This window comes from Saccostrea echinata, unplaced genomic scaffold, assembly GCF_033153115.1.
Source record: "Saccostrea echinata isolate AGI-Se365-2 ecotype Australia unplaced genomic scaffold, CSIRO_AGI_Sech_v1 ptg000040l, whole genome shotgun sequence".
Lineage (NCBI taxonomy): Eukaryota > Metazoa > Mollusca > Bivalvia > Ostreida > Ostreidae > Saccostrea > Saccostrea echinata.
This window is the reverse complement of record NW_026889789.1, coordinates 4,452,501-4,555,000: the sequence shown is the minus strand read 5'-3', so window position 1 is coordinate 4,555,000 and position 102,500 is coordinate 4,452,501. Positions and strand designations below refer to the sequence as shown.

General features: G+C 33.5%; 2 protein-coding genes and 1 long non-coding RNA gene across 3 annotated transcripts; 2 read left to right on the top strand and 1 right to left on the bottom strand.

Annotated features, from left to right (window-relative positions):
- Positions 1-25,017: 25,017 nt before the first annotated feature.
- On the bottom strand, positions 25,018-83,013 carry LOC133200528 (uncharacterized). Its single transcript, XM_061336315.1, has 13 exons — positions 83,010-83,013; positions 82,612-82,665; positions 81,351-81,821; positions 80,789-81,019; positions 49,366-49,851; positions 46,116-46,370; positions 45,514-45,753; positions 37,773-37,894; positions 35,528-36,296; positions 35,255-35,344; positions 25,972-26,220; positions 25,264-25,419; positions 25,018-25,079 (listed from the first exon to the last, which is right to left on the bottom strand). The coding sequence occupies exons 1-13, from the start codon at positions 83,011-83,013 to the stop codon at positions 25,018-25,020; spliced, it is 3,189 nt and encodes a 1,062-aa protein (XP_061192299.1).
- Positions 68,721-70,259, top strand: LOC133200575 (uncharacterized). The gene is made up of 3 exons (XR_009722961.1): positions 68,721-68,791; positions 69,288-69,439; positions 70,132-70,259. It is a non-coding gene; the product is annotated as an uncharacterized LOC133200575 (long non-coding RNA).
- Positions 83,014-93,860: 10,847 nt separating the features above from the next.
- On the top strand, positions 93,861-94,535 carry LOC133200527 (uncharacterized). Its single transcript, XM_061336313.1, has one exon. The coding sequence runs from the start codon at positions 93,861-93,863 to the stop codon at positions 94,533-94,535; it is 675 nt and encodes a 224-aa protein (XP_061192297.1).
- The last annotated feature ends 7,965 nt before the right edge of the window (positions 94,536-102,500 follow it).

The following is a 102,500-nucleotide window of genomic DNA, read 5'->3' as shown; positions in this document are numbered from 1 at the left end:
TTGTTATAAGTAAAAAATTTCTCACAAATCCAAATACGTAAATGAAGGTGATTAAAACCGTATGGACCATCTACAGTACTATGCGGGAGCAATCCCTTGTAAAAGAAAAGGTGTTAGGCTTACTACTCTGCATTTTCATGTTTTTCACTTTTTTACATTAGGTTTTTTGGTCCAACAAAAATTGATTCGGTCCTGTGTGTTCGTTGATTACACAGGACCCAATGTCCTGTGTGGTCCAAAAAACTTTCGCGTAGACTGGACATCAGTGTTACTTGGTTGTTTTATTTAAAAAAGTCCACGCAAAAAAAAAAAGAATTAAAAATATGCCTACCAGTACCTACCGGAACTCTAAATTTTTCAAGCATGAACATGATAAAAGTGGAAACAAAGCAGGTTTAACCAATCATTTTCCTTGGCTTTACTTACTAGATTATTTTTTTTGATAATTGGCTAGATTTCACAATTAGTAAGCAAGTAAATTGTATTTTATACATGTAGTGATATATTACAGTATGAAGAAAAACATAAAAATACATGTAATCAGTCAATCAGACCTATGTGTCACTTTTAGACAAATACATGTATATCATAGTTGATACCCATGACAAGTTTTAGATAAAGTTGAAAGTACCATATGTAGTGATGTAAAGATTAATCGATTAAATCAATTATCTAATCGAAATGGTCCCCGATTATAGATAATCGATTACTCAAAATATTAGTTAAATGCAAATTATTCCTTTAATTTTTGATTCATTCTTCTTTGAATTTAACTAAATCCTAAATAATAATCTAATAAATGAATCCAATGATACAAACTATTTCAAAAATGTATTTTGGAAATCACTCCAGAATTTCTAAACAATTTATTCTACATTTGAAATTGAAGAAATATAATATTTGAAATTAATCAATTTTTTTTTTCGATTATAGTGCATCCCATTATTCCAATAATCAATTATGAAAAAAATCCCAATTTCCCATCACTAACCATATGCAAGAATTGTAACTGTTTGATGAATACTAACTGGTATATTAGGTTTGACATTAAATATTATGAATTATACATAAATACAAACATACTTAATTATTGTTTATTTATAGTATCATAGGGACATACAACTTGTATGTTTCATAGTTATTAACTTATTAAACATTTCATGTTTGAAATAAAGCCAACAGGTTTAGGTATGTGAAATCACTAACTGCCCATATACATGTAACAAGTTTATTGATGCAGACCTCTAGTAAAAAAAAAAAGGGGGGGGGGGTGCAACTGACATCTTAATGAAAATTTACTCTATAGCCAAATACTATTCTCAGAAAAAAGTTAGGAGGACAGACCCCCACCCCCCCAACACACACAACCATTCTGTAGGCCTGTATTGACTAGATCAGGTGGACAAGATCATTTGATTGTTATTAAAATGAAAATTATTTTATCACCTGCACTAATAACTAAAACAAGATTATTGTTTCTTACAGAGAGCGGGAACATCATGATCATATAAGCAATGAGACGAGAAAAGTTTTCAACTTTTTCCACAAAGAACAATCAATAAACAGGCAGACAAAATTCCAGGTCTAAAAATAAATGGAATGAAGGTGTACAATAACAAGTGAACATAGAAGTTTCTCTTGTAACAATCAGAATTAGACTAAAGTTTTGAGTAACGACAAGAAAAGTGTAGTCACTGGATACACTATCATTTCCTATGATGTCCCAGTATTAATCGAATGCAGTTTAAAACTGGCATTGCCAACAAATTCGATATGGAGTTATTGATGGAAGATGTGAATTGAAAACTGTGTGTGACTCGTTATAAAAAGTTAAGTGGATTCTATCTCAGAATGCAGACTTTTTCAGTTGAAAGACCCCAGAGTTTTATATGAAAAGAGTCATATATCTTCAGTCTGTTTGAAATGTCCATGACATCAGTTGTGGATACATTATTGGTGTTATCAGAATTTGCCATGTCTGTAGCATCATTTTTAGATACAATGTCAGTGTTTGGTACTAAATGTAATAAGTTTTCATTAATTCAAATTTGGTCAAATTACAAATTATTTTTCTTTTTTTTTTTTAATTGTAGATAGAGCAAATAAGTTTTCAATATGTTAATGTATTTTGATTCTCATGAATTTTGCAATATTAAATATATTTCATTATAAAAATTATTTTATTACCTTATCATTGTATGAACAGATGCTAAATACACTGCATGTTAAAAAAAAGAGTAGAACCTGGGAAATTCATGTTCCTTATTTTTAACAAGGTTTTCCATTGGAAAAATGATGAAAATGGCACACAAGGACTGCTAATGACCCAAATGCGTGCCATGACCTTGACTCAAGATCCTTTGATCAAGTTAAATGTCATTTTAAGAAAAACATTGAATTCCTGTATTTTGTATGGAGAACATGAGATGCTCATACTGATCGTAAATATTGCATATAACCTAAGGTTACATGTATGTATTGAGTAACTGACCTTGACTCAAGGTCATTCCAGCAAGTTCAAGGCTTCTGGCAGAAAAGGTGTGTTATTTGTACCTGGTCTATTACTCTCAAATGGAGGCTAATTGGTAGTTGATACTTGACACAAAAATTGCTTATGACTCAAATCTGTGTCATAATCTGACCCAATGTCATGAATGTATAATCTCCTACAACTTTCTTGTATTAATAATCTCCCGTCCCTCATGCATATGGTTACATTGAGGAGGTAATAAGCTGCCTCACGTCATGTACTGTAAGTTTTTATCTTCATTTATAAGCTCCTGTCAGTGTGTGAGAGTTATGTCAGGTGCAGTATTACAAAGCTGCTCAAGCCCGTAGAATGCTGGGGGGACCTACTTTTTCCGAGTATAGTAGTTTGCTATAGTGATTGCCCCCCCCCCCCCCCCCCCCCCCCCCCGTTGCTACAAGGTCAAGCACTGTCAATTTCCAAAAAATGGACATTTAATAAGTTTGGTTTCTTTTTTTTTTTTTTTGCCCATCAGATTATTTTGGGAAGTTGCCCCTCCCCTATTTTTGGTGAGTTTAGTTTTTTTTTTTTTTTTGCTTGACAGATTTTTTTGGGGGAAGGTGCCCCCCCCCCCCCCCCCACTTTTGAAACCGTTGCTACAAGCCTACTGCTTGACTTGTAAACTTATGATACTTATTATTAGAGAAACAAAGGTTATTTTAACCATAAAAAGAAAACTAGACAAAGATATTTAAGATAAATAGTTTAAAACCCTTCAAATTATAAAACATAAGTTCATCTATTTTAGTGAAGGACTATTTTTGTACTTTGTGGTTTTAGTCCAGTCAATTTAGTCCTAAAACATCCTAACCTTAAACAAATTGCAACAGAAATTATTCCAGTAGAATTTTGTTATTTATCATGTGCCTTTTGATATATCAAAACTCTAGAAAAATATATTTGTCCAAACATCACTTTTTTCAGTTTTCAAAAAACCCGATTTTTGTTCAAAAATGCCGATAAATCACTGTTTAAAAAGACACTCTATATATGCATAAAAATAGTTTTGCCATCTATATGATCTTAAATTTTCTTGATAGGTCATGCAGAAATGAATCCTGCACACTGAAACTGGTAATTATTTCATTAATTGTTATGAATTCCTGTTTCCATGGCAACGGACATAATTGAAAAATAAAACTATTCCAATTCCTCAGTATGGCTTTGTGTAGGGATAAAGAATATGTAGCCATAGTAGGAATGACAAGTTTTATTAGTTAAAATATTTTTTTTTAAATTATATATAGGGGACAATTAAGCACTCATCCCAGGAATTTTTGTCAGGGGTGGGGGGTGGAGGGGGAGGGTTCATATTAAATATCACAGATGTCAAGTCTCGGAAGTTTTCTGACAAGCAAATATAAATAAATAAATAAACAAATAAGTAAAAGGAAATGAAAATGAATAAAATTAATTGCCTCAAACTTAAAAACCTTTTCAGAGGAGAAGGGAGGGAGGGGGGTCTCTTTTCATAATTCACACGACTTCTTGCCTTTTAAATAAGTGTCCCGGGGAATGGGTTCATAATGCACATGACTTGTTGCCATTTTAATAAGTGTCCTGGGGAAATGGGTTCATAGACATGTTTTTGTTACTTTTACATATAACCTTTTAACTCTTGAAAATCTCAGGGGGAGGGGGTCAGTCCCCCCCTTCCCGACAAATCTCCCTTTAAAGCAATGCATGCTTAGGACATTCATCTGAAATACGTCATATCTATGGATACGTATCACTTGAACGAAATCTTAAAAGTCAGTTTTCCCCATTGCTTTTATCTGAAAGGTTAATTAAAAGATATAATAAAAAGTAATATCGTAAAAATCCATTGAAGGTGCCACAGAATACCTAAAAAATAAATGAATGATAATCTTGAAACTGGAACTGGTTCTTCACCTAAATGTCAACCTCAATAGTATATATTCAAATTGCTTCTTTTTGTATTCAATATAATGTTCATTGATAGTTTTTATATCTCCTTTGGATTTATTTTGTAATTTGTGTGTGTGTTTCGGGGGGGGGGGGGAGGGGGGGTATCACATCATTTAAGCTCTCGGCACTTTGAAGTAAACGTTGCAGGTCTTTAGGATGAGACTTTAAAAACCCCATTAAAGGCCCCATATCACGGTACATGTAGGCGTTGGCATGATAAAGAACCCTCACTGCTCAATAGCCCTAAGCGCCGTGTAAAGGTCTAAATTTCAAGCATTTTGCCGATATAATTATGGTGACGTTTCTATATAAGTGAAAAGTTCTTGAACCGGGCGTAAAACAACATACAATCAACCAATCTTCACAAGCGCTGCTTATAGAGGCTTAGATCTAGAGTCATTTTTATGACAATTAAATTACCTATCTGATCATTTTCTACGCTCTTTTAAGTGATAAATTTCATTTTTCGTGATAGGAAAATAGTATTTTTACAAAACTTTTCTTATATATGCAGGTGTATTTGGGATGCTACTTGGAAAATAAGTCGATAATGTTGTGTAGTTTTTAAAAAGCTGAAATGCACAAATCTATTACATAATAGGATGTGTTTAAAAAATACAAATATTCCACAACGCCGCTTATTTCAAAGACTTCCTGTAAATTTAGATCCCGGCCCTCGTGTGACCCTACTTGGCTCCGGGGTTATGTTAAATAGAAACTAGAAGCGAAATCTGAATCAAAGTGACACAAATATAATGTTTAAGAAATATGTTTACAAATTACAATAAAATATACTATACATAATAAGCATAATTATAGTGATTATGCACCCCCCCCCCCCCCCCAAAAAAAATATGAATAAGGCCATCATTAAAGTATTGTTTGTTTGCCCTCTCCTGATTCAGGGTAAAATTATTAAATCGGCAGGTAGGTAAGAAAATCTTTTTTTTTTCTAGACAATTTCAACATATTTGTTGACAGGATAAGAGGAATAAAAAGAAAAAAAATATGATGTCCTCGAATGTAAAAACAAAAAAGTTTTGAGTCGGGCCATTTTTAGTCAGTCAGTCGGAAGAGGGCAACCAAAAAATTTTTCCAAGATGGCCTAATCTATTTTTTTTTTTTTTTTGGAAATAGCAAAGTAGATCTCACTAATATAATCAACATTCTAAAGAAAAAAAAATCTTTAAACAAGGTCATACACCAAAATATAACTTTTACAACTGTAGGTAATAAAATATTTTTATGTTGCAAAAATACCACTAACAACTTTCCATAGAATATTTCCCCTAACGTTTCCAATATCTAATAAAAGAGAAGTAAACACTAATTTATATATGTGCACGAGTTATTATTAATTGGAAGATTGAATTTTTACAGAAATGCATGATTAATATATAATTTCTTGTGATTCATAGACCTAATATTTGAAAGAAAGGTTCCTACATGCTTAAAAATTGTGATGCAGATAATGTAGTATATACTAAGGTTTCAACAATATATCGTTAGGTTTAGACATATATAAGATTCTCAGATCTTATATCTCCAGTGCATTGGTGAAATTTAAACCAGAGCATGTATACAAAATGAATTATAAATTTTATTATGCTTCTTTAAGAAGAAAAGTGGTTTGTTTACAGTGGTTAAAATTGTCTCCCTTGGTGCATATGGTAGCACATTTCTGCAATACATATTTTATCAGACCAGTAAATATTTATTTCTGAAAAACACATCTTTCGCCTTTATATATTTTTCTAGAGTTTTTATATGTTGATTATAATACTATTTACTAATTATAAATAAAGAAAAAAATTCTGTTGCAATTTGTTTAAGGTTTATGACAATTTGACTGGACTATTTTAGCTCTTAAAATTTTATCTGATTTTGTTAAATATTGCTGTTACTCTACACCATATTGTACACATGCATAGCAAAGTACAGTGTAGTATATTGTGGTGGTGTCACTATTTTACCTAGCTTCAACAGCATGTATGATGGTTTAGTCAGACTTGTAGCAACAATTTCAAAAAAGGGGGGGGGGGACAACTTCACAAAAAAATCTGATAAAGGAAAAAAAGACCAAAAAAGGGGGCAATATTTCTCAAAAATCTGACAAGCAAATATAAAAAAACACTTAATTTCACTATCCAAATCCTGGAATTTGCTAGTGCTCGACATTGGAGACTAGCATCTAAGGAAAAATTTACAACAATATACTTTACTCAGACCCCCCCCCCCCCCCCCCCCCGCATTCTACGGACCTCGGTTTAATAGCTGGTTAGTTAATAGTTACTGAATCATATCTAATATTTCAATATTGCTCAAGATGGAAAATATTCATTCAAGACAAAGATTTATTATTAATTAAAATTAAACATGGAGACATAGAACGAATGTACAATAAGCCTCGAGCATTCTGTCTTCGTCAATTCACTTTATTTCATCCGTTCCACTAAAACGTTAGAAATTATAAGCCGGAGTTTCAAATTCTATTTTTGTTTTTGTTCAAAACAATTCATAGATAATTGTAAACACCTCCTCCAAGTCTACTTTCAACTTTGATTCCGATTCGGCATTTTGTATACGAGTTGCAAACTGGAAGTGACATGTACACGATAATGTACAAAACCTAACCGGGAAATCGGAAGATTTTCGGATTGTTCGGCAAAAATCTGGTGAAAAGCATTGCCCGCCGTGTCACAAGAGAAAAATAATAACTATAATAAAAATTTGAGTTTAAAACGACAAAATCAGGAGAGTTAGAAACTATAAGCAAGTAAATAAATTGCAATCTCATTATTTTAACATTTTATAACAGCTTTTTGAGCAGAGGAAATTCGGGTCAGGAAATTCGGGAGCACATTACTCCAAAACTACACACTAACATTATAATTTTTTATTAGCAATTTGTAAAGCAAGCAAATCACTATAAATATAGCATAAGATATCAAACTTTTAATTATTCTTTCATTATTAAAAAATACGTTGTACATATACATGAACCCATTTTCCCAATAAATTGTCATGATATAAATGAATCAAAATTGATTTGTCTTTTTGGCTTTTTTCTTGCACTATTTTGTTTTGAAATTAAAATTTCAATATTGTGGATGACATCGTTTTCAAAAAAATATTTTTATGTTGTTTTTATTGTTGTTCTCAATTTTTTAAAAATTGGTTATAAAAATATCACTTTATCATACAGAGTTACCCCCCTTATTTTAGTGCGTCATAATTTTTGATTTACTCACTAGAACCTTTTCTTATAATATTTTATGAAATATATAAAGGTACTTCTTTCATTTTATGTGGATGTTTTAGAGTTTTAATTACTCTGAAATTAGGACTTGTCAGTACCATACTCCCTTAAATACCAAAATTTTGTATAGATTGTTTTTATCCACACTGATTTAATTTCTCATTGACTCTTTATGGTAATAATATTACATCTATCCACAAATGGGTTATTAGAGAAAAAAAGGAAAAAATGTATCACAATTTTACGTATATAATGCTATCCCTTTGTAGGATAATTTTTTTTTTTTTTTTTACATATTTATGTTTTAAATACATCAGGGTTTCACAGTTACATGCATAAATTCTTTGATACATCCTTATTCTTACCCCCCTCCCCCCTCTCTCTCTACAACTCCCATTCCACAATTCTGTCATTACAATCCATGATCCCGAGAAAAGGACAACTTTTAATGTATGGAATTAAGTGCAGCATAAAAATTAATATTGGAACACTTTACCACCCCCCCCCCCTTTTTCAATTGTTTCAGGTCCATTTTAATCGGAAGAATTACTTCAAGTGTTTAATGTGAACGTTCTGTCTTCATAAATTGATAAAAAGAGATTGCAGGCATATTGTGTTTTAGCAATCTTTAAAATAGATTGTTTGAAGTTAATATTTCTAGTAAATAAATAGCGAATAATACATACCCTTTTCAATATTAAATTTGGTTTCCATTGATCTTTATTTTGTTTTAATAAGAAAGAAGGTGTCTTTTTGAACATGTTTTCCTTCGTTGGATTTATATTTTTGTAATGACCTTTCTGTCGTCATTATAGCACCATGACGTACCAAGATATGTCCCTGCTACCTGTCCTGGTATGCTTTCACAGGTACCACTTATCCTATTCAGCGCCATTCCACTTCCACAGTTATTATCCTACAGGGTAAATTGAATGAATGCACATTTCAATAAGTGTACAGAAAAACTTATTGAAATTTCGGCTGCAGAACTGACTTTGGATAAAGTTATTCAGACATGCAAACAAGTGGAATTCACGAAAGCTCATCTTGATACACTCACAGAAAATCCAACAGTCAAGTTTGCTAGCACCTCCAAGCCAAAGCAAAAATCTGTAGCCCTTTTCACAAAAAAATCTTAAGTTTTTGCGTAAGATTTTATTTTAAGAATCTTTTACGACAAATCTTAAGTGCTTTTCACGAACGCATTCGTAGCAGATTGAACTTAAGATTTTACTTACGACAGACTTCATCCCTAGCAACGACTTCAATATGCTTTATAATCCTTAAATAAGTGGGTGAAAATAAAAAAAAAACAACTTGATTTTCAACATTTGTCAGCATAACAAACATTATTGGCTACAAATGTCGAATGCAATCGTTTGTGAAGCAAGGAAGATTAAAATCTGACGTCACAATCACAAGTCAGACGTAAAAGTAGGTCATACGAAAATCTTAAGTGAAACTTACATCATAAATATTTTGTAGTGTATTTCATTTAATTTTTCGACAATAATTGTGAAAAAAATATAAGATATTATTGGAAGTTGCTTTACAATCTTCAATGTAACGCTTATTTTGGTTTTTGTGGTTATATTTTTACAATTAAATCGGTTTTAAAATACTTAAGAGAGGGTTGGGGCTCTCGTAAAGTTACGACAGATTTTGCACTTACGACTTTCTTAAGAATTTTTTGTAAAAACGATTCTTATCATAAGTTTTCACTTAAGATAAAAATATGTCGTAAGATTTTTTGTGAAACGGTCCACTGGATATCAACGGAATTACCCCTATTGTGACAAGTGCACGAAGCATAATGCTTTTCAACAGTTCCCAGCATTCAACAAACATTGCAATGCGTGTGGCTTGAAAGGACACTTGAAAGCATCACCACTGTGTAAAGGACCTTCTCGACAATATCAACACCATCGAGGAAATTCACGCCGTGGACGTGGTTGGAGATTTTGACGTGGTCGTGAAACTAGAAGACCCCCACAACGTCATAGTGTGCACTATTCTGCCTGTCAGGAACCAGATCCGGATGTCTGTGACATTTTTGATCAGAGCATGGTACAGCAGTTCTACACAGCATTTATGGAGGAATCATTTGAAAATGTTCATGTGGTGTCTAGTGCTGATGGTGATTGAACTATTACCTTTGAGATACAAGGATCACTGTTTCCATTGGAATTGGAAATTGACAGTGGAGCGAGATGTAGCATAATTTCAAAGGCAATGGCTAAACAAATTACCTCGATTGCTTCAGTTTGTGAAAGTGGCACAGTTTTCAATGGTGTGTGTGGCAACCCGACGAAAGTGTATGGTGAAATAACGTTACCTTGTAAATATGGAACAATGTTGCGAAATGTAACCTTCAAGATAATAGACTCACCGAAACACATCAGCCTCTTAGGGAGACCTGACTGTTTACACTTTGGTCTCATTATGCGAGTGTACACAGTGGTCGGAGACAGTATTGGCTGCTTACCAGGGGAATATGAAATTTAAGTGGATGATTCAGTGGAACCTGTTATTCATGCTCCAAGACCATTACCAGTGGCAATGCGTGATGACGTGAAAAAAGAACTTGACCATCATTGCACATGTAACAGAGCCAACCAGTTGGGTGAGCAGCATGGTGTGTGTCCGCAAGAAGAATGGACAAGTTAGGATATGCTTAGATCCTACAGATCTGAACAAAACAGTGCTACGCGAACATTTCTCGATGAACACTATAGAAGATATAGTCACCAGAGTGCATGGAAGCCAGAAATTTTCTACATTGAATGCAAACATGGCATACTTCCAGATTAATCTCTCCAAGAATAGTTCACTTCTTACAACGTTTAACACCCCCTTTGGCCGATATCGTTACTTACGCATAGCGATGGGCCTCAAGTGTGCAGCAGAAGTATTTCAACGAGAAATGATCAACCATTTTGGAAGTATAGGTGGAGCTGAAGTGGTTATGGACGACATCTTGATACATGGCCGTGATGAACATGCACATGAACACAACAGCCGATTGCGAAGTGTACTTCAACGGGCCAAGTCCATCAACTTAAAATTGGAAAGAGTCAAATGTATTCTAGCTAATAGTGAAGTCAACTATGTTGGTCATTTATTGACTGGTGAAGGACTGAATCCTACCCCTGAACGAGTTAGAGTAATAACAGAGATGAGGGACCCAGTAAACCATGCAGAGTTGGAAACGATTCTTGAGATGCTTGCGTATGTTAAATGTTCATTCCAAATATCAGTGACTTGAATGGACCTCTCAGAGCTCTTAAGACTAGTGATGACTGGAACTGGACTTCCGAAGCAAAGCAGTCATTTGAGAATGTGAAAAAAGTACTCTCCTCAACTAAAGTTCTCAGATATTTTGATACCAATCAACCGGTAACTCTAAGCGTGGATGCGTCTATGAAGGGACTAGGAGCAGCAGCTATTCACAGAATGGATTTGTTGCGTACGCCTCAAGAGCCCTTACCCCTGCAGAACAGTGAACATTATATGCACAAATAGAAAAAGAAATGCTTGCGGTGGTGTTTGGCTGCGAGAAATTCCACAAGCTTCTGTACTGCAAAAGTCATATGACAATTGAATCTGATCACAAACCTCTAGAGACTATTATATGCAATCCGATACCTTGTGCATCGATGCGTATTCAGAAGATGATGCTGAAACTCAAACAATATTAGTTTCGTCTTAGCTATCATCCCAAGAGCGTGACATACCTCCAATGAATATTCCATTGTGTGCGCGACCGAAAACTGAAATGACTAATACGTGTGTCGTACCGAAGCAATCTGCTTCCCCTCCTAAACCGACCGTTGACAATAAACTGATCCAGAGAACAAGATCGGGACGAGAGATAAAGATACCAAAGTATCGGGAAAATTATTTGACTACCTAAATTGTGTTTAGCGATGCTGTACTTGGTTCTGTGACTTTCTGATATGTTTCATCAACATATGTGAAATTTTAATAGGCACATGTATTATTGATTTCATTAAGCATTCTTTAATTTAATATTTTATCTGTTTAATAAGCATAATTACTAAAAATGTTTCAGGTCAAGCAATTTAAAAAATCCAGGCGGTTATCATATATAGTTGCACTAATGCATGTTCTGTGAAATTCAATTCTAATTGATACGATGGTGTGTTTGATTTTTTTTTTAAACAAAAGAGGATGTAAAATAATTGTCTTTTGTACAAATTATCTAATTTTTTTATGTTGTGGAACTCTCCAGGAGGTGGAGATAATAAATTGGTAATCAGCGTGGCTGCTTAGTTGTTACATCTATTACAACTCATATGTGCGTTACTTTAAATAAGAATAGTAAACTGAATTTTGAAATCTAATAGGGACTATATTTTGACAGAACGACGGCGAATGGAAATATCTCCTTTTCTTTTTCTCAAAATTACTAGTTTCTACAGAATAATGAATTTAGTTGATATTTTTAAACAATAAAAGGGTTATCCTTTTAAGTAACTGAAATTAGTAAATACTTACTAAAGATTTTAAAATAGAAAATAAATATCTTTAAAGGATGTTAATCTAAAACAGATTTGAGCTAATGAGTTAAATTATTTATCTGTTTGGTAATATCATCAGATTAGACCCCTTATTTTATCATCTTTTTTTAAGAGAAATATCTTTTCTTTAAATGGTAGGCATAATATGATTGGCAGCGGTAATTTTTTATTCTTAATGCCAATAAGAAATGTTAATGAACTCGACCTGATCTTGCTGCTAAAATAAAACGGTCAAATTTAATGTAATTGATATCATTACTTACCTGATATTGTCTCAAATTCTTGAGTCTGTGAAAATTTTACTGTTTTAATACAATTAATGTGAGAAGAATCCCTCCTTAGGAGGAGTGTGGTTGATGTTTTATATTTTCTTATCTAATGTCGGGCCTAATTATTGTTAATTACAATGTCAGTATGTCTCAGCGTAAAATTCAACTTAACAAAAAATTTAGATTTGGTCGAAATTAAAAATAGAAAATGAACGAACTACAAATCCCTTTATACAGACTACATGAATACTAGTAGCTCTCTATATCTCACTACACTGTACGTGTCCTTTGAAATGCGCTGATTGTCTGCCAAATACCTAAAACGTAATATCCGATTACCTCTATGATATCTAACTTACTGACCGTTCACTGTAGCTCAGTCAGTAGAGCGCTCGCTCCGTGATCGGGAGGTCGTGAGTTCGAATCTCGGCCGCGACTGACCTAAGTCGATAAAAAATGGGTGGCAACTGTTCCTTCGCCATGCGCTCGGCACTTTGAAGTGAAAGTTGCGGGTCCTTCGGATGAGACCTTAAAAACCGAGGCCCCGTGTCACGGCAGGCGTTGGCACGATAAAGATCCCTCACTGCTCAATGGCCCTGAGTGCCGAGTAAAGGTCAAGGTTTGAGGCCCTTCACCGGTATATGGGACGTCTCTATATGAGTGAAAAATTCTCGAATGGGACGTAAAACAACTTACAATCAATCAATCTAACTTACTGCCGCTCTTTTGCAATAAAGTCGAGAAACCTCCAAATCTCACGTTATAGTCGGAACATAAGGCACTCAGAGCACCTCGGGTGGCTCGTGCCTCATTACTATGGAGCGTAGCGGAGTCAGTCGAGGATTTCCGATTGGGCATAAAGTTTTTTTTTTTACGCTAGTAACAATCGCATGTTATTTTGAGTGGCAAAGAGTAATGCACAAATATGATGCTATACCACAGAATTTATCAGTACCTTCTTAGGGGGCGAAATTCGGCCCCATTCCCAATTGAAAATGACTTCAATTTTTCCCAATTTGGCAGCATTTTATTCCAAATTGGAGAACAATACTTTTATATGTAATTTTCTTGGAAAACACAGAGTTAAATAGTCAGAATGTCTGTAATTTTCGTCTGTTTAAAACATTAAGCAAAGCTACAGTCATAACACATGTTCAATAACTCTGTGAAAACATCGCCAACTTTTAATCCGAACTCCTCCATTTTTCTGAAAATGGTGATATTGTGCATTTGTATAGATTTCTTAAGTTATTTCCACCTACTCAATAGATCTACGAGTGAATGGTAAGGACTGTAGACATTATTTTAGATAGAAAAAATATTTTTTTCCAATGTTTTCATACATATTAAAAGTAGACTTTGAGAAAATGTGTACTTTAGCATAATTTTTGCAGGAGTTTTATAATCTCCAGAAACAGATTTTATAATGACCTAAATTGAAATCTTATACACACATGTACTACCCTAAGTTTTATAAAAACTTCATACTCATTGAAGTCAATTTTACTTTTATTAGTGTATTATTCTTAATTGATTATGTATGATGAATTGGATCATATTTAATTCTCTGTTTGGTTGCCCAAATTAGAGTTCATGCTGAAATATTAAATGAATAACACTTGAATACATGATTTAAGCAATTAACATTTTAAAATTTTCCCAATTTCATCAAATAGCGATAATTTTTTTCCCAATACCCCAAACATGGCCTTTCCCAAAATAGACTGATAAATCCCTGTACCAGGAGTGCAACACTTTGTGACTTTTTAAATTTTCATATGATTCGGTGATCTATTTAAATAAATATAAATGAAAATGGTTTGTGTTTGAAAATTCTTGATAAAATTACATATATTGAGGAAAAATGTTGCACAGTGTCAGGAGGTCAACCAAAAAATACAATGTTGTAAAAGAACTAGCACTGAATTTAAAGAAATACATGGCAATTCAATCGAAAAAAAAATAATATACAATTACCAATAACGGATATGCAACTTAAACTTTAAATTATTAATACGTATGTATTACAAGCAGAATTTATAAGCGTCAATTATTTGTGCATGATCATTTTAATGTCAGAATTGCACAGTTGATGTTTATCTGCCCGATTTGTAAAAAAAAAGTTCATTAATAATTAATTTCTGTTTTCTTTTTTGGCAAACGTGGACCTAAAGGATATTTTATTCCATAAAAAAACCCAGAGGATTTATCTTTGTTACTTACATTTATCTATATGTTCACCGTCAGTCCAAGGATGCAACACTTTGTTTTAAAGATCCAAGTTCATCTATTCATACATAATTAAACATATGTATCATAATTTAATTAATTAGGATCTATTTGTTTAAGTTAAAAACAAAAAAAATGTTAGTGTTACAATTAAAAACTATTGAAACTTTTACCAATCAAGATTTGTTATATTTTTAGGTCACCTGACTCACTCATGTGACCTATTGCTATCCGTTTTTGTCTGTCGTCGTGCGTCGTCCGAGGTGCTTTGTGCATCGTGCGTTAACATGTGAACATTTTCAACTTCTTCTCTTTAACCGCTGAACCAATTTTAGCAAGTTTTGGCATATAGCATTTATGGGTGAAGGGAAACAAAAAAGGAGAGCATTAATTCTTTGAAAATCTTCTCTTCTCCTGGGTATAAAAAAAACTTCATAAAAGTTATAATGAGGAAAGGTGCCTCTTCCTCAGCTGTGAATTTCATGGCCCTTGGGTGAGGGGTTCTGGTGTAAGGACAGGGTTCTAATGATTATATAGTGAAAATGCATCAATTCTTTAAAAATCTTCTCCACTGCACCTCGGTATTACACCGATGAATTAAGTACAAAGTTATGATGAGGAAGTGTGCCTCTTCCAAAATTGTGAATTTCATTGCCCCTGGATCGGGGGTTCTGGTGTTAGGGTGGGACTTTATTGATTATATAGTAAAAATGCATTAATTCTATGAAAACTCTCTCCTCTGCTCCTGGGTATTCTTGAAACAAACTAAGTGCATGGTTATGATTAGCAAGTATGCCTCTTCCAAAATTGTGAAATTCATGGACCCAGGATTGGGGGTTCTGGTGAAAGGAGGGGGTCCCTGTTGATTATATAGTGGAAAAGAATTTTTTTTACAAATATGCTTTTCTTCTCCTGGTTACAAAGCAAAGAAACAGTAAGTGAATAGTTATGATGAGCAAGAGAGATTTTTCCAGAATTGTGAGTTTTATGGCCCCTGGATCAGATGTTCTGATGTAAGCGTGGGGCTCTATTCATAATATATGAAAATGCACTAAGTCTGTTACATAATCCGGTCTGTTCCAAGTATTGAGCAGATAAATAAACTCATAGTTATGATGAACAAGGGTGCTTCATACATAATTTTAAAAACTTGCTGTCCCAGGTTCAGGGGTTTTGTTGGTGGGGGGTGGGGGTGAGGTGTTAATTCTTTGAAAATCTTCAACTAAGTGTATAATTACGATGATTAGGGTAGCTCTTCCAAATTAGTGAAATTCATGACCCTTGGTCATAGGTTTTGGTGTTAGTGTAGGGCTGTGTTGAATCGGTAGTGAAAATGCATTATATCAAGACCCGTAGGAAGCAATTTTAGTCGGGGGGGGGGGGCACAACCATACATTTTTAGTTGGGGGGGGGGCACTATCTACTACCACACATTCGAAAATTCCTTGACAAGGACGAAAAGGTCATCGGACGTTATTATTGAGGGGCACAAGCAAATATTAGCTATGTTTACTATAGTATTCTAGGCCCCCATGCCCCCCCCCCCTTGCTTCATAATCACATTTGCTCCTTGACATATCAAAGGCAAAAAGAGTAAAGGTTTTCATATGCTAGGATATTTTTACCATTTTTTTTTTTACATCTGTACTATTTGGTGAAGTGTTGTGGTCCTTACCAGGGCTCTATTAATTTTTATTCCACTGAAAAAAGTTATCCTCCTTTGCCATTCACTTTTGATAATTAATCACTGTAAATAATGTATTTAAAAAGGTAATAGAATAATAGAATTATGCAAGGCATTTTATTGTATAATACAAAAAGTACTTTCATAGTTTTAATGATCAGATAGACTTGTAAATAATAGATTAATAAAAGTGAGACAAATAACTTTAGTTATTTAATGTTCTCCGAAGACCATTAAAAGCCAACGTGAGAGGTTACAATATGGGGTAAAAAAAATAATACAAAAACACTAAAAGTTTGTTAGTTTTTAATATATTTATTCATTACAAATGGATTGAACAGCAGGCATAATGCCTATAATCGTTCTCTCCATAGGTCAAGGTACATATAACAATTATTGGTACATTTAACATTGAAATTAATTGAACATTTAAGCATCCTACAAAAGATGCATATATTACTTACGAAAAATTCAATGAAATATCTGCAAAACATAATTCTTCGAAAGTTGTCGTTTGACCTTTTTTTCCTGTCAATTCTTACCGCAATAAAATAAGGTACAATAAAAAAAAAAACTTCAAAATCTGTTATATTATGTTTAAAAGACATCCCTTCGTAATTTTTTCCTTTACATTTTCAGAATTGGTTGAATTGACAGAAAAGTTTTGGAAATACATTGTACAACTATTTTTCTAAATTGAACCTTGGAGTGGCACAGTGGTAAGAGCGTTTACTCTAGAGTCGCGTGGTAAGTCGAGGAGTTGATCCTAACGTCGCGGGTTCGAATCCCACAGTGGGACAAAGTTGTCATGTTGTAAATTTTGTATAAACTGCCACCTGGTAAATTCAAAATTTATAACATGAGAAAACCAAAAAATCTTGGAAAACGTAGAAACAAACATTTACGAATTATAAGTTCAGGTCAGTTCACACAAATATGTCCTAGTATGTCAACTCTTTACATAAGTTTTCCAGTAATAATCTTTTTCACAAAAACTGCTGCAAAATATTCTTGTGTTTATTACGGTCCATGGAATTTTTCTTCAAAACGTCATCATTTTAAAATATCTGAATTGAATAACCCGTTCTTTGCAGTAAATGACAAATGTTTACAACATCGGAAATTTTATACTTTATTTGCACAGCGGGTTCCTGTATATATCATAGTGACTCTTAGTTTGGTATTTTCAAAAAAGTAGAATTATCATATAAACATGTACAATTACATAGATGAGGTTTATTTTAAGATAAGTCTTGCAAAAATGAAAAAAAAATGGAATATAAAGAAATTCCACTCTACTTATTTGTATGTATATACATGTACAATTAGCATGATCGATCTGATTACAAGATTGACTATACAAATTAAATAATCTATATAGTCAATGCTTATATTTCAATTTTAGTGACAAACATGATTCTTTTCTTCTTTTCTTGTACATACTCGTTATTTGCAGATGCATATTTCTCGGAAGATTATGCATGAACTTTAAATGCCGACGACTGCGTAGAAATTTATCAAATGGAAAATGACACGATTCTCGGGAACGGATCCAGAAGACTGTAATACACAAGGCGGTTATATTTTTCTTAAAAAATAAAAATAAAGAATTTTTTCCGTTGTAATATCTGTCTATAAAATAATATACTAAGTTTATCAATTACATCAGTTATGAAAATCTGCAAGTGCAATTTTTAAAGCGGTTGCAACAAGAAAGAGGCAAAATTCGCTTTGTTGTCAGTTAACAATCGGTCAGCGGTCACCTCGATTGGAGTTCCACAAAAAATAAATAAAAAAAATAAATAAAAAAAAATTAAGGAAAAAAAAAAAAAAAACAACGGCATCACCAGGTTTAATAAATTTCTGGAAAATAACTTGCTTATTGACACATTAATACATGTACAACTTTATTGTCAGTTAACACCCCGCTATAATTCAATTTTCATTTCATTCATCACTGTGATCGAATAGACTTTTACGGAGAGATTATTTTGTCATTTACCAATGAATTTAATTTCAACTAAATTGGTACATCACCTTTATAGTAGTCATCAGTATAATCTTCGTCAATGTTACAACATGATGGTAACAGTAGAATATCATTATAAGAAACTAGCAGAATGATTGTCTTCTTTTGATGATTTAAATTCAGCTTCTATAAGTCTTTGTCTTCTCCCTCTATGGTTTAAAATATTTTTTTTTCATCATGTGATCTTTTCAGAAAAATATGCAATAAAAGAACTGGTTGGGAAGAAAAAAAGAAGAAAAAAAACATTCATGTAAATTATTTTGTGATATAATTGCTGTCCTTGCTTAATGTCCGTAACAACAAAGTGTATAACTCTGTAGAGAAGCACGTGTTTTGCGTATTGTAATGACATGTAATTAAAATTCATTGGAAATGAACAAACAATCTCTCCTTAAAAAAATCAATTAGATCAATGTGATGAAAGTAAGGAATACTGAATTAAAAATTAATACAAAACCCTCTATTTTGATCACTGTTTAAAGAATACAGTCGTACATGTATTTGTGCAAAAAGGCCATATATATATATATATATATATATATACAGTGGCGCCGCGTTTATCCGGACGCTTCACCTTTCGGACGATATATATATATATATATATATATATATATATATATATATATATATATATATATATATATATATATATATATATATATATATATATATATATATATATATATAGGATGACTGCACTTAAGGACATGCAAAATTAGCGACAAAATAAACTTACAATTCAAGAAGTTTTCTTTTAATTGCATTCGATTTGCAAGTTTTCATAATTACATTGAATAAAAGTATGCATTTACGAAGTTCGAATCTGTTTTCATAGGAAGGAGGGGGGGGGGGGGTTCACGATTTCTTGAATCTCTATACGATAATGAGGATGCCCACTTTTTTTTACTGACTTTATACAAAGTAATCGCATGTTTGTCCATTGTTTTCATTTTAACAATAGTTGTATATTTGCATTATCTAAGCTGTGTCATAAGGAGTTAATAGACAAAGATGCGCTCTTGGTTTAAAAGGAAAAAAAACTTTTTTCTTACATTTGCTTTCTCTACTCTTATCAAGGGTTGTTAAATGTTGAATATTATAAATCACCACGTGATTAATCATCTCAGGTAACTTTGTGAATACTAAATTCTATCACGTGACGTGTTCAGTAGCATGGTATGTGCTAAGACAATGTGTTCGAACACGTTAAGTTGTCAGGCATTGATTTCAAATCTTCTGTACCTACATGGACGTTGCCATATTGATGAAACCTTAAGTTTGGCGTAATTAGTGTACTAGTGCTATACAGAATAGAAAGAGAGATGGTGAACCAGTGATCACGTATTTTTTAATACATGGCATTGCTATTCATGCAAGTCTAATAGTACGTATACACGTCATTACTCGCTAGGTGGCGCGAACGTACCAGAGGTGGTTAGAAGAGCGCTTAAATTCAAGCGTCTGTAAGTAAACGTAGCGAGCAGAAGTCATGGATCGCGTTATTCCTGTTGGAAAGTCCCTCAGATAAAAGAAGAATTGATAAAAAGAGGCGCAGTAACAACTGATCGAAAGCAGGAACTTACAGACAGGTGAATATTTCCTCTTGTAAACATTGGAAGTTGAACGACGTTAGCATGGTTAGGCTACCAAGATGTCTCCTGTAATGACAAAGTTTGCGTCGAATATTCATGTCTCTTATTTTTTATTTATGTTTGATATGGTTTAACATAATTGCCTTTCAATAACATTACGTATTTAATTATACCAGAAATGAAAATTGCGGGTATGAATTTCACCTCAGGAGTCAGCAGTTTTGAGTTTGTCTCGTTCAGGTGTTCAATGAAATCTCAAGCGTTTGTTGTTGTTTTCATTAGTAATTATTAGTGTCTATTTCTGTGATTCAGCTTAGGCACAGATGTATGTACACAATGGTCAACCATAATTATATTAATGAATATAAAGCAACACAATTCTAATTTATATATCCATTTATTGCTTATCTGTTTTTGCAATATTATGTAATGTGTAATTCCTACAGGATTTATGACATTGATGATTGTTTGTTATATTAGCCATTTCATACTAATTAGGCCTAATTTATTGGTAGATTAGAGGCCTATGATCGCAATCAAAATTTCAAGAATGATCCAGTTTTTCTACCAGAGCCCCTTGATATTGGATGGCCAGTTGTTGGCTTTAAACAGATTCTTCCAGAACACCAGCACATTCTTCCCAAAATTACACGGGAACAGATAGAAGCATATTTTCTATATCGAATAACAGGTATACATTAAGATCAAATTACAACTCAGAGAATTGAAGGAATCTTCTATCCAGTATATAAAGAATGACAGTCAGGGTAAATCACCTTGATCAATACTTCCTAAAAGGTCAATATCATATTAATTAGATATTATTTTTAATTAGTTGACAGACAATGTACTGGAGATTTGAAAACATTGGTAAAGGGCCAAGACATGTTTGACTTCAACAAAGTTTTGGTTGCTCTATTTACATCCAGAATGATATTTACCTAACAGGAATTGTGGGTGCAGCAATGAAACAAAAAGTAAGTCAGTACTGAGTAGCATTCATCTATGCAAATTTTCTTAGCCTAATGCTTGTAGAGAGAAATAAATATTGATGAAAAGGGAGTCAAATATTATATTTATATAAGACTAGCACTATTCTACATATCATATACTTACTTCATCTGACATCATATTTATTTCTATGGGTTTATACATATTTAAATTTGCAAAATCTTCTTGATAGGTAACCTACAATTATAAAGTCAGGGTCTCAAGAGAAAGTGATGCCCTTTGAACACTCACTGTGAATCCCAAGCAGGGAGAGGGCCCCATGGCACCTGTAAACATCTAGCAGCTGTTTGCAGCATGCTTGAGAGATTTGCTGAAAATGGGACATTAAGAATTGCAAAATCCTGCACTGAGAATCTAATGTCTTTCCATAGACCAAAGAGTACATACAGCGGTATGTGTTTTGTTTTAAACAGGAAAAAGATTCTTCTTTAATTAACTTATTCTAACAATATTACATATTAATTACATATTATCATTTCTGTCATTGAAATTTATGTAAATCTGCTCATATTTATGTTCTAAAATAGGTTTATCCTACTGGCCATTTCCATAAATATTGAATATTTTTTTATTAAAACACAACAGGTTCTCCAGTAAAAGCAGAGGATCTCCCATCTAAAAAGAGGCCGTATGAAGATTTTTTTGAAGATCCGAGGGCACTCAAACACAGAAACAATCCGTCTTACAACTCTATGGTGCAAAATATCATCACCAACTACTGCAGCATGACATCTAAAGATATCTCTACGAGGTATCTGTATCCAAGAGCAAATCTTCAGGTATATTTCAGGTATATGTGCATGTAAAACAGGAAATATTAAGTTAATGTAAGGTTCATCATAGCTGTTTATAATTTACTGAATTATTATGTACTACATCTTGTACATACATTGAACATTCATGCAAATAAAAAAATCTTTTAAGTAAATATAACCATTAAACGGTTAACCACACATCTTTTTCATTTATCACCTATACATGTGCATGTATGTACATTTGAAAATATGAATTGTGCTGTCAAATTTAAGGACACAATTTTGAAAATACAGCTGACAGATCTATGTTGTTATTATTTGTTTATTTTGATAATACAGGTTGTGTCCATGATGCATGGACTATGGTCATTTGCCACTTACAGAACAAATGGTTGATAATGCTTTGATGGTAGGTAATTAAGCCATGAAAAATATTAAAAATCTAATTGTCCTAAAAAATTTTATGAAGTCATCTAAAATGGTTGCAATTTTTTTCTCTCCTTTTTCCTATGAAATATTTGATCATAAATAATAATGATAATTAAAAAAAAAAGAAAAGAAAACAAAATAATATTTAATGTATTTAGTATATGTAAGTTATTATTAAAGACAATTGTTATTTAGACATAACATTTCAATGAAACCTACTAAAATATATGTAGGTCGATGAACGAAAAATTCTCCAGATAGAAGCATCAACAAGAGGACAGACTAAAAACACCAAATGGTTTGAGGCGAGGGAGTGGAGACTGACTGCATCGCGATTTGGTGAAGTTTGCAGAGCTACTTGTTGACGCAATACCAGTAAATTATGTAGTTCAATTTTGTGTTCAAATATCAAAATCAAAGCCATTTTACATGGGGAAAACCATGAAAAAAAGCTTTGAAATTGTTTGAAAACATGTTTGGCATAAAAACTACAGAATGTGGACATTTTATCTGTTTAGACTACCCATATCTGGGAGCTTCCCCAGATGTAGTTGTAGATGATTCTGCAATTGTTGAGGTCAAATGCTCCTACAGTGGTAAAAATGAAATTGTCAAACCAGGAGGTCACTTCAAGTATCTTACGATGTTAATGGAAATTTTGCATTGAAAAAGTCACATAATTATTATGATCAAATACAGGGTCAGCTGTACATAAGCAAAAAAAAAGTTTCTTATTTTGTTGTTTTTACTCTGAATGATCTTTTTGTTCAGAGATGTTTCTTGACAAACATTATTGCGAAAATTCTTTGTTGCCAAAGTTGAAAGTATTTTTTGAGAAATATTACAGGCCATTCATAGCATCAAAATTATGAGCATATACCTGAGACTTGTTCAGTTTTACATGGCCATCAAAGATGGAATGTTTTACATGTATAATATGATATGATGTTGTCCATCTGTCTGTGTCTTAATGGCATGATACAAACTGAATCCAAGCTCCAAGATCTTGAAATTTGGTAGATTTGATCATTTATTACAACCCTGCTGTTATTTTGTTCTCTATGCCATGCAGAACATTAAGGGGGATGGATGTGTTTTTGTTTGTTTAACAAACACAAATTAAATTGTTTATATATTTTTTTGCTTGTGGAAATCTTTGTTCAGAAAAATGTAGACACACATCGTTGTAGGCAAAAATTGTTGTTAAAGATGAAAGATTTTTTTTGTTTTGTTTTTGAGGAATATAAAGGACATTAAATTTTTTTTGATGTGAAACATATTTTCTTTAAGATATTGTATGTGCCAAATGTGTTATTATTTAAAGGAATTTTTTTCTCATAATTTCAATACAACTGATGTGTACAATTTTTTTTAATTTTCAACTTGAACCATATTGAAACTAGCTTTGCGCATTCTTTAATTCCTAATTGTAATCAAAATGACATTTGCATTCAGTCAAATATATATATACATGTTAAACATGACTGAAATTTATGAATAATATACAATTAATAACCCCTTATAATGTCAACATGGTGAAATAAGGACCCAAGACCTGGCCCACGAGGTGACCTGACCTGACCGAGGCCGCGTAGCGGCCGAGGTCAGGTCAGGTCAACGAGTTGACAAGGTCGAGGGTCCTTTTTTCACCATGTTGAACTCATAAGGGGTAATCAATTGTTTAATTATACCGATATAAGTTAAGACAACGTTTATAGGCTTAATTACTAAAATAATCAATTGTGTATTAGACCTACGAACTGTTATTATCAGCATTTAATCGGGATCGGGATTCGCTAGTGACATTGTTTACTTTTCGCCTGCAAGTCTTGTAAGTTTTTGCACCGCCGATTTATTAAAACACTCTGTGATTGTCAGTAATGCATTTCTATAAATTCACAAATACCATTTCCGAGTACAATGACAATGTGGTGCAGACTTTTACTGTACAAAAGATCCAAGTCTGCATTCGTTAAATTTGACATTGTAACGAAAGTTTCACACTTATTTTTTTCAATGAAAACGATAAATTTTATGACGCATCTGAAGGACAATCGTCTTCCGTATCATAAAAAAACTATACATATTTTTATAACGGCATTTTTTGTAATAAACAGTCATTACTGTATGCATTAATTTTTAAATTTCAATGGAATTTACATTAACGGGTCATTTTTAGCGGCCATTATTTATAATGTCCGGGTCATTATACCCACGTGCAATGATTCCTAGGTCATTATTGCTGTCAATGGTACTTTTTGGAGTCATTATTGAGTTTAAAAGCCTTCTAATAAGCCAATCAAATTTTAGTATTCTTAATAGAGGTATAATAATTTGGAATATCTACCTCAGAACTTAATTTTTTTTTTTGGACTGAATAAATCATTATGTGCGTCATGTTTGCTATTAAATGAACTGCTGTATGCAGCTACTATTGTCTTTTATTAATTAATTTTTTTCTCCTATTTAGTATTTAAGGACAGAATAATATTTTTCAATGGATTTAACAATAGTAAAAGAGAGAAAAATCATTGGAATAATCAGATATCCAAATCAGAATCCTTGCATTACTAGTTGGGTGATTTAACTTATGAGCTACATAAACTGGTGTACAAAAAAAAAATAGAATTGCTACAATAGTGATATAAACCTCTTTCAGAAATTATACAACACTGCTTCAAATATGGCAGTTGAATTCCTTTTTATGAATCGTGTTCAGCTTTAAGTACTCAGTGATTATTCTTGAAGCAACTGAGGTTCTTATCATGAAATGATAAGTTCTGGACACTCTGCAAGCCTTTGCATTTTTGTGTACAATAGAATTCCTGAAATTAGATATGGCAAAACATATAAAAATTATTCTAGACCCTAAAAGAATTTTGCTGCATGGTATCCCATGCTTCAGAATTTTGTAACTCTTATTTAATCCAATAATTCTCTCAATGTGAATACGTTTTGATGACATTCTCCTATCTTCAACCATTTCTTGTGCATCTAGCTGTGACTTACCCTTTAAAAAGATTGGTGTATTGACAGCAACATCATGGCAGGCAAACAAATCTTGCACCATGATTCCTCTGTCTGTCATGATGCTGTCTTTCTTGTCAAATAATTTTATGGTTGGATCTAGCAAAGATGACTTCTCAATGATTTGTCGGTCACTTGCTGAACGTCCATAAGAATCAGATATAAAAGTAACCGCACCTCTGGGACTGCAGCCTATCATTGTTTTCAACGTATTCCTGTGTTTGTAGTTTGACCACGTGAAGCTTTGGCAATTTACATGAGAGGGTTTCTGAATAGGAACCTCAGTTGCATCAAGAATAACTCTTGTTTTTGGAAACTTTTGTTTAAAATCAACTGGCATGGTTTCCTGAACTATATCCTTCGACAGCCAAATGTTAAGCTCTTTTTATTGAAAATAAAGGAAGTTTATCGACTGAACTATTATCCTAGAAACAGTTGATTCTGACACTTTGAAAAGCAGTGCCAACTCTACATCATCTTTTGCTTGTCGCAATTTCATGAGAGTCATAAACAGTTGATCTTTAGGGTGTGACAGAGAGCATTGATATTTCAGTTCAAATGCAGCAGGCCCCAAGCAGTAAAAGAACATCATATAATGGTCAAAATCATCAAATCCTGTGTAATACAAAACCGCCTTATCATCAAAACGAAAATTATCAATAGAGTACTTTTCTGATAAAGGAATTTCACATTGAATTTCCTCATCACATTTGGGACAATTTTGTTCTGGTTTTCGATTTTCCTCCATCATCCCATGTGTACATGTTGTAACTTCAGTTTCATTTTGAAAATCTAAGCTGCCAAGCTCAGGCTGCACAGATAGATCATCAGATGCACCTCTGCTTTTGTAACGCTTTGCTCTTGGGGACTCATCAGTGATGCTTTTCCGAAACTCGAACACTGTTGGTACTGAGTTTTCTTTCAAACAGGAACGGTCTCCTAAAGTAATATTTAGTACATCAGAGAATCATAAACATTTTCAACAAAAGACACATTACATTCACATTACGTATTACAGCTCTTGCACAATAAAAAGATTATCCTTTTGTAACCGCTTTTCATATTTTACAAATATTTTTAATATGCCTCCCTATCACAGGTTACTTGTTTTGAACACAGATCAGGATACTCCTCTTGGAAAGATTTTTCATAGGGAAATCCGAGATTCCTCTGACTCTTACCCCTGCTTTTATACTATGACATGTCATAATATAAAAATGGGAGTAAGAGTCACGGGCTGGGGGTGTTTTAATTTTTCTAAACCCAAGTAATTCTATCAAGAAGGGAAAAAAATCTGTACTAGAATAATTATGTACAGCACATAATATAAAATGTGATATTTTTATAAATAAAGAGCACCCCTCCGGGGTTCCACATATCACATATCCTAATAATAGGTGTTCCTCTACAATCATTTTTTAAGCATAACAGCTAGTTATTGTGCTTTTATAATTAATAAAAGCAATTTATATAGATATGGTTATATTTGTAAATTTTATCTGTATGGTACTCTCTATACTTCAAGGACTTGGATGAGCATCAACTGAAAAAGAAACAAGAAACCGCAAAGCAACACGAACTTTAAATTCATGTGTTAAATCAAGAATACGTAAAATGAATAAATAAATTTTAAAAAATAACATAAATAAAAAAAAATTTTGTTAGACGTACCTTATAGTCCAGTGCTTCTATAATCATCTGCCAGAAAATGTAAATGGCAAACAACATCCTGTTTCTTAGGTCTCCATAAACGTTTCATTTTCGGATCAATTCTCTTAACGAGGTTCGCTCCTGAGATTTTGAGCAGATTTTTATCTTCACCTATATTTCAAAAATTCTGCATAATTTTTTAATTCTTACAATAAATTTGGAAAACTCCATGATTAAATTCCATACCAAAAGCATTAAGTGAGGAATATATCTTGTGGCGGAAGGTTTTTTAGAAGAAAATGATAATTTTTTTATCTTTCGAAGTATTTAAAGTATGTTGTTTGGATTCCTATTTTTTACATGCAGTCTGCACACAGAGTTATTTTGTGCAGTGAACTGTTTTATACTGGTCCTAAATTACATGTTTATATCAAATAAACTGTCATGAATTCTATCTTCATATTTGATATACCGTTCACGGTAGCTCAGTCGGTAGAGCGCTCGCTCCGTGATCGGGAGGTCGTGAGTTCGAATCTCGGCCGCGACTGACCTAAGTCGATAAAAAATGGGTAGCAACTGTTCCTTCGCCATGCGCTCGGCACTTTGAAGTGAAAGTTGCGGGTCCTTCGGATGAGACCTTAAAAACCGAGGCCCCGTGTCACGGCAGGCGATGGCACGATAAAGATCCCTCACTGCTCAATGGCCCTGAGTGCCGAGTAAACGTCAAAATTTGAAGCCCTTCACCGGTATATGGTGACGTCTCTATAGGAGTGAAAAATTCTCGAATGGGACGTAAAACAACAATCAATCAATCAATCAATCATATTTGATAAATATAGCAAATATATTGTGAAAAGTCAAGAAAAAAATAGCCGTAATTTAAGCTTAAAATTAGCACTATTTTAGTAATATCTAAAATTTAACATCACAGACCCTTACTTTTAATTTTCTTTTCTGAATATATAAGATACTTTTAACCATTCTTCTTAAATTCAGTAAAATGTCATTACTTTCAAATGAATTTTTTGCTTGTTAAATTTTTAATGCCAGAAAAATGAAAGTTTTTGGGTGCAAAAAGGTCAAATAATTGAATATGCAGAGTAATTTGAAATTTTTTTCTTTGTCGAAAATTTTAATGTGTCTATTCAAGATGAAATAAGACTGTGCTTGTTCCCATAATTTATTTGAATAAAAAATATTCGAGGAAAAACTTTAAAAACTGGTTTATGTGTAAGATGTATTTACAGTGTAAAAAGGTCAAACTAAATGCTCTGTAGCGCCGAAAGAAGCGCATTGATCCCCAATTTTTGTTTTGATTTTTAATTAAGCTATGTCTATAAATTCTAAAAATATACTTGATAAAAAATCCTCATTACTTTTGATGGAAGGATCCAACCCCCTTAATAGCAACGATCTATTTCTGTTGTAGCTATAGATCTGATGGGAATTTATGTCCTCCCGAATTATGACATCCTGGGACACAGCAATACTGTGGCATTGTTGATAAAATTGATGTTTATTGGCAATACTGAATTTGTTTACATGCATTCAAAGCGATGACGCGAAAATCAAACGCTCAGTTAACCACCTCTAAAACCGTCGCGCCACCCATCGCGGGAAAATACGAGAATGAATCCTATAGTAGACCCATTCTAACAAAGTTAGCGCCATCTCTCATGCATATATTTTTTTATCTTTTTTTCAATCAAGGGTAGGTAAGCGAAAATTCTCTTAATTTGCAAAAAGTATGGACGAAACACAAAGAATGAGTTTATTGTAATACAGTCTTAATTCCTTTTAACATCTTAATTTTGTTAAAAGACCCTTTAACAGATAAACAAAAGTAAATAAGTAAATTTATTATCTACCCAACTGTTTGTCACCCAGTTTTACTGTTGAATTTAGGTGATCACGTGACGTTGTGATCCGGCGTTCCGGATCACCACACTGTGGTTTTCTGAATCCATATCAACCCTCTCTGAAACTGATGACGTAGTACACAGATAAATGACGTTTTTATTCTCGTGCATCAAAAGGTTCATTTTCATTGACAAAATGGTTTGTTTAATGGATAAAGGTTATGTAATTGATCCAAAGAGTTTCCTTATATATTTTTCTAGTTGTAAAGAGATATATAATAAAGAACTGGGTACGGTAATCCCAATAATCGGCCCTGTAAAATCGGCAAAAATTAAACGCAGGTTTACATTTTATCAAATGTATTAAGTTACTGTTGAGGTTTCCCTGTGTGTGAAATGGGTAACAATTTTTCTCAACTCAAGCGCCCTTTCATTTATATAACGTTCACAACCGGTCTTATATTCCGGAATTCCCTAATTTTGGACATTTTTCTCCTCTTCAAGTCTATATTTTCATATGGCCACATCCGAGTATGTATGCGAAACTTCACAGAAAGAACAAATGTAACTCGATTTCTAATATTAAAGAGAAAAAATTACCTTACAAAAGTGCGGCCACGTCCGTTTCAATAAAAAATTGAAGTTGAAAATGCTGCATTTTTGGATAGACATCACTTTTTCTCCACAATAAATCTATACCTTTTAAAGAAATTAATTGTTTAATTCTATATCTGAAGGTTTATTATCTTTTTATTGTCTTTTAAATTCAATTCTGCATTTGAAAAATAATTTAATACAATTTTTGCAAATGAAAACCATATAAACCATTCTCAGTGAAATTTATGATGGAACATTACATGTAAATTAATGACGCAATGCACTGAAAAAATGACGTCACAAAGAGCAATAATGTTGAAAATATGTACTTGAGACAAATTCTTCAGTCTTCGCAACTTTGATAAATATTCAATCAATATTTAAAGCGTGAAAAAGTAATAACGACATAAGTTGGGATGATTCAGACAAGTAATTTACATTTAATTACATACATATACCTCCAATTAAAACGCGCGTCTCCTTCATAGTGGACATTGACTTTATTTGTTCAAGAAAGGATTTTTTTTTCACCTTTTTATTGAAAATCATCAGCTTTATTAAGTATGTTTTATTCGACTTCAATTTATATATGTTTGGGATTCATAAATATCAAATTAAAGACAATAGCTAGTGATCGGGGCGGGGAAAAGGGGGGGGGGGTAGATGAGAAGCTTGGCGTATAGCAGTCACCATTTGAACTTTTCTTCCCCAAAACTCTTATCCTTGTCACTGTATTGTTGCAGATTTTTATTTGACAAAATTATGTCAGAAAGGATTCTAGTGTTTGATCGCATAATCTTGAAGTGTTTATATATGACTAAACACTTCTATATCTGCCACTGCCGACCTACATTTACTTATTGAAGGTCTGCAGCTGGGAATGGAAAAGTTCTTATTTACACCTATTAATTATATATACATTTATCATGCTGATCGGAATATTGACAAGTAAAATCGGGTTTAATTTATAATTTACAAGGAATTTTAGATAAGGAAAAATTAGTTATGTTGACAAACCAAGTTTATAAGGTTTATAAACCTATACAGTGGTGTACGTTTTCGGCATTTTCTACAAAAATTTAAGTGAAGCATAATACAATCAACCTTTTTTTTATTTTTCTATAAATAAGTATGATCTGTTCCAAGTTCTGTAAGAAATACAAACACGATCATGCATTACTTGTGGACAAGACAACCCCCTTTCTGCTCCATAATCGATGTTTTTTATTTTCTAGAAATTATTTTCCTTGTACATTTTTAAGGCATTCCAAATCTTGAAATGAAAAAGGAAAAAAAAATTACTCTATATAAAAAAAAACGAATGTACATATTAATACACTATATATATTTTTAATCTTGAAGTATGCGAGTATTTTTAAAAGGATTTATCCAGATTATCCATGAAATAAAACATTAAGTATGTCATAGGAAATATGTTCAGTATTCCAATGGATGTTCATCGGGGCTGGAGGAGGGGGGGGGGTGTTCCTGCCTAACATCACCTTTTGTGAAAACGGTGCACAATATCTCTGAATTTTAAAGATTTCAACGTCCGTCTATGATGATAATCCGTCCCAGAAAAAAACATATTAAAAGTATTTTATCGTTACATGTACTACAAGGACAAATGTACAGAATTGCAAATGAAATGCCCCAGAGGGTTAATGTATCCAAAGGAAGTAATAAAATTATCATTTTCACCGAAATATATCAAATATTTTACCTGCGGTTGTGTAACATGTAAACATCAGATGGAGTTCTAAAGCAAAATCATTATCTATTTTACTGCAGTTTTTGTCTTAGTAGATGTATAATCACGTTATACATGTCAGCATTTTGTTAGATATATTTTTAAAGATTTCTTTTATGACACTAACATGAAAAGAAACATAATCCAGCAAGTGATATAATCCGGAAATGGCAAGGATGACTCTATAAAGAAGCACTGTGACGTGTTTTGCGTACTGTTTTCACAAGTAAGAAAATATCATCAGATTTCGTATAATTTGATAACTGAACTAGAAATATAATCTCCATGTAGCTTATACAAAGGGACGTGAAAGTGAATTTTCATTCTTCTGTGTGAGTGTTCTGTTATTCTGCATTTCGATTATTCGCATTTTGTCTCCATTTATATAGTGTGATTGGAGGGGGGGGGGGGGCGGGAGTCGTTACTGATAATCAAGTTATACAAGTACTGTAATGAATACCAATAAAAATATATATATATCAAGAATTTGATTTAAAACTAAATACACCCCTTTTCAATTTCCCGTGGCTCTCCACTCGACTGTGTCCGTTGATCGATCTTTTACTGATCGGTATCAATGCAAGTGTCTGCCGCTTCATGCTGCATTGCATTGAAGACGACACGCGCAGATTTTCATAGCTGACGTGGATAAACTCTATATGTAAATCATACACACAATATTATATCCTTATTTTTATAACTTTTATTTTAGGGAATTATGCCCGTTAGAATGTACTACGGGCTTCTAAATCCCTTCCCGAGAATTCGTGAGCATTTCCTGTCGAATTCACCACGCAGATTTAGGCATGTAATTTTCGATTTTGTCAAAATGACATGCAGAGTAGCGTGTTAGTCTCTAAAATTAAATTATTAGCATTGGCCATATAAAATATTTTGTTCATCAAGAAAGGGATCTAAACAAATCGCACACCCTTTTTTTATGAAAGCCTTTGGAGATTCACGGGTTTTATTTGAAGCAAAATTGTTCAAGGTCTATAACGCAAGAAGGCCATTCCAAGTTTATTTCTAAGTTTAGCGTACGCGGACGGATTGATTTTGAGGTTATGAAATTAAAAACAAACACAAATTAAAATTGACAAATACAAAGCTTTGAAACGCAAACACAAAGTTAACTCAAATTAAAATTAACAATTACGAATCTCTAAAATGCATTTTACTCTTTTGGGATTGACATCTCTCTTTTTTAAGTGGTGTATTAATTTTTATTTCAATAAACTAGTAGTTTAACTTAGTTTTATTGCGAAGAGAGGTCTCAAATGATAATAATAAGAAATTCTAGAACTGTTCTGAAAATGTTGTGTTTTTCCCCTTTTGGTTTGTGTTTTCTCGGATAGAAGATAGGTTTTTCGAATTTAGGGTGGACGCCAAACAAAGAAGAAACTTGGAATGGCCTCATCAATCAGGACTCCACAAGTTACATCTTATAACCGGTCTCCCCTTGTGGTTTAAACATAGAAAGTGATTGTGTGTATATTTCTGGTTAGTGCATTTGACATGACCCATGCAGTAAAGCGGATTCACTGGAATGAATAAATAACATGAAAGAAATCCTAGCATCAAAGAAATTTTTAACAGACATCCCATAACCCCGTAATAGTGAGTAATTTATACGTTTATCAAAAAATAAATAAATAAATACATAAATAAAAATAAAAAAAATTAAATAAATAGAAAATACGAAATTAATAGCGCTGCCATTTGTCGGACTGGAAAAGAGGGGAGTGACGTTAGTGGCTTTTTCATAGCCTAAAATCCGATTTTGACAACTTTATATGGGACGTTCCTATTTTCTTTTTTAATTCATTCATATGTCTTTAAAATTTTTAATGCAACTTCATAGATAATGCGAAAAATGGTTGAAGAAATTGTTACTATTTTAAAAGAAGTACGTACCTTGTCTCGTAGGTATGAATGAATTAAGCTTCATCACTTGTCTGATGAAATCGTTTGTAATGAAATTATATTTTCCTTTAAATTATTATACTCCTTCCAGCTATCAAAGATACATGTACGAAGAATTGAATTAAAAGTTCAAAATTATTTTCTGGACCATAAGGCAGGTTAAAATAAATAGTTTCCGGTGCAGAGAATTTACAGATTTCTTTTAACATAACGTTAAAATCACAACATAGGCGACCGAAAACCCGGCGTGAGGAGCAGTCGTTCTTTATGTAAGAAATAGGCATCTAAAATGTAAAACAATAATTGATATCTTTACACGTGGTACTAACTTTTAAATTATTAAATGTTTAGTTCTTTTATTCCTTGTATCAGAAGATACTTCAGATTAAAATAAATACATGTATCATAATACTATTAATTGACATGGCCGAAGAGAACATTATACATAACTATACTCACAAAAGAGAAGATACCAGTAAATGTGCATATATATACATATATATTTTAACATATTACGATGTACTTAATTACATGTTCTTAACTTTTATTATAATGAATCTTATTTGCTATCCCGTATCTGATTTGCTTCTCTTGAAAAAGTACCAAAACCCCTTAAATCCCTTAAGTTTCGAACACTAAATTATAGTTGTAATAACTTTTTATACACTACTATTTTTTATCTACTACTATTTTTTCAATATTTTTTTTATATACTGTGGAATCATTTTGATTCCTTGGCGTAAACGTTCATGGGCAAGCAAAATTTTACTGGTTCGTGGGGACGTAATTTCGTGGGTCACTCATTTATATGGTTAATACAGTGAAACAATACGTAGATAAAATAATTGTTTGGGGGGATGTAAATTCGTGCTTAAGTGTTACCTAAGAAATCCACACACATTGGTCCCTAACGAACAATAACGATTCAACCGTATTTCTTACTTATTATTATTATTTTTAAATATCTTAATTTTTCTTTAGGAGACAAAGATGAAATATGGTTATGTGTAATAGAACATGTACATAATATATAATTGACAGTAATTAATTACAAATTTTAATGTAATTAACCAAACTTTCAATTCCAGGAAATTGTAATCCGATAAATTAATTTTCAGAAAAGGCATGTAACTCAATTACTTTTCAATTACATTAAATTACACACAGGCGTATAATCAAATGAAAAAAATTCCCCTTTTCATACAAGCAATTTTCAAGAAAACTTTGCTCATTGTTTGAACAAAATGTTTGGATGGTGATGGTTTATTTATTATTATTGTTAGTTATTTTGAAGAATTCACACTTTTCCCCCTTTTTCGTGAATTGTTTCCTCTTTGTTTGAAATGAATTTTTTTTTTAATGTTCACTATCAGTTTGATAAAGCTTCCATGCAGTCCGCGTTGTTACAGAAAGGGGAATTTAATTGTAAAGGTGAATATCCGATTTTTGCCTTTACACTAGTAGTTTTCAGTGTGATTTCACTCTACAGTATTCTTTTTCAAGGTTATTACTCCTTTAGAATTCTTTAATGAGTAACCATCATACCTTGTGTTAATTTTATTTTAAAAATGTTACAATAAATGAACCGGGACGTCTAGGCTATAATGCTACATGATTAGAAAAATGAGGAGCAGAGATTACGAAGAAAAAAAAAAGGAACAACATTAAAACTTCGTTTTTTATCCTAAAAACTCTATACACCGTGTATTTGTTACAAAAAAGTAGTTCAATGATAACAGATTACTAAGACAAAGGGCATTTAGCGTCATCAACATGCATTTTTCCGTATTTTTTTTTTTTTTTACCAGCAATCCAAATTTTTATGTTCCCATGTTTTCATAAAGTAATTATGCAATTTTGATTGTAAAGTTTGAGTTAGTAAAAAAAAACAGAAGCAGCAACCATTAGTTTGAGGTGTATAACTCTGGCACTGTCCTTATTTGATTATGAAATACTTTTTAGTCTCTAATCAAGTTCCAGAATTCGGTCATTTCATTGGTGTTTATGAAATGCTGGTCTATAACTGGATGCAACGGACAAATAATATCACCAGCTTCTTTACAAACATATTTGTCCTGCAAAAAATGTTTGTTGATATCAACCGCAATCGTGTGTCTACTGTCTTCTCGGCATCTAAATCCTCTATCGTATAACAGACTTCTGTGAAAGGTCCCCGAAATCTCATTTAAGATACCCTCTATGATACTCTGAATGCTGTAAGTTTTATCCTTTTCTAACGAACATCCTGGAACAGGGTGATATATCTGTAATTGTATAGATGTTTCTGTAACAGATAGCACAACATTGTATTTATATACAGAAAACAACGCTGCGTTTCTGTACAAACAGGATGTTTCATTCGTTATTAGTACTTCCCAACCTTCTACCTGCATGCAAGATACAACGAGACGGAAAAAGAGGAAGAATGGCAAAAAGCTGAATCTGTAGATAAGGACAGATGATTTACTCTCCGATCTATGAATGAGGTCTGAAACAGCAGTCTCTATTTCTTTACGATTCATGCATGGAACATAGTGGGATTCTTCACCAACAGCCATCAAGCCAAGTCTTTGCATGAAATTGAGTAGTACTTCTTTGTGATAAAGTAGATATCGAGAATCATCCTCAATGTCGGAGTCAAGATCGTCAGAATCTGCTTCCACCAATTGTTCTTTCAACTGATCATCTTCATGTTTCCAGATCTCTGTTAGAAGTTCATCCCTTAACTGCCCTGTCTTGTAGTACTCATTCCAATCCAGCTGTGCAGCAGCAATACCTTTAAAATGAAGTGTGTCAGTGATGATGAGTTTAAAAGCGTCAATAAACCACTGAACATCAATAATGATATATTCTTGAAGATCCTTCTCATTGAAGTAAAGAATCTTTCCTGCGTCATGGTAGTATCGTAACATATCAATCTTTGATTTTAATTCCTCTCTTGGATTCTCCTCTTCTACTTCAGCGTTATCAGTAGGATCTATCATTAAGTCATCAATATCTAAAATCTTGTCCCATTTTTTCTGCCGATTTATTTGTATTTCAAAGAAGGCCCACTCTTTAGGAATGCTTTCCTTCCATCGCTTATGAGATGTTATGTCAAAAATATGTTGTTGTAGATCATGAAGTGTTTGGACAGGAAAACGTGTGCAGTAACATTTTTTCTCCACTATGTACTGTGATAAATTAGACTCTTTAGGGGTTTGTTGTTGCAAACTGTGCAAAAGGGCATCTTTATCCTGTAACAACAAACTAATTTTTTTTTAAAAAAAAAAAACTTTTTTCTGAATCTAAATATTTTGGATTTTGTAAGTTCATTTGATGAAAAAAAAAAACTAATTATTTACGAAAGGTATGACATATTTATGCACCTTAAAGAATAAACGTCACTTGTACTCACATTTGTTACATAATCAAATAAAAAGTGTCTATCACATAATCATAGTGAAAGTTTTTTATGATAAATTTAAAGTCAACAAACCACAAAGTATTATCGTTCATGTTTTTGAATCTTAATTTTAATAACATATTTCATTCCAAATGCTTCTTAAAAGACTTATCGCATGTTTCTCAATTATATGAAATTAAAAACGTATTACGTTCCTTATGACCACATTTTATAAATTTTGTTTTTTACTGCGGATATACCGCTTTAATTAAACAATTATTAACTCAAATGAAAACCTCTGAATTAAAAACCCAAGTTAATTAGATAGCAATCATAAGACCCTATGATGTCAGAGGCGACAATGACAGATCATTTCGTCACGTTATCTTACTAAAATATACGCAATGCAACCTGGATTTTCTGCGTTATGGACGACCAAATCGCTGATTTTTTTTTTCGATATAGAAATTGAATATCTTATATGTTTGAACTATCAGCCAGAGAAAAATTCGAAAAATCTGTCAACATTGTTAACTAGTAGCGACGATAGCGAGAGAGACGAGGCAAAGAGGAAGAAACTCGCCAGCACAATATTTTATTTGCCATCTTATCACATTTATTAAACTATTTTCTTCATTTATTATAAAATTTAAATTTAACAATGTATATATAATTTTGTTATTCTTTTTTTATATTATTATTTTTAATATAATATAAATTTATGCAAGTATGCCTTAATGTGATTTAAAAAAAGATGGCATCTTCAAAAATAACAATTTTCCTACCACGAAACATTACTGAAATCATAGCTACAGATTCTAAATATTTAGAATAAAAAAAAAAATATCTCAAAAAGCCTTATACATAGAACTACATGCATGTATAGTTCATAGTTCTATAGTAATTGAAAGGCATGTTAAGACTTTTTTTTTTTAGCCTTTTTCGCAATTAAGCTGCATTTGTCATTAATAACTTTGTTAACAGTGTGCAAATTCTCATCTCTCTATCACTGAATTGTCGCCTATGCCTAGCAGTATTTCGCTGCAATTGGATTGAAATATGCATTTGCCGTATTTGAATTTCAACTCTCAGTATCGCTTAAAATATGGTACAACAACATTAAATGTATTCAATATTTTAATAAACAAGGTTACAAATATTTTTCATATAATTTGGAATTTTTTTTTTTTTTTTTTTTTATTTATTTATTTATTTATTTTTTTTTTTGAAAATCATGCGATAAGTCCTTAAATCATACGTTTTAATGATCTAAGATAAATAAAATTACTTTATTATGTAAATTTTCAATACTTTCCGGCTGTTTTACCTTATATTGTCTGTTTCCTTTTTCCCAGTGAGTTGCAACAATTAGAACTGTGGGCTTAGGATCTTTTTCATTGTCAGAACCACAATAGGTATGTATAGACTTTATCCAGAATACAAAATAGTCTACAATAAATAACATTAACACAGATGACGTTCCTTATAATACTTATTATTTATCATTGTAATAGGAAATAAAACAGAGAATAACATACAATTTTTACCCGAGTATTCATTTCTTTGAGCAATTTTTCGAGAACTATGCATAATAATGGAACTTATGCAAAGCAAAACGATCACATTAATTTGTTGTGTAATCTTCTAGAGATTGTCCTTATGCAAAACCGATTTATCTGATGCAAACTAAGGAAAGGGTAAAACAAATTGTTTAAACAATGGATTCTTTAAATGTGTTACTATAAATTAGAGTGTTCTAAGGAACGCATGTGTCGCCTGCTTTTAGCTTCATTAAAGATGTAAATAAATCTAAGAGTGGTCAGGTTTTTATTTAGTATTACCGTGATAGTACTTGCATTTACCTGCAAAGATAAAAAAAAAAATGGCATTCATGGCAAGACTGCGATTGAATCTGACAATCAAAGAAAAAATTTGGTTCCCTAACCTTCAAATGAAAAAATTGAATTGAAATTATTAGAAATATCTAATTATCATTAATTTTATTAATACATGTGTGTGTTTCCAACAATCCTCCAAAGAGATTTCAGTCTGTCTTTACTGTGATTGTAGGTTTACATCCATTGTGGAATACCAATTCCGATGTATTTTCCTTGTATTTAAATACAAGTTTATTTATAACTAAATATCATACAGTTTCAAAGTACTGTATCATTAGCTTAAGGTCAAGATCTAGTAAATGAAAGGTGCCTACAGATTTCTCAAAATTGAGAAATAAATTTCTTTAATGGTGCTTTATAACTTTAGCTTGGTCAAATAAGGTCTTTTGGGGCATAATTTGTAGATGAACAAGACGAAAAATTATATTTTAAACTGTCATTTTCAATAAAAAATTAAGAAAACTAGTCATGAATACGGGAGGGGTTTTTTCCATATCAGACAAAGAAACGCATTCAGATTGCCTACAGTCTCTCAGAAAACGATAATTTATATGTTCTTGGCCTCTTCTTTAAAATAATATTAAATTGAATATAGGTATCGAGATTACTTTTCACATTATTTCAAATTGAATTCCATGAAAGTACTCTATTTTCTACAAAATTCTACTAGAGCCGTTAAGTACGGGAAAAAGAAAGTTAAAATTGATTATGACGTCATAATTGATCTAGCACCAAAAAGTTAGTCTAAAGTCATTTACTAGATCTTGACCTTAACGTGTCTCAGACAATCCTCCAAAAGAGATTTCAGTCTGTCTTTACTGCAATCGTCAGTCTACAATATCCATTGTGGAATACCGATCCCGTTGTATTTTCATAATATTTAAATATAAGTTTATGTGGTCACTTAATATCATACAATATCAAAGTACAGAGCATGCGCTGATAAACATGTATAAATGCTAATTATCAAAATACTGCCATTCAAAAGTCATAAGTTAAATTAAACTCCCCGCGGGTATTTTTTTGCAAAGTTGGTCAAAGGTCAAGTGGATTGTAATGATGGTAATTTTCGCGTCTTATGACACAGTGCACGTGCTAAATAGCATAGACTTGCCTTTTAAATGTCAAAAATAATGCTATATGTCCTGCAGTATGAACTATTTTTGAAAAGTAAGTCAAAGGTCAGTGATCACGAAGTCGGCAACCATGGTAATTCAAAATAGCCATAGTGCCAAGCAGTGTATGTGCAAAATATCAAATCTATACCTCTTACAGTTTTCCAGATATAGGGTGTACAGACAGACAGACAGATAGACTGATGGACATACAGACAGAAAGCCATCGAGAAAATTGATCCCTAAGTGCCACTCTTCTTTTCAGGCGACACAAAAAGCTGAGTAAATCAGCACAAATCATTTTCTTGTTTTTAATTGTATTTTGATGCATTCTCACATAACCAAAAAAAGTATCAACTAACTAAAGACATTTTGTCAAAAACATTATTAAAAATCAAAATCAAAGTGGTCGAATTTTGTTTTAAACATTTTTATTTTTTTACGCTGTATCTGTCACTTGGAGTAAAATCTCCGAACGATGATGCCATATCTGTTCAGCAAGCAATTTGAGAATTGATCATGTTAAATAACGAGAATTTGGCTAAGACGGAATGTAGAGATATACGTAAAAGGGATTTAAAACAGGTATGCTGATTTATTTACAATGATTATATCTTCTACTGATTATATCTTCTATTGAAGACAGTCTGCTATTTACGTATCCCGGTCGGCCTTTCCTCTGTGATACGTAGCAACAATAATGCAAAAGAACAACACCAAACTGGATACTTCAAAACATAAGATTTGTACAGATCAAAAACTTGTGCTCTAGAATAGTTGGAAAGTGCTGCTAGAATTGTGAGGTAAACATATTTTTAAGAAATATCTCGGGTTATATGTATATAATTCAAAACATCGGGTAAATTTTCCTGCGAATGTGTGGAATAGTTAACGTTTTCTAGGCGGCTTTGATAAATTATCAGACTTATATTTCTTTTAAAAGTCTAAATTTCCTGAATAAAGATTTGAATGATTCCTTAACAAAATCTTTAAAAACCTTCTCGAGAACAGCAAAGCCATGATTGGTCATATTTATGTGTATATGGAAGCATCCTGAAGCGCGGCAAAATTAAGGTAATGCACGAAAATTACATGGAAAAATGTAGGATTAACGACGGCGACCTAATTCTCGGAAGTTCGAATATTTTTTTTCTAAGTTTTAATGAAGTAAGGTTAATGATCAATTTATGACAATAAAGGACAACATTGTACCTTTCGACTGGCAAAACTTTTTCGTGGTTTTTTGAATAAAAATCAAAGTTTTTAGAGTTTGAAGCGAGGCACCGAGGAATTAATGGCGGCTATTTAGGTCCCTTCTCCCCTTTCATACTATATACCCGATTTTGCTAAAATTGTCTCAAGTCCCTATGTTATTGATGGTAGTTCATATAGGCCTATATATCATGGTATACAAACATGGTTTATGCAAAAGCAATGATTTTAAAAAAGATTGAAGATGTAGAATTTTACTTGTTGTAATTATACGTGCGTATTTCAGTTTTGTACATTTTACTGAGCAATGCCAAACAATAACAATAGCAAACATGAAGTAGGGCCACAATTAAAATATTGTTGGTTTGGCGTTGCCGACTTAGTCTTTATACGTTTGGTAGGTAGGGAAAATATTTTTTTAGGTTAAATTTCAGAAATGATACATATGTTGGTAGTATCCGAACTTCATGGGTTTCCAATAGTTTAACAACAACCACAGTCCGAATTGATTCCCAGTTTTGTCATTGATTTTCAAACCCTATTAGTTTTAAACCTTTAATATACATGGTATTAAAAATCACCGAGATTAAATTAGTGTAAAGTCGTTATCATGTGCATGAATCCAAGCATGGCAGCTAGATTCATCTAGCAAATCGGACAGGACATTGTACCGTGAAATTTCTATTTCGAACTGGTATATCTTATTCATCAGTTTACTTTAAAAACCACATTACCACAGAGAGTCATTCCATCAACTTCTATTAATCCAAGTTTACATTTTACCGCTTTCGACAGCCATGCCTTGATTCGTGATACGCATTTACCCAACATCACATAGACACTTATAAATGAAAACTGATCAATCAAGCATTTACATGATTCTTTCCCATTCTGTATATATTACGCAAACGTACAAACACCTAAATCCGGATGAATCTAACGAAATAAAAATTATGATCAGCATCTGTTGAAAAAATTCTTCGGACCGCACCGATTTATGTGAGTCGGCTGGCAACGCCAAACGAAGCTAATTTTATTTTTGGCCTAGTCTATACATAATAGACTTTGAATAAACACCCAGTATCTGGATACAACTCCAAAATTAATGGTTTTCGGAAAAGTAATGTAGCTGTTATTTGGTGTATTTTTTAAATGCATTCGTTTAATTTGCTCCTACATGATAGAGACGTTTTAAACGCATAACTTCAAAGGAAGGTAACTGTTCACGGTAGCTCAGTCGGTAGAGCGCTCGCCCGTGATCGGGAGGTCGTGAGTTCGAATCTCGGCCGCGACTGACCTAAGTCGATAAGATATGGGTAGCAACTGTTCCTTCGCCATGCACTCGGCACTTTGAAGTGAAAGTTGCGGGTCCTTCGGATGAGACCTTAAAAAACCGAGGCCTCGTGTCACGGTAGGCGTTGGCACGATAAAGATCAATCACTGCTCAATGGCCCTCAGTGCCGAGTAAAGATCAAAATTTGAAGCCCTTCACCGGTAAATGTTGACGTCTCTTTATGAATGAACAATTCTCGAATTGGACGTAAAACAACATACAATCAATCAAAGGAAGGTTTCAATTCACAAAAAGACGGTTGTTTACCTACTTAAGTGTTTGTAAATAACTAAAAAATCGTAGTATGATAATTTATATGAAAAATGTTTAATTTTTTAACAAATCTATAATCATATAAATTACAATGGGCAAAAGGGTTGAAAATGAGGAAATTCGGATTTTTGTTGAATGTTCTTTTTTGAGGTATTAGCACACATCTACCACAAAAATTTTATCAAAAATATAAACATCTTGATGTTATTTTTAAACTGTACCCTAAAAAATTGGGGCAGGCCTGTGCTCTATATAAAATTTGATCATTTCATCCCAAAAATGTGATAAATTTAAGCAAATTCCTGTATCTCATATAGTTTGGGGATGTAGATCTCAGGTATATAAGTACAGAACTCCAAGATTTTGTCTTTGATAGACTACAATACCTAGACTATCTTTTAAGCAAAAAATATTTGACCAAAACTTCAGTTCCAATTTGACCATTTTACAGGGCATATTTTGACCCCTTGTGGGCTTAGCTCTTTCGATTAGAAAAGCTCACTTGAGCCTTTGGGTCAGGTGAGATAAAAAGCCGATAAACAAATACTTTTTGACAAGTAGAGCAGTCTCTATGCACGTGCAATAGATATTTCCATGTAAAACAAACTCATAAAATTTCCAATGAAGCGCAGATGTATGCACTCATAACGTACAAATGAAGTCAGTCATACGGAGGAAGAACGACTCATCAAAGGTCTAACGCAGCCAAAGCTCGTGCTACGCAACATGCAGAAATAATGCCCCAAGAAGGAGTAGATGGAAGAAGATGGCAAGAGGCCCATGGGCAACAACGCTCACCTGAGGAACTTTGGTCCTGCTGCTCTTATCAGATGCGCCACTTTGTAATATTTATTGTGGCCCCACACTACCCCTCGGGTTCATGATTTGCACACTTTAGAATCTACTCTACCTCAGAAAGCTTCCACATAGTCTTCATCTTTCCTAGCCTAGTGGTTCTTTAGGAGAATTTGTTTTTAAATAGTGTTCCCTTATATTTCAATGTAAAACTTGGATTCCCTATTTTGATCCCACTCTACCCCTGGGGTCACAATTTGAACAATTTAGAATCTACACTACCCCAGGATGCTTCCACGTAAGTTTCGGCTTTTCTGGCCCAGTGGTGTTGAGAAAAAGATTTTAAAAAAGATTTTTCCTATATACTTTAATTCCCTACTGTGATCCCACACAACCCCGGGTGTGATGATTTGAACAATTAAAATTCTACACTACCCCAAAATTCTTCCACATAAGTTTCATCTTTTCTGGCCCAGTGGTTCTTGAGAAGAAGATATTTTAAAGGACCCCCCTCTATTGTTGTTTTTTCCTTACTATTTCCCTTGTAAGGGAGCTTGGCCCTTCATTTTGAATAACAATTTACACTCTCCGTGACTCAAGGATGTTTTCTTCCATCTTTGATTAAAATTGGCCCTGTGGTTCTTGAGAAGAAGTTGAAAATGTGAAAAGTTTACAGACGGACGGACGACAGACAACATGTGATCAGAAAAGCTAACTTGATCTTTCAGCCCAGGTGAGCTAAAAAGAGAGGCGTAGAGAAGAGGACTGGACATGAAAAGGTGGTTTTTGTATACAAAAGTGCATTTCAATCAAAATTGCTATAAACTCAGCTACGTTAAGGAAGGCCTGGGTTCACATCTGTGATGCACCGTATGGGAAGTTTCATTGTGACGTCATTAAAAAATTAACAAGTGACAAAAATCTATTTAATCACATGATAATGCGTAAATAACAACTTGCATTCATTTAATTTATCAATTATTTATAAAAGCATGTAAAATCACAACATTTGATAACAATACTGCTGAGTTATTAGAAGCAAATCTTGTGTCATAAATGACGTCACTGGCCTTGACTTGACGCAATACAAGTGATCCAGAGGAGTGGATCCATTGGTTTAATAATTACAAAAATGCTTAAATAAATATGAAACCAACACCGATGTTTAAATCTATTCAACAGAATTAAAAGGAAATAATTCATTTAAAACAATAATCTAGGTTATCAATTTATCTAGTTGCTATGGAGCTGCACAAAGAGAGAAAATGTAAAGAATATCGCATATCCGATAAGTGTATACCTGATTAACCTCAAAAGTGCAAGGGCATAGACTAGACTGTTTGAGCTGAAATATGGAATATCAATTGCTTGTATCATGTATATTTTGAAAAGTGCTGGGAGCTGATTCTGCTCGGCATAACATTATTTTAATTCATGGCAGAATTTAAGCGAAGTGGAAATTTTGAGCTATTATACGCATTTTCGGAAAAATTACGAGCATTTCCAAAACAGCTCAAACTAGCTCCCAGCACTTTTCAGGAAGCCATTGTAAATCGTTTTTAATATGTATCAATTTTTTCCTCCAAAAACATGCGTATGCCCTTGCACTAGCTTCATTTTCTACATTCAGATGAACAATTCTATTTTTATACAAGTCACGTGACACACAGCTGATACATGCGATGTAAATGGTACTGAGTAAGTTACACTATCCATTATGGATATCTATTTTACCTTTCCTACATGTTTAAAGGTACTTTGTTGCAAAGATTTTTAAACATAATACGTATTAAGAATGTACTGAGATCGCATTTCCATTTCCTTCCTTAACATAGCCGAGAAAGGCTAAGGCGGAAGTAAGACCATGTTGCTCTCACACGAGCGATAAAAGTGCGATGGACGTAAGGATAACGTACGAATCTTGCACTTTCAGTGGGCGTTTCTTACTACATTAGACGTTTGTGCATCTATCTAACATGAGTTGGAAGACTGCAGTACATCTCTCTTACTACTTTTACAAAACACGCAGCTGTATTTTTTTTTTAAATATGCATACTTCTGACGTCATTCTTGTGCATAGCCTAGCGCATTTTAATTGCTTTATATCAACCTTACTAATTGCTTGCCACACTTTTTTCCTCCATGACCTGTAGACTTACATCTACAGCAAAAAACGCAAAATATAAAGGATTCAATAACTATACAGTAGGATAAAGACTTCGACTAAGATTTGGTTGTGAGTATATGTTTCATTTCGATTTTAAAAAAATCATTGAAAAAAATAAGAAGAGAAAACCAAAGGCTTCGTATAAGAATCACTTTTTGGCTTTCCATGCTCTTTTTTAGGAATAATGTTTTTTTTAACATTAGGCATAGGAAAATAAAATTAAAGCGTTAAAAGAAATAAGGCATCCAGGCCATCACATTTTTACACTCAAGTACCTCCATACGTCCATCCAGAGAAAACGCTCCCATCTTGATCACATACTTCCCTGTCCACCTTCTGGTCAAGACGTTTAGAGGCGTCCACCACCACAACATAGAAAGCTCTCCTGGTCAGGTAAATCTGGTGACAGGCGTAGTACGCACACTGTCCTCCAAAGTCAAAGAAACTCAGAGTCTTAGCGTCAACATTTTTAGCATAACTTTTTCCATTTTGATCGTCTTGGTTTATTTTTCGTGCTGAAATAAAAATCCAGATAATCTTTAGAATGGGCTAAAGTGTCAATGGGTTTACAGAATTGGGGCGTTTGCTTTTGAATTTATTTCTTGAACTCCACACTCCTAATCAATAGCATGAGTATATTTTATGGGATAATCAGAATTATCAGCAAATATTATTACCACTACTACACATTATGATAGTATCAGACTTCGAATAACCCAATTTTGAGTTTGCTTTTTAAAATGATTTTTTAAACAAATAATATCTACGCAAATATCGTGTATTCTGTTTTATTTTTTAAGAAACTGTATGTACAAAGCAAACGGTTTTTTTTCCATAAGTTCTTAAAATTTAATGAATTAATAGAAAAGAACTTAACCTTTTAATGATTTTGTTTTATCACATATATCGAACATTTCCTCATGCACCTCCAATCCCTCAGTAGATTTTATTTCCTTAATTTCTTCTTCACTACAACCGAGGAGACGTTTAAGTAGGGTAGTTTTCCCCGCCCCAGCACATCCTACGATCATCCCCCGGGCATGGTGGACTGTCTGTGTTCCTCTCTTAGCGTACTCCACATACCGCTCTCTGGCTTCCTGCTCCCATTCTAGTACTTCCTTAGGGACTCCAACTGTATCATAAAAGAATCAACAATAATGTAATAAAAAAAATCAATAAAAACACAAATGATACATTTTTTTCTTCAGTTTCAGCTACAGTCAGTGGCATTTAAGTGGTAACTGTCCACATTATGTTTTAAGGTAAATTACATTGGAATTACTTTAAATGTTTTCCTTCAGTATTCTATATAACTTATTTAAATGCTACAATATTTGCAATCTTAAATTGTGTACTTATTTTCTATGTAACGATAAAATTTAGTAATCATCTCATTTCCTATCTAGCTTGTAACACGAGATACGATTGGTTAGTAAACTGGGTGCAAATTTCCGTACACCCAGGTTGAGCGGGGGGGGGGGGTGATGTGACGTCACAATGCATGATTCTCTATCACAAAGTGCAGATATCCTGTTGTTACGATGTATTGAAGCGCGTAGTAAAATCTTATCGATAGTTTGCAATACATTGAGTTGACTTGGGTTTATTTAGTAACATAGGAAATAAATTCGCTATCCCGGTCCAATCAAGGGTGTAGCGATTCACATCGGGTGTATTCCATACACCCTTCGTGCTTCGGCAAAACTCTAAAAATGTAGGAGATTATTTATTTTCCTCAAGTTGGTGTATTTATTCCTCCTGTTTTCAGGAAAAATTATTAATTTTTTTCTATGTCACACACTGACACATTTAGAGTGTGTTCCTATGAACATAAAAAATGAAAATTTTAAAAATAATATACTAAGTATAAGTTTGGAAATAAAAAAAGAAAATGTTTACTGAAAGTTATCAAATATAATGTCTCAGACTTATTCAATCTTCTGTCACTGTTTCATTTCTCATTTTCTCAAACAAAAACGAAACGTTTGACGATTCAACGTTTGATACTACTGCACATAATTATTCGGGTACATTAATAATAAATAAATGAAAATTTAATTAATAAATGAAATTGTAAAATGTCTAAACATTCCTACATCAAATTTAATATGGACGAATTTCCATTTTATTTGATGTACAATTTCCGGGGAAGGGGGGGGGGGTATTCCAGACTTGTTTGAAATGAAGATACTAAACATTTGACATATATTCCATTTACCTCACAGAACATTTCATGTACATGCATCTCTGTGTATACACGTCTTTAAAGTATAATAAATAAAAAATTCTATTCAAGCCGAATTTATACAGATATTACACAGCCACGACAGTAAGTAAACTGAATGTAGGTACATGTAAACTTATGTACAAGTATATGTGTGGACTACAAACCGGGCACATAGTCATAAGATCCTTAGAGAATGAGTTGTACTTAATACAAAACACTGGTATTTCTTTATTCATTTACATATATGAATGAACTAGATCTAGGAGGGTATTCATTAGACTATGAATATGTAACCATATGTATTTCTTCCCTTCCCTTTGTTGCAAAATAGAAAAAAATGGGAGGGGTGTCTTAAAAATTCAAAAGTTGACTATACCATTTATAGTCTAGTAATTGCGTGAAATTTTGAGTTTGTAATATATAATCAGGGGTTCATTTTTTTTTTTATCATGGTCAAGTCCAGGACTTAAAGAGTAAATTTTAGGCAAGTCCGAGGAAGAAATTTCTGAGTCCATATTTTCATGATAGATAAAATTATATTTACTTAAACCATCATTAAATTTATGTTATAATTTATTTTCATTTGTTGCATTGAATGAATAAAGACTATATGTATGAATATATGTTTTATTTTTTAATCGGTTCGATTCTCAGGTTTGTTGTTCCTCTAGTCAATGCATTTGACTTGTCCGCCGTAATCGGAAAACTTTGACAAAATGAACAAAACATCGTTTTCGTATCGTCATTGTAATCAAGCCACGGCCTATCATCACGCCAGTGGCTTTGGAATTCGCGAACTCTCTTCTTGTCATAGGTTCCGTCTTTGGAATTGTTATTTTGATCCCCAGCTTCATGTTCCTCACGGGGTCTTTTATTTCTCGTTCGGTTCCTTTACTGGTAAAACCAAAATTTAACAAACTCATGTCATATGGGAGGAAACATGAGAAATTGCGTAAAAGCAGGTGTCTAACCGCAACGGAACATAAAAAGACGGATTGTATTTTTGAGACGTTCGTAATGTTTTGTGGGTATATTAAAGCCAAAAAATCCACATTTTTATTCAATACATTTGAGAATTTGCTTTAATTTTAGTTTTACGAACTTTTTTCTTAACTTAAATAAAAGATAAACAAGAAACATTGCCAAGTCCCAGGACTTTTGGCGATTCTAAATGCCGAGTCCGGATCCGGAATTTGTTAGTCCGGGACGTCGGGCTTGAGGAATTTTGAACCCCTGTATAATGAAGTATTTAACATTTAAAAAGCAGAATTTTTATTTTCAGCTTGGAATTCTATATGAGTATTTGTAGATTTTACATGTAGGCATGATTTTCGTCTGGAGGACGCCGAGGAAGACGTAATTTTGGGAGAAGGGGGGAGGGGGGTGAAATTCAGAGAGGTCGCTCAAAATTAAAAATAGATAAAATACTTTTTCAAAATTAAAATCATTTACATATTAATAAAAAAGATATTTGCAAAATTATAAATTGGTCTTTGTCGTTAGTTCTTTTGTAAAGCGGAGCCAAGCCATGGAGAGATTATTTTTTCCCCAAAAATAAACTTTTACATTTTTTTTCTAGGGGAACTCTTTTTAAATACATGTATGTGAAGAAGGGTTCTCTGTTATACAAGGACAAGTGAATTTTATAGATACATGGACAAATGGAACTTTTACACGTGAGATAGTAGAATATTCCATTCTAATCGTAATTAATAATGTTACAAATATTGAACGTATATGTAGGTACATTTACATTCCATGTAACAGTTACATTTAAAAAAATTAAAACAACTCCAGTAAACGTAGTGATGGTAAAAGTTTTGTTAATGTTCACTGTAAAGGAAAAATGTAAAAAAGAAGAAAACATAACAGTTATCACTTCAACAGAGGTACTACTTACAACGTTTACTGATACTGTCATGAATCCTCCCGTCAGACACGGTACAGTGTGTGATGATGTCCAGCTGTAGTTTGTCTATGAAGAGGTCGTACATCTTCTCCGGATAGTCCGGTACATACAGACATCTCTCTCCCTCACTCCTCTTATAATCCCAGGACCTGCAGTATTCTGATATCACGTCACGTGACGCCGTGGTCAGGAAAAACTTCAGATCACTGTTCTCCACCATACACTCCGTAACAAAGGCGTACATGACGTCATGTCGGATATCGTCTGATATAAAGGTTATCACACCGTCACGAGTTTCTGTGATTCCATCAGGAAGATCTCCCAAGACGTCATCAGTAATATCAGTGAAATATCTGTCTCTGATTTTGTCCCTTATGATTCTGTGTGATTGTTCATTGAGATTCAGTTGATATTTCTCAGCTAACAGTAAGCAGTACAGTAGACATCTGACTTCTGGTGGGTAGTTATGGTATTTAGCTGCAAAGACAATAAATAAATACCTAAATATATACTGAAAAGCAAAAGAAACGCAACATCATATTTTAGGGGGAAATATTACATATAGGATATAATTTTGTATCTAAAAAGTAAGGACATCTTCAACTTTGTAAATATCGGTAATTTAACGGTTGAATGATTTTCATACCTTTACCGGAAGTTAAGCTTGAGTCTGCTTAACAGAAATCAAAAATTGCATGTTTAACAAAACATTTGGCAATAATATGGGGTTTTAAGGATTTGTATCTGTTCATCATAAGTAATGCAGCAATGTTCCGAAAAATAAATTCCCCTTTCTTTTCCGTAATCGATGCCAATGCTTCCTGAAAATGACTTAAGTAAGCAATTCCATTGCTCTAGCTGGAAAATCTCAAAATAAAGGTGATGAAGAGTTACAGATGCAAAAATGACCCACATCACGCCTCAACATCCTCTTACGTATCAGTAGCATGAATGACAGTCCTTGGACCGGAAGTCCAAGGGTTACTACACTGCGCCTGGCTAGAGGAAATTCGACCTCAACATCTGAAAAACAGGCATTTAAAAATGGCAAAGAATATTTCTTTCGCTCAGATCTCGAGATTGATGAACCTACTGCATCGTAGAAATCAAGCTGCAACTGTTGTGCATGGAAGTCTTGCACGCTGAAATTGAATGGCAGGGGTGGGGGGTGTTTTAACAGTCATGTGTTACTTTCTGAAGTTAAAAGATAATCATTTAACATTTTTATCTAATCTTTGATGTTTTAAAATCAAGTTTTACCTTAGTGTATTCATTTTTGAAAATCATTAGATAATAAATTCAAATATTTGTAGATTACTGCTTGTTGCGTTTCTTTTGCGTTTCAGTATATAAATAAATAAATAAAACAAATAAAGAAATATAAATTAAACGTTAAAATTCAGCCACTATTTTTAGTTTACTTCCTTATTAATGAATATACATTGTATACGTTGCATTGAAAACAGGCCCTCCTATAAATTAACTAGGTTGCTAATTCTGTCAAAACTGAGTTGACGGGATCAACGGAAGTGATGAAAACAGAAAACGACCATTACCCATTTCCTCCATGTAACGAAATATGCATGCAATAAATCTAAAGAGATACTCTTTTCAAGAATTGTTTGTTATGCTTGATAAAAAATACATAACTGGATTTCTAGATTTTACCCGGAATATCCACCCTACAATTTATATAATTAAAAAAATAATAAAATACATTAATAGCCGCGCTTTTAAATTCTATCGATATAATTTTAATACCTATGAAATACTTTTTTTTTTAAAATGTAGTAGGATTTATATCCCGTCTTGCATACATTGAGGAAAATATACACCAATATGCGAATTCAAATTAATTAAGGACAATTCAGTTAAAGTATTTAAATTATTCAGGAAAAATATAAAATTTAATAATTTAGAGCTATTTATGTTTCTTTATTTTGAGGAGAAAGTTGTATATGAAAACAATACGGAAACATGTCATATTAGTTTGAATTACATCTGGAAGAGTAACGAAAAAAAACAAAACATAATTACTTGTACTTTATGCATGACGTATTTTCTTTTCTTTTAGCATTCACATATATTTCAAAATTAATTTATTTATAAAAAGTAATAAATAAATAAACACAATTATCAGTCAATATTTAAGGACGTACAACACACCCACAACCAAACATTTCCTGTCGTTTAATTTTCGCTATTTTTGTATATATGTTACATTAAAGTTTTAGAATTCATAGAATTTAAAACTAACTATAACAATCTGGTTATATTATATGAATTTTAATTCATTGCAATTTGACATTTTAAATTTGCTTTAATTTTTATGAAAATAATTCCTTTTTTTCTTAATTTCAATTTTGTTTAATTTCATTAAGTTTTCTTAAAATAATTTCAATTTTTATTTTTCTGTATCACAAAAATATACACGCTTTCTGAAATCTATTAAATGTGGAATTTGAGCAATCTGTCACCTTTCGGAAATCAATTTACTCATAAACAATTATTTTATCTACTAAATAAACTGTAAAATTCTTTTTTATTTCGGCCTTTTTTGTTGGCAAATTCTTGGCGAGATCGGTTTGACACTTTGCTATGACACAGGTATTAAATTAATTGTACGATTTAGAATCTTGTTTATTTTGTTTCGGCTTCACCTAATCTTCCCATTGTTAAAAAAAAACTCAAAATGGAAATTTAGCTAATTGACTTCATCACCTTTCGGCTCTTTGATAATGTAAGTAATCAGTGTCAAGCCTATCAAAAGAAATTGCCGACTTACCTGTAGTAATTTTTGTAACAAGCTTCCTGATTGGTCAAGAGTTCAATTCCGATGTAGAGTCCGGATAGATTGTGAATTTAGCAAATTCACTTTCTATCTGCTGACTTTACAATAAACATCATTCAACTTTAATCGGAATTGTTTCTCTTTGCCAATTTAGGTAAGCTTGTGTTATTTTATTTGAAAGTTAAAGATTAGATTTAATTTCATTATAGTTATTTTTAATTAATGTTTTAATGATTTCCTATAAAGTATTCTTGATACGGAATTAGGATAAATTACTTTGTTCATTTGGCTTACACTTCATTTTTAAATATCTGAAATGTGTTATTAATTTCAAATTGCTGGTTTCATTTAATGTTCAAATAATGTTTAAAATTATATAATTACATTACTAGTAATCATTTCTTTGTTGAATTACTCACGAAATAGTGTTTTTGGAATTTTTCTATTTTTATAAATTTTTGGAAATTTAATTTTACCGCTTATGAATTATGTTCCCTGTTCGAAACTCTCTAGTCAGAGAAGGTAACTTAATTTTCCCGAAGTTTTGTAAACATTGTCTTTGGAGTTTAATGTTTGTAAGTTTTCTGATTTTATTGTCTACTTTTGATTTTTAACTTTTGTAACTGTAAAAACTTTGATAAGCGCTATGCATGACTGATTTCACGTAACCGATCGATCTTTATTTATTGTTTTAGTAATCGTACCTTCTCTTTGCGAGTTTCGCTACAGGTTGTTTCAAAAGTTATTTACTTATCTGACATTGTTTATTCGATAATTACTTGTACTGTTTATTATAACTTTTTTTGTGTAACAACTTTTATAAAATACACTTTCTATCTGCTGACTTTACAATAAACATCATTCAACTTTAATTGGAATTGTTTCTCTTTGCCAATTTAGCATTACAGTTGAAAAAGCGAGTAGCTATCCTACCAGGCTAATTTCCCCAAACTTCACAGACGAAAAAGTCACTGTGAAAAGTGGTGTGAGAAACCACAGATTCCGTGCCTCTCACTAGAACAACCAGATGCCTCTTCAAAAATACAGCTTAAGGTCAACATCCAGTCAGAATTCAGAGTCCTCAGACGACCTCATCAGTTTTACTGAACAAGAAGCATCAGCAGAAACTACAACATCAGAAACAACAAATACCCAGCATTCATCTGAAGCTACAATCACCGTAAGTTCGGAACAATCAAGTGCCCATACTTCAGGCGTAAATACACAAGCACCAGTGTCTGCTAATACTACTTCATCTACAAGTTCCCCAGTAACAACAACTGCTGTTCAAATGACTACGATAAGCACAAACACAGGAAATTATGAAGCCATCAACTGGAGAGATAACGTCTCGGCTAATCTCCCAAAGTATTCTGGAAGAAAGAGCAACATAAGTGCAAGTCAGTGGTGGACACTATTCATGCAGTGGTGTACCCTGCATGCCTTTACAGAGTAACAAATTGTGAACAGATTTGTATTTCATCTGAGTGACATTGCACAGCAATGGTACCTTGCTTTGCTGCCATCTGCCAAGAACAGTATTGTGAATTTGAAATCAGCATTCCTTGAGAGATTCGGCAAAAGTAAAAATTCCTTTGATTTGGATTTCCTGGACATAAAACAGCTTTTAGATGAAACATCAGAGGAATACATTTCGAGGGTGCAACAGATGGCCTGTGATGAAGAAATCTCACAACGCATGTTAGTCAATTTAATCGCCAAAGGATTTCGACAGGACATAGCATAAAAAGTGCTGGACAAAGATCCAGAATCTTTCGAGGATTTATTTCGCTGTGCAAAAAGAGCAGAGTCGACACTGAAAAGCGACAAAAATGTGATAGCCAGCATTGAAGGAATGGAAGAGCGCCTTCTTTCGAAGTTGACAGACCAATTGCAGTCAACAGTGATGGCTATCAGCTCGAATCTTCAGCCATCACCAAGCAGAGATGACCCTCCAGCCACTTATGCAAGAGGTGGATTCCGCCGAGGCAGTTCCAGGAATTTCCCGAGACAATCTGGCCATGGACAGTATCAGAACCGTCCCCAGGCTGTGGAATTTTCTGAGCAGTTTTATCCGCGCAGTGATGGACAATTTACAAATAACAATATCCGACCTGTGTATGACCGTAGTCACAATTATCAAGGAAAGCGTCCAAACTACCGACCCAAGATGCAAGCTCAGCAGAACCCCAGACCAGCGAGATTCCCTCCCACTGTACAACCCCAGTACCAAGGACAACCAGGCCCCCGTTAGTGCTTTCATTGTGGTCTTGATGATTGTTTTGACAAATATAATTGTATAGCATATAATCACTTTTGTAAAATTTGTTCTAAATTCAACCATTTTGAATCTGTATGTTTTCGAAATCCAGCAAGTCCATTTTTCGACCCTTCTTTTAAATTACAATAGGAATTCATGCCTATCCATAGCACGGATAGGCGCCTCGAAAATTCAAAATTGGCAGAAATCAATTTGGCAACAAATTTAGTTAGAAATACTGTTTCTGTTTTTATCAATGGTGTAAAAACAAATGCTTTAGTTGATACGGGTGCCTCTATAAATGTTGTTAGTGTTTCATTTTTAAGCAAAACATCTTTTCAAAACTCAGTGCTACAAAAACCAGATTATCACTTTGTCAATGGTGTAGGAGGTCATTTGAAAGTGCTAGGGAAATTGAAATTACCATTGTCTTTTAAAGGTGTGACATTTACCTTTCCAGTGCATGTAGTAGATAGATTACCACATTCTTTGATTATTGGTCTTGACTTTTTATAAAAACACCAAGTGACCCTTAATCTAGCTGAAAATACAATGTCTTTTTACAATGACTCAGCAAATGTGTGTTTAATGAAATCTAGTAGTGGTTTAGTTAGAGTGGCAACAACAACAATTTTGCCACCCTTTTCTGAGAATGTTTTGTCTGTCAAGGTGTCCAAAAGATATTCAGGTGAAGAAGTGCTATTAGAGCCAATAAAAGATATCCAGAATCTACACATATTGGGTGCTCAATGTCTTGTTAAAATCAAAAATGGTCAATCAGTTCTACAGGTGCTAAATCCCACAAGTCAAGAAATTAGGTTACCAAAAGGTAAGGTTATTGCTAGTGTTTCTGATTTTGACCCCAATGCAGTTTTTAATTTTGATGCATCAACTCCATCAGAACACAACACTGCACATGTCAACATAATCCATACACAACAAAACACAAATGACAAAACACCACTCACTTTTGATCTTAGCAAATCAGATTTAAACAGTGCTCAAAAACACACATTGACACAGTTTCTCAACAAAAACAGAGACATTTTTGCAACTGGTTATCATGAATTGGGACAATGCAATATGTACATGCATAAAATTGACACAGATCCAAATGCAAAACCAGTATAAATGCCATTTTATAGAACAACACCTTCAAACCACGCCGAGATCAACAGACAAGTCGAGGATCTCTTGAAAAATGACATTATTAAGGAGTCAAACAGTGACTGGCATTCACCCTGTCCTCTTGTCAAAAAGGCTTCAGGTGAATTTCGTTTGGTTACTGATTTTCGACGTTTGAACAAGATAACAAAACCAATGTCTTTCCCTCTCCCTCGTCTTGAGTGTGTTTTTGATACAATTGGTCAAAGTCGGGCTCAATACTTTTCTAGTCTTGATCTTCACAGTGCTTTTCTTCAAATTGGCATGCATCCAGACTCTAGGCACAAATCTGCTTTCATCACTCAGAGTGGTATTTATGAATATGAACGTATGCCATTCGGGTTGATGAATGCTCCAGTATCCTTTCAGATGGTCATGACTCAAGTTCTTAGAGGATTAACTTGGTGTCAAAGTTTAATCTATCTTGACGACATTTTGGTCTTCTCTGAAACATTTGAGGATCATTTGACTCATCTTGATGAAATCTTTACTCGCCTTCGCAGAGCTAATCTTAGGTTAAAGCCAAGCAAGTGTGACTTTCTTGCTAAAGAGATCAATTATCTAGGACATATCAACTCTAAACATGGTATTCGAACCAATCCAGAGAAAACAAAAGCTGTCAGCACATTTCTTGTTCCCAAAACACAAAAAGATGTTAGATCATTTCTTGGCATATGTAATTACTATAGAAAATTTGTGAAAGACTACTCAAAAATCACTTCTCCTTTAAACAATCTCTTACGTAAGGATGTTACTTTTGAATGGACCAAAGAATGCCAAATTTCCTTTGATGCTCTTAAGCAGTGTCTTTTGTCTTCACCAATTCTTTCTTACCCAGACATAAACAAAAACTTCATTCTTACATGCGATGCATCTTCATCAGCCATTGGGTTTGTTTTGGGTCAGTTAGATGACACAGGAAAAGAACATGTCATAGCTTATGGTGGCAGAAGCCTTACGGATGCTGAAAAGAAATGGTCCACTTCAGAGCAAGAGATGCTTGCTGTTCTTGAGGGTATTCGTTCCTACCGAATCTATCTTTCTGACAAGAAATTTACAATATATACTGACCACAAAGCTCTCAAGTATGTAATGGATCAAAAACGTACAACAGGGCGACTTGCTCGTTGGGCTTTAGAAATCCAGGGTTATCAATTTGACATAATCCACAGACCAGGTAAAAATAACGAAGTGGCCGATGCTTTGAGTAGAAGGGAGTATGACACAAAGAACTCTCAGCCAGATGAAGCAGTTGTTTCATCTTTAACAACTGGAAGAGAACCACTACCTCTTTCCCAAGACTCACCTCCTCATATTGAACATGATACATCTTCAGAATCTAAGTCTGTCTCTTCTGAACAAGATAATCTCTCGGAACTTACTCAAGTAACTCTTTACTACTCTGATATTCCCGATCTTTGTTCACTTGAACCTGAATTAGAAGTCAGTTTCCAAAACCCAGAACTTTCAGATCTCTCTAAACTTGCAGAGCTACAGCAGAATTGTCCAGACTTCAAAAGCATCTATTTCTATTTAAAGAATGACATCCTTCCTTCAGATGAGAAATCTCGAGACAAAATCATTCAAAACAGTAAGTATTATGAAATCTGCAATGGAGTTCTGTATCATTGGTTCCAGAGAAGAGTCAAATGCAACCAAGCACCTGATGATAGATGGATCCAGCAATTTGCTTTACCCAGAGTCCTTAGACTTGAAGCTCTGAAAGCTTACCATGACAGTAGTGCTGGTGGAGCCCATCTTGGCATTGAGAAAGTGATGGCAGCAATGAAGTCTAAATACCATTGGCCGAGGATGCACCAGGAGATTTACGACTACATCCATTCTTGCGACATCTGCCAAAGAGTAAAGCGTAATACTCATGCACGTCCTCCCCCATTAACATCTCTACCTGTTGTTGGTCGCTTTGAGCGATGGCATATGGATTTCCTTAAGTTGCACAAAACATCTCAGGGTTATCAGTATGTTCTTTTAGTTGTTGACTCCTTTACAAAATGGGTAGAAGGTTTTCCTATGCAAACACAAGAAGCCACGGAAGTTGCCAAATGTCTCTTTGAACATATCTTTTCTCGCTTTGGTTGTCCCAAATCACTTGTTTCAGATAGAGGAAAATCTTTTATGAACAATCTCATTTCATGTCTATGTGAAATTTTTAACATCAAGCACTTCTTAACATCAAGCTATCACCCTCAGACAAATAGCCAAGTGGAACGGACAACCAGTACCTTGATTCAATGTCTTAGAGCCTATGTAGACAAAGAGCAAAACAACTGGCCTTCCAAACTACCAGGAATTCTTATGGCTTTACGCAATTCACCTTCAACTCAATCCACAGATTTCTCTCCTTTTTACATGGTGTTTGGTGTAGAGATGAATCTCCCTTTTGATGTCCATGCTCTTCCAAAAGACAATCATCTCAGCAAAACTTCCAAGTATCAACTGCAGGAAATTGTGGAAAATTTGAAAACAACTCATGAAATTGCCTCAAATAATATCCTTAAGAGCCAAGAAAAATCCAAAGAGAGATTCGACAAACATGCTAAAGTACCAGACTTCAAGCTCTTTGATAAAGTTCTCATAAAAAGTAACAAAACTCCAGTAGGACTTTCTCCAAAGTTAGCTGAAAAATATCAAGGACCCTACTACATATCAGAAATTGGGCCAAATTATACATACAAAATCAGACGTTGTTCCAACCGCAAAGAGCTCAAATCCTTCATAAATGCCTCACAAATCAAACATTATTATGACCCTGAAGTGGAAAGAGACAACATAGTACAAACTCAAGCTGTTCAAAACCAAAATCAACATAACACTGGAGATGGCAATGACAATTTAGATAACCAGAATGTACCATCTACCAACCAAAGCACTAATGATGAGATTGATCAACCCCAATCCCAACCCCATAATCAAACACCTGACACAGACAATGATGTTCAGCAGTATCCTTATGACATCAGAAAACTTGTCAAGTACAGACATAAAGATCAACATTTTCGTATAGAATGGACTGATGGATCCAAAACATGGGAACCGCAAGAAAATATTAGACCTGATTTAGTGGAACAGTACTTTGAGAAATACACAAAGAAAATACGTCTTCGGAAACGATAACTCTATTAAATACAACTTGAAAATAGAAAAAAAGGCAATATCTAGGAATACATAAAATAGGTCAGAGAAAGCAGTTTTGCATCAGTCAGTTGTATATTTGGTATATTGTTGCTTCCCGGCCGGATTTGTACCATTCTTTATAAGACAAGTTAGATATATTTTTGGGAAAATAGTCAATTTGATAGAGACTTTGCTTTCTATTCAATGTTTATAGTGCTAATATGTGTCTGATCAACACCTCCTTTCTTGATTATCTACCACTTATTGTTCTTTCTTGGTATCTTTATAGGGTTTGGTCAATGGCAATGGTTACCATTTTACATTTGCACTCTGATATACCTATTACCATCTACAACAGCAATCATCACAACACCACAAAACCTGATGGAGATTGACAGTGTCATCCAAAACCAAACTGTTCATGCTTACAAATTGTCAGAGTATTTACATGTATATAATACACAATTCTTTCATTCAAAACAAAGCAATGAATTTATTTTTCCATCTATATACTCACTTCTCCCTGACAACTGTCCCAAAATTAACTGTCTTTTCCCTTGTGTGAGTGTTAATGTGAATCTCATTTTTATCACCTTATGCATGGCAAGATTTAGTGTAAATGTTTCTTTCAATAGAAAATTTTCTACAATTCTAATAGTTCTGCTACAGTCAACTGGTGTCAAATCAAATTCTGAACTTCCATCTTTTATTTATAAGCCAGAACAAACAACCACTCCTAAACCATCTGAGTTTCAATTATTGTTGTCAAATTTTTCATGGAACCATGCATCTGTTTTATTAAGTTCAATTGTTATTTTCATTTTATTGATTTGTTCATTATACTATTTCTGTATGAACAGAAAACAAAGGTTCACACAAATTGTTCTTGAATTAACCACTGGGGGTGAATGTATTTTTGTACCTGTTTTAAATTTACCTTTGTGTCCTTCATTTTGGAAAATCTGCCCACCTTCAGATATTATTGACATAACTGTATCAGTATCTCTTTTTACCTCAAAAATGAAAATTGAATGGACTGGTTTCAATGTTACAAATGTTACAGGCACCCGTACTATCAATGTAAAATCTACTGTTCCTTTAAATTTTTTCTCTGCAATGAAAGCTAAACGCATCACTGAACAACCATTTGATGTTCATATCTTAGTTTCACATCATGGTATTTTTCAACCTTTACCACATCATGGTACATTTATTGTTGACTCTTTGAATACAAAAGAACATTTGCCATAATCTTTCTTTACATTGTCATATTTCATGTCAGTTTTACATGTGTGCATTTTTACTTGGTACTGTCAAGATGTTTTTGTGCATTACATGTTAGTTTTGGTGGTGTTGTAAATTCATCTATGAATATGATTATCTTGAAAGTGTTCGATGATTATAAAAGATAATGCAATTGAAAGCTATCCATATTAGCTTGTATATATTATGCCTCATTTTTTTTAATGATTGTTGTAAATATCAAAACTTTGTATTGTATGCATTTATGTTTTTAGTTAAATATCTCTTGTATTTAGCAAATGTCTTCAAAGAAAGATTCTCCATTTGTAAATATTTGTATCTATTGATTTTTGATATCACATGTCTTTATTTTGTTCTGCTTTTGTTCTTTTCAATTTCATGTTTTTCAATTACATCACATGTATATTGTTAAAACTGCCAATATAGATATAGTGTATAAAAAAATATTTAAAAAAAAATTAGCTTTGAGGACAAAGCTTTTTCAGGCAAGGGGGGAGATTGTTATAGTTAGTTTTAAATTCTGTGAATTCTAAAACTTTAATGTAACAGGTTATATTATATGAATTTTAATTCATTACAATTTGACATTTTAAATTTGCTTTAATTTTTATGAAAATAATTCCTTTTTTTCTTAATTTCAATTTTGTTTAATTTCATTAAGTTTTCTTAAAATAATTTCAGTTTTTATTTTTCTGTATCACAAAAATATGCACGCTTTCTGAAATCTATTAAATGTGGAATTTGAGCAATCTGTCACCTTTCGGAAATCAATTTACTCATAAACAATTATTTTATCTACTAAATAAACTGTAAAATTCTTTTTTATTTCGGCCTTTTTTGTTGGCAAATTCTTGGCGAGATCGGTTTGACACTTTGCTATGACACAGGTATTAAATTAATTGTACGATTTAGAATCTTGTTTATTTTGTTTCGGCTTCACCTAATCTTCCCATTGTTAATAAAAAACTCATAATGGAAATTTAGCTAATTGACTTCATCACCTTTCGGCTCTTTGATAATGTAAGTAATCAGTGTCAAGCCTATCAAAAGAAATTGCCGACTTACCTGTAGTAATTTTTGTAACAAGCTTCCTGATTGGTCAAGAGTTCAATTCCGATGTAGAGTCCGGATAGATTGTGAATTTAGCAAATTCACTTTCTATCTGCTGACTTTACAATAAACATCATTCAACTTTAATCGGAATTGTTTCTCTTTGCCAATTTAGGTAAGCTTGTGTTATTTTATTTGAAAGTTAAAGATTAGATTTAATTTCATTATAGTTATTTTTAATTAATGTTTTAATGATTTCCTATAAAGTATTCTTGATACGGAATTAGGATAAATTACTTTGTTCATTTGGCTTACACTTCATTTTTAAATATCTGAAATGTGTTATTAATTTCAAATTGCTGGTTTCATTTAATGTTCAAATAATGTTTAAAATTATATAATTACATTACTAGTAATCATTTCTTTGTTGAATTACTCACGAAATAGTGTTTTTGGAATTTTTCTATTTTTATAAATTTTTGGAAATTTAATTTTACCGCTTATGAATTATGTTCCCTGTTCGAAACTCTCTAGTCAGAGAAGGTATCTTAATTTTCCCGAAGTTTTGTAAACATTGTCTTTGGAGTTTAATGTTTGTAAGTTTTCTGATTTTATTGTCTACTTTTGATTTTTAACTTTTGTAACTGTAAAAACTTTGATAAGCGCTATGCATGACTGATTTCACGTAACCGATCGATCTTTATTTATTGTTTTAGTAATCGTACCTTCTCTTTGCGGGTTTCGCTACAGGTTGTTTCAAAAGTTATTTACTTATCTGACATTGTTTATTCGATAATTACTTGTACTGTTTATTATAATTTTTTTTGTGTAACAACTTTTATAAAATACACTTTCTATCTGCTGACTTTACAATAAACATCATTCAACTTTAATTGGAATTGTTTCTCTTTGCCAATTTAGCATTACAGTTGAAAAAGCGAGTAGCTATCCTACCAGGCTAATTTCCCCAAACTTCACAGACGAAAAAGTCACTGTGAAATATATTATACATGACAATATATACAATGCGTATGCACATTTTGGACAAAATCGTTCGGGTCGGACAGGAAGTTTTGACAGGAAGTTCCAAAAGTTACCCCCCCCCCTTTGGTTGTTCACGCGGAGAAGAAATTTTCAATCGACTAGCTATAAAATCCTTGATTATCAAGAGTTCAGCTAGTCTGGCTGTCAAATTTCCTTGACTCATTCATATAACCATAAATAACCACACAAATAAAGTATTTTTGTATTTTTTGAAGAACTTAAACTGAAAAACTATGGTTCATTTATGTCTTTAAAAATGCGTATTTTTAATTTAAATATTTTTTTAATGTAAAAACATATCGTTTAATTTTGGAAAAAATACTTTCTTTTTTATGCTGGTAACAAAAGTAATCTTGATAATTTTTTGTATTTTTTTAAACGAGCCGTTTCGAATTTATTGCGAAAAATCCCCCCCCCCCCTTTCTCCTTAAGTCACGTTTCTCAAGCGTCTTTCAGACGTGGGTCGAAAACATTGCTAGATCTACAAATACACATGAAAAATTCCACACATGAATATATATATATATATATATATATATATATATATATATATATATATATATATATATATATATATATATATATATATATATATGACTGCCGTCATGAGAAAAGGGCCCTTATATTTTGACGTCACAATGCGCAGAAAACGACGTCAAAGTCGCGGTAGTGTAAACACGGAAGTAGTTTCTGTCGACTACGTTTTGTGAACACGAATTAAAATTGGATTTCCAGGTGTTACAGGAAAAACATTAAATCATATGAAATACGATGCGGAAAGTTTTCATAAATAATATAATTACACACTAGTTCATGCATTTATTAATTATTCTGTTTAGGCACATATCACATAATTAAGCTAAACGCGACATTGAACGCATTGTTAATTACAACGATTTATGGCGATGTGTATATATGATGCGTGGCTAAAGATACGGTATATGTGTTTTCTGAGCAATTTGCAAAAGTTTAAATTTGACTCATATTCAGTAGACTAAGTCTTAATATTAAATGGTATTCTACATACACGTATATTTTTTTTCAGAGAGAGAGAGAGAGAGAGATCAATGCACATATACATAAAAAGAAATACCTTCGTGTAAAATGTACGAGGGCTGTTCCGAAATTATTGAGACGTTTACTTTTACTCGATAAAGGACAGAGATAAATTCATGAAAATTCGTCAACATTTCATAAAGAACGAATAAAACAAATGTGCAAAATTTCTAATTTATAGGATAATTAGACAAGTTCCCGTGAAATTATAAGCATGCATATGTCTGTCTGGAGCTACGTCATTTTAACGTAGAGTCAGTCGGAGATGTTTTCGCATTTGTGAAACGATCGGGAAGCGTTTACTCTTCTTTCTCTGTTATCACATATAAAATTCTAAAAGTCAAATGTCTCTTTTCTTAAACGATTCTTTAAAAAAAAAAAAAATAAAATAAAATGTGTGCTCTTGCTACTCCAGTGTAAAATAAATTACATGACGTGTTATATACAGGTTGACTAGTGCATCGTGCAGTACTGATTTATGCAACGCGGATCAACGTTATTTAGTCTGTAATAATTGATGGTCATCCGAAGCTTTTGTTTTTACTCTGGTTGAATTATTTGTAAGAAAAAAAAAATATATACCAATGAAAAAATAAAACCTTTAGACATGGCTTATTTTTTCTCATTGTTATTGTTTTAGTAGGTCGTTTAGTCTGGAAAAGAATTAGCGCTACACAAAATTTTATGCATGTCCGCTGCGCCGCCTTGACGTCAAAATCCATTTTGTCGTCGTTCTCAGATTTCTTGAATTTATTTATGATCTCCGTATTTCTGAACGAAATTCTAATAAACTTGCACAAAATGAAGTCAAAATAAAATTGAAAAATTATATACATAAATTGAATTATTTTCGCTCTTACTGTGGGTCCACCGGGAGTTTGAACGTTGGTGTTACATATTTTCAATAACTCATTTCGTGACTGCGCCGGGTACCCCTACCATTGATACATTAATATACATGTACCATTGAAAAGAAGAAATAAAATATTAGTTAAATATTTTTTGCTTTTATAAATTCTTAGTGTTTGTTAAACGTATATCAAATTTTCACTGAAAGACGTTCATTACAAAGAAGAATATACACAATGTCTCAATAATTTCCAAACAGCCCTCGTATTTAGTCATTTTAATTTTGATTCCTAGTTAATCATATCGATATGCGCAGTTAGACCATCTCAGGGAGAAGCGTCGATATCCAAATGTGTGTTTGAGGGAGAAGGGGGGGGGCAGAGATCATTGAAAAGCAAAGAAAAAAAGAAAAAATGAATGCGAATGAAAAAGCATGAATCGGTAAAAGTTCAATCTAAAAAAGAGAACCTATCTATTTTTTTTTTTGGGACGACCATTATATATATATATATATAATTCTTTGCTAAATTAACATCAAGAGAATATGCTAAAGGGAAAAACGGAAGAGGGAGATGCCACGGAAATTTTGCAAAAAATAAATTGTGATAAAAAAAAAATTTTGAAATGATCATATAAACACATTTTAAAAAAGTAGTGTCCGATACAAAATACTATCATATGAATTTTCTTAAATTGTTCCGATAAAAGCTGACTTGAAATTTATTGCAATATGTTTAAGAAATAAATGCAGCTAATGTGGACTTTTTCCAAAAGCATTATGATCAATGCTGAAGAAAATAACAATTACATCGACGGTGATAGTAGGATTAAAATATTTATGAAACAGAAGAAACAACAGATTAAACAATAGATTAGGCTGTCAAGAAATTACAAACGTCTGATAAATGTTGAAATGGCGACATCTTTTGAGAATAAATCACTGAAAGATTAGTAACAAGTGTTTATGGGTGTCATATTCAAATGTTAAGAAAATGTTCAAAAATATCAACAACAAGTCGTAAGACAACAAAAACAATCAAGAAATCTTCATTTTGAGAAAGATTAAAAGAAATTAACACTGGTGATGTTCCGAGCGAACTGCTGAATTCATGTACATTTGTATGTAATAAATTAGTCACATTTCGTGTGGAAATCTTGGACGTCGAGTCTCAGCTCTGATATCTCGATATCCCGGATATCTCAACATTTTTTGGAAAGTTCCGTTGATGTCGGGATACTGAAGGAAGAGGATTAAACAAGCACATACATCTTTCTGATTTCAAAGAAAAAAAATATTGCTATTTCAGTGGTGTGGTTACAGGCAAAAATAAGAGTCATGTTCTTTAATTTCGAGATTTTGACAAATTGTTATTTTTTGAAACAATAACTAGGAAGAAATGGTTTGTATAATTTATCTTTAGATTTCAAGACAAAATCAGATACTACGTCGCCTATGAAGGTCAAGTTAGAGTGGAAGGGTTACAAACATTCAATGGGATATTGCTTAACCGAATCGCCTCGTATACAAAAAAGTATAAACATGTGTGTTGGACGTAATATTTAATTCTTGTTTAAGAATATAATTTTATGTACATTTCATCGCACCGAAATATATATGAAAGCTTAGGTGTCAGGTTAGCTGATACCACAGAGGAAGATGATCAGAGGACCTTAATTATGTTAAAATACATATATTCAAGCAGGACCGTAGCTACAGTTTCAAAAGTTGGGGGAGGGGGGGGGGGCTTCCTCCAAAAATATGACAAGCAAAATGAAAAAATAAATACCAACACTGACTCAAGAGTGTGGTGTTGGGGGGGGGGGGGTCTTCTTAAAATAATCTGACAAGCAGAAAAAAAGGAAAACCTTATCTGTAAAAATCCTGGAATTTGCCAGTGCTCCACATTACAACAAAAATCAAAATTTGGGGGGGGGGGGAGGGAGCATTTATAAAAGGAAAATTTGCTATATCAAATTACTATACTCAGAAAAAGTGGGGGCAGGCCCCCTCTCCCCCCCCCCCTTCATTCTACGGGCCTGTTAAGTCTCGCAAGATATTCGGTTTCAATTTCTAATAGATTTCATAAAAAATGTAATGCAACCGTATTTCATTTCGCTCAGAAAAGTCTGTTTAGTATGAATATATATTTGAGCAGTACAAGCATCTCTTTGATCAATTTATACAATATATACGTAAACGATAATGTTCGTTTGGTTGTTTTGTTTTAAATTAACGGCCCTTTTAAGAAATGATGAACGATAATTGATGTGTTCAAGTGATAAAGCAGTAGCGTCGAGGGTACAGCTGCCTCAAAATAAAACAAAAGTATAGAAATATTTATAACCGTTTTTGATTAAGTGTGATTTACTTAAAAAAGTAAGAAGTTGACAAAAAATTTAAACTTTCATGTACTGAATGAACGTTCCTAAAACAATCCTTGACATCATTATGTGCCTCTGTGAAAATATTTTTTTTTATATCGGGATCGATGTGCTCTTTTGCGAGGGGATGCCCCGCTTTAATTGAACGAGGTGCCCCTCTGGGAAATCTATATAGATTTTTTTAATATATATTTTAATATTACAAGTACTTTATATCTTTTATAAAATGAGCTAGAGTATTAATTATAAAAAGAATACACTGTTGGGAATTCAGCAAGAATTAATATTTCGACTGAATAAAAACCGTTCCTAGATCCTGTCTAAACCCCCACTCCTCCCTTTACAAGACTAGTAAATCTGCTCTAATATAGTATGAAAATAGTATGCAACTTCCCTCATGAATAATCACATACTAGTTGCTTGGAAAAAAATAAATTCTCAAGTTTATATGTGTCAAAACGATAAACGTTATTTTAAAAAATGTAGTTTTAAAGAATGTTTGAGGCATGCGACGTCATTACGTATTCAGTAAATAACGTCAACGTTGTTTTGAAACGGCCTCACTAAAATGCTCATAAAATACTAAAAACGTGAGATATTTTAACATCAATTCTCTGTAAGGACCAAAAATGCTTGGCCACGCACTATCATGGAATTTTATTTTATGTCTATAATATTAGAGAGTGCCCTATATAAAGACTATTGGTGGGTAAATTTTGGACAGTACCTCCTTGGTTTCCATAGCAACGACTTTGAAATATTTTGTCATGGCAAAACTGACCTGATTGTCATCACCATGTAAAATAATTCCGTGCTTCCTTAATGTAGGAAAGTTATGAACATAACATGGGTTTCATTTTACAGCTAAGTAATCAAAGTTTCTGTGCATCTAAATTTTATTCAATTTAACCCAAGGTTTTTAATATGATACAGATCAATTTACATGAATTTGTCATAAAAATGAATACAAAGGTGCCTATTTCTTGATATGCATATTAAATTTTGCAGGCAATTGAAACTTAGAAAAAAGATCTTTTTAGTAAGATCAAGCTTAGATCTAAAAGATGCAAAAAGATTTGAGGTGGGGAAATCAGTTAAAAGTCATATTCCAATCCCCTCAAATTATAACTTTTCCTAAAAATTAACCTAGAGTTATTTCCCTTTGCTGACTCTTTTGCACTGAAGACAAAAAATTAAACTGGTGTTATTTCCCTTTGTTGACTCTCCTGTATTGAAGTCTAAAGAAGTTTATAACAACATGTGGCAAAAACAGACGCCAGAAAAATAAACATGAAACAATAACGGAAAAATGATGTGTTTTTCAACTTTTTAAATTGGAATTCGGGTGTGAATGGCAAAGGAATTCATCAAATGAAGGAGACACTGTTTTCTCAGCATTCAACTTGATAATGATGTACAGGTCTTTATTATGATAATAGATTTTTAATGTCAAATTCACTTTGCAAAATATTGAAACAAATTTTATGAGGTCTGACTTGCATTGCCATCATGTGGGATTCCATGTACTCTAAAACCCATGAGAAAAATACAAGATGCAATTGGAGGAAAACAACAAGCAGAAGATAGGGCAGTCAGTGGGAATGGTTAGAACAACCCTAGGCACAGGTATGAATTTGAATGTTTTCAAATATTCATTTTGTATAAAAACTACACGTAAGAAGCTTTTTTCAAATAAATTGACATTTTAAATAATTTTTTTTATATAATAGACTTAATTGGTCTATATTCAAAGATCACCATGTTAGCAGGACATTCCAGATATATACATCTTATTAATATATTTGCATTATAGGAATTTTTGCTTGCTTCAGAAAGCAACTTACTTTGGCAAATCATAACAACAAAGTTTATCAAAAGGAGGAGAATATTTTAGAAGATGTAAGTTTGTATGTAATAAAAAATATACACAAGGCTATATAAAAAAATTATATATTTTTGGTAACATTGTACACAGTGGCGGTTCCAGGAATCTTGAAAAGGGGGGGGGGGACCAGTGTGGTCTCGGGATACTGGCTCAAGGCCACACCAAAAAAATTGATTTATTAAATCTGAAATCTGATGTATATTTTGGACACAAAGGGGGGGGGGGAGGGGGGGGGGCTGGACCCCCCTCTAAATCCGCCATTGGTACAGTTTAAAATCTAATTTGGCCAAAAAAGTAGTTGGTGGTGGGTAAAAATTAGAGATGGTCGACTTAACGGAAACACATAAAAAAAAATTTTAGCCTAAAAAGAAGTCATATAATTCCGATTCACTGTAAAAGAACAAAACATATTTAACTGCAGCTATAAATACAAACTAATAAGATAAAAATATAATATAATTTAGGACTGTGACACAGGAGCATCACTTATGAAAGGTTGCACTCAAATAGTACAACGATGAAGGATATATGAGCAACTGTAAGTACACTATAATTTAATTAATTCAATTTTCTTTTTTCACTTGATGTATGCTTTATCAAACTTTTAAGATAATCTTAATTCACAAGCAAATTTATGGTGGGTATAATTTATAAATATTCAATCAGAACTTGTTCAGGAAAGTTTCGCTTGTGAGTACAAGTTCAAACATTGAATATGTATAAAATTTATTTAATATGCAATTATATATATATATATATATATATATATATATATATATATATATATATATATATATATATATATATATATATATATATATATATATATATATATATATATATATGAAATAGTGTTGATGACTTGTATGATTATCCCTAATGCATATGATTTATACAAGAAAATTGCATAGGCCTACATGTATAAATTAACTACAAATAGAAATATCCAGTATACAGTAATGATTGATATAGTTGCAAATGCTTGGGAAAGAACCTTTATTCTTGTGTTTTTATCATCATTATTCAACACAAAGGCTATATACCAGAAGCAGGAGGCAGTTACAAAATTAACTAATGGAGACAGAAACCTTGCAATTGACTGTGAGAATTGAACATTGGACAGTATCTTCCCTGAACAATATTCTTTTGGAGAAGATTCTGTTTGAGCATGGGGACAGCTTTTGGAGTAGGTGATGGTAAATTGTTTCAGTTACTTTTATCTTGCGATTGGCTACACTGAAAATACTGTATGTGTCCATAAATTGGCGTATTCAAAATTTAGCGCAATCACTGGGTATGGAGTAATCGTGAATTAGCGCTACATACGTCTGCGGCATGTATTGTATTTATTAATGATTTAGTTAAGGTATTCATTAATTGGTGCATTGTTGTCTGCGTTAAAGGCAATAAAATATGAAGAACAGGTGCTTGGGAATGGGACCCCCTCCCCCGCGTTCCATACTCCAAGGGTTCTCCCCGACTTTTTTTTATAATAAAATACATTTCTATTACACATTCACAAAGTATTACAATTCAAAAATCCAAAATATAATCTAAAACTAACCTTTTATTAAAATTCATAATCTCTGATACTAAAGTTCTCTTTTAGTATCCGAGAGTATGAATTTTTATAGGGGGGGGGGGGGGGGGGTCCCGTCCCCAAGCACCTGTGATATGAAGCCTGCTTTTTAAGTACACATGCAGGAATTTTGAGGCAATTTATTTCAAGATGTAAATACTAACTACTAGCTTAGTATTATATACATTTTGATAAAAATAGATATGCTTATATACTTGTATTTGTTATCACATGAAAAATGTAGTAGATATTAAACAATTGATTTTTGATTAAAGTATACATGTATGTTTTTTTTTCAGGGGAAAAGATGAAGATGATTATTTCAAGTATCACTTTTCAAACCCATTTAAAATTCTTCTTGACTGGTCAGACACAACACCACATAATGGTCAACCTCTGATGTAAAGAGAAATCATGGAAACATCAAGCCTAGCTGTTCCTATTGTCTACAAAATTGCTATATAGCAGCTATTTTCTACATTTTGTTTATCTCTAAATACACATTTTGGATAATGTTTAGATGTAGATTATTGCTTGATTAATAATTTGAAAAAAAAAAAACAAACTGTTTTTAAAAGTAACGATAAAATTATACATATTCACATGAATATGTGTATGTTTTCTGATTGTAAGACTATACATTAATGGTATTATTTTTAATGGGGTCTTAATTTATGGTCAGTCTAAATAATTCTAAATTTCTTTAACCAAATAAAATTGACATCTAAAGATTTGCATCTGGGAACAAGCAAAATTTAAAAGGAGGAAATTAACATTAGCTTATCAAATTTCAAACCTGCTAAATTAATACACTGTATCTACCTACCTATGCATGAAAAACTAATAATTTATTATTTATTTATCATTTTTGGTTGAAAAGTATCATTAGAGTTTTAATCCATTATCTTTTTCCATTTTTTACCTAGTATTTGAAAATGTTGTTTACTGAAATAAGTTCCAGTGAAAAGTTGAATAGCTAATTTTCATTAGATTTTGAGTTATCTGCCCTTTGTAAAGGATCATAGAGAAACAATAATAATTCATTTAATTTTGTTTTATCCTATTTATTATCTTTAATGATATTTACTAATCATTCCGTTTGTCTTATTTATTAGTGAGAAAAATGTTTGGAAAAGAAATTTTATAAAACAACCAGTGTCTAGTAACATTTTGAACAAAATATTATTTGGCAAAATGCCAATTTTCGAAGTTAAAAATACCGAAAACGAAAAAAATCCCCACTCCACTTTTCATAAAAGTTAACTAATATTATTATGGTGTTTTTAAAATTTCAGGTGATTTTTTCTTGAATTGCCTGCATTTCTTGAAAGACTTCTTGAAATATAGGGTAAAAACGACCATTTTCAAAATGTAAGAATTTGGTCATCTTTGAGCCATCAATTGAAGAATTTGCAGGTGACTTGTAGAATTTTTTTTATTGTGTTATATAGTGCTTCATTTGTTCTATTCATATAATGTATGAATTATCTCAAAATAATAAAGATGATTAAACCACAAGAAATCAAGTATATAGCATTTTTATGCTTGAATTGAGAGTAAATGGGGACAAAATCTATATTGGCCCGTTACCATGGCAACCAAGGTAGTAACTTTAATTTTGAATGTTGATTATGTCATAGTGTATGGGCATTAATCAACTGAAAAAGTTTCATGAAAATCGCTCATGGTGTGTGCCACAGCCCTACAGTAAAATTTTGGTCCTTACAGAGAATTGATGTTAAAAATTGATGTATATTTGTATTCAGAAAGAGTCAGGCTATCAAAATTTATCAAAAAGTCAATTTGTGAAATTTTGACCTTAAGGGCCCTTTTCTCATGACGGCAGTCATATATATATATATATATATATATATATATATATATATATATATATATATATATATATATATATATATATATATATATATATAATCTTTTAAATCCCTGAAGTATCAATTCATTCATTCATTCATGCAGAATAAAATTCTGACAACCAGAATAAGAGTTAACCTATCAACTACTAGAATAAAAGTGAAACATTCTCTAAGGATTTTAATTCCACGTGTCCAATATGTAGTCCATAACATGGCTGAAATGCATTTAATTTTATACCTGCGTATGAATTCAACTTACATTGAATTCTAATCTCATTTTTCATTAAAAGTTAACACACAATGTTAAAAATTCAACTCTTCTATGATGTAAACAGACTGGTAAATGGAAAATATTGTTTCTTATTTATTTCAAACAAGAGAGGGGTCTAAACGTAACCCCCCCCCCCCACACACACACACACATACACACACTTGTATGCATCCTTCTTTTGCTTTTATAGATAAAATGGAAATCCCATATTCATCTATATTAACTTCAATTTTTATCAAACTGTAAATTCTCCATCTATGTTTAAATTATTCATGTGTCAAAATATTCATGTACAGTGATCATACATGTATAAAACGTTTTGGTTTGATTCGAGGAAATGCGCACTGAAATTGTTGACGTAGTAATAGATCTAGATGGTCGGATACGGCCAGTTTGCCGCATACATGTATAAGATATTCATGAATTCGGACCATTTCAGTAAACAATTCTATTACATTTTCGGTACTTACTCAGTATATATTATAGTTTTAAGTTCCTGAGTTCATCGAAAATGTGTCTTCATAACTGTTCGGGAAACAGGAGGAAATAACTCAAGAAGGAGAGGGGAAAATCTCCCACATTTTTAGAGTTGTTCATCTTTGATCAGTGAACTTTTGGAAACGGGTTGTAAAACATTTCTTTTTTCTAAAGGTAGTTCTATACTCGGCACTAAATGGGCTCAATCTTGAAAAATCTGCTTTTATAACATAGACATATATCTCAGCAATAGAAAAACATAAGACAAATTATATGTCAAAATGTTTATTTTTCGGCTATTGCCTCTCAGACTATATACCCCAAAATCCAAAATACTGAAAATGTACCTGTCCACGATTTTGTCTATATACATGTATATATAAGAATAAAAATCTAAACAGTCAACTTTGATACACGAAATAGAATAGAAAAATGTTAAGGAACCAAATTTAATCATTGTTTTGCTTGAATTATTTTAAATATGTGCACTTTGATAGGCTAACGTATCAAAATTTTGTACGAGAAAATATGCTTCACAGGTCAATCTCGGTCATTTTTTAATATTTTTATGGACTCAATTTTCAACAATTTGCTTTCTTTTTACATAATAACATCTTAAAAAAAGAATAAAGCAAAAAAAAAAAAATAATATGTTCACGCATTACTTTTCACAATATGGGCTGTGAACTAAAGGTACCCCAATGAAATTTCTCTTCGAAAAGAAAGATATTGCCACATTTTACAATAATGCAGCTAAAGTTTGAGTGTAGAATTGTATTTACAAAGTTGCACATATCTAAAACAATAATAATACACACCCAATACCTACTGTCCCTAAAATTTATCTTGTTTTACGTAAAAACAAAAACAAAAAAAAAAACTTGTCAGTAAATTAGAGACAATGATTCAGAACATGATTGACTGATTCTCACAAACTGGATGATCTTGTTACAGAAAGTAAGTATGCTGCAAGTGAATCAACTATTTTCATATACTAGTTTTCTAAAGATATTTTTGCATTGTGATTAAATGTGATGGGTTTGCAGGGAGGGAAGGGGGGGGGGGTGCGTCTAATGTGATAATTATTCAAGATAAATATTGCAATGTTTGAAATAATAGCGAGCGGAGCGAGCGGCGCGAAGCGCCGCTCGTCACTGCGAGCTCTAACGACAACGCCTGGGCGAAGAGAAAATTCAGACTACTGCACATTCATTCAATAGAATTTTTTTCCGCAGTAATTCTGACCCACAATGCATCGCTTCTTGTTCTCGCTGCTAACTTCGTTCACGCGGTGACAACAACTAAAAATTCACACAAAATAAACTCACCTTAATTTAATGGATATTGCATGCAGATAGTAGATTAAACGTTCTTTGTTAAAATATTTGCACTTTTTAAACTTTGTTTATGGAAATGCAGCTAACATACGACGTCATGTGACGTCACAGTCTAGCCGTTCCAAATGCCTCGTGCGGTTTGAAGAGGCGGATCATACATGTAATAATAAAGTGAACACTGCGCTCGCCCCAACGGTCGCACCGTCAACATATTAAAATTTGTCACTGTCAAATCGTATCAACTCCTTTTCTTGCTAACTATCAGTGTTAGCTTTTACTTGTCCGCCGACAATAGTCTGTCTGTCGGATCGATTTGATAAGCTGATACATGTAGCACACTCGTGCTCCATGTTATCGGCATATTCTCATCAACAGAAATGTCGTTTATATTATATCTTTATTACCTTATGTCTTTCTGTCAACCGAAAGTTATTTCCAGCCTTCCCTTTTTAAATAATTTCCGGATATTTAAAACGCCAAGTAAAAGTCAAACCAATATAGTTCAAAAATCACAACTCGGAAATAAGAAGTGTGATTCCGGTTTTACTATTCGTTAGTGACGTAGTGCGAATATTGATCTACTTTAAAAGGAGAACAAAACAGTATTTATATGGCTAATTCTTAATTTTAAGATAGTTCCGTGATCTGGTAATGCGAATGTTACATAGCCAACTGTAAGAAAAAAAAGCAATGTATCATAAAAAAGATAAAAAAAATATTGTTCTGCTAATATTGAATCAAGGATACGTTTCATATAAAATTAAAGAAAGAGCCATAGGTGCCTTACCGACGACACGGCCGACTCAAGAATTTAGAAGGAAATCACCTGTTTCTATTTATAGAGTGCCTTTTTTCAATTCAAGATCAAACTGTGTAATATGATTTAAGGACGAGTGTTGTATTTTCATAGTTGCAAGTTTGTCAAATGGCAATCATTTTACTGACTTGTTCAGTACTCTAATTCTGAGACCAAAGATTTAGAAAATTAAAAATAAAACACGTAGCTATGAATTTACAAACTTTAATAAAATAGTTTATAGGACTGTCTTTTCCCGAGGTACTTTCAAATTGTAAAGTGTATATTATAACTTTCTGAAATTATGTATATTATAAAACAAAATTAAAAAAAAAATGTTGAAAAGATACACAAAGAAATAAATTAAAATAGCATAAATGGAAAAACGTGGGGCTCGAACTCGCACTCATCATATTTACATTCCAGCAATCATACCACTGCGCCAACGAAGTCAATGATGTCGAACAGATAAATTTAAGACAGATTGCTAAATCTTACGATTATATGAGGAAAAAAAATGAATGTATATTTTCATCTTTTTTAATATGAAGACCACCTTTAACCAAAATTTTCTAAATGTAATGAAGTGCAGTCATATCAAAATAAAATTATTCAAAAGTTGTTTTTCTGGTTAACAGTGGTCTTTGGCAGCAGTTTGTCATCATTAGATGGATTCCTCAATATTTACCATATACTCCATACAAACTGGATAATTTTCATATTCATCATATGAGGGAACTATTAACATTGAAATATCATTATTGTGTGGTTTGGTTTTATGCATGTATAAACTAAGATTGTATGACAAAATTTTGGTTAAACAATGTATTTAAGAAATCACTAGTAGTGTAGGCGAAAATGCCTATCAAATGCCCTATGGCTCTTTTAAGACATAATCTTTCTTTTCTTCCCTTTTAATGGAGAGAGGGGCGGGTTTTAAATCAAAAGCGCAAATAATCAAGGATACTATTTGGTATTTCTAAAGAAACCACATCAAGTCCTTAAATCCCGCTTTCTTTTAATTACGTCGGGAACGATTCGGTCGTCATTTTGACGCTTTATTATCAACGTCAAATTTGACGTCAAGTTAAACGTTTAATTGAAATTGCAAGAGTTATCTCCCCCGGTGTGTTGTACGTCTTTAAATGTCTATGTAATCCATACAGTTTGAAGGTACATGTATTTCTTTGATAGCCTACAGAGATTATACATTTAGTTAAACTCTCAACAAAAATATCTACTGTGTGTACAGGTAAAGGAGAAAGGTGAACTTTTAATTATTTTTTTTTCTCTCAGAATGAATTCCTTTCTAAAATTGCATTGGAAATCTTAGTTACCAAACGGTTTACGGTGCAGAACGTTTGACTTCCTTTACTGGAGATAAACGTCTCTTTTAAGCGGGTCGTCAATGCGAAGATAGTCCCCATTTTTCCCCAAAAAGTGCCTTTGAGCAAAAAAGATTTTTTAACTTTTCTTTTTTAAATTCAAAATAATTCTGAGTCAGATTTTTCTGAGTTGGTAATAACGACCCCCCCCCCCCCTTCGGTCTACAGATTCGAGGTAAATTAATATTTTCTTATATTTTTATATCATGACTTATATGTTGCTAGAGCATTTCACACCAAGTTATTGAAAAAAAAAAAGTTTTGAGAAACCTCTTTTATCTAGAAATTATCAAAGGTACGATTTTCGGGACGCGTTTGATTGACACGAATCCCTGCACTTCCACGAAGTACACTATATCAATAATATTTAAGAAAAGTGGAAAATTTATTGTGTATTAAAAAGCAATATTAAAACTTTAAATCAGAAAGCTAGAAATGTGAGAAAGCAAATCCAACTCACTAGTATTGTCAGTCCATGCTCAGTGATGTGCGTAGCCTGAACGAATTGAACACACCCAGTAAAACGGTAAACATTAACAATAACAGAGCTCGGGCCCGGCTTTAAAATACAGATGTTTAACGTAATATCATGAAGAATTTCCACAAATGAATTTTGAGAATTTTAATTCGTGTAAGTTCAATTCATTAAACTGAAATTATTTCTGAACAAAAATAGAAATTTAAAATTGTAAACTAAACTGCAATATGCAGAAGTAATTTTGTCTCCTCATTCACATTGGCAAGCGTGATTTTGATTACATGACTTGCACAGTTTAAAGAGAGGGGGGAGGTAATGTGGGTAGACTTTATTTAAGGAAAAGCTTGATAAAGGTCGGGACTCGGGACCATAATTCCTGTAAAGGAAAAAAGGCGTCATATCAGGATCATAACTTCCAATTTTTTTTTCTATACGAGCTTAAGGTAGTACATAAAAGATAAGCCAAATTTTTCCTCAAATTCAATTTTGTTCAAACTTTGATATTTTGTTCTAGGATACAAAATCTCTCTTTAAATGTAATATGAAAAAAAAATTCAACCATTCATTTTTACCCACTTGCCCACATAGTTTGAAATATGGCCTATCAGACACCTGTAAGAAGATTCTGAAATCAGACAGCTGACCTAAGACTGTGCATTATGTAAAAATAACCAATTGATCTATTGCAAACTTGTGTGACGCTGTTTATAAAGGCAACATTTTGTACTAAAATTTAATAGAATGTTTTGACACCAGAATATTAGAGAAAAAGGGATGTAAAAATAGAGCTTTATAGCCCTGGAATTGAAAATTCACATGTAAATATGCCACATGTTAAGTCCTATATAAAGAAAATGTATAATCCATTTTTTTACAAAAAATCTACAGAATCATAGAAATGGAATCCGGATTAAAATATGTCAAAATGAAGAAATTTGAATTTCAGATATTTTGGCAATTTTAAATAAATCAAATGCCAAAAAACGTAAAGATTCTGTAGATGACGTCATTATATTTGACCTCATAATATGACCTTGACCTTTACTGTAAAAAAAGGATGGAGACTCCTTTTAAATATGTCCAAATATCAGGTTTCTACTATAAATGGATCAAAAGTTACTTTGCATTTTATAACAGACAGTCTGTCTGTTTGTTTTGATTGGTTGAAACTATGGCTTTCATATTTCACATATTTTGTATTTCTTGTGACAAGACCTTTCTTGGGGTACGTGCATATTTGACTTTTGACCTTGGAGCTTTTGCAAAATTTTCAAGTTGGCCTTTTTAACAAGTGGTGCTAGGGCTTTCATACTTCACATGTGTATTCTATGTGATAAGACATTTCCTTGGGTATAATTTTTTTTCTCCTTTTGACCTTGACTTTGGAGCTTGACCTACTTTTGAAAAACTTAAACCTTTTCAATAACTTTCGGACGGTCAGTACCAGGACTTTTATATTTCACAGGTGTATTCCTTATGACAATAGCTTTTCATTGGGTACCAACAGGTTTGACCCTTTGGCCTTTAACCTACTTTAAAAAAAAACTTTAACCTTGGCCAAATTTTTGGAAGAGTTTGTGCTAGGGCTTTTATATTTTACAGATATATTTCTTGAGACAAGACCTTTATTTGGGTAATAACATTTTTATCTCATGGTCTTGAATCAGGTGTTTGATTCACATTTGAGAAATAAACTGCCATGGGGTGCATCAGTATTTCACAAACATATCTTGTTCTTACATGCTGCTGTTACTTGCATGTAAAAAAAATAAGAAAGTTCGATTGTCCACGTTTTCAATTCTTTTATTTGTCTTTTATTTTTTTGTCCCCCGTTTTTACTGAAAGTGGGAGATATTAATTTGGGCCTGTCTGTCCGTCCATGCATCCGTCCGTCCGCCCGTCGGTATTTCTGTCTGTCTGTAACACTTTCGTTTCCGCGCGATTTCTCGAGAAGCTTTGAGCTTTTGCAATGAAATTTTATATCACACTTCCCTCTGGCCTAAAGAAGACTCGTATTGATTTTGAAGTCAAAACAACAAAGGTCAAGGTCATAAATTCATACATTCTTCCTATGTGTAATACTTCCGTTCTCGGGCGAAATCTCAAGAAAATTTTGAGCTTTTGCAATGAAATTTTATACCATGACTCCCTATGGCCCCGCCCTCCACCCTTAAAGTGTCCCATCCGTTTTTTTTTTTTTTGGGGGGGGGGGGGTGGGGGTGGGTGGGGGGGTTCAATTTTTTAAAAGTCAATTGGAAATTTGTTGGCATCGATCACGCTCACAGTTTTAGAGTTACTCCCCGTTTGTATTAAAATTCGCGTGACACTATTTTAGCACAGAAGCAGATGGAGAGTTATTACATAATATTTCCATTTCTATTTGTTTTCTCTGTGATAACTCTTTGAAAGTTGGTTGAGTTGATTTCTTGATCATTCTACCGGAATGTAAATTTCGCCAAGCGAAAGGTCAGGAGCTAAGAAGGCCTAATATGCATGCAATTCTCGTGCGGCTGTCTTTGTGTCTGACGCTAAGGAGGTCTAATATGCATGTAATTCTCTTGCGGCTGTCTTTGTGTTTGACGTCAGTGGGCGGGGACTATTGAAATTGACATGTGAGGCCTCATGTAATTTAAATCTATTAGTCTACATTTTTAAAATCTAAATTTACAATTTTATTTCACAATGAAATGGAAATATAAGGAATCACTGTCTGTTTAGTAGAGTATGCCAGGGACATCAACGATAGTTGGAAACGTGGGATAATTTATGCATAACGGGCTTCGCCCGTTATGCAAATTATCCCACGTTTCCAACTATCGTTGATGCCCTGGCATACTCTACTAACTAGACAGTGATTCCTTAATTATACAGGTCATCGGCGGACTTATATTCTATTATTATACCTCTACTGATTTTTCCCTATATAATCATTAGATCGTTAGATGTGACTAATTCCCTAGAAATCGTTATGAGTGGACTTATACCCGTGCGTTAGTGAAGTGAGCTAATCCCTGCTTCGAAAGCTAATTCCCGGTTATCCGTAATCCTCTAGATTTAACTTTTTACATTGGTATGATATGTGAATGGACTAATCCCCGTGTGTTAGTTCAGTGAGCTAATCCCTGCTTTGAAATCACGCTATCTGAATCCTCTAAATTTTACGTTTGTATCGGTATGATAAAACAGTTAAAAGTATATCACTGAAGGAGTTAGCAAGATTTCAGTTCCACTCGACAATGGCTACTTCCCTCGGCTTCGCCTCGGGAAATAGCCCTGGCCTTGGGGAACTGGAATCTTGCTAACTCCCTCGATCAATGATATACTTTAACTGTATAATAACACCTATTATAACTGTTTAGCAAAGACTAAATTAGACACCAAGTGTTATGTAAAATTTTGTCAATATCGAACGTGAATACATACAGTTATGTATATGTGACCTCCCGTTTGCATTTGCTTTGTATTACTTTCAAGCGCATCGTTGGTCTAGGGGTATGATTTTCGCTTTTGATGCGAGAGCTAGTCCCGGTTTCAAATCCCGGAGGATTCAGTATTTTTTTTCGATATATACTAAATGATAGTATTCAACATATGAAATGAACAAGTTATGATCTCTGGCATGTACAAACCTTCTCATAAAATCATTATTACAGTGTGAAAAATATCTTATATAAAAAGAATTCTCTGTACACATTTTAAAGAATATATGTATTATGCAATCAGGTCTTTGTATCCATATTGGCATTTTTTATTTGCTTCAGTATATACACTTAATAATTCTGCAAATCCAGGGGGAAGGGGGTACGACCTCCCCCCCCCCCCCCCCCTTCTTAGATCTGCGCATGTTCTTCCTTTTTTTTAAGCGGTGGACACAAATTTTCTGAATTTGTTGAAAACATACCCACTTTATGCTTGTGCCCCTTCCATATAATAACATTTGCTGACCCTTTTTTGCTTGTAAAGGAATTTTGGCTTGGTTGTGCCCCCCCCCCTCCCCAAAATATATGAAATTGCTAAATTGTTCAATTACCACTGAATTAAATTTTGAGGGAGAATCATTGTTACTTAAATGGGTTTGCCCTGACAGCTGTATTTGAAGGAAAATCCATGCTAGTTTTTTTTTTTTTTAAATATGCATTTTTTAATAGCTTTTCTATGATTATTCGTGAAGGAAGTTAATTTTGCGATCATTCCTGTCGTTATTCTTAAAATTATGCCAAAGGAATTCAAATTAATATAGTTGGAAAAAATGCATTCCACCTTTTTATTATGTGACATTATTAATACCAAAAAAAAGAAATTTAATTTTTTTTACAACGCAAAATGTTTTCTTCTTACTTGGTTTATTACAAGATTTGTTGTCGATGATGTAAATGTCATTGTGTGGATGGAGGCCTATACAGGATCTCACGATGTCAGGTCTCCCGTATCTCCAGAGCCATGTCACGTGATCTACACTGTCCTGTGATCTTCCTCTGTAATGGACAGCCTCCCGTCTTTCTCTTAGATCCATTAGAAATTCTTCGCGTTCATCTCTGTTGCTCTTTACGTTATGTTCTGGAATATTCACTGTAGAAAAAAGAAGAATATTGTCTAATAAACATTACACTTTAATACCTTTATACAAGTGGAGATACAACTAAAAATATGGATTTATTAAACACATTCGATCATGCAGTTATTTATATAACTATTATTCTTTTAAACAGTTTAACTTGTAGTATTAAATGAGATTAATGAAGAAAAAAAGATATATACCAAGAAATAAAATAAGAACTTAAAGTAAATGTTTCTACTTATAACTCCATCATTCTTCAAAATGTATAATACAATCATTAAACATTCATTCTGAAAGAAGGACAAGAATAAATTTAAATACAATTATTTTACATTGACTTACATATCTGGTATATCTCATCATATATATTCGTGTCCTCCATGATGACGTGAGTCAGTATGTTCATCTGTAGTCGGAGTATCAGTAAGGAATCACAGCCAAAATTACGTACACACTTCTCTCCAGGTTTTCTGTTGTATTCCCATGATCTCAGGTACACACGGGCTGTATCATAACTACTGTACCAGAATGGTATAATACTGTTTTTTGATTTTATCCTATACATTGTCTCATCCTTTGTGTCCTTGGTGATCTTGTCCTGATCTTCCCAAAGGTAATCACGTGACTTCAGTCTGTCCAGAGTCTGCTGTGCTTCCTCACTTGTTACAGGATTATATTTACGGTACACTAACTGCAGTATCTCATTAAGCATGTCCAGCCACTCTGTGTCGGTGAAGTCAGGAGGGCCGGAGTCAGAACACAGAAAACAGAATAACACGGACACCTCGTCATCAGTCAGTGTGGAGAACTTATCTACAAAATGTATCGAGTTATAACTTATATAGTAACTCTGCATATAAGTTATTAAAATAGTTAAAAATACATTACATTCATTGTCATTACAATGGTAATTTTTTTTACTGTTCCCGATTAATCATACTTATGAAAGCATCATTTTACAGTATAAAACCTTAAAATAAGAGAGTTTAATAACTATTGTGCAGACAAGGTAAAACTGTAAGGTGTTCCTTAGAACAAAAAAAAAAAAAAAAAAAGAAGAAGAAAAAGAAGAAAAAACTACACGATGTTTCATGTCTTTGTCTAAAGTTTATCTTATAATCAAAAAATTTCATTCCACCATTATCTCATGTCTTTGTTTTAGATATGGATTTGTTTAATCCATATGAATAAATTAAAATGGCTTTTAAAAGTTCCCAAATATCAAAAGACAACGAATTACATCGAAATATTAGACTGAATGATGAACTAAATGTTCTGAATAACACAGATTTCATGCATTTATATTTACCGTCTAAGCTATATATCGAAACCGGTTTTAATTAAATTACGATTTCCATCACATAACGCACCGAATGCTTTTTTTTGGGGGAGGAGGGGGGTTTAAGGGGGGTACTTAATAGGATAGGGGGCAGTGCAAACTTTTTGAGACTTGACTTGACTTTCAACTGCTAAAGGTTACAAACACTAAATGGATTTGACTGAAGATGCTATAATTTTTCTCTTGGGTACGTAGGATAAACAAACATGTAAAAATAAAAAAAAATGTACGTTATAATTTCTTTTAAAAAGTACATGTACCTACCAGATAGCTTTGTCTTCCATAGAAAGTAATCTCCCAAATAAAAGGCTTCGTAATCTAAAAGAAGGAAAGACATAATGCTTGTCAGAATATTTAAAACAAACATCAATTAGACAATTTTAATAGCCCTATTACCATTTTGTGATACATGTATATATTTTTAAGATAAATATTTATCAATCGTTATCACAGGACAATCTCAGCATACACACAATGCTTTACAGAAATAACTATGTTGGTTAAGCTAAGGTTCTCTATCTCAGTGCATGTAATAAGTTAATAACCTAGTTCATTTTAAAACCATAAAGATAAATATATACTGCAACAGATTGGGAAAAAGACATCTTCAGACATAATTTTTCAGAGGTTTGAGCTTGTAGACAGGACAGCCCAACCCATACCCATTTCCTGGATACATTTTTTATTTTCGGGGGGGGGGGGGGGGGGGGGACGTACACTGTTTTACGTGTGAAGACAACAATAAATTAGAATAAACATTTGTATTAAAGATAAAGAGAAGATATGTTTACTACTTGCTTACACTAGACCGGGACATTGTGCCTAAAAACAAATAATGTACCTACATGTACCTTTGCTTTATGTCACCATAATACAAAATCATAGATATGAGCAGTTCCGGAAGGGGGGGGGGGGCTTGTAACCCCCCCCCCCCCAATACAACTCTGAAAATTATTGACAAGCAAAAACAAAAAAAGACCGATCCAAACCATTAGATGTAATTAGTGTAGTCGGCCGGGGGTGGGGGGAAGATTCTTTTTTAGGGAGGGTCCACATCATTTAAAACAAACAGTCCAATCTGAAATTTTTGAGAAACTGAAAGTCTATCCATACCTTTAAAAATCATATTTTGGCCGGGGGGGGGGGGGGGGGGAGGTTGTGTTTGAGCATATTCCATTCACTTTTCACTTCCTAAACTTCATATATGACTCTTCCGACCAACTTAACAGGGATTCGCGTTCTCCGGCGTGAGGAGAAGGGGCAAAAGCAGTTCTTCAGTTAGTTTACTATGTACATACATAATACCGCAAATTCAAGGAGTATATGTGTGTGTGTGTAGGGGGGGGGGTGTTAGAACCCCCTTCCCCTCTACCCGACTCACCTCTAGATCCGCGCATAGAGGAGTTGAGCTAGTCATTTTCTTTCACATAAATAATTTACATCCCTTACAATTTTTCCAGGGATCCAGGTTTTGTAATGGGTCCAAGGTAATCTTTTCTTACTTAACTATATATGTTTAAAAACTTTGAAAATTACGGATTTCACATTCCAAAAATGAGACACAACATACATCCTTAATTCATTGAGTATATATATATATATATATATATATATATATATTTATATATATATATATATATATATATATATAGATAGATAGATAGATAGATAGATAGATAGATAGATATCTGTTCCTCACACAGATGTATTTATATAAGTAAGGAAACGCAAGCTAGTGAGACGTAATATAGTGCATCTTTGCATCTGCATCTTAATATTGAGAATTAAACACAATTAAGTTATTTTCAGGAAGCATTAGGATCACTTAAGGAAAAAAATAGAGTTTTTTTTTTTTAATTAACGAGACACATTAGAAATGCAGCGAACAGTATACGGAGAAGGAGGGAAGCAGGGCTTGAAAAAAGCTCTACTTATTTTTTTTTAACAAGATGATTGCAGCACAAAAGGTGTCATTTTCCGCATGTTGATTCCAAGTAATTCGTGCATACATACATTCACTCCAAAAAAAAAAAAAAAAAAAAAAAAAAAAAAAAAAAAAAAAAAAAATATATATATATATATATATATATATATATATATATATATATATATATATATATATATATATATTATATATATACTAGACTTTGACCCGTGCGTGAAAGGGTTGACATTGTTATGGATGCATCCATGTGCATGTTGGACATTTACTAAATAGATACATTGACACATTCATATTGTAAGGTACTTTTGAAATAAACAATGAATGTGAATATAATTCTTTTTTTTTTTTTTTTTTTTTTTTTTTTTTTTTGCAAAATTGTTGCGTAACGGCGTAGCGCAGAATGGTTTTGATCCCCAGTTAGCTATAAATCAAGTCATGAGTTCGAATCACGCCGGAGCTTACATGAATTTCACCTTTCCAAACAAATTTAATAAAAGAAATTATGATATTTATTGAAAATATGACAACAACAAAGAGTTGAGCACTGCTGATACATATCAAGCAAAGTAATGAAAATAAAGAAATGTGCTAAGCTGGTATTTTTACACAATCAGTTATTAAACTAAAGGTGTAAAACAATTTTATAACAATTTTAACACTGCAGGTCTCAACTTCTCAACTTGTTCAAAATATGACCTCAACAATAAAAGAGTTAAGCACTGCTAATACATATACTTTATACTATGTACACGGGTGTTGCTAAAACGCGGAACGGAAAACGGAACGGAAAGCGGAACGGAACGGAAAACGGAAAATATGATACCAGTTTAAAGCCCTTGAAAAATACAAATTATACCAAAAACGATATAAATTATATGTGTTGTTCATATTTAACCTTGATTATCAAGAAAGAGTTGATCTCTTCATGGATACCGGTATTCTCATATGAAGTTTCCAGTACAAAAACAAAGCATAGGGTACGGAAAACATACAATATATACACGTGGTATATATAAAACGTTGTGGTGAGATATGAGTGAATTAACTTTATAAAAGACCACTCTGATCAACATGAATAGCCAGTATTCGATATTTATATGTGCGAACACAACATAATTTTCGATGCACAGGCACCTAAAGCGCGAATAACCATGATATCGTACAACTCTGCATCCCCACCCACCCCCATCCCCCGTATTTGGCCAAATTGTAAAACTGGAAAACAGCACTGACCGATTGCACAGAATAACATAAAAATTGCTATGATGGAGAAATCACACATCGTAATTTATATATTATTTGGTAGGGAGGGGGATGATGCATAGATGTAGCCTACGTTGTCCTCGCTTCAAGTGCCTGAGGGTGGATAGCGTGGATTCAGGATATTTTTAGGGATGGGTGGGTTAATGTGTACTTTTCCCATCAACTTCACAGGGGTCCGTGATTTTTTTTGGAGGGGGGGGGGGAAGGTCATTTTTATTAATAAATATTTACTTTACAATGTATAAGTAATAACTCCGCAAATTTCAGGGAGTCCGAACCCCATCCCGAACGCACTCTAGATCCGCACATGCCTGTAGCTTTAATAAGCATGTCTTCTATTCTTTCCTTAATGTCAGTGATCGTTGTCTGGAACACAAATGTGTACATAATTATTCTCTTTCTCTGCCAACCCCCCCCCCCTTCCCTGTTTTAAAACATTGCCTGTTTCATAATAAATGATAAAAAAAGAAGAGTTTTGTCTTTGGTGAATAAGCTTTAAAAATTAGATTTGGACAAGTGATGAATGAGTATTAGATAGATACTTGGGCTGTGTGTCTAATTAGTATGTATTTCATTGACCACCGCATGTAGTTCTTGGGGGGGGGGGGGGGGGGGGGGAGTCATGAATAAATTACATTGTTATGTTATTTTTTTAATGAAATATAAACTATATGATAAAAAATACTGGTTCCTGTCTGATCTATATATGCTTGAAGTAAATAATTTGATATAAGATTTTCCGTTTTCCGTTCCGTTTTCCGTTCCGCGTTTTAGCAACACCCTATATACACAGGTAATAGACATGTGTATAATCTGTAAAAGCAGAGATGAAAATGGACAGATGTGTTATACTGGTATTTTTACACAATTTAGCAGATGTGAAGCAGAACAGATTATCTTGCAAATGCCCGCCTCCCCCCCCCCCCCCCCCCCAAAAAAAAAACATACTGGTTGTTCAAGAGATCATAATAAAAATTAAGAATATCAAATGTACTAAGTCTTTATATATGATATAAGAAAATGCTCTCATATCTGTCTGTTTCGATGAAAATTAATAAACACAAAGGCATACATAAAAGACGGGAGGTAGTGTTGTTGACAACATGGCTATAGGATTTGACTGGTTATACCTGGGCCCCAGGTAACTCAGGGGGTGTTCAACGTATTGTTGACAGACCAGGGTCAGAGGTCATTTCATGTATTTACATAACAAAGCTATAAGCCTACAATAATGCTATTAATTTCAATACGCTCTCCTAAGAAATATAATGTGAATTTTTTGCATGGAATCAAATATTTCTTTGCCCTTAGTTTATGTTTCATATTTACCGCGTTATTAATCTCAGCAGTGAAGGTAATAGTAAACATGGCGAACAAATTCAAGTTGCAATCATTTAGACGGATTTCAAATTGAAAACATCGGTTATATTGACGTTATTTTATTATTTCGATTTATTTCAAAGTTAAGAAATGAAAAAATAATGTTATTGTAATTTTTGGCAGAAAAAGAATGCCTACTTCACTAAGATGTGATTCTAGCTGGATTTGTAACACCCCCCCCCTCCTTTCCCCTAAAAAAGCATAGAAGAAAGGAAGGATAAAATAAAATCGGGTAGTTACATTAATATTGCTCCTACGATCATGAGCTTTTTGCCTCCGTTGAGATGGCCAGAGACATAAATAACATACATGTATAATAAATGTGTCTCCGAGATGGCGAATGATTACCCACGTAGATAAACTCAGAAACGATAATACAAATACATGTACGTGTAAATTTCATTGGAAATTTGCAATATATTCTGTTCATATATATTTATGATTTCTTATTAGAGAAATTATAAAATAACAAATATACATCTACTTAGTAGTTACTTTTGTCTTCTCTGATTTGAACACCGTGATTTAGCGTGAATGTAATACGCAAGATTGTAAAATCCAAAAAATCCATATGATTTCCGGAATTTTTTGAGGAATTTTCGTTGATTAATAATTAACGAAGCTTAATTGAGAAAAAATAAAAACAAATTGGTAATCTTCAAGTGCCAATGATGTTTAAAATATATAAAACAAAAGACAGTACTCTTCCGATTTATCGGTATTAAAGGCCAAAAATTCGAGTCTATAATTTTAATATAGTAGTGTAATGGTTATTGGAAACTGAAAACGCAAAGATGACCCAGATGTAAGGTTAGAATGGAATAACCTGTCCTCCCTTAAGCTTAAAGTAGACTAGTCCAAAGGTATAAATAAGACTGCATTGAGAGATTCAGAGTCTTTTTGGGGAATGCAGAGCTGCAGTTAAGTAGAAGCAGGAGAAATATTTGGGTAAGAATAACGGATAAGAGAAAAGGAAAATAAAAGAAATAGATTTGCACCAGTGATAAGAATCTCGGGGAATTGAGGCGAGATACTGGGGGCTGTAGATCTGTATAAGAACGAAACTCCTAGTATCCGCTATCAATAGGAACCTGGGGCAAGGTTCACGGTGCTAAGTCTAACAGTTACCAAGTCATAAGAATTCATCCCACATTATATATTCTTTGATTAAATATAAAAGAAAAACCCAGATAGGTTTAAGAAAAATTATTATACTGTACGTAGTCAAATTATTAGATCATAAACTCAGGTAGAGTAAGAGAAAAATTCATCCCCTGAGAACCCAACGCAGGGGTACACGTTACATTTTGGTGGCAGCCGGTAAGGGGATAGAAGTTAATAAGACAAAATTACTAGGTACCAGGTCCAGTTTACCAAGTGCTATTTACGAGGTTCAGTGGTACCAGGTACGCAGAGCCAGGTACGGTGTTACCAAGGACATTTTACCAAGTACAGTTTACCAGGTCCAGTATAACCAGGTACAGAGAGCCAAGCGCGCTGTTAACAAGTACTGCTTACCAGGTCCAGTGTTACTGGGGCAGAGCGCCAAGTAGTGTGACAAGGTTTTTATATACTGGGTTCAGTGTACTTTTCATTAATAATAGAAGGAGAAATCCGTAGGTCCATTAGAGAAAAGTAAGATGTCTGATAAAGAAGCGGATCTTTTGGCCGACCTAAGTGCTATAGACGCCATGCGAGAGAAACTAAGGGAATCTCTAGACAGAATGAAGTCTACACCAAAGACATCTACAAATCCAGCAAGGATACCGGATTCGGGAGTAGATATTAGATACAGGCCATTTGAATCTAGTTTAGATGAATTAACATCTAAATACACGAACACTTTGGACAGGGAAAAAGGTGCAACAGGTGGCAAAGAGGACTATAGGTACTTGATGTCCCCTAAGCCAAGTTATACATTGTATGAGGAAGAAGAAAATGAAGGTAGAGGAACATTTACTTCTGGGGGACCAAACAAGTATGAAGTATCAGGACAAGTTAAGCGAACAACTCTCCCTAAATTGATTCCAACAACAGGATTGCCTTGGAATACTAGGGGATATGCTGCTCCGTCAACAACGACAAATGTGACTTGGTCAGACAGCCGAAATGCGGGTACTGGCTCATTTTCTGTTCAACAGCCAAAATCCAGTATAGAGAGTGCAACAAATAAAAGCACGGAATATACTATGGGTAAAACAGTGATGAAACCAGCGACATATGATGGAGTAGGATCTTGGATTGACTACAAGGCACACTTTGAGGCCTGTTGTGATATCAATATGTGGAGCGCTCGACAGAAAAGTTTGTACTTGGCAGCTTCGTTAAGAGGACAGGCTCAAACTGTGCTAGGAAATATGAACCCAAGTACAGCCTGTACATATGAGGATTTATGCGATGCCTTAGAGGCCAGGTTCGCACCGGCAAACCAAACTGAGTTATATAGAGCAATGCTGAAGGAGAAAAGACAGAAACCCACAGAAACTTTGCCAGAGTTAGGTGAAAGTATTCGCCGATTAACTCACTTGGCCTACCCAACTGCTCCCCGTGAAGTAACAAAAATGATTGCCAAAGACCAGTTTGTCGATGCACTAACAGACTTTGACATGAGACTCCGTATTCAACAATCTCGACCAAAGTCACTTAATGATGCGGTGCGACTAGCAGTCGAAATTGAAGCATTTTGCAGAGCAGAAAGGCAACGAAGACATGACGTTGGGTTTGCAAGGAATGCCACAAGGGATCAAGAAAATAAAAATGTGAATCATGATGATGGCAGTGTAAGAGAAGAATTTAAGAAGCTTAGGGATGAGTTACACATATCTTTAAGAAAATTAGAAAACAAAATCGAAAACCTTTCAAAAGAGGAAATCTATAAACAATCCGAAAATACTGAACCACAATCACCTGCTTTTCCGTACAAATGCCATCATTGTGGGAAACGTGGACATAAAATCAAAGATTGCTTTTTGAGAAACAAATCTAACCCAGTCCCGGTACCAGTGCCAGGAAGCACACCCAGGGCGAAGAACAATGCAAATGTGGAACGGTCACCACAGGGGAAAAGAGATACAATCAAGTCTAGTACAGCTAAGGTTAAACATGCAAAAACAGGTCTAGAATCAGGTCTTTTCATAAAAGCTCATGTAAGCCTCGTACCTTGTAATCTACTGGTTGATACTGGGGCAACACTTACTATTTTTGCTGAAAGAATGTATGATGAAATGGTAAAGTCAGTTAATATTCCCCTGGAAACGGTATCACAGAACATAGTAGCGGCTGATGGAACTCCATTAAAAGTAAAGGGACGAGGTAACTTTTTAATTAAGTTAGGAGACCACGAGTTTGACTGCCAAGCTGTCGTGGCAAACATTAAAGCAGATGGAATTCTAGGTTTGGATTTCCTTCGATCAAGTCAATGTTTAGTGGATATAGCTCGTACTAAAATGTTTGCATCTGGCGTTGAACATGATCTGCATTTACAGGGGCAAATAGGTTGTTTTCGTGTTAGTCTGGAGGAAAATATAACAATTCCTCCTAGAAGTGAGATGATTTGTTCTGGACAGTTGTTATCATCTCCAGGAATAAAAGTACAAGGACCTCTACTTATAGAGCCTATCAAAAAGTTTGATACCGGCGGTAAAGCGCTAATAGCTAGAACCTTGGTTGATCCAGCTAAAAATGTCACAGTGCGTTTAATGAATATATCAGAACAGATTCAAACAATTTACAAAAATACAGTTGTCGGGGTGACTTCGCCAGTGGACGTAGTTAAATCTGAGGATGAAAATATTGTTAGCACAGTAACGCTAAATGAAAAGATAGAAAACATCCCAGATCATTTAAATGAGTTGTACACAGAAACAACTAAGGGCCTCACAGCAGAAAAGGCATCCAAAATTAAAACATCTTTAATAAAGTTTCAGCACCTATTCTCTAAGGCCAAAGATGATTTTGGTAGAACCTCGTTAACAAAGCATAAGATCAATACAGAAGGTGCCAGACCAACCAAGCAGCCTCCTAGGAGATTGCCACATCATGCGGCAGAATTTGTTGACAAGGAAGTAGAAAATATGATCAGAAAAGGCATTGTCGGACCTTCTTCCAGTCCTTGGGCTGCCGGGGTGGTTCTGGTGGAAAAGAAAGATGGTACCAAGAGATTCTGTGTAGACTATAGATCTCTCAATAGTAAGACTGTGAAAGATGCCTATCCTTTGCCACGAATCGATGACTCGCTTGATCGTCTACAAGGAGCTATCTGGTTTTGCACCTTAGACCTTCATTCGGGGTATTGGCAAGTGGAGATGGATGAGGCTGATAAACCTAAGACAGCTTTTGTCACAAGAAATGGCCTATTTCAATTTTCAGTAATGCCCTTTGGACTTTGTAACAGTCCAGCAACTTTTGAGAGACTGATGGAGACGGTTCTTGCTGGGTTAAATTTTAAGATATGTTTAGTGTATATAGACGATATTATTGTCTTTGGAAGCACTTTTGATGAGACACTTCAAAATCTGGAGCAAGTTTTCGAGAAATTACACCAGGCAGGGCTAAAGTTGAAACCTTCTAAATGTACCTTGTTTAAGAAAGAGGTTTTGCTTTTGGGATATCGTGTTTCAGGACATGGCGTTCATACCGACCCTCAGAAAATAGCAGTGGTAAAAGACTGGCCTGTTCCCATAGATGCAAGCGAAGTGCGTTCGTTTGTGGGTCTTTGCAGTTATTACAGGAGATTTATTGCAGGTTTCTCCTCACTAGCTAAACCATTATTTAGGTTAACTGAGAAAGGCCGAGTTTTCAATTGGACATTGGAGTGTCAGGAGGCTTTCGAAAAGCTTAAGCACCATTTAGTCACTGCTCCCATTCTTGCACATCCTGACTTCTCATTGCCTTTTATTTTAGACACAGACGCAAGTCAAGTGGGTCTCGGTGCAGTCCTTTCTCAGGAAATAGATAGTGAAGTTAGAGTAATATCTTATGCAATTAGAGTTATATCTTATGCAAGTAGGACTCTATCAAAAAGTGAGCGGAAATACTGTATAACTAGAAAGGAGCTGTTGGCAGTAGTATTTGCCTGTAAACACTTTCGGCATTACTTGTATGGCCATAAGACAATTGTGTACACTGACCATAGTGCATTGAAATGGCTCATGAATTTTAAAGACCCCCAAGGACAGGTGGCCAGATGGATCGAATTTCTAGGTACTTATGATCTAGAAATACGACACAGACCGGGTCCAAAGCATGGGAATGCAGACAGTCTCAGTCGATACCCCTGTCGTCAATGTGGATATAAGGGAAATGATCAGGATGATGATCCTAAAACAGAAACCGTTCAGGCAGTTGAGAAAACATTGGCTGGAGACGGACTTACGATTGAAGAACTCCAAGAGCAAGATTCAGACAAAGCAAAAATAAAGAGCTGGGTGTCATCTCAGAAGCGGCCAGAGTTTGCAGAAATAAAGGCTGAAAGTAATGTTGTAAAGTCGCTATGGTCACAATGGAATACATTGGAGATCAATAATGACGTACTGTTTAGAAAGTGGATAGGTGATAGAAAAGAGTTTCACCAAATTTTGGTCCCCTTGTCTGAAAGAAAGGAGATTTTAAGACAGTGTCATGATGCTCGAACTGCGGGTCATCTTGGGGTAACAAAGACCTTGGCCAGAATACGAGAAAAATTCTATTGGGTTGGATTGCAGAATGATGTCCGTAGCTATGTGACTGGGTGTCCACAATGCAGAAAACGAAAATCTCGTTCTGCTGGAAAATCATACATGCAGTTAGATCAAACTGGGTTTCCCTTAGAACGAGTAGCCACAGATATTATGGGGCCACTACCCGAAACCGAGAAAGGTCACAAGTATATTTTAGTCATATCTGACTACTTTACTAAGTGGACAGAGGCCTTTCCTCTGAAAAACATAGAAGCACGGACAGTTGCTGAAGTCATAGTAGAACAGTTTGTTACCAAGCTTGGTATCCCAGAAATAATACACAGTGACCAGGGCAGACAGTACGAAAGCAAGCTGTTCAAAGACATGTGTGAAATGTTGGGAATAAGAAAAACTCGAACTACTGCTTTCCATCCAAAGTCAGATGGAATGGTGGAAAGATTTAATAATACTTTAGCAACAATGCTGAGTGCCTATGTGTCTGACCACCAACAAGATTGGGATAGAAACCTTCCGTATGTGCTTATGGCCTACCGTTCCTCTGTGCATGAAAGCACAGGCTATACTCCGAATATGCTTATGTTTAGACGCGAGGTAGCTACCCCGCTAGATATCATGTATGAATTACCGAATAGTATGAAGCCAAGCAAAGTACATGATTATGTATGGAAACTTCGGGAAACGCTGGAAGAGGCATATAAGTATACCCGTCAGATTAGCCAGCAGTCTATGCTTAGACAGAAGAAGTATCACGATCAAAATATTATCAGTAAGAGTTTTGAGGTTGATGATAAAGTGCTAGTGTTTTTCCCACAAAGAAATGTAGGGAAGTCTCCCAAATTGATGAGTTTTTGGTATGGCCCTTACATTATCGTTGAAAAGCATACTGATGTTACATTCAAAATTAGAAAAGAAAACGATACCAAGACTCTCATTGTACATATTGACAGGTTAAGACATTATGGGACTCAGGTCCTGGGTAATGAAATACCGCAGTCTGAAGATGATCACCAAGTAGTGCAAGATGAAAGTCAGACTGATGAACTTCAGAATGATGAACCTGAACTAGATATGCTTGGTAATTCAGAACTGAATGAATTAGAATTGTCATACGCCAATCGTAGACAACGCACTAGGCCTAAATGGCACACTGATTATGAGTTTGATTATACAATTTAACTTTCAGTACAGTGTTTTAAGAATTATCAATTATTTTCAGATTAAAAAAAAAAGGGGAAGAAAGAAAAGATATGCCATTGACCAAAGTGACTCCCAGGAAGCCTGGGTTTCTATGCTCTATTTGCTTGCTTCGCCTTCCTTCTGAAGAGGAATGGAGAGATCACTTGCTAGCATGTGGAATGGCTGATAATAATCGACGAAAATATGAATGCGAATTATGTGATCAAGCTTTTAGTAAGAAAATTATCTTAACCAGGCATGTGAAACGCTTGCATAAGGAACAAGAGATCTCAGAATTACAAGAAAAGAGGCAGATTCGAGATTCGGCAGTGGAATCACTTATAGAAGAGGATTGGCTAGAAGATCCAGGAGAACTAATTTTTGAAGAAACCAACATTGAGTTAGGTAGAACTCAGAAAAAAAGAACTGCCCCGCGTTTGCCAGGTATAAAAAGAAAAACAACAGACAGAGTGAACCAAGTAGTTGAGGAAGAAATAATAAAAGACAAGGATGCGAATGAAGACGAAGCAACTAGAAGTAGACCAGACCAGGAGGCACCTGTGGAGAATCTGCATTGCTCCTGTTGCAAGAAACAAGTTGAGACAGTGGAAGTAGCTACACAGGCCAACATTCATGTTGAAGAAGTAAACCAGAGAAGACATAAGAAGATCATACGAGTGATCAGAAAATATCAAGAAAATGGAGAAACCATTGAAAAATTTGAAGAGGACATTTGGTCTGATTAGACTTCCTCATGTACATCAAATCAAACTGACTATGTGTTTGTGTTTCTTTCATTTTTGTAACCAGGTGTTATTTTTACCTTTGATAAATAAACAAACTAAAAAAAAAAAAAATTAAAATTAATAAAACATATAAATATCTAAAAAGAAAACATGCAGGACGCATGAAATCAGAGGCTTGGGTGATGTAATGGTTATTGGAAACTGAAAACGCAAAGATGACCCAGATGTAAGGTTAGAATGGAATAACCTGTCCTCCCTTAAGCTTAAAGTAGACTAGTCCAAAGGTATTAATAAGACTGCATTGAGAGATTCAGAGTCTTTTTGGGGAATGCAGAGCTGCAGTTAAGTAGAAGCAGGAGAAATATTTGGGTAAGAATAACGGATAAGAGAAAAGGAAAATAAAAGAAATAGATTTGCACCAGTGATAAGAATCTCGGGGAATTGAGGCGAGATACTGGGGGCTGTAGATCTGTATAAGAACGAAACTCCTAGTATCCGCTATCAATAGGAACCTGGGGCAAGGTTCACGGTGCTAGGTCTAACAGTTACCAAGTCATAAGAATTCATCCCACATTATATATTCTTTGATTAAATATAATAGAAAAACCCAGATAGGTTTAAGAAAAATTATTATACTGTACATAGTTAAATTATTAGATCATAAACTCAGGTAGAGTAAGAGAAAAATTCATCCCCTGAGAACCCAACGCAGGGGTACACGTTACAGTAGTATAGATATATATATAGTCGCCCGCGTGGCGCAGTGGTTAGAGAGTCTGCTCTAGAGTCGCGAAGTAAGGAGTTGATCCTTACGTCGCGGGTTCGAATCCCACTGTGGAACGTGGAGACCAGTCCATCGGATGAAACCGTATAAACCGAGGTCCCGTGTCGCAGTAGGTGCTGGCACGAAAAAGATCCCTCACTGCTCAATGGCCGTGAGTGCCGAGTATAGGACAAAATTTGCAGCTCTCCACCGGCAAGTGGTGGCGTCTCCATAGTGAAAGAGTGAAAAATTCTCGAGAGGGACGTTAAACAACAAACAAACAAAAACAAACAAAAAAACAAAAAATATATAGCTCTTGTTGCTAAGGAGATGCGTCGTCGGTTATTATTGAGCATTTGGTGCATTGAGCACGATGTTTGTGATGACTTAGGTAATTTTTTTAGCCGTGCGTATGGTGGACTCCAGCGGTTAACGGCTCTCTAGTAACTTCCCAAAGAATTCAACAATATACATTTATAACATATAGAAAAAAATGAAATCATATATTAATTATGGCGTGTTTTAATGCAATCTTAAGATGTGACCGCTAGTAACATCGCATAATGAAACACTATACAGGCACATGCACTTGTCCATTAAAATGGCGGGCAAAAAGATTTGATTTGTATATCTTGTTTCTGAAGATTGATATGTGGATCTTAATCATGCTATCATATTGTCCATGTATTTCACAAAAGCTCCATCGTTTATTGTAAATAATCCAAAAACCTTCAAAATTCGAAAGTAGCAAAAAATACCTAGCAATCAACAGGCAAGTTTCGGAAGTTATTGAAATCGAAGAAAAGCAAAAAAGCTCTACTTTCAATTTCAATGAAAAGCCGACATTGATTTGTTGCAATCTAATTTTGCTTTAAGTTTTTTTAGACGAGTGAGTATTTTGATCAAACGGTAGATTATTTTCGATAATTACGTATATGGAAGATTTTAATATTCTAATACAATGATAAAAATAATGTGATTAATTATCAATATATAAAGACAACATTTTTCAAACATTGTTTATATATATATATATATATATATATATATATATATATATATATATATATATATATATATATATATATATATATATATATACATGTATATTAAAGTCATAACTAGATGGACACATTTTTTTTATTTATTGTAATTTAATTTACTCGTTTACTACCCTACAATAATGAACCTCCTCACTGCAGGGCTTCTGAGTTTCAATAAATTGGTAAATGGTGCATATTTAACAACTCATTAAAATATTTCATTGGCTTTTGAAAAAAAATATCTGTTGTTTAGTTATTTCTTTTTCCTCTTGGGAGATCCCCCTCCCCTCACAAGTCTGTTACAATAACCTCTTCAACTTCGGTGCGAAGGGATTACACTAGTATTCTAACTCACATTGCGTTTACATGTATTCTTTTAAAACAATAGAGTGAAATCAGTCTTTATTTCTAATGTAGATGACTGTACATTTTTGAATTAGCTCTTTCTATATCTTTCTATCTTCTGCGTACTTCCATGAAAGATTTCTATGTTCTTTTTTTCTGTTTTCGCTTATAATCATTTACACACACTGAAAGATCTCACGTGGTTTGTGCTTGGATGTGATGTTTGTCCAACGCGTTTTATGTTGTGAATTCTCAAGCCAAATTTTGGTGATAAAAAACACAACTTGATAGAATTCCATATCCATCAATAATACATTGAAAATTCTTTGTATCATATGTTTTTGTTTGTCTGTTTGTTTGTTTTTGGTTTTGCTTTTTTGTTTTTTCTTCATATTATTCACTTTCTTTGACTTTATCCCTGTCACACAATAACATTTTGAAGTCAGAACACTTGATACGAAAACGATATCATATGAAAGATATCCACTCTGTAAAGGAGTCAACATGTGATAAAATCATTTTAAACGTTATGTTATACTGTACAACATCAATTGTACGGATATATATATGTATTTTACTAGAAACTGCTTAAAAAAAATCTAATATGCATGTATTTATTGCAAAAGAAACGCAACATCCTATTTTTAAACTCTGATGCCCGCATATGACAACTAAATGCCAAAGTTATAGTTTTTCAAATCAAGTCAATCTTCTAGGTAAGGTCAAAAGGTTAGAAATGTTTACAGGTAGAAAATTGTTGTTACCCTAAAAAGGGTCTTGTGACAAGAAATATACACGTAAAATATGAAAGCCCTGCCATGAACCTATCTAAATATGTTTTTGCCATGATTTATTTTTTCAGAAGTAGGTCACACGCCAATGTCAGGGGTCATGAAATCTATAAGAAAAGGCATCATCACAAAAACGCCTGATGCATTTGTTTCATATTTAGAAAAGGACACATCTATTTAATATTTCGAATTTTATGGAAGAAAAATATAGCTGGCAAACTCAAAACTAAATCGCACTATTTATGTAATAATTTTTTTCTATAGTAATCCTCCCTTACATAAGAAACAATATATATACATGAACCATTATCACAAGAGCATACAAAAGATAATGTAATGTTCTCAGTACGAACAATTTTTATATACTAACTCCCTATGGAATAAAAAAAAGTCAGTTGGAGGTTGATCGCTCAAACGTCAAAGTCAGAAATTCACACATTGTGAAAATGGTGTCTAATATAATGGATTTCTAAACTCCGTGTTAATAAATATGTCCCCAACAGCTTTTGAAGGCAAACAGACAAGGTAAAAAATCATTGTCTTGTAAAAATGGAAAAGGAAAAAATTCTCTAGATTACTTTGTTTTGAAAACAATCTTGGGTTGAATAAAATGATTTTTAGTGTTAAAGTAGGGTCTAGAAATATCATAGTTGAAATACATGATACATACCCGCGTGTATCAGTCAGTTAACTGGTAGCGTCCAGTTACTTTCGAAAGAGCTACACAAACATTCAATCTGGTTTGATTTTTATGAGAATAGAGTCGAAGTGATGAGAGAAATTTAGCCATTAAAAATATGCAAGGTTATACAACTACCGATTGAATAGCCAAGCTGAAAATTTTCTAAGATCTATTTATTATAAGTCATTTTGTTCAACCTAGTATTTAAAAAGACCAAGTTGTTATTCGAGACATTATCAAGGCATATCTGAGATTTTAGGATAATGTGTCATTACTGGGAGTCAGATACTTCTAGAGGAATACATTGATTTATAGCATCTAAAACCAGTGCATAAACAAGGTGTGTTTGATCAGAAAAAATACAGATTAATCGACCTGACATAACTCAATCTATTTTTTTAAATCTTTATATTTCTATATTTATTTTAGGACTTGCCAACTTACTTAGTTTCTGACCGTTCACGGTAGGTCAGTCGGTAGAGTGCTCGCTCTGTGATCGGGAGGTCGTGAGTTAGAATCTCGGCCGCAACTGTTCCTTCGACATGCGCTCGGCACTTTGAAGTGAATGTTGCGGGTCCTTCGGATGAGACCTTAAAAACCAAGGCCCCGTGTCACGGTAAGCGTTGGCACGATAAAGATCCCTCATTGCTCAATAGCCCTGAGTGCCGAGTAAAGGTCAAAATTTGAAGCCCTTCACCGGTATATGGTGACGTCTCTATATAAGTGAAAAATTCTCGAATGGGACGTAAAACAACATACAATCAATCAATCTTAGTTTCTGGATCAAAAGATATTGATTATGTTTACCAATCAGATTTTAGTATCTATATTTATATCTGTACAAATAAATTTTAAACACCACACTAAAAATATGTCTCTTACATTGCTCTTCATATCTGCACAAATAAATAATACTTAATCCAGATTGTCAATGCTTAAGTTTAATTGAATATATTGTTGGATTATAGCGAAGTTCACGTGGATTTTGTAGACAAAGTAGGTACATTTTTTAAGGAACAAGTCCTTAGGATTAGCTGCCCCTTAAGGTTGTCCAGGCTAATGGTTTGCCGTATTAGGCACAAATGATTTTAGAGAGCCCTTAATAGTGCTTTTTGGACACAAAGTTTGATTTACTTATAAAATTTGCTTAATAAGTTTCGGATTATGCAAATCGTATTCCAATTTCAGACATGAACACTTTCAAAGGATATCTGTACTTTCTGCAAATGCTTTTATTCAACAATCAATTATAGAGAATGTTTTCGGGTTCAATACAACGTGTGTTTAGTAATTCTTGAATGAATTTAAAGGTCTGCAGATTGCATAAGCATTTGTAGTACAAAACTAAAACGGAATGACTTCAGGTTTTATATCGTCAACTCTCTTTGGTTATTCAGTAATATTCCAAAATCACTTGCAGACGTCTCCATGTGAGTGAAAAATTCTCTATAGGAATGTTAAGCAGGAAAAAAAAAACATCATCTGCATATGGTATTTATGTTTCCCAAAATAATTCGAGATGCAAGAGAAGGATCTGGGTACGATTAAATTATAAACCATGACAGGTCACTGAGAATCTAGTTGATGTTACATGGATTTTTGAAAAAAAAATGTTTAGAGTAAATATTTCACAGATTCTACGGTCATTATAATGATCTTGTTTGCAAAAAACACTCAACCGTTAGGTCATATTTTATCTGACATTTTACAAGCCATTTGTTGGGTTATACTTGTACTAAATTTAACTATTGATCACTCCGTGTACCTAATCAAACATACAGCACAGGGCGGATGTGACCGGTCAACAGGGGATGCTTACTCCTCTAAGGCACCTGATTCAACCCCCTTTTTTCAAATGGTTTTTGTGTTTAGTGTGTCTGATTACAGCAAAGTTTCACCTAAAAGTAAATATTTTACTTGTGGAGGAAAACTTGAAAATTTGCACAAGTATCTTTCACATATAACTGCACAGATGGGGTATTTTTTTCAAATCCATTTAGTTCTTACTGTTTACCAATTGATCCCCTTCCGTCTTTAGAGACGTAATTTTTTGAGATGCGTATTATTTGTTTTCGTTATATTTTTTTGCGACACTGTTCTTTAATCATAATTTCGATATAAGAATGCTCAAAACAATAAGTGCTGTATTTTTTTTCTTTCTTGACAATTTATTGTTTTGGCCAATAAACCAAACAACTATATTGTTCTTTCCAAGTTTATTTTGTTCGCCTCTCTGGTTCACTATTGATATCTGTGTTTGTAAAACTATGAAAATCTCCTCTGGTTAATATTTAAAAGAGGTAATTTAACGTTATGCCCTCTATTCCCTGGTTTACTATTGACACACGCCTATAAAACACAATGAACTAACACCAGTTTAATACTGACCCGAACCCATCTGGCATAATGCCAACCTCTTCTGCATCAATAATTAAGGTCTTCCGTTTCCAACGGAAGACCTTCTACTGATTCTGATGGTTAAGATTATTAGGGTCTTCCGTCTCCAACGGAAGACCCTTCTATTATTCTATTGTTTCTTTTTCACTTTTATTATTAGGGTATTCCGTCTCCAACGGAAGACCCTTCTATTATTCTATTGTTTCTTTTTCACTTTTATTATTATTATTATTATTATTCTTTTTTTTTCTTTACAATTTTTGTGCAGAAGATTTCTCGGAGTTGGCTCGATCGATTTACTTGAAAATTTCAGGGAAGATGTATCTTTGTCTGAACCTTATACGTTTTTTTCATTTTTTTGAAATTCACTTCCGGTCGGAAGTTATCGCCCTTTAATCAAAATTCAGAGGACCTCCTTGTCTGCAATGGAACTCAAAAACGATTAAAGCTAGAGGGCTGAAATTTTCAGCGATTATAGAGGACATGTTGCCATTGATCACCTGGGTTTTCAAATCTTCCGGAAGTGCCTAGTATGGAAACTCGGTAGGGGTCAAAATTTAGGACACGAATCATGAGTGAATTTTAGAGACATTTCTTACGATAACTTTTTAACTATGAATATTTTGTTAAACCATATTGAACAGAAATTGTGTAGAATTACAAGATCTTTTATATGATATCAAAGAAAAAAGGCTGACTCATCACATTAGGGGCTGAGAAGGGCTGAAAGTCTTTAATCTATAACTCTTTAACGATCAATATTTTGTAATGCATTACTGAAGCAAAAATGTTTATCTCAACAATGTACGACTATATATTGTGATATTCACATCATATGTTACATAATTAGGGGCCATAAGGGGCCAGAATGCTAAATCTTTGACGCTTCATATCTCAAAAGTGGGAAATATTTTGATAAGCAATATTGAACAAAAGATGTCCAAAATAATGTTCTAAACAAGATGCAACCTTTCATTTTTTGCTAAACGTCCTCATTAAGGAGTTGAAGGGCCGGCCCCTAAATACTTCTTTTACAAATATCTCAGAAATGAAAAAGAATTTCTGACTAGTTGTTGAACAAAAAGTGTTCAAAATCATGAGAGCTTTAAAGTGATATGAAGAAAAAGGGGCTGGACCCTCACAATAGGGGCTGAGAGGGGCCGAAAGTCTTTGAACAATAACTCTTTAACGATCAATATTTTGTAATGCATTACTGAAGCAAAAATGTGTATCTCAACAATGTACGACTATATATTATGATATTTACATCAAATGTTACATAATTAGGGGCCATAAGGGGCCAGAATGCTAAATCTTTGACGCTTTATATCTCAAAAGTGGGAAATATTTTGATAAGCAATATTGAACAAAAAATGTCCAAAATAATGTTCTAAACAAGATGCAACCTTTCATTTTTTGCTAAACGTCCTCATTAAGGAGTTGAAGGGCCGGCCCCTAAATACTTCTTTTACAAATATCTCAGAAATGAAAAAGAATTTCTGACTAGTTGTTGAACAAAAAGTGTTCAAAATCATGAGAGCTTTAAAGTGATATGAAGAAAAAGGGGCTGGACCCTCACAATAGGGGCTGAGAGGGGCCGAAAGTCTTTGAACAATAACTCTTTAACGATCAATATTTTGTAATGCATTACTGAAGCAAAAATGTGTATCTCAACAATGTACGACTATATATTATGATATTTACATCAAATGTTACATAATTAGGGGCCATAAGGGGCCAGAATGCTAAATTTTTGACGCTTTATATCTCAAAAGTGGGAAATATTTTGATAAGCAATATTGAACAAAAAATGTCCAAAATAATGTTCTAAACAGGATGCAACCTTTCATTTTTTGCTAAACGTCCCCATTAAGGAGTTGAAGGGCCGGCCCCTAAATACTTCTTTTACAAATATCTCAGAAATGAAAAAGAATTTCTGACTAG

Excerpts from the sequence above, each read along its gene's own strand:
- LOC133200528 (XM_061336315.1), bottom strand. Across the intron at positions 49,852-80,788 it reads CAAATCTTGTAATAAACCAA|CTAAATACCATAACTACCCA; the intron begins GTAAGAAGAAAA and ends TTGTCTTTGCAG. Across the intron at positions 25,080-25,263 it reads TACACCAATCTTTTTAAAGG|GAATTCTATTGTACACAAAA; the intron begins GTAAGTCACAGC and ends ATCTAATTTCAG.
- LOC133200527 (XM_061336313.1), top strand. The coding sequence starts at position 93,861 with ATGCCATTGACCAAAGTGACTCCCAGGAAGCCTGGGTTTCTATGCTCT.